The 111,300-nt window shown below is 40.3% G+C and overlaps 1 protein-coding gene across 1 annotated transcript; it reads left to right on the forward strand.

Annotated features, from left to right (window-relative positions):
* The first annotated feature begins 9,297 nt into the window (after positions 1–9,297).
* slc9a8 (solute carrier family 9 member 8) lies at positions 9,298–93,718 on the forward strand. Its single transcript, XM_068000579.1, has 16 exons — positions 9,298–9,658; positions 18,718–18,908; positions 21,102–21,182; positions 22,694–22,752; positions 30,905–30,988; positions 43,742–43,843; positions 44,626–44,660; positions 49,107–49,250; positions 49,600–49,738; positions 50,691–50,796; positions 65,754–65,870; positions 69,146–69,228; positions 82,594–82,705; positions 83,686–83,906; positions 84,335–84,478; positions 87,164–93,718. Exons 1-16 carry the CDS (start codon positions 9,405–9,407, stop codon positions 87,269–87,271), a joined length of 1,980 nt encoding a protein of 659 aa, XP_067856680.1. The 5' UTR covers positions 9,298–9,404; the 3' UTR covers positions 87,272–93,718.
* The last annotated feature ends 17,582 nt before the right edge of the window (positions 93,719–111,300 follow it).

The raw sequence follows: 111,300 nt of genomic DNA on the forward strand, positions 1-111,300 counted from the left end.
CTGATCTGTGAGTTCCCGGGTGCCGGGTTTTTTGTGGCACTCCGCTGATAGACTGCCTACAGCAAAAACGTCATGTTTCCAAACCCCGGGTGCGGTCCTCCGTCTTTCGCTCCATGCGCCAGGGCACCCAATATACAATTACAGCCAATGACGTGATTCCTCCTGTTAGTCATTCAGGATGAACATCTACTTTATGAAAGGCGGTACAGATTTTCAGCACGTCCTACTACAATGAGATCAACATCAGCAACCCAGACAGGGAATGTTTGGCCCAGAAAGCATTTTTAGAACAACCGCTGACTTGCTAAAACCTTTCACGAGTTTGCCTCTTGTTATTACTTCACTAGGCCCGTTTTTAATATTTTTGAGTTTTTTCTTTAAAAAAAGATAGGGTTCTAATCACTTGTCTCCTAAGAGCCACCATTGAAACCACATTGAACTAGAAAGTGTAGAAAAACAGCCCAGTGATGCCTATCCCAGTCGTTTCCCCCTCCCTCGCTTAGGATAAAGTTTGGCCTCTGTTCAGCACCAATGCACAAAAAGTATGAGAGGTCGAGAACACAGCAAAACTGGAGGTGCAAGGTCACATCCCACCACTTCGTGATGCTCTGTTTTACTTTAGCAATAAAATTAATATGTTTGAAAGTTCAAAATACCAATCTAGGATCTAAGATAGGCTGGGCAGCAACTCCTTCCAAGAACGTATATCTCTGATGCTTTCTCCCCAAACCCCAACAACACAAGCATTGGACAAAATACCTATGGAACATTGCCAATTGCATGAAGGGAGTGGGGTGGCAATACAGCAAGATTTATTGAGCTTGCCTTAGTTTGGATCTAGGGACTAATTTTAAATATGTAGACGTAACAAATATGAGGCCCCAAATTAAAATACAATTAATAAACAAATATCAAGCTACACTAGTATCTTGACTAGTCTGTAGTTTAAAAGAATGTTAAATATCATAAAAATGTTGAGCATAATGCTGTAAGTTATGAATTTAATGCAATATATTTGGATTTTCAAAAGGCTTTTAATAAGGTGCCACTTAGTAGACTCATGACTACGGTCAGAGCTTGTGGAGTTAAGGGACAAGTCGCAGAATGGATAGCAAGCTGGCTACAAAACAGAAAACAGAGAAGGGGTTAAAAGTAGTTACTCAGACTGGCAAAAGGTGGGAAGTGGTGTTCTACAAGGATCGGTGCTGGGATCACTGTTCCAATCATTTACATAAACAATTTGGACTCGGGAATCGGAAGTACAATTTCAAAATTTGCAGACAAAACCAAATTGGGGGATATAGTTAATACTGAGGAGGACTGTGACAAAATACAGGAAGACATTAATAAACTTGCAGAATGGGCATGTAATTGGCAAATGAATTTCAATATAGATAAGTGTGAGGTGGTACATTTTGGTAGGAATAATAAGGCGGCCACATTGTGCTTGGATAATAAGAGTCTAAATGGGGTGGAGGAGCAGAGGGATCCAGGGGAAATTTCCAGAGAGAGTCCATTAAAAAAAAAGGACCATCTGTTCTAAAGCTAGAAAAGTGGCACCCCTATCTGGGAGTTACAGCACCCTGGGTAACAAACTTAGCACTCAAATGCATCTCAATTGATATCATCATGAGAATCACATAATACAGAATTTATTATTCTGCTGCTAAGGTGAAGCTTTGTCTCTTCAAGGATGCAGAGTCTAATTGCTATTAAGTAAATTCTGAATGAGATCAGAATTTAATTGCTGTTCAGGCAGCAAGTCACAATCCAGGCTTTTATCCTTTTCTATAAGAATGATTGCGAAGGTCATTCAGAAGTTAGACAGTCTGGATTTTGTACATAAGAACATAACATAAGAAACAGGAACAGGAGTAGGCCATACAGCCTGTCGAGCCTGTTCCGCCTTTCAACAAGATCATGGCTGATCTTCTACCTCAACTCCACTTTCGCGCCCTATCCCCATATCCCTTGATTCCCTTAGTATCCAAAAATCTATCAATCTCAGTCTTGCATATACTCAATGACTGAGCATCCACAAATGACTGCTGTTATTTTTTATATTTCTGACACAGAAGTTTGAGCGTGATGCTTCCAAGTGTGAGATATTGGAAATGTGTGTGAGACATACTATTTTTATAAAATTACTAGCGGATCTTCCATGGCATTGCTGACTGTAAGTTGCAGGATATGCTCTCTGTCTTACCTGATGTGATGAGGAGATGGACTGGGGTTGACAATTGTAAACAATTTTACAACACCAAGTTGGACTATAACTTGGTATTGTAAAATTGTTTACAATTACCTGATGTGGAGTTTGTCCAGGAAGCCTCTACTATGAAGAAATTAAATGAAGTGTTGGTTTTGACATGCAAGGGGTTAAAAGCAGAAGCTTCAATCAGACTGTCAGCTATTCCAAAAGCTGCACCTAAATAGGGCAGGCACCAAGAGGCTTGCAAAGAAAATTGAAATAGCTATTAGCCATCTTTTGAATTGATTGGGGGGAGGGGTGGTGGCAGCAAGCTAATGTCAGGACTGTGCTTAAGAACAGACAGGATAATGCAAGTGATCAGGAGCCAAAATACATCATCACAAGGAGTATTAAATGACCTTGTGCACCTTTATGTTCCTAGTCTGGTTTTGGGAGCGCAGCACCATACCAGCGTCTCAGCACTGTTCTCTCCTGTTTACAATGCCATGCAATGCTATTCTGCATTAACCATTGACCAGTAGAGCTGACATATCTGGTGGCAGTTTACAAGATCCATGAAAAAGTAGATATATTTGAGTGAACCCATAGAAAAACACTTTGTTGCCCCAGTGTCTTGAACCCTAATAAACTAACAAAGTGCCACCATAAAAAAATATAATTTTTGGCACATACAATAAAAACCCAAATCACATGAATTAAATAAGGATACTGTTGTCCTTATCCACCATGCACTCCAATCCCTGTCATGCCCATCGGCTGCGGAAAGTCTCAAGCATTGCATGCTCCTTCCCCAGGGCCACCTGAGCACGGAGAAAGGCACAAAAGAGAGGCAGGCAGTCAGAGCGACTGCCCCCACGGGCTGTGTCTAATCTGGACCCGTGGACGGCTGATAGTTAACAGAATACTGATTTGTTGCTTTTTATGAATATAATATTTGAGCCAAATAAAAGTGTGACGGACACTTTGCATATGTGCTATTTTTATGAGTGTTGTACGTTTTGCCTTGAGTTGTAGGTGTGTGTTATACTGAAAAATATAATAATAAAAATAAATATATGGAATTTCAAAAAGTGGTTAAGTAAAGGCATGTGGGGCAACCAGTAATTACAATGCTAAAGGAATCACAGAAACATGGTTAACCTAGGACAATGGGAATTAATATAACTTATAACTACAACTTGCATTTATATAGTGCCTTTAATGTTGTAAAACATCCCAAGGCACTTCACAGAAGCATTATCAAACAAATCTGACACTGAGCCACATTAGGGCAGGTGACCAAAAGCTTGGTCAAAAAGGTAGGTTTTAAGAAGTGTCTTAAAGGAGGAGAGAGAGAGGCAGAGAGGTTTAGGGAGTAAAATGCAGGTGCAGCAGGTGATCAAGAAAGCCAACGGAATGTTGGCTTTTATTGCTAGGGGGATAGAATATAAAAACAAGGAGGTATTGCTGCAGTTATATAAGGTATTGGTGAGACCGCACCTGGAATACTGCATACAGTTTTGGTGTCCATACTTAAGAAAAGACATACTTGCTCTCGAGGCAGTACAAAGAAGGTTCACTCGGTTAATCCCGGGGATGAGGGGGCGGACATATGAGGAGAGGTTGAGTAGATTGGGACTCTACTCATTGGAGTTCAGAAGAATGAGAGGCGATCTTATTGAAACATATAAGATTGTGAAGGGTCTTGATCGGGTGGATGCAGTAAGGATGTTCCCAAAGATGGGTGAAACTAGAACTAGGGGGCATAATCTTAGAATAAGGGGCTGCTCTTTCAAAACTGAGATGAGGAGAAACTTCTTCACTCAGAGGGTGGTGGGTCTGTGGAATTTGCTGCCCCAGGAAGCTGTGGAAGCTACATCATTAGATAAATTTAAAACAGAAATAGACAGTTTCCTAGAAGTAAAGGGAATTAGGGGTTATGGGGAGCGGGCAGGAAATTGGACATGAAGCTGAGTTCGGATCGGTCAATGCCCTGTGGGTGGCGGAGAGGGCCCAGGGGCTATGTGGCCGGGTCCTGCTCCGACTTCTTGTGTTCTTTAGATTTGTGGTTGGGATCAGATCAGCCATGATCTTATTGAATGGCGGAGCAGGCTCGAGGGGCCGATTGGCCTACTCCTGCTCCAATTTCTTATGTTCTTATGTTCTTATGTTCTTTGGGCCTATGCAGCTGAAGGCACGGCCGCCAATGGTGGAGCAATTAAAATCGCAAGAGGCAAGAATTGGAGGAGTGCAGAGACCTCGGAGGGTTGTAGAGCTGGAGGAGGTTACAGAGATAAGGTGGGGCGAGGGCATGGAGGGATTTGAAAACAAGGATGAGAATTTTAAAATCGAGGCGTTGCCGGACTGGGCGGGAGCCAATGTAGGTCAGCGAGCACAGTGGCGATAGGTGAACGAGACTTGGTGCAAGTTAGAATATGGGCAGCAGAGTTTTGGATGAACTCAAGTTTATGGAGGGTAGAAGATGGGAGGCTGGCCAGGAGAACATTGGAATAGTCAAGTCCAGAGGTAACAAAGGCATACATGAAAGTTTCAGCAGCAGATGAGCTGAGGCAGGAGCGGAGATGGGCGCTGTTACGGAGGTGGAAGTAGGCGGTCTTGGTGATGGAGCAGATAGGTGGTCGCAAGCTCATCTCAGGATTAAATAGGACGGCAAGGTTGCGAATGGTCTGGTTTGGTCTCAGACAGTGGCCAGGGAGAAGGATGAAGTCAGTGGCTAGGGAACGGAGTTTGTGGCGGGGACCGAAGGCAATGGCTTAGGTCTTCCCAATATTTAGTTGGAGGAAATTTTTGCTCAACCAGTACTGGATGTCGGACAAGCTGTGTGAAAAATCAGAGACAGTAGAGGGGTCGAGAGAGGTGTTTGTGAGGTAGAGCTGGGTGTTGTCAGCGTACATGCGGAACCTGACCTTGTGCTTTTGGATGATGTCGACGAGGGGCAGCATATAGATGAGAAATAGGAGGGGGTCAAAGATAGATCCTTTGGAGATTCCAGAGGTAGCACTGCGGGAGCGGGAAGAGAAACCATTGCAGGTGATTCTCTGACTATGACTGAATAGATAAGAATGGAACCAGGCGAGCGCAGTCCTACCCAGCTGGACGACAGAGGAGAGGTGTTGGAGGAGGATGGCGTGGTCAACCATGTCAAAGGCTGCCGACAGGATGAGAAGGGATAGTTTACCACAGTCACAGTCACATAGGATGTCATTTGTCACTATTCAGTTAACTGAATACTGGTTTGTTGCTTTTTATGAATTCAGCAAAGGAGGACCAAGAAATTGATAAAGAAAGGGAAAATAGAATATGAGAGTAAACTGGCGAGAAACATAAAAACAGACTGTAAAAGCTTCTACAGGTATGTAAAAAGGAAAAGACTGGTGAAGGCAAATGTGGGTCCCTTACAGAGACGGGAGAATTTTTAATGGGGAATAAGGATATAGCAGAGAAATTAAACAGATATTTTGTGTCTGTCTTCACAGAAGAAAACACAAAAAATCTCCCAGAAATATTAGAGAACCAAGGGTCTAGCAAGAATGAGGAACTGAAGGAAATTAGTATTAGTAAAAAAATAGTATTAGAGAAATTAATGGGACTGAAAGTCAATAAATCCCAAGGACCTGATGATCTACATCCCAGGGTTTTGAAAGAAGTGGCTATAGAGATAGTGGATGCATTGATTGTGATTTTCCAAAATTCTATAGATTCTGGAACAGTTCCTGCAGATTGGACGGCAGCATTTGTAACCCCACTATTTAAGAAAGGAGGGAGAGAAAACAGGGAACTACTGACCTGTTAGCCTGACATCCGGAGTAGGGAAAATGCTAGAATCTATTATAAAGGGATGTGGTAACAGGACACTTAGAAAATAATAGTAGGATTTGGCAGAGTCAACATGGATTTATGAAAGGGAAATCATGTTTGACAAACCTATTGGAGTTCTCTGAGGATGTAACTAGTAGAATAGATAAGGGGGAACCAATGGATGTGGTGTATTTGGATTTTCAGAAGGCTTTCGATGAGGTCCCACACAGGAGGTTGGTGAACAAAGTTAGAGCACATAGAATTAGGGGTAATATACTGGCATGGATTGAGAATTGGTTAACAGACAGAAAACAGAGAGTAGGAATAAACGGGTCTTTTTCAGGTTGGCAGACTGTGACTAGTGGGGTATCGCAGGGACCGGTGCTTGGGCCCCAGCTATTCACAATCTATATCAATGATTTGGATGAGGGGTCCAAATATAATATTTCCACGTTTGCTGATGACACAAAACTAGGTGGGAATGTGAGTTGTGAGGATTGTGCAAAGAGGCTTCAAGGGGATATAGACAGGCTAGGTGAGTGGGTAAGAACATGGCAGATGGAATATAATGTGGAAAAATGTGAAGTTATCTACTTTGGTAGGAAAAACAGAAATGCAGAGTATTTTTTAAATGGTAAGAAATTGGGAAATGTTGATGTTCAAAGGGACCTGGGCGTCCTTGTGCATGAGTCACGGAAAGCTAACATGCAGGTGCAGCAAGCAATTAAGATGGCAAATGGTATGTTGGCCTTTATTACAAGAGGATTTGAGTACAGGAGTAAAGATGTCTTACTGCAATTATATAGGGCCTTGGTGAGACCGCACTTGGAGTACTGTGTACAATTTTGGTCTCCTTACCTAAGAAAGGATATACTTCCAATAGAGGGAGTGCAACGAAGGTTCACCACACTGATTCCTGGGATGGCAGGATTGTCGTATGAGGAGAGATTGAGTAGACTAGGCCTGTATTCTCTAGAGTTTAGAAGAATGAGAGGTGATCTCATTGAAACATACAAAATTCTTACAGGCCTCAACAGGGTAGATGCAAGCCAGATGTTTCACCTGGCTGGGGAATCTAGAACCAGGGGTCACAGTCTCAGAATAAAGGGTAGGCCATTTAGGATTGAGATGAGGAGAAATTTCTTCACTCAGAGGGGGCTGAATCTTTAGAATTCTCTACCCCAGATGGCTGTGGAGGCTCAGTCATTGAGTACATTCAAAACAGAGATCGATAGATTTCTAGATATTAAAGGCATCTACCCAACAATGTGGAAAATTGCCCAGGTATATCCTGTCCACAAAAAGCAGGACAAATCCAATCCGCCAATTACCGCCCCATCAGTCTACTTTCAATCATTAGCAAAGTGATGGAAAGTGTCATCAACAGTGCTATCAAGCGGCACTTACCAATAACCTGCTCAACGATGCTCAGTTTAGGTTCCGCCAGGACAATTCGGCTGCAGACCTCATTACAGCCTTGGTCCAAACATGGACAAAAGAGCTGAATTCCAGAGGTGAGGTGAGAGTGACTGCCCTTGACATCAAGGCAGCATTTGACCAAGTATAGCACCAAGGACCCTAGTAAAATTGAAGTCAATGGGAATCAGGGGGAAAACTCTCCAGTGGCTGGAGTCATACCCAGCACAAAGGAAGATGGTAGTGGTTGTTGGAGGCCAATCATCTCAGCCCCAGGACATTGTTGCAGGAGTTCCTCAGGGCAGTGTCCTAGGCCCAACCATCTTCAATGACCTTCCCTCCATCATAAGGTCAGAGATGGGGATGTTCGCTGACGATTGCACAGTGTTCAGTTCCATTCGCAACCCCTCAGATAATGAAGCAGTCTGTGCCCGCACGCAGCAAGACCTGGACAACATCCAGGCTTGGATTGATAAGTGGCAAGTAACATTCGTGCCGGACAAGTGCCAGGCAATGACCATCTCCAACAAGAGAGAGTCTAACCACCTCCCCTTGACATTCAACGGCATTACCATCACCGAATCCCCCACCATCAACATCCTGGGGGTCACCATTGACCAGAAACTTAACTGGACCAGCCATATAAATACTGTGGCTACAAGAGCAGGTCAGAGGCTGGGTATTCTGCGGCAAGTGACTCACCTCCTGACTCCCCAAAGCCTTTCCACCATCTACAAGGCACAAGTCAGGAGTGTGATGGAATACTCTCCACTTGCCTGGATGAGTGCAGCTCCAACAACACTCAAGAAGCTCGACACCATCCAGGACAAAGCAGCCCGCTTGATTGGCACCCCGTCCACCACCCTAAACATTCACTCCCTTCACCACCGGCGCACCATTGCTGCAGTGTGTACCATCCACAGGATGCACTGCAGCAACTCGCTAAGACTTCTTCAACAGTACCTCCCAAACCTGCGACCTCTACCACCTAGAAGGACAAGGGCAGCAGGCACATGGGAACAACATTACCTGCAAGTTCCCCTCCAAGTCACACACCATCCCGACTTGGAAATATATCGCCGTCTCTTCATCGTCGCTGGGTCAAAATCCTGGAACTCCCTTCCTAACAGCACTGTGGGAGAACCTTCATCACATGGACTGCACCGGTTCAAGAACGCGGCTCACCACCACCTTCTCAAGGGCAATTAGGAATGGGCAATAAATGCCGGCCTTGTCAGCGATGCCCACATCCCGTGAATGAATAAAAAAAATCGAGTCAAATGGGGATGGTGCAGGAAAATGGCGTTGAGGTAGAAGATCTGCCATGATCTTGTTGAATGGCGGAGCAGGCTCAAGGGGCCAGATGGCCTACTCCTGCTCCTATTTTTTACATTCTTGAAACATTCAATCTGACTTTGGAATGGTTTTTTCACCAAGCTGCTTAGAAATTTAGGTAGTTTCTGTTTGCCTATATGGAATGCACACACTTCACTGATTCAACTTCAGTAGCTTAAGAACATCAGGAAAGAGCACTGGTAAGCTTACCACTATTTCTCCATTTAGGAACACCTCACCCACTGGTAAGACGGCTAACGTGCTCATGCATAGCCAAGTGGGAAGCAGAATCCTAGCCCCCTGTGACAAGTTTATCCCTCCAAGTCCAATGAATGGACCGTTGCTGTTTGGATAATCGGCAGTGTCCTGGAGCATGCAGTGGAAGATTAACAGTTCCAATCTTCCAGGACCAGGGATGTTATTTCAGACTGAGTTCTGCAGGTCGATGGATGTGTGGATGCCGCAGGGCACTCTGGGACTTGTAGTTTATTTCTCTGGTCGAACTACAATCTCCCGACATGCAGTGCGAGTAAACAGCAACGAAGCCGGAAGAGGTGACGCAGTCAGCGAGGGGTTGTGTTCGGGTATTTAATGTGGAGAGTGAAGTCTCCTCAATACTTGCAATAAATACTTGAAGGAGGAGATGGTGAGTGGCGCTGCTGCGGGGAGGTTTTGTGCTCACCTTGTGGTGGTCGCTCTGCTACTAACGGCATGTTGCACGAAGTGCGACTCGCTCGCCCGGAGTGAGGATAAAGCTGTAGCCGGGGCCGGGGAGGCAGCCGCGGCTGGTGGGTCCAGTGACAGTCAGCAGCGAGACGGCGGTACACCACAACGGGACGAAATCGTTCATCATCCTTCGGAAGATGGAAATAAAGGATCAAAAGGAGAGCAAGACAGGTGGGGAGAACGGACAAGGCTAAAGGGCCCAAAGTGGCTGCTGCCAGGGATGGTGGAACTACTGGACCTGCATATTTTGTTGTGGTTTGGAAAATCATTCATCATCTTTTAAAATAAGGATATGGAACGAGATGAAAGCTTTTGTTTTTTTTAAAAGAAGTAATGCTTTATCATAACTCGATTTACATTCGCCTTTAAAAATAATGTAATCAGTGTCAATGAACACTTTAAAAACAAATAGCTAGTTTAGCAACGTGGAGTGTTCCAGTTTCTTTATATTAAATTCATATCCAATTTGGGGCCAGTAGCTGTAGTATCAGGACTGTTTATACCAACTGGCTCCAGCAGCAGTATTCTTATCTAGTTTAGGTACATGTGCAATGCTCTACATATGTTTAAAGCTCAAATGGTTGTGTTAGGAGCAGGAGTAAGCCATTCAGCTGCTTGAGCCTGTTCTGCCATTCAGTTAGATCATGGCTGATCTGTATCTTAACTCTATTTACTTGCCTTGGGTCCATATCCCTCAATACTATGTCAGAAAGGTAGTGAATTTCTTGAGTGTGTTCAGGACAGATTTCTGCAACAAAATGTCCTAGAACCAACAAGCGCACAGACCATATTAGATTTAATGAGCCAGATTTAGTTAACAGCCTAATGGTGCGAGAACATTTATCTAATAACGATCATAATATGATCGAGTTCAACATTGTGTTTGAAAGGGAGAAACCCGAATTAGCTACTAAGATTCTAAATTTAGGTAAGGTCGACTTCAACGGGATGAGACCGAGACAGTCCACAGTAAACTGGGAAAATCTGTTAATGGGTAAAACAACAGATCAGTGGGTGGTGTTCAAAAAAGAATATAACATGATACAGAACTAGTTTATACCCCTAAAGGGCAAGAGCTCTATTTGCCAAAAAAGAACAGCCATGGATGACAAAAGAGGTAAGAGACAACATAAACTAAAAGAAAAAGCATACAAAAAGCCAAAAAAGTAGTGCAGATCCTGGTGACTGGGAGAGATACAAAGAACAGCAAAGGGTGGCAAAACAGATAGAGCTACAAAAAGGAAGTATGAAAAGAAACTTGCAAAGCATATCAAAGTCAACATAAATTTTTACAATTATACTAGGAAAAAGAGGATGGTCAAAAGCAATGTGGGCCCCTTAAAAACTGATGATGGTGATATTTAAATGAAAATAAAGAAATGGTGGACATGTTAAATAATTACTTTGCATCAGTATTTACAGTAGAGGAAGAGGATCGTGTGCCGGACACCCCAAGGAAACTAATTTTGAATCAGGGAAGGGGACTCATCATAATTAATGTAAGCAAATTAAAAGTAATGAAGAAAATAATGGCACTAAAGAGTGACGAATCCCCAGGACCAGATGATTTCCATCCCAGTGTTTTAAAGGAAGTAGGTGAGAACATTGCAGAAGCTCTGTCAATTCAGGAACCATTCCTTTAGATTGGAAAATTGCATATATCACTCTGCTATTGGAGAAAAGTGAGAGATGGAAACCAGGGAATTATAGACCAGTTAGCCTTACACCTGTTGCTGTGAAATTACTGGAGTCTATAATTAAGGATAGAGTGACTGAACACCTTGAAAATTTTCAGTTGATCAGAGAGAGCCAGCATGGACTTTAAAAGGTAGGTCATGCCTGACGAACCTGATTGAATTTTTTGAAGAGGTGGCTATAGTAGTAGACGGAGAATGTCTATGCATGTTGTTTATTTGGACTTCTAGAAGGCATTTGAAAAAGTCCCTCATAACAGACTGTTAGCTAAAGTTGAAGCTTGTGGAATTTAGGGCAAATTATTGACCTGGTTAGGAAATTGGCTGAGTGGCAGGAGACAGAGAGTAGGGATATTGGGCAGGTACTCAAATAGGCAGGATGTGACTAGTGGTGACCAACAGGGATCTGTGTTGGGGCCTCAACTATTCACTATATTTATTAACGACTTAAATGACGGGATAGAGAGCTACATATCCAAGTTTTTCCGATGACACAAAGATAGACGGCATTGTAAGCAGTGTAGATAGATGCATAAAATTACAGAGATATTAATAGATAAGTGAATGGGCAAAACTGTGGCAAATGGATTTCAATGTAGGCAAATGTGAGATCATCCACCTTGGACCTAAAAAGATCAGAGTACTTTCTAAATGGTGAAAAGCTCAAAACAGTGGAGGTCCAAAGAGACTTAGGTGTCCATGTACATAGATCATTAAAATGTCATGGATCGGTACAGAAAATATTCAAAAAGGCTAATGTAATGCTGGCCTTTATATCTAGAGGACTAGAATACAAGGGTGTAGAAGTTATGCTTCTATGCACACCTGGATTACTGTGCTCAGTTCTGGACACTGCACCTTAGGAAGGATATATTGGCCTTGGAGAGAATGCAGTGTAGATTTACTAGAATGATACCTGGACTTAAAGGGTTAAATTACAAGGAGAGATTACACAAACAAGAGTTGTATTCTCTGGAATTTAGAAGATCAAGGGGTGATTTGATCAAAGTTTTCAAGATATTAAGGGGAACTGATAGGGTAGATAGAGATAAACTATTTCTGCTGGCTGGGGAGTCTAGGACATGGGGACATGGCTCTAATTTTTAGGCTAGGACTTTCAGGAATGAAGTTAGGTAACACTTCTACATGCAAAGGGTGGTAGAAGTTTGGAACTCTCTTCTGCAAATGGCAGTTGATGCTAGCTCAATTGTTAATTTTAAATCTGAGATTGATAGATTTTTGTTAACCAAAGGTATTAAGGGATATGGGGTTATGGCAGGTAAATGGAGTTCGGTCGCAGATCAGCCATGATCTCGTTGAATGGTGGAACAGGCTCGAGGAGCTAAATGGCCTACTCCTGTTCCTATGTTCCTACTCTTGGCTATAAAATAATTTTATAGATCTCAGTTTTAAGATTATTAATTGAGTTACCATGTACTACTTTTTTGTGGGAGAGAGTTCTACATTTCTACCATCCTTTGTGTGAAGTGTTTCCTAACTTCTCTCCTGTTTACAATGCCACGCCGTGCCATTCTTCATCAGCTGTTGACTGGTAGAGCTGATGTATTTGGGTGTGTGATTTTTTTTTTAATGAAGTTTTTTGTATTTAAATGGGAATAATGAGATGTATAACAATTCATACTCTGGAATAGTACAGAATTGTGCAGACTTTAAGCTCTGACGTGAGTTCAGTCACCAATTCTTGCACATTGTGCCATATTCAAGTTAGTCCAAATCCATTCAATCACGTTTTTACTGTATAGGAATTTTATTCTCGTGATACTGAGGATAATGGTGTCAAATTGTCTCAAGGCCCATTAGGACAAAACCTACTGATGAATTTTTATCAAACTAATCTAATTTTATTGAAGTTGTAACTGTTTGGACAAAATTGGATCACAGATCACTCAATTATAGCCAGAATCATGGCCCATTCCTAAGAGTAATGAGCTAATTAACTCTCTCAATTTTCACATTTTTTTGGTAACTAAATATTACTGTGGATTGCAAGGATTGTAAAATTAGGTGCCAGCCTTGGCTCAGAGGTAGCACTCTATCCTCTGAGTCAGAAGTTTCTGGGTTCAGGCCCCACTCCAGCGATTTAAGCAGATAATCTAGGCTGGCACTTCATTGCAGATGAGATGTTAAATCGAGGCCCAGTCTGCGCCCTCAGCTGGATGTAAAAGATTCCAAGGCACTATTCAAAGAAGAGCAGGGAAGTTCTCCTGGTATTCTGCCCAACATTTATCCCTTGACCAACATTTATCTCTCAACCAACACCTAAAATGGATGATCTTGTCATTTATTTAATTGCTGTTTGTGGGACCTTGCTGTGCACAAGTTGGCTGCCACGATTCCCACATTACAACACTTCAAAAACACTTTCTTGGCTGTAAAGTGCTTTCGGAGACAAGAGGATGTAAAAGGCACCATATAAATGCAAGTTCTTTCTTTAGTGATCAATTTATGAGTCCATTCATGGTGATAGAATGGTTTATCAAATAGTTTCAGTGCACTCCTATCCATACAGGACCAGAAAAGGCCATTGTGGTCTATGAAGCTGTTCCAAGTGTCTGGGAAATATCGCATCCCATGACATTTGTCAAACCCTTCTATCAAACCTTCTAACTCTTGAACTTGCTGATATAATTAGCCCCCACTACCTTCCATGGTTGTCCATTCCATACATTAACCAACCACTGTGTAAAATAAGTCCTGTGTGGCTCAGTGTCAAATTTTGTCTGAAAACACTCCTGTGAAGCACCTTGGGATGTTTTACAACGTTAAAGGCAAGTAGTTGATGTTGTTGTCGTCGTCATCAATCCAACTTGCCTTTTCAACTTCTATCTTCCAAGCCTGAAGCTATCTGTGGTAGAATCTACATCGGAACATAAGGATAGGCGTAGGCTATTCAGCCTCTCTAGTCTGTTCTGGAATTCAAATAGATCATAGCTGATCTGTACCTTAAGTCCATTTACCTGCCTTTGCTCCATATTCCTTGACATCCTTGATCGATCAATTGAAAATTTCAATTGACCCAGCATCCACAGCCTTTTGGGGGAGGAGAGTGAGATTTTCACTACCTTTATGTGTAAAAGTGCTTCCTGATTTCACTCCCAAATGGCCTAGCTCTAATTTTAAGACTGCACCCCTGTTCTGGATTCCCCCACTAGAGAAAAGTGTTTCTCTGTATCTACCTATCAAATCCCTTTATCTTTTTAAAGAACTCTGTTAGATTTCACCTCAAATCTCTAAACTCAAGGGAATGCAAACCAAGTTTATGCACCCTTTCCTCATAATTTAGTCACTATCATTCTGGCGAATCTACGCTGCACCTCTTCTGAAACCAACTTATCTTTCCTGATGTTTAGTGCCCAAAACTGAATGCAGTTCTCCAGATGGGGGTCTGACCAAGGCTGTATACAACTGAAGCATCACTTCCTTACTTTTGTATTCCAGCCCCCTTGTGATAAAGGCCAGCATTCCATTAGCCTTTCTGATTGCTTTTAGAGCCTGTCCACTAGCTTTGTGATTTCTGTTCATAGGCATCTAAATCCATTTGCTCCACAGCTCCTAGCCTTCATAAACAATTTTGATTTGTCTTTCTTGGATCAAAGTGGTTGACCTCACACTACCCCACGTTGAACTTCATCTGCCATAGTTTTGCTCACTCAGTCTTTCTATGTCCCTTTGTAACTTCCTGCTCCCATCCACACAACTTACTGTGGCTCCTAACTTAGTGTCATTGGCAAACTTGGATCTACAACTCTTTTTTTTTTCATCCAAGTCATTTAACATATATGATGAAAACCTGAGGCTTCGGTTCAGATCACTTGGGAACATCACTTGCCACATCCAACAAATCAGAGAACATTCCCTTTATCCCAATTCACTGTCTTCTACCTCCTAATCAACTACCAACCCATATCGCAAGGTTACCTCCAATAATTCGGTGTGCTTTCATTTTTGCTAATAATCTCTTGTGCGGAACCTTATTAAATTCCTGCTGGAAGGCCAGGTAGACAACATCCATAGACACTCCCCTATCCATCATACTAGTGACCTCAAAAAAAAAAACTCAACTGGATTAGTCAGGCATGACCTACCCTTCACCAATCCATTCTGACTCTTGCTTTGATCAGCTCATACTTGTTCAAGTGCCCAACCACTCTGTCTCTAATGATAGATTCCAGTAACTTATCTACAATTGATGTTGAACTGACAGGTCTGGTCTCCTCCTCCCTTGCAATTTTGCAATCCTAAAGGCACAATTCCTGAATCTAGAGAGCTTTGGAAAATAATGACGAATGCATCTGCATTTTTCTCTTTATTTTACTTCTCTGGAGTGGAAACCATCAGGTTCAGGAGATTTGTCTATCATAAGTCGCATTATTTTTACCACTTTTTTTACATTAAATCCACTAAGTTCCTCCTCTTAACTGATGGTATTTCTTTCTCTTCCTCCACTGTGAAAATGGATATAACGTACTCATTTAACAAGTCTGCTATTTCCTAATTGTTCAATTATAGTCTCATCTTTATCTGTCTTTAATGGTCACACATTCCCCTTACCACTCTTTCTTTTAATATATTTATGAAAAATGTTGCTGTATGCTTTGATATCCATTGCAAGTCTTTTTTCTATACTCTCCTTTTGCACCTCTTATTACTATCTTCATATCCCTTTGCTGCTTTTTATAACTCTCCCAGTCAGCTGCATTTCCACTTTACCTTGTATTTGTGTAAGCCTTTTCTTTTATACTTTGATGCTGTCTTAAGCTTTGTTGACTGTGGTTGCTTAACTAAGCAAGTGGAGCTGTAACCTTTTAGGAGTATGTACTTGTTTTGCATTGTACCAAATACATCTTTGAATACTCCCCACTGTTTGCCTGTAGGTTTACCCATTAACAATTCAACCCAGTCCACTATGGTCAATTCATTTCTCATCCCTTTGAAATTTGCCTTAGTTAAATTTAAAACCTTGGTTTTTGACTCTCACTTGTCTCTCTCAAACCTAATATCAAATTCAGTTCTATTATGGCCACCATTTGCAAAATGTTCCCATACTGTTAGATTGTTAACTAATTCTGGTTCGTTACTCATCACTAAATTTAGTGTGGCCTGTTCCCTTGTCTGCTCTAAAACATATTGTTCTAGAAAACTGTCCTGCATATATTCTAGAAATTCATTGCCTTTACTACTCAAGCTGTTCTGGTTCCCCTAGTCTATCTGAAAATTAAAATCTCCCATTATAGCCACATTGTCTTTTTGCTTCCCTGATCCCTGTATTTATACATTCCTCCACTATATCACTACTACCAGGATATTTATACATAGCTCCTACCAGTTTCTTGCATCCTTTGCTGTTCCTTAACTCTACCCATTGCCTGATTGCTCTGCGACTATGTTAAACGTATTAATGTTTATCTTACCTGTATCATTTATGAGCTTATTTACTTCAATACGCTTATCCTGAGTCTTTGCTTTCCCACTGTAAACACTCCCAACTTCTGCAACCTTTCCTTATAAATTAGATGCCTAATTCCAACTTATCAATTTAGCTGCCCTTTGCTGCATCTTTCTCAATATCTGGATGTCTTTCTTGCAATATGGTGATTGCACACAGTAATCCAAGTGGGGCTGGGCCATCTCAATGACTTCATGAGATTTGTGCTCTATTCCTCTGACTGTACAGCCCAGGATCATATTTGCTCTTTTTATTATTGCTGCACACTGTGCTAATGGTTTCACTGACCCATCCACCAGTGTCCACAAATTCCTCTCCTGTGCCATGTCCTGTAGAATAACAACATTTAGCCTATATCGTCACTTTATTATCCTTTGCCAATCACATGACTTTGCATTTGTTTACATAAAATATTAGCTCATTAGTCCAGCTCCTTAATCCATCCAGGCCCTTTTGTATTTGATCAATGTGTTGCCAGTTTGCCGTATCAACTGCAAATTTGAGTTTTGTTTTCATCCCGACTTCTGAGTTACTTGGACATGTTGCAAACATCAACAGCCCCAGCACTGATGCCTGAGGCACCCCACTAATTACCTCCTTATATACTGACCCTCTGCTTCAGCCAATCTTCGATCCATTTCAGAAGCACTCCACCTGAAAGTCTTCCAAACTATATGGGCCAATCCATGTACAATAGCTAAAATATTGGAGTAGCATTTATAATTGTTCAAAGTTTATAACATTCTTATCATTGAATATATTTAGCTTTTTATTATTTCAGATGGGCTTGGCATCTCTATCACGCTTGCTGATCATATATCTGTCTCCTAACATTTCCTGCTGGACCTCAAAACTGTGGAACATATTGCATCCCTCAGTCTTTCCTTCATCCTGTAATCTAAAATCCAAGCTTGGAGTGAACGAATCACCACTTTTTTGATTTACCTCATCTGCTGTTTTACTCTGGTCAACCTTAGCATGTCTTGGCCCTTCACTTTGGTTTCTGTTTTTGTTTAAAAACTTGGTCACTCCGGAAACGCTGTACATCTACTTACTCTTCGGTCCATTTACCAGAAGGATTCTGTGTAGCAAAAGCTTTTTCTAAGATGGGAGAGTTAGGAATGGGTCATTATTGACCTTGAGTTTCCTTATTTGTATATACTGGGTATCCCTCTCTTTTTTGCCTTTGAATGAAAGCGTGCATGTAATGAGCAATACTTTTCAATCTCTATTTGGATTCTCCCCCTGCCTTAGTGCACATAACAAAGTCCCCCTCTGTCCATGAATAAAGTTTTCTAAATTACCTAAAATCTCATGTTTTAAAAAATATTTCCAAAATGGGCATACTTGAACAAATTTGTAAAATGGATTTGTCTCTAACAATTGTTTTCCTTTGGGTTGTTGGTCTAAATGTGTGTACAGAAACACTGAAGCAGTTTATTCCATCACTTTATTATCCCGGACTTGTTAGAAATACACACATTTTGCACATGTTAAGATACTTTCCTATTCATCAGATTATGGTTACTTTCAATGTTTGCAGGATTAGAAACCATAATGTTTGCAATGTCAAAGTACCTGAGATCACATTGCACATTTCACTTTAGATAACTGTTCATATAACTGTGACAGTTACAATACCTCCATTGTATGGAAGTTGAAATGCAAAATGCTTACTTTTGAAAGACAGAAAATTAGGTGACTCCTGTGTGGACCAGTGCGAGGGACTGGAAAAAATATTTGAGATTCTCTGGGTAGCTTTTCCTACATGCCAATGTTTCAGCCAATTAGCATGGTCAATTTAACAGATAATGATTCTTTAAAGCCAATCTGAAAAGTGTGATGGATTTTCTGTGCGATACATTTTTAGTGATGCGTGGTATATGTAGAATATTTAACAAAAGCGTAGCTATTGTGTACTATATTCTTTGGTTTTCTAGTTTATTTTGACAGTTTTAATTTGGGAGTACAGTTGGATGGATGAAAATAACTGATGTGTGTAGTGACAAGTGTATTGTAAATAAGGAGTTAATCATTTTCTAATAGTCTTGCTGTTTCACAAATTTCAGGTTGCCAAATAATACTGCAGAACAAAATGACACGCTGCAAGCCACCACAGTTCCTGTTATCACCACCACCACTCCAATACCGGTTCCGCCAACTCCACCAAAACCGATACTGCCTCTGCAGACAGGGGTTGAAGCACAACAGGAAGAACAGTCAAGTGGAATGACTATATTCTTTAGTCTGCTTATATTAGGTATGTCACTGTGACACAAAAGGCTAATCTGTTCTGAATTTTGACTTCAGATTTTTTTCCTGATGTTTTAATCATTAAACTGTTGGCAGCTCCTGGAAATGTCTAGTGACCCTGAGCTGGCCAGTTTTTAAATTTGCAGCTCACACACTGTTATGCTAAAACAAATGCTAATGTTTAGCAACAAAGCTCCTCAGATATTGGGGTAATTTTATTTCTATAATATTAACTCTGAAATAAAATTGTAACCAATTAATTTTGCTTGTATCATCTCTCCTCCCAACAGCCAAGTCTCTTTCTTTTATTTTTATTAACTGTTCTTTGAACTATAATTCTATTCTAATCTATTTTTCCCCTTTTTTTAAAAACAGCTAACAGTACATGAGTGGCATTATTTTATGTGTTTCTCAGGTTTCATTGCTCATTTAAAGAAGCAAATAACTTTTAGAAAAATGCTGTACATCAACAAACCTGTTCTAAAGGTTGTTTTTCCTGGTTGATCAAATGCTGGAACTATAAAAATTGATGCATTGACTTTATACCTGTAACAAGGTCAATTTTTTTTGCACGAAGGTTGTCCTATGAGGAGAGATTGAGTAGAATAGGCCTATATTCTCGAGTTTAGAAGAATGAGAAATTGAAATGTATAAAATTCTTAGAGAGCTTGACAGGGTAAATTCTGAGGCGGTTGCCCCTTGCTGGAGAGTCTAGAACTAGGAGTCATAGTCTCAAGATGAGGTGTCACTCATTTAGGATCAAGATGAGGAAACATTTCTTCACGCAGTGGGTTATGAATCTTTGGAATTCTCTACCCCAGAGGGCTGTAGATGCTCAGTCATTGAGTATATTCAAGGTTGAGAGAGAGATTTTTGGACTCTAAGGGAATAACGGGTTATGGGATCAGGAGGGAAAGTGGAGTTGAAGTAGAAGATGAGCCATGACCTTACTGAATGGCAGAGCAGGCCTGAGGGGCCATATGGCCTACTCTTGCTCCTATTTCTTATGTTCTTATTTAAAGCATCTTTGAGGGTATTTTTGCAACCATAATTCTTATTTACATTCTAATGTGAAATGGAGAAGTAATTTTTGCCTGTTGCAGTAAACTATTCTGTAGCATAACTATACATTTTGTTTTGTGTTTCAATAAAGGTGCTTTTAATTTTTTTTTCCTTGGGTCATTACCATCTGTAGATTTTCTGCATTAATTCAGAGCTGTGACAATCCATTCAAAAATTCCAAACTATTTATTGAAATAAGTCTGTCACATGGTCACATAATATAATCTATGACAATTAGTGAATGTCATTTGCCAGGTGTGTAAACGAAGTGGTGTTTACTGAAAGATAGTGCAGCTATTGAACAGTTTGCTGGCTGTTCAGTACTGGATGCAAATAGATGGGGTGAGAAAGGAATGTGTAGTCACAAATATTTGCTAAGCTAAACAAGCGCCAAATACTTTTATTTTAAGGATTATTGGAATATATACTATGTTACGACATGCAAACAGGATGTCGAGCTACACTAGGACAGTATTTCAAATTTTAGGATAAAGCCTGCGCATAGATTTCTTTTTGGTTTATTCTTGATATGTTTTATTTGTTTCTAATTGAAGTCTATTAAAATTTACTTGACAAGTTTAGCGAACAACTAGTTTTGGACAATAATCACTAATTAACTGAATTTACCACTTGTTAGTGCTTTATTTCTAGCAACTTTTTCTCTCCCTCCAATTATGTTCTGCATATTTATTCTGTTGGAGTATGGTGTGTTTCTAGTCAGAAACAAATCTTCATATTTGCAGATTTGAAAATTAATATGTATAGATTTTGGTGTCTAGCAATTTTAAAAATTGCTATGTTGCAAAATATGTCTATATTAAAATGGTATCAAGATTTTGGTGTGGTCTAAGATGCTTCTTTGGAGCAGAGAACAACTTTGAACTTCTTGAAAATTGGTGCGCTGAACAATTTTGGGTTTAGAAGATCCAGGTGTCTATTTTAAAAAATATATATATTTTATATAGAAAGTAGAGTTGGGCTTTTGCACCAAAAGATTTTTACTCCTCTGAGATGCCATGACATTGACATGTGTTTTTCATTCCATCTGATTTAATATTCAAAAGTACATATTTTTTCCCTTTGGCTTTGTAACATTATTTATACATAACTGCTTTATATTTCACTTTTCATTTCACAGCTATTTGCATCATATTGGTGCGGCTGCTGATCAAATATAAACTGCATTTTCTGCCAGAAAGTGTGGCCGTTGTGTCGTTGGGTAAGTGTACTGTAATTATTATTTAATGCATTGAGCTAGACCTTATTTATTTTAGAAAGGGATGGTGGGAGCATTTTTAGTTTCAGCTACTCCCCTACCTGAAATGTCATAGTACACAGCAGGACGTATTTGGTATTAATATTGCTTGGATTGGGCATCTCTAGATTGGAATCTGTGCCATTCTAATGCACCAAGGTCCAATTACTCTTTGAACCCACATTCACATTGCACACCTGCAACTGCAACCAGTGTAATTGGAGCATGTCCCCAGTGCAAAAGAATATCCAACACAGTGGGTCTTCATGTAAAGTGACCTAAATAATAACTCTTGACAGCATCTTCAATAAGGCATGACCATTGCTGAAAAATTTGAAATGGTATTGGGTATGGGAAGAAAGAATACTTTATAGTGTAACTATAGATCTGGTCCCTATTATTTAACACCTTTTGGTTAATTTGTAGTTTTTTGATCAAAATATTTGGATTTTCTTTTCAGTAATGATTATTTGTTCAGTGGTCTTTATAATCTATTGATTGTCATTACTGTGAAATAATGGGCTGTGTGGTTTGATGTTACAATATTCAAAATCTGGGTAGAAATGTAGTCTAAGCAGTTGAGACCAAAATTCTTTGTTTAATTTCTCCTAAGGTTATTAGGGTTCGCAACCTAATTGAGCTTGAGGTCCCAATCCAATTATAGTAGACTTGAATCAAGTTATCACCGATTACAGCTTTTTAATTTGAGTTATAAGGCTAGTGTGGGATTAGGATATGTTGGGGCAATAAGCTTGACACTAAGTTTAAATTATGAGCGCTGTATGGGAGAATATTTGGAGTGCATCTAACCTGTGTAATACAAGATTTTAAATTGGTTAAAAAAATTCCAGTTTTTCCATTACTTACTTGGAACTTATAAACCCCATTAATAGAAGGAAAACATAGATGAAAATCAGTTTTGTATTCCTGAAGAACATTTGGTTTTACTTTTTTTTTGGTTTTATCTTTTTAAAAAAAAATTTCCCCTTTTTTTCATTAAGTAGGATGTTCTTAGTCGCTGGAACAGTTTGGGAGAGCTGGAATGGTAGATTTCCACTGGCTAGCAGATATGATATTTGCTATTGGATACTATTCTTGTACTTTTCTCAAATAAATTAAAATTTCAAACAGACTTTAAACAACAACTTGAATTTAATGACAGAAATGAAAGGTATTATTTTCATCTGAAGTACAGACTGATTTATAACAGCAGTGACACTTTAAATAAGTTACTTAAAAATAAATGAAGTGAATTGTGACAGGTTTTAGAAAGCAAGAATTGAACATCCACTTCTAAGTGTATTGCATTTGGTTTTATTATAATTTAGTACTGCCCCTTTGGACCACTAGATGTTTTAGATCCTGTGTCCTGAACCAACTTGCTCATTCATTTGAAAGGGCATTCATCCAACAAGATTGTGTTTAAATGAATGTCAATACATTTTACCATTTTTTTTTGTCCTTTTTTCTCATAGGAATCTTAATGGGAGCTGTGATTAAAATTATAGAATCTCAGCACTGGGCTAACTGGAAGGTAGGTCTTCAAGTGGTTCTGTGACAGAAAAAAATGCATCAAAAGTGGATGATGATGGTTTCCATAATTTGTGAAAATTACATCACAATCCTCTAAGGATGGAAGTGACCTTTTTGATCTATCTATCTATCTATCTATCCTATCTATCTATCTATCTCTTTCTATGTATTTGTAAAACACAAATTGTAGTGAGCATCTACTTTAAACACTAACAGCATTCCAAGTTGTGAGGACAATAGTAAACAGATCTTGCATTGGATGAGACCTGCAGCAACAAATCCCTTCAAGTTTAGTGTTTGTTTTTAAGAAAATAATTGCCTGAAGGAACAGAAGTTGCCTTGAGATATTTTTCAATTTCAGTGGATGGAAGAAGGTAATTTTGTATGAATAACATTTATTTTGTTGCATGGAATTGTAGAATCAAAGAGGAAGATATAGCCATTTACAATCTGCTGCCATGCAGTACCGGAAAGATTTAATTTCTGCAATGTGCATTTCTGAAAATTGTGACATGGTTGTGTTCTTTCTAATGCAGCTGATTTGTGATGTTGCTACACCCAGTTCTAAGATCTTATGGTTAGATATTTTTTAAAAAAACATATTGATGAAAGTAAGATGAAGAATCGTATCTTTACATTGTGACTATATATTAGTATGACTTGAAGTTATATTAAATACTCTTTGACCTAAACATTTGCAGTTTATATAAATTGTTTATATAAACAGATTTGTTGGTGTATGTTAGTACAAACTCTATAAATATTGAATTGAAGTTCCTTTAATTAAAACAAATGTTAACCACCTTAAAAACCAAAGGTCAGATACTGATGGACTCCTTTTATGCTTTCCTTTCTATTTCTTTCTCAAGGAAAAATGGATAGTAAAAGTTTTGTTTGAAGATCAACACTGTTGGGAGTACTATTTGTTATTTCATTTCTATTTGTTTAATCAATGCAAACAAAATATTGTTGCAGTGAGCAGCATAAAACTCCCTTGGGTCAGCAGGTCATATTAATGAAGTGCCTGAATGTGTAATGCATGTGATGTGCTATAGTACCTTTTTAGAAACGTTTATATGCTGATAAAATTACCTTTTTTTCATTTTTAAAAACTCAAACATTTTTAAATGAGTCACCTAAATTATTGCAGTGTTAAATAGTTGCAGTCTCAATCTTTCAAGTTTTGAGGAATTTTGAGGAGCTTTTTTCCCCCAGAAGGTTCTGTGCAAGATTTTTCTTTTTTTTTTAAAAAAAATTCTAACTCACTCGCTTTTACTGTAAAAGTCTTAAGTAATGGTGAGCTGGACATGATTGTGGGACATGTGGATCATGCATTGCACAGAATATTTCTCCCATGTGAGCCCTCACTTTATATGTACAATATTTGTTAATGTAGCATTGCCCAGGGATTAAACAGAACCCTTTGTTACTCATGTGGCCGTCTAGTGTTTCGATAACTGAAGAATAAACACTATCAGATTTTGTGACTTGGGCTATTAAATATGAATCAGATTTATTAAAAGAAAAGGTTAAACAATGGCATACGTGCAGTTGAGATTTCATTTTATTACAGAACATTTAACTTTCACTTCCTTGGATATTCAAAATTAACATAAGACACTTGGCTAAATCTTGACATTAAACCTAAACTAGTGTCCCTAACAGAACACTGAGGTTTTGCCTAACTGCCCCCCCCCCCCCCCCTCTGCCGTCTCAGCTTGGGATATACCTGCCATATACCCTTTCAAGTTCAAAACTGGAAACAAAAGCAAAAAGTGTTGTCCATAGTTGAACCAAGCTTAGCAGATTTTAAAAATCGTGCTTCAAACTCCACCCAGATGTGAGACCCTAGCCTGGTTTTGCATAGGAACAATGCTTTATAAGTGACATTTTGGATACCAGCATCTTTGTGTCCTCTCCAAAAATGCAGAAAATAAATTAGAAGAAAAACACAAACAGCTGATGGTCTCTCCTATCATGCAATAACGAAATTTAAAGTAACCAGCCACATCTTGTATCAGTAATAAAAATAGCCTTTCTAATATATTCAAAGTTTTAGCCTGTAAAATGTGATTCAGATATGCTATTCATCAGTTGAAGAATGATCAAGAAAGAAGATTTGACATAGAAAATAGGAGCAGGAGTAGGCCATTTGGCCCTTCGGGCCTGCTCCGCCATTCAAAATGATCATGGCTGATCATCTAACTCAGTGCCCTGTTTCTGCTTTTTCCCCATATCCCTTGATCCCTTTAGCATTAAAAAATATATCTATCTCCTTCTTGAATACATCTAATGACTTGGCCTCCACTGCCTTCTGTGGTGGAGAATTCCACAGGTTCACCACCCTCTGAGTGAAGAAATTCTCCTCATCTTAGTTCTAAATTGCATACCCCGTATCCTGAGACTGGCCCCTGGTTCTGGACTCCCCAGCCATCGGGAACATCCTTCCTGCATCTAGTCTGTCTAGTCCTGTTAGAATTTTATATGTTTCGATGCGATCACCCCTCATTCTCCTAAACCCGAGTGAATATAGGCCTAGTCGACCCAATCTCTCCTCATACTTCAGTCCTGCCATCCCAGGAATCAGTCTGGTAAATCTTTGTTGCACTCCCTCCATGGCAAGGACATCCTTCCTCAGATAAGGAGACCAAAACTGTACACAATACTCCAGATGTGGTCTCACCAAGGCCCTGTATCACTGCAAGTAAGACATCCTTGCTCCTGTACTCAAATCCTCTTGCAATGAAGGCCAACATACCATTCGCCTTCCTAACTGCTTGCTGCACCTGAGTGCTCGCTTTCAGCGACTGGTGTACAAGGACACCCAGGTCTCGTTGCACCTCCCCTTTTCCCAATCTATCACCATTCAGATGATAATCTGCCTTTCTGTTTTTACAACCAAAGTGGATAACCTCACATTTATCCACGTTATACTGCATCTGCCATGTTCTTGCCCACTCACCCAACTTGTCGAAATCACATTGAAGCCTCTTTGCATCCTCCTCCACAGCTCACATTCCACCTCAGCTTTGTGTCGTCCGCAAACTTGGAAATGTTACATCTAGTTCCCTCATCCAAATCATTGATATATATTGTGAATAGCTGGGGCCCAAGCACTGATCCCTGCGGTACCCTACTAATCACTGCCTGCAACCCGGAAAAAGACCCGTTTATTCCTACTCTCTGTTTCCTGTCTGTCAACCAAGTCTCAATCCATGCCAGTATATTCCCCCCAATCCCATGTGCTTTAATTTTGCACACTAACTGTGTGGGACCTTATCAAAAGCCTTCTGAAAATCCAAATACACCACATCCACTGGTTCTGCCCTATCTATTCTACTAGTTACATCCTCAAAAAAAACTCCAGTAGATTTGTTGAGCATGATTTCCCTTTCATAAACCCATGCTGACTTTGTCCAATCCTGTTAATGCCCTCCAAGTGTTCTGTTATCACATCTTTTATAATAGACTCTAGCTTTTTCCCCACTACTGATGTTAGGCTAACTGGCCTGTAATTCCCTGTTTTTTCTCTCCCTCCTTTTTTAAATAGTGGGGTTACATTTGCCACCCTCCAATCTATAGGAACTGTTCCAGAGTCTATAGAATTTTGGAAGATGATCAATAATGCATCCACTATTTGCAGGGCCATCTCCTTTAGTACTCTGGGATGTAGATTATCAGGCCCTGGGGATTTGTCAGCCTTCAGCCCCATTAATTTCCCAAGCACTTTTTTTTTTACTAATACTGGTTTCCTTCAGTTCCTCCCTCTCACTAGACCCTTGGTTCCCTAACATTTCTGGCAGGTTATTTGTGTCCTCCTTTGTGAAGACAGAACCAAAGTATGTGTTTAATTGTTCTGCCATTTCTTTGTTCCCCATTATAATTTCCCCCATTTCTGACTGTAAGGGACCTACATTTGTCTTCACTAATCTTTTTCTCTTGATATATTTATAGAAGCTTTTACAGTCAGTTTTTATGTTCCCTGCTAGTTTACTCTCATACTCTATTTTTCCTCTCTTAATCAATCTTTGTCCTCCTTTGCTGAATTCTGAACTGTTCCCATTCCTCAGGCTTGCTGCTTTTTCTGGCAATTTTATATTCCTCGTCTTTGGATCTAATACTATCTCTAATTTCTTTTGTAAGCCCGGGTTGAGCCACCTTTCCTGTTTTATTTTTGCACCAGACAGGAATGAATAATTGTTGTCATTCCTGCACACGTTCCTGCACACATTGCCTATCCACTGTCATCCCCTTTAATAAAGCTTCCCAATCTATCATCGCCAACTCACACCTCATACTTTCGTAATTTCCTTTTATTTAGATTCAGGACCCTGGTTTCGGATTCAACTATTTCGCTCTCCATCTTAATGAGGAATTGTATCATGTTATGGTCGCTCTTCCCTAAGGGAACAAGATTGTTAATTAATCCTTTCTCATTGCACAATACTCAGCCTAGGATCGCCTGTTCTCTAGTTGGTTCCTCAACGTATTGGTCTAGAAAACCATCACGTACACACTCCAGGAATTCCTCCCCCACAGTATTATTGCTAATTTTGGTTTGACCAATCTATATGTAGATTAAAGTCACCCATGATTATCGTTGTACCCTTCTTTCATGCGTCTCTAATTTCCTGTTTCATGCCCTCCCCTACATCTCCATTACTGTTTGGGGGACTATAAGACAACCCCCACCAACATTTTCTGCCCCTTGGTGTTTCTTCGCTCCACCCATACAGATTCCACATCATGATTTTCCAAGCCAATCTCCTTCCTCACTATTGCATTGATTTCATCCTTTCCCTTTTTGCTTGTCCTTCCTAAATATTGAATACCCCTAGATGTTCAGTTCCCATCCTTGGTCACGCTGCAACCATGTCTCTGTAATCGCAACTATATCATAACCATTAATATCTATCTGCCCTGTTAATTCATCTACCGTATTGCGAATGCTCCGTGCATTAAGACACATTCTCTTTTTAAGATTGCTAGTCATCTTAGTTTTATTTTGCACTATGGTCTATTTGTTTTTCACCCTTGTTTTCTCTTCCTTCCACTATTGCTTCTTCCCTTTCTGTTTTTTGTTTCTATCCTTGTTTTCCCCCTCCTCTGTCTCCCTGCTCAAGTTCCCATCCCCCTGCCATTCTAGTTTAAACCTTCCCCAACAGCACTAGCAAACACCCCTGCGAGGGTGTAACCCGTCCCGCTTGTACAGGTCCCACCTTCCCAGAACCGGTCCCAATGTTCCGGGAATCTAAATCCCTCGCTCCTACACCATCCCTGCAGCCACGCATTCATCTGGTCTATTCTCCTGTTCCTATACTCACTGACCCGTGGCACTGGTAATAATCCTGAGATCACTACCTTTTGAGGTCCTGCTTTTTAATTTATCTCCTAACTCCTGAAATTCACCTTGCAGGACCTTATCCCTTTTTTTAAACCTATGTCGTTGGTACCAATATGGACCACGACTACTGGCTGTTCACCACCCTCCTCCAGAATGCCCTGCAGCTGCTCCTTGACCCTAGCACCAGGGAGGCAACATACCATCCTGGAGTCATGTTTGCGGCCGCAGAAACGCCTATCTGTTCCCCTTACAATTGGATCCCCTATCACTATCGCCCTGCCACTCTTATTCCTTCCCTCCTGTGCAGCAGAGCCACCTGTGGTGCCATGAACTTGGCTCTTGCTGCTTTCCCCTGATAAGCCATTTCCCCCAACAGTATCCAAAGCGGTATATCTGTTTGAGAGGGAGATGGCCCCAGGGGACTCCTGCTCTACCTGCCTTGTCCTTTTACTCTGCCTGGCGGTCACCCATTTCCTTTCTGCCTGCGTAATCTTTACCTGTGGTGTGACCACCTCACTGAACGTGCTATCCACGATCATCTCAGCATTGCGGATGCTCCACAGTGAATCCACCTGCAGCTCCAGCACTGAAATGCGGTTAGTCAGTAGCTGCAGCTGGACACTTCCTGCACATGTAGTCGCCAAAGACACTGGTAGCATCCATGACTTCCCACATAGTGCAGGAGGAGCATATCACGGGTGCGAGCTCTGCTGCCATGACTTGCCTTAGATTAAGCTTGTTCATTACTGCCTTTTAAGGAGTTTACTCCCTTAACATTCTCTAGATTAAGAGTAATTTAACTACACCAGGGACCTTAATTCACCAAAAAATATTACTTGCTATAAGAGCTGCAGACCTTCCCTTTCTTTTTACTTTAGTTACTGTAGCATAGTACTAATCAGGTGCTTCCCCTGTGTCTCGTCCCTTTCTGATTCCTGACGTCACTTCGAACTCTGTCGCAGCTCCCTCTGCTCTGATCCGCTCCTCTCAACTTGCATTTATGTAGCGCCTGGTTAAACTTTTGAAGACAGAGAAACTGCTTCTTAAATGTGACAAATGATCAGCTTTGCTGTCAAATATTTATCAGTATTTTCCAACCATAATCCTGTAATAGGCATTTGTCATAAAATTGTGCGTGTGCAAACATAAAATAACTACTAACCATAACGTTTTTTAAAAAAGCATGCTAAGGAAAGTTGTCCAGTAAACATCCGATCAACGTTTTGCTGTTTCAAGAGATTATGTACCTGCTACCATCATAAAAGATTTAATGAGTCAAAGCATCTAATTGGATTTCATTTCTGTGTCAAAAATGCCAACATTTTAAATCCCGTTCGTTTTATAACATCACTCACTGCGTATTATATATCTATCTGGAGAAAGGTAAAGGTAACTTCTGTGAGAGGTTGCTAACCTAATCTGAGATGATGCTTTAAATCTTAAATTGTCACATGCTGAGTGGCCAACAGTATTATTTTTAAATATCCCATCGCAATTGTACTTTAATCACAATACTTTTGTACATTTTCCCCTTCCTCTGTTCTGAAACTATTGAAAGTAGATAAATACCTGACTGTACTTCTGTGACATTTTGAAAAGAGCTGATTGTCCCCTCCCCACTCTAATTCCAACAATTAAAAAATTCATTGGCTGTAATTGGAATGCTGTTTCAGTATGCATGCAGAGTGTTCTGGTCTTCATGATTAAAAAGTGATGTAAGCAAAGAAGAAACAGAGTCCTGTCCACTCTTGCTGATCTAAAACTGGTGTTGATAATCTGCAGTAAAATTGGAATATAAGGGACAATTTTGCATTTATGGAGTGCCTTTAATGTAGAAAAACATCCCAAGGTACGAAGGGGGCAAAAAGAGCTACCTTCAGCCAGATTCTTTCAGCATTTACACATCCCCCTCCACAGTCCCCATAGCTTTTGTAAATGATAAACACAGTTATACCGAAATAATTCTTTTAAAGTTAGTGGACCAGGAGAAAAGTGGATTTTCAGTAGCTTCTGATAACCAGAGCTTCCTCTTATCCTGCTGTACATAGAACTGTAAGGCCATTGATCTTGAACCAGTGGGCACCTGCTGTTCATTAAACTTGCCTTTTTCTGTTCAATTTCCATGAGCTTTTGCACAGCGAGTTGCTGTAAGTGGGAGATGGAAACAGTGCGGCGCCCTCTACAGGGCATCTGGGACTTTTGTAAACGGGGCAAGCAACTGTGTATCTCCTTAACCAATCAGATTGAAGAATTGTTAATGAATGGTGCAGATTCTGAACCAGGAAGTGTAAGTTAGAAAACTGAATTCAATGTCAAATTAGGTACAGAAATCAAAATAAGAGGGAAAGAAAGATTGGATTGAGAGAGAGGAAAAAGAGGCAAAGAAAAAGTTTTTTAAAAATTAATTTTATTTTTAAAAAATCTCTGACAACACTTGAAAGCTGAAGGAATGAGACTCCACGCTTGCAAAGGTGCATTTTCAGTGCCAGAGAGGTTGTTTGGCAATAATTAAGACTTATCATGCCATTAAAAGAGTACTTAGACTGAAATGGACAAGCCCTAACTTTCAGTGGCGAGTTTACTTCATATCTACCATGCAAGTACAGGAACATTGTATTTGAATGGTGAGTCAGACAATGAGATGCCATTTTTGGGAAGCTGCCAGCAGAACGGTGCATCTCTGACAGCAAGTTCCGGATTTTCGCTTTTAACTTCGCATCTGCCCTCGCCTGAAGTTGTTCTATTTATGCACAAATTATTTTGACAGTAAATTCTGGCCCATTATATTTTTGATTGCTTTTCTTTGCAGGAAGAAGAAATGTTTCGACCAAACATGTTTTTTCTTTTATTACTTCCGCCCATTATATTTGAGTCTGGATACTCATTGCACAAGGTAAGTGAGGCAGTGAATGAAGTGGGGGATTGTAAGGACAAGATCATTTGGGGGTGGGGGGGGGGGGAGAAAAGTCAGGAAAGCAATAGTGATAGGGGATTCAATAGTTAGGGGAACAAACAGGCATTTCTGCGGCCGCAGACGTGACTCCAAGATGACATTGCCTCCCTGGTGCCAGGGTCAAGGATGTCACTGAGTGGCTGCAGAACATTCTGAAGGGGGAGGGTGAACAACCAGAGGTTGTGGTCCACATCAGTACCAACGACATAGGTAAAAAGATGGATAAGGTCCTGCAGGCAGAATTTAGGGAGCTAGGAAAAAGATTAAAGAACAGGACCTCAAAGGTAGTAATCTCAGGATTACTCCCGGTGCCACGCACTAGTGAGTATAGAAATAAGAGGATAGAGCAGATGAATGCATGGCTGGAGGGATGATGTTGGAGGGAGGGCTTTAGATTCCTGGGGCATTGGGACCAGTTCTGGGGGAGTTGGGACCTGTACAAGCCGGACGGGTTGCACTTCAACAGAGCTGGAACTGATGTCATCACGGGGAAGTTCCCTAGAGCTGTGGGGGAGGGTTTAAACTAACTTGGCAGGGGGGTGGGCACCAGGGATGCAGCATTAGAAAGGAGAAACTAGGTGCACAAAGGAGTGGGAGAAATAGATAGCACTAGAGTAAGAAGTAGTACAGTATTAAGTGGGGTCAGACTAAGTGAGAATACGAGAAGGTCTTAGATCGGCTTACAGTGCATGTGTAAACGCATGAAGCGTGGTAAACAAGGTTGGTGAGCTGCAGGTGCAAATAGCCACATGGGAATATGATGTTGTGGCAATAACTGAGACCTGGCTCAAAAAATGGCAGGATTGGGTACTAAATATCCCTGGATACAAGGTGTTCAGGAAAGATGGGGGATGGGGGATTGGGGGGATGATGGGGGATTGGGGGGATGATGGGGGATTGGGGGGGGGATGGGGGATTGGGGGGGGGATGGGGGATTGGGGGGGGGATGGGGGATTGGGGGGGGGATGGGGGATTGGGGGGGGGATGGGGGATTAAGGAGAATATTACCGTGCTGGAGAGAGAGGATGCCCTTGAAGGGTCAAGGACAGAATCTATTTGGTTATTGTTAAACAATAGAGGTGCCATTACACTACTGGGTGTATTCTATAGGCCACCAACTAGTGGAAGGATATTTGCAGAGAAATTACATGGAGGTGCAAGAACCATAGAGTAGTGATAATGGGAGACTTCAACTACCCTAATATAGACTGGGACAGCAATAGTGTAAACGGCAAAGAAGGGGAAGAATTTCTGAAGTGTGTTCAGGAGAACTTTTTTGATAGTATGTTTCCAGCCCAACGAGGAAGGAGGCATTGCCGGATCTGGTTCTGGGGAATGAGGTAGAGCAAGTGTCAGTGGGGCAACATTTAGGGAACGGATGGGGAACGAGTATAAGGTTTAGTTTAACTACGGCAAAGGACACACTGCAATCTAGAGTAAAAATACCTAATTGGAGGAGGGCCAATTTCAGTGGGTTGAGAACGGATCTGGCCCAAGTAAATTGGATTCAAAGGTTGGCAGGCAAAACTCTAATCGAACAATGGATGGCCTTTAAAGAAGTAGTGGTTCGGGTACAGTCTAGATACATTCCCATGAGGGGGAAAGGTAGGACAACCAAAACCAGACTTTCCTGGATGACGAAAGAGATACAGCAAGATGAAGCAGAAAAAGGGGGCGTATGACAGATATCAGGTTGTTAGTACAAGTGAGAACCAGGCTGTGTATAGAAAGTTCAGAGGGGAAGTTAAAAAGGAAATAAGAGGAGCAAAGAGAGAGAGTATGAGAATAGACTAGCAGCTAACATAAAAGGGAATCCGAAAGTCTTCTGTTGGCATACAAATAGTAAACGGATAGTAAGAGGAGGGATGTGGCCAAAAGGGAGATATACGCATGGAGGCAGAGGTACTAAATGAGTACTTTGCATTTGTGTTTATCAAGAGAGAAGATACGGCCAAAGCTGTAGTAGAAGAGGAGGTAGTTGAGATGCTGTATGGGATAAAAATTGATAGAGGAGGTACTAGAAAGGCTGGCTGTACTTGAAATACATAAGTCACCAGGTCCGGATGGGATGCATCAAAGGTTGCTGAGGGAAGTAAGGGTGGGAATGGCGGAAGTACAAGCCACAATCTTCCAGTCCTCCTTAGACATAGGGATGGTGCCGAAGGACTGGAGAATTGCAAATGTTACACCTTTATTGAAAACAGGATGTAAAGATAAACCCAGCAACCACAGGTCAGTCAGTTTAACCTCGGTGATGGAGATGCTTTTAGAAACAATAATCCAGGACAAAAATAATAGTCACTTGGACAAGTGTGGATTAAGGGAAAGCCAGCATGGATTTGTTGAAAGCAAATTGTGTTTGACTAACTTGATTGAATTTTTTGATGAGGTAACAGAGAGGATTGTTAAGGGCAATGCAGTTGATGTGTATATGGACTTCCAAAAGACGTTTGATAAAGTGCCACATAATAGGCTTGTCAGTAAAAATTGAAGTCCACAAAATAAAAGGGGCAGTGGCAACATGGATACGAAATTGTCTAAGTAATATGAAACAGAAGGTAGGGTGAATGACTTTTTCAGACTGGAGGAAGGTATGCAGTGGTGTTCCCCAGGGGTCAGTACTGGGATCACTGCTTTTCTTGATACATATTAATGACTTGGACCTGGGTGTTCAGGGCACAATTTCAAAGTTTGCAGATGACACAAAACTTGGAAGTGTAGTGAACAGTGAGGAGGATAATGATAGACTTCAAGAGGACATAGACAGTCTGATGGAATGGGCAGATACGTGGCAGATGAAATTTAACGCTAAGAAGTGTGGGTTATACATTTTGGTAGGAAGAACAAGGAGAGGCAGTATAAATTGAAAGGTACAACTCTAAAGGGGGTGCAGGAACAGAGAGACCTGGGGGTATTAGTACACAGGTTGTTGAAGGTGGTAGGATAGGTTGAGAAAGCAATTAAGGAAACTTGAGGGATCCTGGGCTTTATAAATCGAGGCATAGAGTACAAAAGCGAGGATGTTATGTTGAACCTTTTATAAAACACTGGTTTAGCCACAATTGGAATATTTGTCCAATTCTGGGCACCGCACTTTAGGAAGGATGTGAAGGCTTTAGAGAGGGTGCAGAAAAGATTTACTAGAATGGTTCCAGGGATGAGGGAACTCAGTTGCGTGGATAGACTGGAAAAGCTGGGATTATTCTCCTTAGAGCAGAGAAGGTTGAGAGGGGATTTGATAGAGGTGTGCAAAATCATGAAGGGCCTAGAAATAAAGAAAAACTGTTCCCATTGGTGGAAGGGTTGCGAACCAGAAGACACAGGTTTAAGGTGATTGACAAAGGAACCATAGGCGCATGAGGAAAATTTTTTTTACACAGCGAGTGGTTAGGATCTGGAATGCACTGCCTGAAAGGGTGGTGGAAGCAGGGTCAATTGTGGCTTTCCAAAAGGAATTAGATAGGTACCAGAAGGAGAAAAAATTGCAGGGCTACGGGGAAAGAGCGGGGGAGTGGAACGAGCTAGCTCTTGCAGAGAGCCGGTGCAGGCTCAATGGGCCGAATGGCCTCTTGTGTCATAAGCATTCTATGATTCTACCCTATCGATTCCTTTCAAAATCCTAAAATACTCAATCAAATTACCCTTTAACCTTCTATATTCCAAGAAATACAAGCCTAGTTTAAATAATCTCTCCTCATAATCTAACCCTTGGAGCCCTGGTAACATTCTGGTGAATCTGCACTGCACTCCTTCTAAGGCCAATATATCATTTCTAAGGTGCGGTGCCCAGAACTACACAGTACTCCAGATGTGGTCTAACCAGGGCTTTGTACAGCTTTAGCAAATTTTCCTCCCCTTTTTATATTCTAGCCTTCTAGTTACAAAGGCTGATGTTCCATTTGCCTTTTTGATTACTTTTTGTACCTGACTACTACATTTTAGTGATCTGTGTACATGGACCTCCACTGTTTTTGGATTTTCACCATTTAAAAAATGCTCCGATCTATCCTTTTTCGGTCCAAAATCACCCTTCCCTGCCTTGAAATCCATCTACCACAGTTTTGCCACCCACTTAATCTCTGTGTCTCTTTGTAATTTTATACTCCCATCTACACTACTGACTATGCTGCCAACCTTTGTGTCATTGGTAAACTTGGATATGTGACTGTGTCTATTGTGTTATTTAAGTCATTAATAAATATAGTGAATAGTTGAGGCCCCAGCACAGACCCTTGTGGGACACCACTAGTCACTTCCTTCCAATTGAAGTACATACCTGTTAGCCATACTCTTCTTCCACCTACCCAATCTCCTAACCAGTTCAATAATTTGCCTTTAATTTTAGCTAGTAGTCTCTTATGTGGAACCTTATTGAATGCCTTCTGAAGTCCATATAAACTACACCCATAGACATTCCCCTGCCTACTACTTTAGTTCCTCAAAAAATTCAGTCCGGTTCGTTGACCTACCCTATACAAATCCATGTTGGCTCTCTAATCAGCTCCGATGTCTCAAGTGCTCAGTCACCTTTCCTTAATTATAGATTCCAATAACTCGCCCACAACAGATGTTAGACTAAAAGGTCTATAATTTCCTGATTTCTCTCTCTCACCTTTCTTAAATAATGGAGTTACATTTGCAATTTTCCAATCTAAAGGGACAATTCTTGAATCGAGAGAGTTTTGGAAGATTATGGGTAAACAAATTTGAAAATGTTTTCTTGATCTACTGATTCCTTTTATATATTTAACATAATTTTACAACAGGTTTAAAAGGCGAAGGTAATTTTGGGGGGAAAGTACTGTGAATGTTTAATATTTAGCCTTAGATCAATGTGTTCTCTTTCCCGCTCCCCCCCCATATAATTAAATCTGAAAATCTTGACAAGCACATCTGCTTATCTGTTTCAAATGTAGTACTGCCAAGACTCTACAGAGAGCCTTCAATTTATGATTGCATTTAGATTTAATTTGCAGATAAAAATACACTGGGCACAGCTCAGAGTTAGTATTTAATTCTGGGCTAAATAATTTTGAATGTTATCCCGTGCTTCCCATGAGCAGATTTCATCCTTCATAATCAGAAAGTTCAATTTTAACTAACTCTATTCTTGCAGTGATAACACAGCTGGGTCTAACAATTAACCCAATTGTGGTGAGTTGGTTACTAAATTTCATGTAACCTTGTACTACCAGCTGAAGCACTTTGGTTAGTGAAATATCCCTGCACAGATCAGACTTGTACGGTTTAAAACTCTAAATTATTTCTTCATAAATTGTAAACAAAGATGCATATATGAAGTACAGTATGTAGCATTTTGTGAAACAGTCTGTTAGGGGTTCTTTTACCCTTTTTAAAGTACTCTGCAGAACTTGAAAACAGACCTCTAGTTTTAAAAAGTTCCTTCACAATATAGATTTTGGGAGTGGTTGTGATTTGGGCTTTACCAGCAATGAATCCAAACTGCAGGAAATTGTGCACTGGAATTAACTGCTACAACTTAATCTATTTGGGTAAATTGAAATAATTAATAATACAAATTAAGTAATACAAAAGTTGAAGAGCTAGGCCATACTCTAAGTACAAAGTGACATTGCCATTCTTGCAACAGAGATAAGTCCTCTTGCTGAACCCATGACGCTCTAATTTTCATCAATAGAAAATGTAATTTTAATAATGTGAACAGTCTAATATGCACTATTCCTGCAAAGTCTTTCAATTTCTTGGTGACTTCCTTATAGAGTGCATAAAGCCTGTTTGGAAATGAAGTTCTCCTTTCTAATAGACTCAGGTTGAGAAATGAACTGCAGACACTGTTTTGCATTGTTTACTGTTCTTTTTGAAGTTGGGATTGTAAATCAAGAATGAACAAATCAATGTAACAGGTGGAGGCTCTTAACATTGCTCTGATTAAAATACAATATTGTAATGTATCACTAGCCAGCAGCAACATCAGTCAGTAGGGATCAACATAGCAATCCTGAACTCTGGGAATGCACTGGCAGTGTTGCTGGGGCTCAACTTAAAGACAATACATTGGATGAAATATGCCCACATATTTTAAGATAGATATATTCTACATTCCCCATCACTTCAAGTGTAAAACCTCGAAAGTGACAGGGCAGCAGGGAGCTGGCAGTCTTTCCTGGACCGGTTTCCAACCCTATTCTGCTGGAGTTGCATTGAAGAACTAGTGTAACTCCAATGCAAAATCCTGACTATGGTGTTCCAATTGTAATAAGGAGTTTATGGAAGGTGGAGGATAGGAGGCTAGCAAGGAGGACATTAGAGAAATTGGGTATGGGGATGACAAAAGTTGGATAAGGGTTTCAGCAACAGTGTAAGTGTGGTGAGAGCAGAGGTGGGCATTGTTGCAGAGCCATTGGTCTTCCCAATATTCAGTTGGGAAATTGTAGAGGTAGAGCTAGTTGTCACCAACATGCATCTGGAAGCTATCTTGTTTCTGAAGATGCCATTGAGGGTTAGATGAGAAAGAGGAGGGAACCAACATTAGATTCTTGAGTAACACTCAAGATGATGGGCTGGGAAGTAAATTCATTTGCCAGAGGTGTGCTGCATTCGAACAGGTAGGACCTACAGCATGTGAGGGCAATCCCACAAAGATGGACCACAGAGGAGAGGCGATGTGGGAGGATGATGTGGACAACCATATCTAATGCTGTGGAGAGGCTGAGTAGGACAAGGGGGTACAATACACCATGGTCACAGTCACAGAGGATGTCACTTGTGACTTTGGCCAGAGTGGTCTTAGTACTATGAGCAGAGCAGAAGCCAAACTGAAGGCATTTGAGCAGAAAGATTGGGAAGAGTTGGGCACAGAATTGGGAGGCTATAACACATTTGGTCTTCTTGGAAAGGAAAGGGAGTTCAGAAATGGGGTAGTAATTGTAGAGGATGATGGATCCAGGTAGGCTTTTTGAGGAAGGTGTGATGGTGAATACGAAAGGAGGGGGTGGCTCCTAAACTGAGAGCAATTTAAAATATTGGTGAGTGTCTGGGCCAGGAGGGGGAGTTGAATGATAAGGAGTTGAGTAGGAAGGGATCAAGGAAGCTGGAGGTGATCACAATCATTTAACCACTTTTGGACAGTGAAGAAAAAAATGACTGACTATTTCAGTTGAAAGGGATACTTGATACTGTAAAAACATCAGAACAGCAATGCATGTTAGTTTCATAGGTCATTTTTTAATAAAATGGAAAGTAGACTTTTTCCTCCCAAAGTTGGGAAATGTGATATCCGAGTGTTGAAAATTCAGGCGTACCTAAAAATGAGGTGCCAACCTGGTGAAGCGACAACTCAGGACTACGTGCATGCTAAACAGCGGAAGCAACATGCTATAGACAGAGCTAAGCGATTCCACAACCAACGGATCAGATCAAAGCTCTGCAGTCCTGCCACATCCAGTCGTGAATGGTGGTGGACAATTAAACAACTAACGGGAGGAGGAGGCTCTGCAAACATCCCCATTCTCAATGATGGCGGAGTCCAGCACGTGAGTGCAAAAGACAAGGCTGAAGCGTTTGCAACCATCTTCAGCCAGAAGTGCCGAGTGGATAATCCATCTCAGCCTCCTCCCGATATCCCCACCATCACGGAAGCCAGTCTTCGGCCAATTCGATTCACTCCACGTGATATCAAGAAACGGCTGAGTGCACTGGATACAGCAAAGGCTATGGGCCCCGACAACATCCCAGCTGTAGTGCTGAAGACTTGTGCTCCAGAACTAGCTGCGCCTCTAGCCAAGCTGTTCCAGTACAGCTACAACACTGGCATCCACCCGACAATGTGGAAAATTGCCCAGGTATGTCCTGTCCACAAAAAGCAGGACAAATCCAATCCGGCCAATTACCGCCCCATCAGTCTACTCTCAATCATCAGCAAAGTGATGGAAGGTGTCGTCGACAGTGCTATCAAGCGGCACTTACTCACCAATAACCTGCTCACCGATGCTCAGTTTGGGTTCCGCCAGGACCACTCTGCTCCAGACCTCATTACAGCCTTGGTCCAAACATGGACAAAAGAGCTGAATTCCAGAGGTGAGGTGAGAGTGACTGCCCTTGACATCAAGGCAGCATTTGACCGAGTGTGGCACCAAGGAGCCCTAGTAAAATTGAAGTCAATGGGAATCAGGGGGAAAACTCTCCAGTGGCTGGAGTCATACCTAGCACAAAGGTTTGCTAGCACTGTTGGGGGGGGGTTTAAACTAACTTGACAGGAGGATGGGATACAGAGTGGAGCTACAATAGGGGGTGATGTGCAGCCAAATATAGAGAAAAAAACAAGTCAGCTTGGAAGACAGGGCAAATATGTAAGGGCAAGGCTGGATGGCATCTATTTTAATGCAAGGAGTCTTGCGAATAAGGTGGATGAACTGAAGGTGTTGAGCACATGGGAGTATGATATTGTTGCTGTCACAGAGACATGGTTGAGGGAGGGGCAAGACTGGCAGCTCAATATTCCGGGGTACAGAATCTTCAGGCGAGACAGAGGGGGAGGTATAAGAGGAGGGGGGGTCGCAATATTAATTAAAGAATCAATTACTGCCATAAGGAGGGATGATATATTAGCAGGTTCCTCTAATGAGGCCATATGGGTGGAGCTTAAAAACAAAAAGGGGGCAAGCACTTTGATGGGAGTGTACTATAGGCCCCCAAACAGGCAGGGGGAGATAGAGGAACAGATATGTAGGCAAATCTCAGAAAATTGTGCAAATAATAGGGTAATAATAGTGGGGGATTTCAACTTCCCCAATATTAACTGGGATACTCAGTGTAAAAGGCTTAGAGGGTACAAAATTCTTAACGTGCATCCAGGAGAGCTTTTTGAGCCAGCATGTAGAAAGTCCTACAAGAGAGGGGGCGGTACTGGACCTAATTCTAGGGAATGTGGCCGGCCAAGTGGAAGAAGTGCTAGTAGGTGAGCACTTTGGTGACAGTGACCATAATTTGGTGAGATTTAAGGTGGTCATGGAAAAGGACAGGGAGGGGCCGGAAATAAAGGTTCTAAATTGGGGGAAGGCCGATTTTAATAGGATAAGGCAGGATCTGGCCAAAATGGACTGGGATCAGCTGCTTGTAGGAAAATCCGCATCGGAGCAATGGGAGTCTTTCAGAAGGGAGATTGAGACCATACAATGGCAACATGTTCCCGTAAAGGTCAAGGGTGGTTCCAAGAACTCCAGGGAACCTTGGATGTCAGGGGATATACGAGAATGGATTAGGAAAAAAAGGAGGGCTTTTGGCAGATACAAAAGGCTAAAGACGGAGGAAGCCCTAGAGGAGTACAAAAAGTGCAGGGGGATACTTAAAAAAGAAATTAGGAGATCAAGGAGGGGCCATGAAATAACACTGGCGAGCAAAATAAAGGAAAATCCTAAGATGTTTTATAAGTATATTAAGGGTAAGAGGATGACTAGGGAAAAAATAGGGCCCATTAGGGACAAAAATGGCAATCTGTGTGTGGAGCCGGCAGATGTAGGAGGGGTTCTAAATGAATTTTTTGCATCTGTTTTCACTATGGAGAAGGACGATGTAGACATAGAAATACGGCAGGGGGACTGTGATATACTCGAACATATTAACATCGAGCGGGAGGAGGTATTGGCGGTTTTAGCAGGCCTAAAAATGGATAAATCCCCAGGCCCGGACGAAATGTATCCCAGGCTACTGTGTGAGGCAAAGGAGGAGATTGCGGGGGCTCTGACACATATATTCAGAACCTCTCTGGCCACAGGGGATGTGCCAGAGGACTGGAGAACCGCTAATGTAATACCATTATTCAAGAAGGGGAGTAGGGAAAAACCGGGGAACTACAGGCCAGTGAGCCTAACATCAGTGGTAGGAAAATTATTGGAAAAAATTCTGAAGGACAAAATTAGTCTCCACTTGGAGAAGCAAGGATTAATCAGGGATAGTCAACATGGCTTTGTCAAGGGAAGATCATGTCTGACTAATTTGATTGAATTTTTTGAGGGGGTGACTAGGCGTGTGGATGAGGGTAACGCAGTGGATGTGGTATACATGGATTTCAGTAAGGCCTTCGATAAAGTCCCCCACAGGAGACTGGTCAAGAAGGTACGAGCCCATGGAATCCAGGGTGCCTTGGCACTTTGGATACAAAACTGGCTTAGTGGCAGAAGGCAGAGGGTGATGGTCGAAGGTTGTTTTTGTGACTGGAAGCCTGTGGCCAGTGGGGTACCACAGGGATCGGTGCTGGGTCCCTTGCTGTTTGTGGCCTACATTAATGACTTGGATATGAATGTAAAAGGTATGATCAGTAAGTTCGCTGATGATACAAAAATTGGTAGGGTGGTAAATAGCGAGGAGGATGGCCTCAGTCTGCAGGACGATATAGATGGGTTGGTCAGATGGGCGGAACAGTGGCAAATGGAATTTAACCCGGAAAAGTGCGAGGTGATGCACTTTGGAGGGACTAACAAGGCAAGGGAATACACAATGAATGGGAGGACCCTAGGCAAGACAGAGGGTCAGAGGGATCTTGGTGTGCAAGTTCACAGATCCCTGAAGGCGGCGGAACAGGTAGATAAGGTGGTAAAGAAGGCATATGGGATACTTGCCTTTATTAGCCGAGGCATAGAATATAAGAGCAAGGAGGTTATGATGGAGCTGTATAAAACACTGGTTAGGCCACAGCTGGAGTACTGTGTGCAGTTCTGGTCGCCACACTACAGGAAGGATGTGATCGCTTTGGAGAGGGTGCAGAGGAGATTCACCAGGATGTTACCAGGGCTGGAGCGCTTCAGCTATGAAGAGAGACTGGGAAGATTGGGTTTGTTTTCCTTGGAGCAGAGGAGGCTGAGGGGGGACATGATTGAGGTGTACAAAATTATGAGGGGCACAGATAGGATGGATACGAAGGAGCTTTTTCCCTTCGTTGAGGGTTCTATAACAAGGGGACATAGATTCAAGGTAAAAGGCGGGAGGTTTAGAGGGGATTTGAGAGAGAACTTTTTCACCCAGAGGGTGGTTGGAGTCTGGAACTCACTGCCTGAAAGGGTTGTGGAGGCAGGAACCCTCACAACATTCAAGAAGCATTTGGATGAGCACTTGAAATGCCATAGCATACAAGGCTACGGACCAAATGCTGGAATATGGGATTAGAGTAGACAGGGCTGATGGCCGGCGTGGACACGATGGGCCGAAGGGCCTCTATCCGTGCTGTATGACTCTATGACTCGAAAGGAAGATGGTAGTGGTTGTTGGAGGCCAATCATCTCAGCCCCAGGGCATTGCTGCAGGAGTTCCTCAAGGCAGTGTCCTAGGCCCAACCATCTTCAGCTGCTTCATCAATGACCTTCCCTCCATCATAAGGTCAGAAATGGGGATGTTCGCTGATGACTGCACAGTGTTCAGTTCCATTCGCAACCCCTCAGATAATGAAGCAGTCTGAGCCCGCATGCAGCAAGACCTGGACAACATCCAGGCTTGGGCTGATAAGTGGCAAGTAACATTCGCGCCAGATAAGTGCCAGGCAATGACCATCTCCAACAAGAGAGTCTAACCACCTCCCCTTGACATTCAATGGCATTACCATCGCCGAATCCCCCACCATCAACATCCTGGGGGTCACCATTGACCAGAAACTGAACTGGACCAGCCATATAAATACTGTGGCTACGAGAGCAGGTCAGAGGCTGGGTATTCTGCGGCGAGTGACTCACCTCCTGACTCCCCAAAGCCTTTCCACCATCTACAAGGCACAAGTCAGGAGTGTGATGGAATACTCTCCACTTGCCTGGATGAGTGCAGCTCCAACAACACTCAAGAAGCTCGACACCATCCAAGATAAAGCAGCCCGCTTGATTGGCACCCCATCCACCACCCTAAACATTCACTCCCTTCACCACCAGCGCACTGTGGCTGCAGTGTGCACCATCCACAGGATGCACTGCAGCAACTCGCCAAGGCTTCTTCGACAGCACCTCCCAAACCCGCGACCTCTACCAACTAGAAGGACAAGGGCAGCAGGCACATGGGAACAACACCACCTGCACGTTCCCCTCCAAGTCACACACCATCCCGACTTGGAAATATATCGCCGTTCCTTCATTGTCGCTGGGTCAAAATCCTGGAACTCCCTTCCTAACAGCACTGTGGGAGAACCGTCACCACACGGACTGCAGCGGTTCAAGAAGGTGGCTCATCACCACCACCTTCTCAAGGGCAATTAGGGATGGGCAATAAATGCCGGCCTTGCCAGCGACGCCCACATCCCGTGAACGAATTTTAAAAAAAAATTATTAAGGAGTACTGTCTTCAACTACTATGCTTTGATGTTAGAAATAGAAAAATGAAAAACTATTCATTTATTCAGCAGAACTATTACTTACTGTCCGTTCATTATTTACATTTGAAACATAGTGCACGTATGATGTGGGTGGGTGGGGACAGGATCAGATTCTGTTGTAATGCCAACTTTTGAATACCTTGCCAATATTTGCTACCTAGGCTCACCTGAAGAATGGCAACATGGCAAGGAACCAGAGCACTGCTCTCATCTCTAGATCTTTATTGTAGGATAAGTCACTGCCTTGAGAAGAGTGGAGAAAATTGGAAAAGATTTTATTTGTAATACATTGTATATTCTATAGTTCATTAAAACTGCATTTTGGTGCAATTTATATTATTTCTAACTTCTGTTTTCATTTTCAGGGTAACTTCTTCCAAAATATTGGATCCATTACACTTTTTGCTGTGTTTGGCACAGCAATATCAGCGTTCATTGTAGGTGGTGGAGTGTACTTTCTTGGTAAGGTGAGTAGTAACTACAATAGTAAATTTATGATCCTGGTTATAACTCCATTTTCTGCTTTAATTTATGGTTTTAGTAGAAACTCAGAACATCATGAATGCACACATATACATGACTCATGACATGCATGCCTACACATACCCAGTGTCCTTGAAATTTCAGAGAAAACTACAACATGCAACTGCAGATAGCTAGTATGACCTGAACAGTGGTAATAAAGCAGCATTAATTGTTTTTCACTCCTGCTGGTCAAATTAATTTAACAAAGGCATTACTTATTCAGAGTTTATACCTTGATATAATAACTGTTTCAACAAAAAGGATATAAGGGGAAAATTTCTGATGATAGGTACAGGCCGTGCATGTGTGCCCCCAGCAATTGGAGGGGGGAACGTTTGACCTCAATTTAATGTCACATCCGAAAGATGCCACTTCCACTGCAGTACCAATGGAGCATTGTTGAAGTGTCGGCCTGGATTATATGTTGAAGTTGTGGAGTAAGACGTAAGACTTAAGTCAGAAGTGAGAGCTTGGCTCAGTAGTGGCAAACTCTTGTCTCAAGCATCCTAGATAGGCACTTCATCTCCACTCTAATCCAGGTCTCTTAGCACTGCTTTCCTGGGAATTTAATATCGTGAAAGCTAAATTTAAAAGTAATATTTTAATATAAATCATACCAATATCCTGCTGCAGCAAAACAGTCAAAACTTTAAAAAGTTAAGTATACTTCTGAAGTCAACCTTCATTTATTTGAATATTAACACTTTTTTTTTCCTCATTTTAGGCTGAAGTTATCTATAAACTCACAGTGACAGACAGGTAATTATTTTATAAATTATTGTTTTTCTAAATGGATCATTCTGTACTTTGTGAAATAATGTTTGAAATTGTGAACTTGGAATTTTAAAAAATTTCCAGGCCTTAACATTGCCCACTTGAGTGTTTTTAGAAACAAGTTAGTAAGATGTAACATTTAGTTTCTAGGTGAGGGGGCAGTTAATGGGAGTTCTTCATTAACCTGAAGATGACCCTGCAGAAGCTAAAAACACATTTGAGAATTTTCACAATTTCTGTGGCTCTGTCGTAAAAGTTTTAAGCATTTCATGTATGACCATGACCATATACTACATCAAAGACCTTGATTACATGTAGATGTTTATTTTTCCTTTTCATTATTCCTCCTCTCCTGAAGGCACTGATTGATGCTGGGGTATGATTCTACGAGTGCTGGCTGCCCTCTAGTACCTCGCCCGAGTCCATTCTCCTTGTGAGCCTAGATACTATGTCGGCAGCTTTTTGACTGTGAAAGCATCAGAGCTGAGTCAGACCCTCTTCTCATCTTTTGTGCATATGCATGCACTTTCTAGTAGGCATCATTGGTTAACCTTTTTCCCCTTCTAAGGACATTTGAGTCTAACTGTATGCCGCATTGAGAACAGCTAACTCAATCCAGATCTGGGATCAAAGCTGAGAACTGCCTAATCCATATAGCTCAGCATGTCGTCGTCAACAACGAACAACAATTACTTGCATTTATATAGCATTGGAATGGTCAAGACTGGAGGTAACAAAACCATGGATAAGGGTTTCAGCAGCAAGCAGTGCATTTACCCACTGAGTGAGAAAGGAGCCCATTGAAATTTTTTGGATACTTTTTATTCAGGGTCTACATAATGGTCAACTATTGCCTGTTAATATTTGTCCTTTTACATCCACAAGTAAAGTGAGAGAACTTCATGCTCTAATAGTGGTCTCTATTTGACACTTGGATAAATCACGTGAAATGTTTTCCCTAAATTTGTTGTTACCAATATCATATGGTGTTCTGGAGAGAAATTATCAGTCTGTTCCTAGCTTTGAGATTTTGCATTGTTCAGTGATATCAAGAATATTTATCAGCTCTAGCAGCAATATTTTGTTTGGAAATAAAACTATACTTATTACAAAATAGCATGTAGCGCAGTGGGTAATAGAATGTATTACTTTGTATTACATTTTAACTAGGCACGACCCACTCATTGAGCCTACCTGCAAGGCAGCTATGAACAGTAATAACAGCCTTCAACAAGCATTGCTATCTGTATGCATAGGATGATGCACCTTTTGTGCTGTGCTGTTCTGCTCAGCTGGTTTTGAAATGAAGTTCTAGTTGACTACCATGGTTATTGTAATACTTTGGAAAAATTCATCTGTACCTAGAGGTTGAAGAAATTAGAGAATGTTCAGTAACCTGCGATCGATATATATTTCCTTGTTCTCTGAATGTAGTTAAAATTCAAATCAAAAGCTCTTCCTACATCTTAGTTATCGACTGCAGTGCAAACCTCTAATGAGGCCTTGTATGCCTCACATTCAGGCTGAGAGCACGCACGTGGCTTACAAGGGTCTTACATGGATTTAGTAGTCTTTAAATCTTGTATCTCCCTTATTTTGGGTGACGTACAGCTTTTGAAGATTAAGTTACATTCTGGATGTTTGTGTATTTTTAGGAATATAGGAACAAGAGTAGGCCATTCAGCCCCTCATGCGTGCTCTGCCATTTGATAAGATCTTGGCTGATCTGTGATCTAACTCCATATACCTGCCTTTGGTTGCCAAAACGCTATCTATCTCGGATTTAAATTTAGCAATTGAGCTAGTATCAGTTGCCGTTTGCAGAAGAGAGTTCCAAACTTCGACCACCCTTTGTGTGTAGAAATGTTTTCTAATCTCGCTCCTGAAAGGTCTGGCTCTAATTTTTAGACTCTGCCCCCTACTCCTAGAATCCCCAACCAGCGGAAATAGTTTCTCTCTATCCACCCTATCCGTTCCCCTTAATATCTTATAAACTTCGATCAGATCACCCCTTAACCTTCGCAACTCGAGAATACAACCCCAATTTGTGTAATCTCTCCTCGTAACTTAACCCTTGAAGTCCGGGTATCATTCTAGTAAACCTACGCTGCACTCCCTCCTAGGCCAATATGTCCTTCCGAAGGTGCGGTGCCCAGAACTGCTCACAGTACTCCAGGTACGGTCTAACCAGGGTTTTGTATAGCTGCAGCATAACTTCTGCCCCCTTGTACTCTCGTCCTCTAGATATAAAGGCCAGCATTCTATTAGCCTTATTGATTATTTTCTGCACCTGTTCATGACACTTCAATGATCTATGTACTTGAACTGCTAAGTCCCTTTGGACATCCACTGTTTTTAACTTTTTACCATTTAGAAAGTACCCTGTTCTATCCTTTTTTGATCCAAAGTGGATGACCTCACATTTGCCACAGTTTTGCCCATTCACCTAATCTTCCAATATCCCTTTGTAATTTTATGTTTTCATCTACACTGCTTACAATGCCACCAATCTGTGTCATCGGCAAACTTAGATATGAGACTTTCAATGCCTTCATCTAAGTCGTTAATAAATATTGTGAATAATTGAGGCCCCAAGATGGATCCCTGTGGGACTCCACTAGTCACATCCTGCCAATGTGAGTACCTTCCCATTATCCCTACTCTCTGTCGCCTTTCGCTCAGCCAACTTCCTAACCAAGTCCGTACTTTACCCTCAATTCCATGGACTTCTATCTCAGCTAACAGTCTCTTATGTGGGACTTTATCAAATGCCTTCTGGAAGTCCATATAAATAACATCCATTGACATTCCCCTGTCCACTACTTTAGTCACCTCTTCAAAAACTTCAATCAGGTTTGTCAGGCACGACCTACCTTTTCACAAATCCATGCTGGCTCTCCCTGATTAACTGAAAATTCTCGGTGTTCAGTCACCCTATCCTTAATTATAGACTCCAGCATTTTCCCCACAACAGATGTTAGGCTAACTGGTCTATAATTCCCCGGTTTCCCTCTCTCTCCTTTCTTAAAAAGCGAAGTGACGTGCAATTTTCCAATCTAGAGGGACAGTTCCTGAATCTAGAGAACTTTGAAAGATTATAGTCAGGGCATCTGCAATGTGTTCACCTACTTAATTACTGTTGTTTTACTTATGTTAATTTTATTGAGTCCCTGTCCCCGATTCAACATTAGTTTTCTTGGGATTTCCGGCATGCTGTCCTCTTTCTACTGTAAATACTGATGCAAAGTAATTATTCAACATGTCCGTCATTTCCCCATTGTCAATGACAATATCCCCACTTTCAGTTTTTAAGGGGCCAACACTGCTCCTGACCACCCTTTTTTTCGTAATATAACTATAAAAGTTCTTCGTATTCGTTTTGATATCCCTTGCAAGTTTCTTTTCCTACACTCTTTTTGTAGCTCTTACTATCTGTTTTGTGACCTTTGTTGATCTTTGTATCTGTGCCATTTTTTGCCTTTTTGTATGCCCTTTCTTTGTCTTTTACTGTCCCTTACCTCTTTAGTTGTCCATGGTTGTGTTTTTTTGGCAAGTAGACTTCTTGCCCCTCTGGTATAAACCGATTCTGTATCTCATTAAATGTTTCTTTAAACATTTCCCACTGATAATCAGTCGTTTTACCCATTAACAGATTTGCCCAGTTTACTGTGGACAGTCTCTGTCTCATCCCATTGAAGTCGGCCTTACCCAAGTCCAGAATCTTAGCAGCTGATTCACTTTTTTCCCTTTCAAACACTACCTTGAACTCGATCATGTTATGATCGCTATTGGATAGATGTTCACGCGCAGTTAAGCTATCAGCTGTTACCCTGACTCATCTCCTGTCAAGTCGTCAACACATTTCTTTCTTTACTGGACTTCTTCAAAGACTACCTCAAACCTGCATCCAACAATGGAGCTGATTCCCCCTTCTGGCAGCCATTTTTCCCCTCTCTGCCCAACAACAATTAACTTTACGAGTTGCAGCTGCATGCTATTTCCCTCCCACAGCAAGGTCTCGCAGGCAGACTCACTCTGGCCTGGGAGCTGGTCTTGAATATCTAAATATCCAGTCTCAGGAAATCTTGAAAGATTGGCCAGCAAGATTTTGAAGGGCATATGCTTTAGTGTCATGACTGGAATATTTTCCATAATATGTTAGCAGATTATAGCAATATTTGTACATGTATAGAACTCCCTGTCCAAGGTTGAAATTAGATGGCATTTTTTAATTTTGTTTTTTGTGTTGAAAAAGGTAGCTGAAATTCAAAGGAAATTTACCTATATCTGCACATATGTCTCAACGAACATGGCATTTTTACAGTTCTAGAATATATATTTCTTGTATGAAAAATCTTGAACAAGTAATGAATGATGTTTGAACTTTTTATGGCTTCTTATCTGTGGTTTTGAACTGTTTATATTTTGCAGTTTTGCATTTGGTTCCCTAATATCTGCTGTTGACCCAGTAGCTACAATTGCCATTTTTAATGCTCTGAATGTGGATCCTGTTCTGAACATGTTGGTATTTGGGGAAAGCATACTTAATGATGCAGTTTCCATAGTCCTTACAAAGTAAGCCTTTATTTCCTCTCCCTCTATGTTGTATACCCCTCTTATAATGTATTGAATGTTAGGTTTAGCAGTTGAGTTGTTGCTAAATTTGCAATATCCTTCCAGCAGAAACTTATTCTCGAATTTTACTGGTCAAATAATTTCACGATCTATCTGATGCAGTAATACTTATATTGTTTCTGTTAATTTTGTATTTCCACTTACATTTTACACGTAACTTGCATGACTGGTGATATGTCACGTTATGTTTAACTGATTCTGACATAACTATTGGTTAGCATGTAAAACTATGGAAATAATGAATAACTTCACGTGTTTTAACAATGTATGTTCAAATGCTGTATTCTAGCACAGCAGAAGGCTTAGCCAGAGAGAATGCACCTAATGTGAGTGGATGGCAAACTTTCCTACAGGCATTGGGCTACTTCCTCAAGATGTTTTTTGGATCTGCAGCACTTGGAACACTCACTGGTCTCATCTCTGCATTGATATCTTTTTTGCCTGGGAATATTAACATTCTATTTATATATTCTTGATATTCTAAGAAACATAAGAAATAGGAGCCGGAGTCTGCCAAACGGCCCCTCGAGCCTACCATTGTAGTATTCGAAATTTTTAAAATATCAATATAAGTAACTTGTTAACAGAAATGAACATTTATGCAGGACATTCTTGCCAAACTGCCTTAAGAAATCCCTTAATATTTCTACAGAATCCCAGGGAACTATCCTCTCTTAACCTGTCACTTAAAAAAAATATATTTTAGTCAAGAGACAATACTATAGAAAGCTGTTGCAAGCTCTGTCAATTTTGCTAAATAGATACATGCTATGTTAAAACTCAAATGTCATTCATCTGCTACTGTATGGCTTTTATATGTCAACTCCTGGACCTGTATATTGTAAACTGGGTACAGCTTTCCCACCATACCAGAGGCAGTATTGAACAGCAAAACAGATTTTTTTGATAGAACACCTAGGCCTTGAAATTGAACCATAGAATTCTGGCATATGATTTCTTAAAATATTTGTCTGACGTTCCCCTCGCAAGTGGAGGCTTTAACCTACTTAAAATAAGTAAGTTTACGCTTCCTCTAAAATATTGGAAATGAATTTCAAACTTGTTAAGCATTTATACACGCATCACTGAAGTTCAGAGTCCTGGTATTTGTATAACACCTGTGATAGGTACATCATTATATAAATCTTGCATGTTTAGGCCAATTGTATGTACAATACAGCTTCAGTATAACCATAATATCAAAGGAAAGAGTAACAGCTTTATAAATGTGAACTTTGAAAGATTTATAAACACACAACCCCCTTAGGTTTGGAGTGGTGATTTCAGATATGCAAAACTGCAAAGTGATCAAGATCGAATTGCTTGTTTATAGTGTCTGAATAAGTGAGCATTTGTTTTTCTTAATATTTAAGTATTTACCTGTTAAAGCACATAGACCTCAGAAAGACTCCATCACTGGAGTTCGGGATGATGATAATCTTTGCCTACCTTCCTTATGGACTTGCAGAGGGTATAAAGCTGTCTGGTAAGTGTTCATTATTAAACTTGTATTGAGGGTGATTCCTTAATCTTTGCCCTTTTGAGGAAGCAGTAGATTTATGTTTCAAGCAAAAAAGCCACCGAGCAGGATCAAAAGTTTACTTTTTTTTAATATCATTGTCTTTTGTTTTGCATTGCTCATATTTTATGAGCAGCATTCTGACAGATCATGTCTATAGCATTGCACATTGTGACTTAATTTTAAAGAGGTACATAATTTTATATTTTAAAAAGTAAACAAAACTGAATGTTGAGAGGCTAAAATATTTTTATTAACTTGTGAAATCCTATGATTGTTATGATAAACCTTTTCAACACTTCTATTCCCTTTTTTTTTCTATGCACCAATTTCCCCTTTCTATACACATATTTCATACACACTGTAAACCTGCAGCATATTTTCTGTTCAACCTCCTTGTTGTAGCCGTTAGTTATCTGAATTTACTATCATGTGGCTCTTTTGTCCTTTTTATTAATGTTTTCCAATAGAAAATGACTTGGTTTGTGCCAGTTGAAACCGAAGTAATTTCCACTACTAAAACATTACAGTTGCAAACTTTTGTATATATTCCTAACGCTGCAGTGATAGACAGTAATGCAAATAAATTAGTTAAATATATTAGACAAAGTAGCAATGTTATAAAAATCATCAGCATTGCTTTGTGATTTTATTATGTGGCTATGGTAAAGTTAAAAGATCCACTTTATATGTTACATATTGGGGGGAAAAAAAAAAAAAATTAACTTAGCTGTTGACTGTAACAAAGCCTGTTCCAAGTATTACTTAGAACACCGATGGCATAAAGGGTTCCAAATACCGGAATGTGCAGACTGACTTAAGTTCATTAAATCTGACATCCAGCAGGGAGCAAAACTAGTGTGTTAAATTTGTTCATAGTAAACATTTACCGCTGTTAAATTCATCTGAATATGTAAATTATGTTAAAATGGTTAAAAGTATCTTAACTGGCTCCCCAAGGGTCTGTACTAAGTTAGTTAAAGGCAGTCTGAACAGCAGTAGGGATGCTACAATTGGCTTCACTGCCACTTGCTTCGGAAATGAAAATTGCCAAGTATTCTTATTCCTGATTGCTATCCTTTAACCCCTGCTGGAAGTGCACACGTGCGGACAGCAGGTGAGGATGGGATCAGGCCGGGTGAGGCACCCGTGAAATAATGTCCCAGTGAGGAGTCAAGCCCAAAGGGAGGGAACAAACCAACAATGAACAAAGTACTCTAGCTACCCAGCAGGAACTTTTCAGCCTGAGGATTGGACAGTAAATTCACTGGCAGTTCAAGTAACTGTTCCCTTTTCTTGAGGGGAGGGAAAAGAGGTCTATTTCTTTTATATGGGCCATTGAGCTGCTGACATCAATTATGTAACAACTCCAATAATAAGAGTTAGAGCCAGAAGCATAAAATCTCCCTGCTATATCTAAATGTAAAATCGAAATCTTTAAGAGCAGCTTGCCACTGTACAATGTTGTCCCTGCTATCAACCAATTAAGTACATGCCTTCTGCTGGCATAAATATACAAGCAAATACCTAAGTGTATGCATTATCACAACTGACTAGTAAATCTATGTTGGGTTATTACCGTAGTTAAAATTCCCAGAGTCCTGTCTTTTTGCATTTAGTATTTCAGTGGCTGCATGTTGAATGCAAATCAATTCATATTGGGCTGGGCCAGACCATTCTCTGCTGGTTTTTTTCCTTCCTTTGTAAACTTACTTGTAATTTACTCAGCTGTTCGATTCAGTACATCAGATGATGAGAGCATAATATCATGCTCTCGTTGCAGTTCATTACTTAATAATAATTTTGCAATAGTATAAATCACTTCTACAATCCTGCAAGCTGCATGACAAGTAATGTACTTATGCAGAACTTGTCCTCACAAGATGAAATGTGTGAATTGTTGTCCCCGACAGGGTAGTATGTCCGTGGTCTAAAGGAGGAGTGGGCTTGATTGGCCGAATGGCTTATCTCGTTCCATGCTTTCTCATGTTATTGATAGGGAAGGAATTGCAGAATTTACAGAGGCAGCTTAATTATACAGTGCTCTTAAGTTTTATAACTTTGACTTTCCTCTTCCCCAAACAGAAAAAGTCTATGGATTTTATTTCAAGATTATTATTTTAACTTGGATTGGATACTGTTTTACTGAATTTGTGGTAAACTTAGAAGTAGATGAATGTAAGTAGTCGCACAACACCAGGTCATAGTCCAACAGCTTTATTTGAAATCACAAGCTTTCGGAGCTTTGCTCCTTCGCCACCTGACGAAGGAGCAAAGTTCCGAAAGCTTGTGATTTCAAATAAAGCTGTTGGACTATGACCTGGTGTTGTGCGACTACTTACATTTGTCCACCCCAGTCCATCACCGGCATCTCCACATCATAGAAGTAGATGCTACTTTCAACACAGTTTCTGCAAAGATAGCGAGTGTTAGCTTGGCCCAGCGGTAGCACTCTCACCGCTGAGTTGTAGATTCAAGCCCCACTCCAGGGACTTGAGCACATAATCTAGGCTGGCACTTCCTTCAGTAAACAAAACAATACCCCACATGAGCAACTTAGTGAAATGTTACTAGTTATTTTGCAATCCAGCATTCTCATTACCAGCAGAAAGCTTTCTAGGAAAGTTCAATGCTGCATTATTGGAGGTGCCACCTTTCGGATGAGACGTTAAACTAAATTATAAAGTGCCTCATGACCAGCTTATAAAATGGTGTGAAAGGAAATAAAACCTAGGAAAAAATAGCCGTTGTAGGCATTACACACAAATAACGCCTTTTAATTTTAAGGGTTTAAAAAGATACCAAGAAGATGTTCCTAAAGTTCCAGTATGTCAGCCAACAAGGGATCTGGATGCATTTGTCATTTTGATTGGTAACATTTATGACTGAAGTTAACTTTGTGATTTCCTTGCCAAATGTCAAGTCTTTGATACATGGAACAATTGCCACAAGTTATATTTTCTCTCTTGCAAGACCAATCATAGATATTTGTGTTCTTGTTTTATGAGTTGGCTTTGTGTTTATCTAGGCTCATTTATTAGGAAATCAACTTTAGAAATTCAAGGCCATCTGATTTTTGTAATGGATCTCTTGGACCTTCTTGGCATAAAAGCCATAACTAACTCAAGCCTTCACAGGATATAATTGATAATGAAAAGAAATAGGGCTAATATGCCCTCTTCAAGAATGGCAGTCACAACATTGAACTCTTCAAGTTAGTTGAGCTGTCATTCAATGCTCTAATAGCTTGAACTACTTTAAGAAATATTGTAATGGATTCTTCTTGCAATTAGAAACATTAATAATATCACAAACAAAAAAAAGACTCAAATGAAGCAGCAGCAAATTTAAGATAATGTTCAGTGATGCCAGCTTTGCTGTGTTGGTCATATTGTAAGGAAAGTCTCCATCAACCCAGTTCACGAGTAGGATCGGCTAAGTTCTAGTAATTCAGATATACCTCCAGACTAATGGTGGTTACAGTTGTATCGAGTTTGATGTTTGAAGTGCCACCAAGACCAAGGCAGATGTGGGGCATTTGTAACTGACTGACTGAAAAATGGTTTCCCAATTGTGAAATGTGCACTATGTAAACAAACTGCCAACAAGTACAACTGAACATGAGAATATAGATTATTCTAAAAACCTTGGTCAAATATAGAAACACAGTAAGCAATGAGTTCAACCCAGTTTCTAGTGCATGTGGGCCCACAACACAAAACTGCAAATAACTCCGCACTAATACTCAACCTCACTCAGGGATACCAAAAGGATAGGAAACCGGAAAGTGCACAATGATCCATCTACAAGTGCTGTTCTTCTGAGGTTGGTAGTTCAGGCACACTGTTGGGGTAGAACAAAGAGCCTTACTCCGGATTTGACCAGAATATAATAGACCAATTGGGGGAGGAGGATGGAAAATTGTTCCATTTCCTTGTGTTAACATTTTTTTCACTGCATGTTCTTATCATTTATGTAAGAATCATGTTTGTGAAATCATCACACTTTATCAAATACCATTCTAGTTCAACGAATTGTTAAACTTTTACAATGCTACTATGATATATCAGGCAAGATATTATATAAATGTTCTATTACAATTCACATTGGCAATATCACAACCATTTAAAGTGTTTGTGAAGGGCATGTAGGGGAAGATTTTTAAAAAATATATAAATGAGCTTCAGTCAAGTGGACAAAGGAACACCATCTTGATGAAAAGTGTTTGGCAAGCCATTTTGTATTTAGAGAGGGAGAACAGCTGACTTCAGTAAAGCTGAAGCAAAAATTTCAAATGATCTAGTGGGGGAAGGGGGTTTAATTCTAAAATGCACTGAAAAGTAAAACTGTTTCCTGTTGTGTAGCTTCACATAGGTAAGCGCTTTGTGATTCGTGGAAGGAAAAGAAATGAGCAACCAGTCCAGAGTGAGGCTATGAATCTGTAGAAGATCTGATTGGAAATGTTTTTTTTAAATTTTCACAATATCCCATAGTGACTTTTTTTTCCACATTTCATAGAATGTTACAATACAAAAATGGACTATTTGGCAAATAGTTTAAAGTGATTGGCAAAAGAACCAAAGGTGACATGAGGAAAAACTTTTTTACGCAGCGAGTGGTTGGGATCTGGAATGCACTGCCAGGGTGGGTGGTGGAGGCAGATTCAATCGTGCCTTTTAAAAGGGAACTGGATAAGTACGTGAAAGGAAAAAAATTTGCAGGGCTGTGGGGATAGGATGGGGAGTGGGACTAGCTGGATTGCTCTTGCATAGAGCCAGCACAGACTCGATGGTCCAAATGGCCTCCTTCCATGCTGTAACTGTTCTATGATTCTATAGGTCTGCACCAGTATTTTTCTCCACATGCACCAACTGTCTAATTCTCTTTGAAAGAATTTATGAACTTTGCTTAATAGAAGCTTATGATAGAGAATTCCACATTCTAACAGTCCACTGTGTAGAGAAATATTTTCTAACTTTCAAACTTCCCCTTTAATTTTTGCAATTTGTGCTCTCTCATTATCATTTTGCTGACCAGCTGCAACAGTTGATCACCATTAGCTTGCCGCAACCCATTTTTTTTGTTCGTTCATGGGATCTGGGCGTCGCTGGCGAGGCCGGCATTTATTACCCATCCCTAATTGCCCTTGAGAAGGTGGTGGTGAGCCGCCTTCTTGAACCGCTGCAGTCCATGTGGTGAAAGTTCTCCCACAGTGCTGTTAGGAAGGGAGTTCCAGGATTTTGAAGGAACGGCGATATATTTCCAAGTCGGGATGGTGTGTGACTTGGAATGGAACGTGCAGGTGGTGGTGATCCCATGTGCCTGCTGCTCTTGTCCTTCTAGGTGGTAGAGGTCGCGGGTTTGGGAGGTGCTGTCGAAGAAGCCTTGGCAGTGCATCCTGTGGATGGTACACACAGCAGCCTCTGTGCGCCGGTGGTGAAGGGAGTGAATGTTTAGGGTGGTGGACGGGGTGCCAATCAAACGGGCTGCTTTGTCCTGATGGTTTCGAGCTTCTTGAGTGTTGTTGGAGTTGCACTCATCCAAGCAAGTGGAGAGTATTCCATCACACTCCTGACTTGTGCCTTGTAGATGGTGGCAAGACTTTGGGGAATCAGGAGGTGAGTCACTCGCCACAGAATACCCAGCCTCTGACCTGCTCTTGTAGCCACCGTATTTATATGGCTGGTCCAGTTAAGTTTCTGGTCAATGGTGACCCCCAGGATGTCGATGGTGGGGGATTCAGCAATGGTAATGCCGTTGAATGTCAAGGGGAGGTGGTTAGACACTCTCTCTTGTTGGAGATGGTCATTGCCTGGCACTTGTCTGGCGCGAATGTTACTTGCCACTTATGAGCCCAGCCTGGATGTTGTCCAGGTCTTGCTGCATGCGGGCTCGGACTGCTTCATTATTTGAGGGGTTGTGAATGAAACTGCACACTGTGCAATCATCAGCGAACATCCCCATTTCTGACCTTATGATGGAGGGAAGGTCATTGATGAAGCAGCTGAAGATGGTTGGGCCTAGGACACTGCCTTGAGGAACTCCTGCAACAATGTCCTGGGGCTGAGATGATTGGCCTCCAACAACCACTACCATCTTCCTTTATGCTAGGTATGACTCCAGCCACTGGAGAGTTTTCCCCCTGATTCCCATTGACTTCAATTTTATTAGGGCTCCTTGGTGCCACACTCGGTCAAATGCTACCTTGATGTCAAGGACAGTCACTCTCACCTCACCTCTGGAATTCAGCTCTTTTATCCATGTTTGGACCAAGGCTGTAATGAGGTCTGGAGCCGAGTGGTCTGGCGGAACCCAAACTGAGCATCGTTGAGCAGGTTATTGGTGAGTAAGTGCCGCTTGATAGCACTGTCGACGACACCTTCCATCACTGCTGCTGATTGAGAGTAGACTGATGGGGCGGTAATTGGCCGGATTGGATTTGTCCTCCTTTGTAGTGTTAAAGACTTCCATCACCCTTTAACCTTCTTAACTCTAGTGATAAAGCTCTAACGTCTCAAGTTCCTTTTCATAGCTATAAACACACATCCTTGGTAACAACCCAATGTATCAATCTTGAGCTTTTTCCATTGCATTTATATTGTTCCTATAATAGGGTGTAAAAAGCAGTGCAGAGTACTCCAGCTAATTAAGATCATGTACTAGTTCAAAATTATCTCCTTTTGGTATTCTATGTTGAGATACAAAACCAAGGATTCCCTTTTGCCTTTCTGTGACCTGATCTATTTGTGCTGCCACCTTTTAATACCTGGTGTATCTGCTTCTCCACTATATTATAAATTTATGGTGTATTTTCTTTCCCTATTGTTGCTTCCAAAATGTATCACTTCATTGAACTGCACCTGCCATCTATCTGCCATCCGGTTGGCCTATGTCCTCTGACAATCTTTCACAAAACTTAGCATAATTTGTCTAACTCACTCCCAAATTTTGTGTCAAAAGCAAATTTCTATATATATATATATATATATATATATATATATATATATATATATATATAATAGTAAATCAGAGTGGCTCCAACATGGACTGCTGTGGAACACCGTTTATCACACCTTTCCTTCATTTTCCACTAGAAGCTTGCCTTCTCCACTTCTTAGTGGCTACTAATATGCCTACAGTAAACCTTTTAATAGCCCTTCTGTTTTGCTAATTTTCTCTGCGCTCCTTCTTAGCCTTTCTATTCCTCCTTTTTGTAGCTTTCCTACATAGTTTTTTTTTTGTTATCTGCCCTGTAATCAAGTAATTTTAATACTTCAAAATTTGATCTCCCTTCTCTTCATCCATGGTTCCACAGTCTTCGATGCACTTGGTTTGTACCCTTTCCACCTTCTACATAAATATTTCCCAATGCTGGCCTGCAGTTTATATTGCCTAGTTTTTCTTTACATTTAATCTCAACAAGGTCCCTTTTTTATCTTGCTATAATTTCCTCTCTAGTTGCTTTTGCTTTGTCCTTGACTTTCCATTTCCTTTTCTGTTCATGCACTGATTGTAATTACATTGTGGTCACTGCTACCCAAATATTCTCAACCAAGTAGAAAGATTTGTGTTGTTAGTCTCGCTAGGTCAGTTGATGTATCATTGACCAAGATCCAAATACAATATTGTTCGTAGTTTTCCTGGAGAATGATTGGAATGATGAAAATGTTATAAATAATTCAGCTAAGGGTAGAAAAAGCTTTGGTAGTGACTTTGACGAACAGGCAAAGCCTGTGGAGCTGAGCCAGTACAAAATAATAACAGCCAGCTCAGCGCTCACTGACCCTGAAATAGTAGCCAGGTCCCAGGTTGAAGAAATCCCTACTATTGCAGTAATGCTGAGTCACTTCAGTGCATATGAGGAAGCTGAGATTTCCCCACAAGAAGCTCCAGAGAAATAATTAATCGGGAGAACTTGGGTAGTTTAGATTTCCAAAAATTAGTAAAGGCTCAGTAAAACAACACTGAATTAGAGGACATGTGAGCTCAAGTCACCTGAGATGTTGGGGACAGACAACCGGAACCAGGATGGTATAGTTATGAGGGTGGATTTTTGGTCCAATAGTACAAATCCAGACCGTTTTGAAGAATAGAAACCAGAAGAGTTCCTATATATGGTGATACCACAGGCATACTGAAAACAAGTACGTACCCTTTTGCAGGATATCAAGGGATAAAACGTACAAAAGACAGGTTGCTACACCTCTTTGATTGGCCTAGCATCTTTAAAACCATGGCTGAATTTTGTAGCACTTGTGTCCAATATCAACAAATGGGTAAACAGGGGGACTGTAGCTAAGTTCCATTACATTCCTTACCCATTATTAACAAACTATTCAAAAGAGTGGGTGAAGATGTCATAGGCATGGGACCCAACAGGAGTCAGTTGGGGAAATGGTACATATTATCCATGGTAAACTATGCGTCTAGGTATCCAGATACTAGCTCTCATGTCCTTGAACACAAATATCTTGGCTGATGCGTTGGTAGAAATAAAACAAGAATGTTTTTTCTGTTGTTATTGTGGTAACTGCCTCTTTAAGACTCTGTCATTGTACATTGAGAATTGAACAGCAGCTAAAACTCAAATTGTGTGCCTTGCCTGACCCTGTACAGAGTTGCATGGTTTGTTGTTGTGGTCTCCCTGGAAACAGACTTCAGGGAGTCTAAGACACAATTTTCAAATATATACAGACTTTGTCTTATTTTGTTTGTACTTGACTGACGCCTTTCTAAATTTAAATGGCACTGTATTCAAAATCCTTTATGTCCCAATAAGTCTTCTCCAGGATATGTAAGAGACCATTTTGGTCGAATAAAGGGAAATTTACACCTGACTTGGACATATATCTCCGTTCCTTCATTGCTGCTTAGTCAAAATTCTGAAACTTGTTACCTGACAGCATTGTGGGAGCACCTTCCCCACACGGAATGAAGCGGTTCAAGAAAGCGGCCCACCACTACCCTCTCAAGTCTACAAGGGATGGCCTTGTCCGCAATGCGGAAACCAGAATAATCTCGGATAAGGAGGTTTTAAAAAGACCTCCTTATTTTAACTACAATTTTGGGTGTGTTTTGGGCAGGTGGGTAGCAGAGTGAATGTGAAACTCGCTCCCAGAAAATAGACCTGAGATATTTTAACTCCCAGGCCTCATTATAATCTTACCGATGGGGTTTCTGTCCCCAAGCCCCTCGATTTGCTGACCTGCTGGAAAACCCACCCACTTCCAAACGTAATTTCTGGTGGGTCAGCCAGAGGCCTATTTAAAGTGGAAATGTACCTCCTCTTGTGAGGTTGCACTCCCTCCTGCAAGCATTTGCTGTTGGAATGGTGGAGAAAGAAATTGATTCAGCATAAGTCGCAGGCAAGCCCCAGGTTCCCTGAGGCCTCCCTGGCGGTCCTGCTGGAAGAGGTCAGGGCAAGGAGGGAAGTTCTCTTCCCGGCCAGTGTCAAGAGGATCCCTATAAACCGAATCCACCAGGCATGGAGGGAGATTACTGAGAATGTCAGCCCCAGGAGCATCACGCCTGAACCTGGAATCAGTGCAGAAAGTATTTCATGATGTGGAGATGCCGGTGATGGACTGGGGTGGACAAATGTAAGGAGTCTTACAACACCAGGTTATAGTCCAACAGTTTTATTTAAAATCACAAGCTTTCGGAGGCTTCCTCCTTAGTCAGGTGAGTGTGGGATTCCATAAAAGATACAGCGTATATAGTCAGAGAACAATGTCTGGTGATTACAGATAATCTTTCCAACTGCCCATAAAGCAATCAAAGGAGTTGAATAGTGTTCAGACAGAGAAACATTACATACAAGACTACCGAATACACAAACGGTCACAACACAAAGACAGAGAGAGAGAAACATCCGAAAGGCAGAGAAAGAGAGAGAATGACCAGTTGTATTAAAAACAGATAACTTTTTTTCGTTGGTGGGGTTACATGTAGTGTGACATGAACCCAAGATCCCGGTTGAGGCCGTCCTCATGAGTGCGGAACTTGGCTATCAATTTCTGCTCGATGATTTTGCGTTGTCGTGTGTCTCGAAGGCCGCCTTGGAGAACGCTTACCTGAAGATCGGAGGCTGAATGTCCTTGACTGCTGAAGTGTTCCCCGACTGGGAGGGAACCCTCCTGTCTGGCGATTGTTGCGTGGTGTCCGTTCATCCGTTGATGGTTGGGCCTAGGACACTACCCTGAGGAACTCCTGCAGCAATGTCCTGGGGCTGAGATGATTGGCCTTCAACAACCACTTCCATTTTCCTTTGTGCTAGGTGTGACTCCAGCCACAGGAGAGATTTTCCCCTGGTTGCCATTGACTTCAATTTTACTAGGGCTCCTTGGTGCCACACTCGGTCAAATGTTGCCTTGATGTCAAGGGCAGTCACTCTCGCCTCACCTCTGGAATTCAGCTCTTTTGTCCATGTTTGGACCAAGACTGTAATGAGGTCTGGAGCCGAGTGGTCCTGGTGGAACCCAAACTGAGCATCGGTGAGCAGGTTATTGGTGAGTAAGTGCCGCTTGATAGCACTGTCGACGACACCATCCATCACTTTGCTGATGATTGAGAGTAGACTGATGGGGCGGTAATTGGCCAGATTGGATTTGTCCTGCTTTTTGTGGACAGGACATACCTGGGCAATTTTCCACATTGTCTGGTAGATGCCAGTATTGTAGCTGTACTGGAACAGTTTGGCTAGAGGCACGGCTAGATCTGGAGCACAAGACTTCAGCACTACAGTCGGGATGTTGTCGGGGCCCATAACCTTTGCTGTATCCAGTGCACTCAGCCGTTTCTTGATATCACGTGGAGTGAATCGAATTGGCTGAAGACTGGCTTCTGTGATGGTGGGGATATCGGGAGGAGGCTGAGATGGATCATCCACTCGGCACTTCTGGCTGAAGATCGTTGCAAAAGCTTCAGCCTTGTCTTTTGCACTCACGTGCTGGACTCCGCCATCATTGAGGATGGGGATGTTTACAGTGCCTTCTCCTCCCGTTAGTTGTTTAATTGTCCACCACCATTCACGACTGGATGTGGCAGGACTACAGAGCTTTGATCTGATCGTTTGGTTGTGGAATCGCTAAGCTCTGTCTATAGTATGTTGCTTCTGCTGTTTAACATGCATGTGGTCCTGAGTTGTAGCTTCACCAGGTTGGCACCTCATTTTGAGTGACTATCTTATATTTATGACCTCTAGTTTTGGACTCCCCCACAAGTGTAATCATTTTCTCTACATCTACCCTGTCAAACCCTTTCATTATCTTAAAGATCTCTATCAGTTCACTCCTCAGCCTTTTCTTTTCTAAAGAAAAGATCCCTAGCCTGTTCAGCCTTTCCTGATAAGTATATCCTCTCAGTTCTGGTATCATCTTTGTGAACCTTTTTTTGAACCTTCTCCAATGCCTCCATATCCTTTTTATAATATGGAGACCAGAACTATGCACAGTACTCCAAGTGTGGTCTAAGCAAGGTTCGATACAGATTTAACATAACTTCTCTGCTTTTTAATTCTATCCCTCTAGAAATGAACCCCAGTGCTTGTTTTGCTTTTTTTATGGCCTTATTAACCTGCGTCACTACTTTTAGTGATCTGTTCATCTGTACCCCTAGATCCCGTTGCTCCTCTACCCCAAATGTGAAATTAAAATGGTCTTTGAGTTCTGGGGCTCCAAAGTAACATTAGTAATTGATCTAATTCAAATGGAAGCTCTGAATAAATCTCCCAAATGTTGGAAATAACGAGCAATCTTTTGAACAATTTCAAAATTCTCAGTGCAAATCACTTAGTATTAACCAGGTTCATATTGTAATTCATATTAGAAGTGTTCTTCAATATTTCCAGCTGCTGTCCTGTAATTTCAGGACTCGAGGCACAGAATAGATTAAATAGACTGACAACTTTTGCACTGGCTTCCAACTTTGTTCATGGATGCGATCTTGTAAGTAAAATCAGAGGCCTAGAAATTTGGGTGCTAAGTGGCCTCTTAAGCTTCCACTATAGTGGGCAGGAAGCACACACTTATTACGAGCCGGAAGGATGCCGCCCGCCTTATTGATAAAGGCCAAAAGTTTTGCCTGCTGTGCCCATGCTTAAAACAGGAGGTGGCCCTTTCTTTGCATATTGCAAATAAGGGGCCCAATGCCTGTTTGAGGCCCCCACTACAAGATTGGTTTGACCTGAGGAATCAGGAGCCAGCTGCACTCAGGAAAACCAATCCTATAAGCGGCCCAGCAGGCTGTCCTTAAAGGGTCCATGTGTTAGACGCAACCAACAAGGTAAGTTTTTAAAAATATACTTACCTGAAAGTGGAGCCGGGAGGAGCAGATGTGCTTCTCCCAACCCTTTGTTAAATGAATGTGGGCTGTTACCTGACACCGATCCACAGCTCAGGGATTGTTCCCTGTGCCCCCACCCTGCACACCCAAAAATGGGTGTGCCTGAATTTCTTGGCCAGACTGTTCTTGTCCATATTGTCAACCTTGATTTATCCTATCTCATTTCATTCTAATCATTCCTGCCTTTGACCCTTACCAATTCACACCTTACAAGACACCCAAGTTTATGAAAACTGATTGCACCAACTGGTCAAACGAGCTGTTTTGTTATTTTTTCCATATAATTGGAGAAAAGAAAATCAAAAATACTAAGTGCAATACACAAAACAAAGTTAATTGAAACTGAAATGTAAACTAAATTAAAATTTGAAATTGGGAGGAGCAAGATTGGAGCAGGAAGGGAAACAAACAGGAAACAAAAACTAAAAGAAAAAATAGAAGCGTGGATGACAGGAGAGAGATGAAAGAATCAAGTGGGAAAAGAGGGAGGGAAATGGTTAATGGAATAATGAAAGGAAAATTAACAAACCAAAATTATTAGCCATGGAGGCAAAGTACCTTTTATTAAGGTAGATGTTGACATTTTAAAATTCATCTAAACACAAAACATTGTAGATTGATAAAATCAAAATACTGCAGATGCTGGAAATCTAAAAAAAAACAGAAAATGCTGGAAACATTCAGGCAGCATCTGTGGAGAGAGAAACAGTTAACGTTTCAGGTCAATGACCATTTATCAGAACTGAAAGATGTTGGAGATGAGCAGCTTTTAAATAAATTCCAGACATAGTAAATAAATTCCAGACATAGTAATACCATCTACAGATTTGTGCATTTTACTACTTGGATCACATTTTCAAATTGAAATTTTATCCATCGTTTCTTTTCAATTCAAATTAAATTTCTAGTATTTTAGTCTTAGTGCCTAGAAACTTTGTCATATCTTTTACAATTTCTAAGATCTACTGTATTAGCACATTCTGCAACAGCCATCATTCAGATAAAAGCTGATTTTAATTGGATGATCGAAGTAAAGTTAGTGCTAAAATACATCAATTTAATAAGCCGTTGTAACTAAAACCAATTAGTCTACTTCATCTGCCACATTACTTAATACTGTGACAGATAAAATCTACTCTGTTTTTGATGTCTATCAGTTTTGCCAATCTTTATAGTTAACATACTGAAGCAGTAATGGGCAGCCATGAACAATAAGGAACTCAACTTATGGTTAAAATTTTCAAACCAATCTCATTCCAAACTCTTTCAATCACCTCCAGTGCTAACCTTGGGTTTAGAGCTGTTAAATATTGGGGAAGGGGAGAGGCTGTTGCACATATCTTCCACAGTCAAGTGTTGTGTAGGTAACCTATATTTCCCCTAAATTTAAAGTTTTACTGAAGGAAATCTAGGATTTCCCTGTCTTTTGTGGCTCACCTACTCACAGCCTTAACCAGCTGAACCATTAGGATAGATTCCAGAACCATTACAAAATGGTGTATCATCTCATTTACTGTGAACAAAACTACAAGAGGGCCAGTAATATAGTAGATTAATGTAATAACAAACAGAACACATTTAAATCCTTTACATCTATATTAATTTCATTGAATAGTTATATATTTCCAGCTCAAAGTCCACTTAATGGTAACTCAAAATTGCTTTTTAGACCAGTAGAAACAAGCAAGTTGGATAAAGCTACCTATCACCTTTTTTGCGATATTGCTATTTAAATACTTTTAACTAAGGTTTCTTCCCTTTTGCAAGTTTTACAATGTTGCCTTTCAAATTTTATATTTTATTTTCTGGGAAACTTTCATTCAGTAACCTTTTCAATTATGTATGTCATGCAATTGATTTAGTTCTTCCTTTTACACAAATAGCCTTGTTTCCTTTTATGGAATTATATATACTTTGACCATCTATTCCAAGAATATAGAGATGAAAGGGTATTTTGAAATATGCAGAATACCATAATAAATTGTACTTGTTAGAGCATAACTTATTTTGGTTAATCTTGCTTGAACAGTTAAAGAAAATGCTACATTAGAGAAATTACTATATTTCAGTCTTGAAGTATTCCTTTTCCTGTTGAAATCATAGTAAGTTGGTTAAAAGATGCAATTGATTCCGATAACAGCTTACTAATTTTAATCTGTGGAGGAGCCGGTTCAAACACAAAGTAGGAAAATAAGATCAAGGCCTCTTTTTGCTTGTAGTTTTTGAGGATTACAAGTGACCTGAGTTGTGGCAGACTGCTTAAGTTTTGTAAAACATGAGCCCCACATTGCAGGAATGAGCCTGATTTAATCTTCATTATGATTACATCTTTTTGTAAAGTGCTGTTTAAGAATAGGAGTGAGACTATTTTTGAAGCCATATGAGAAATATGAGTACTTTCACCATATCCATTCTATAGTACATGAAAATGCCAGTGTTCCATACATGAATATTTGTCATTAGTTATACTTATTTATCACAGTTTCAGTAATTCACAAATTTAAGTGACTGACATTTTAGGTTTAATTTAATGAGTAGAACTTCCTGTATCAAAACCTTTTTTTTTCCTTGCTTGTTTGTAGGAATCATGGCGATTCTGTTTTCTGGCATTGTGATGTCACACTATGCTCACCATAACCTCTCCCCAGTTACTCAAATCCTTATGCAGCAGACACTGCGGACTGTTGCTTTTATGTGCGGTACGTATTTTTGGGGGAAGTTTGTATTACTCCAGTCTTTTCAATTACAATGTGGAAATGTTTCTAAAATTAGTTACATGATTTTTAATTTGGCTGAGGAGTTAATGAGGCTTAATATAATTTGAAAAATGACTGAGCACACTATTCAAGAGTCACATGGAAAGTTGGAGTTGTTACTGTCTGGAAAACTTAGTGGTGATAGATAGCAAGGTGGGCAAAAAATAATATGACTGCAGTAGGGTACAGAAAGCTACAAGGGTATTGTAATGTAGTGGATATGTTACTGTGCTAGTAATCCAGAGGCCTGGGCGTGAACATGAGTTCAAATCCCACCATGGCAGATTGAGAATTTGAATTCAGTTTGAAAATAATCTGGATTATCAGTAAAAGTGACTATGAAGCTGTCTGATTATTGTAAAAACCCAACTGGTTCACTAATGTCGTTTAGGAAAGGAAACCTGCTGTCCTTCCCCGTTCTGGTCTTTCTAGAATATATAAATGATTCCAGTCCCACTCTTAACAGCTGGCGGTTCAAGAAGGCAGCCCACAACCACCTTATCGGGGCAATTAGGTATAGGCGATAAATGACGGCGAGGCCCACATCCTGAGAATTATTTTTTTATACAAAAAGATGGCAAGTATTACCTTGTATGTTCTTTTTCTTAGAGGGCAGGTGTTACATTGGCCCCTGATGTTGGGTTTGGATAGCCAGGTGGTGAAGGACAGAATACTAGAGCCTAGTCTTCAGTTGCTTCCAAGCCTTTATTCACAGAGCTCCACATTCTCCCCCCGTCCTATAAATCGATACGAGAGTCCCCAATTGATGCACACCACCTGAATACAATTAACACTAATTGATATAAATCACGGATACATTTAACACCTGATGCAATCCACTTGTGTAGACTGGACATTTGAAATGCACTGGTGGCCAATCTCCATAGCAGAGAAGGCACTTAGAGAAAAAGTTTAGTAATTTGGAGTAACAGAAATTCTCAAAACAGGATTTGGATGTTTGTTTTACCACAAGATAAAGCAAACATACAAATAATCAGAATGTGTAATGATTTGCTTATGCACCGAGCAGTGGCAAATTGGAATCATCATTCACCCAGATAAAATAGAGCAGATCATGAAATCTGACACGTAGAACCAAATTTTGTCATCAAATTTTATCTACCACTAAACTTCCAAGATATTTATATTTTTTAAAAGCAACTTTAAATAAGATAATCAACTTTTATATTTGTGGAATTTGTTGAGAGAAATTTAATTCATATAAAATTGTCACATCCAAAAATAATTCAGAAAAAATGTAAAGATATAGTTTGGTTTACTTCTAGTGAGCTTACATATCAGGAACTTTCAAAATGACTCTCATTTCTTGGAATTTTCTACAACGGAAATTTTATTTACTTCATGCTTCTCAATTATTTTCTGGACCAAATGCTCTTTAAAAAAAAATTTAATGTCAGCAGTAAAGGGAAAGATTTCCACTGTGTGCTAGTTTAGCAAAATTGTACATCTATTTATATAGAAGAGGTCTACGATTTGCTTAACCTTGTGCACACAGATTTTCACCCTAAATTAGTTATTTGGGTCCTGTAAAACTTCAAATCAAGTTTCCACAATATGTGCTGCAGTAATGGTTATTCCAGAAGCAGTTTTTGTTTTACATTTGTGAAATCTTAAGCTAATTGTGTTTTATTACAATAAATAATTGACAACGATGCCCTCATCCCAAGAACGAACAAAAAAAAAACAACTTTGGTCTTAACTCCACATCCTCCACCTCCTACCCACTTCAGACTGATAACATAACTTGATAACTTGTGCTTTTTCTATTATGGTCTGTGCAGACCTTCCCCCAACACCAAACAAGGTGCCAGCATCCTGCAGATTTGGTGCAAAGGGAACCAAAGTTCTGTAATATAAATGGAGTATAAATCAACTAATTACAAAAGTCCTTGCTCTGCCTAATAATTTAAGAGGAAGTAGTTGCTAATTTCATCTACTTTACATAAAACATGAATTCATATCTAACATCTTTCTAGCAGACACCCAAGCATGGAAATAGAAAAATAGACCAGTTCAGCCTGATTTATTTTTAAATAAAAATTGGTTGCTTTTGAAGGAATTATTTTTTCCTTACTTGGAAAAACATAATACTCTGCCTTTTGCACATTGTGATTTCATCATAATTGTTGTAATAATCTGGAGAAATGCATAGAGTTATGCTATTTAAAGTGATGAAAGAATATTTGAACAAAATTGTTTGTATTTTGTACTGTTTTTGCTTTACTGTGTTCTGTTTTGCATCATATTAACCTTTTTGTTAATGTTCTGCTTTGTGGGGGGAAAAAAGATTCTTTTTTAGGTTCTGAAAATAATTTCAATTTTTTAAATCAACATATTGTGGAAAAAATGGAGGTTCCTTTCCATGCTAATTATCTCTTATTTATATGAATATAATGTTCTTTCAATAATTTTTATGTAAAATGTTAAAACTATCATTGAAGCCTTTGTTGGTGTTCACTTTCTTGGGTTTTGCTACACAATGCACCATTTCCCAGCCACTGGGATAGAAGGGGTACTACAAGGCCTGCATCAAAAGCACATTTGAACCACTAAAAGGTCCATAGATGTTTAGTCTCCACTTATGTGCTTCTCTCATTGGCAGGTTCAGGGCCTTGCCATATATGAAATTGCAGACTTCAACACAATACAGCAACATTATGCTTTTGGAATTTTTTAATGTAATTGTTTAAATTTAAAGTTTTTGATGAAAGCTGTGCTACTCAACATAGTGCTGGAAAGGGAACAGCTATTCAATTTTATTTTCTCACCTAGCATCTGTATTAAGCACTTTCAAGTCGGGTACAGCATACCAGGTGCTGAATAAATCTACCATGACTGTGCCCCATCCTCAGAAAAGCATCACCTATTACACAATAAGATTTCACCCCCACATCAATCACCCTTTTGATTTCTCTAAATTAAGTTACCAGTTCATACTGAACTGCACATAGTTTTGTGCTGTGGACCTATGTCCTCTAGGAAGTGGGTTAAGCCTACCCACAATTTTTTCATGTAGGACCCTTACATTTGGCAGAAGAACAAGAGGATTTTCATGCTCTCAATCTGAGCTAGATTCAAATCCAGGTCCCTGTCCCTGGGACAGTGTGCAAAGCCACATTGCTACTTGGTCTCAATGCTGTCTTAAAACCTTAAACAGTATTTTTATCCAATAACATCAAACCATTTTCTTTTCACAGAGACTTGTGTTTTTGCTTATATTGGTCTAGCAATATTCAGCTTTCCTCACAAGTTTGAGATCTCATTTGTTATCTGGTGTATTGTGAGTATATATTTTAATAATTCTTTATAGTGACTTAATTCTTAACCTTTTTAATCCAATATAATTTGTTTCATTCACTACTCAACCATTTGATATAATCCCACTTTAGTCCTTTACTAGAACAGAATAGAGTGGATGTGGGCTGTAGCAATAAAATTAGTGGAAGTGTATGGTGAGTAAATAAAGCAGGCTGAGTTATTCAAAATAAATGAGAAGTAATTTGACAAGCTGATCCATTTTTAAGATTGGTTTACTTGCCAGTATCGGACAAAAACAAAAAATGACGCAATAAAATATTAGAAAATCAACTGTATTCCTTATACACTGATTTCCTCAAAACATTTCAAATAAAATTAGCTCATGTCTTTCCAAGTATTCACTCACTTTATCCCATGTCATGGACTCTAGCTTACCTGCAACAGAGGTAAGAATAATTGGGGCCTAGAATTTCCTGCGTTATCCCTTTTCATTTTCTTGAACAGGGGTGTAATATTTGCCACCCTCAAATATTTTGGCACTAGTTCTGTTTCCAAAGATTTTTGGAATATTACAGTTAATACCCTTTATTGTCATCTCTCAATCTGTCTGAGAATTCCAAGATGTACATCATCTGGGCTGAGTGACTTTTCTACTTTTGTCTTATTAACTTTCTAAATACAGTGTCATTTTGAATATTTATCACCAAAGTAGCTTTTCCACATCCTCCTCAGCTACTCTCACCTCCCTCTATAAACACTAAGTCATATATTTATTATATATCTCTGCCAATTCATCACTGGCAAGTAAATGGTTCCTCCCTTCAACTCTTAAGTAACTATCTCTTACTTTTAAAAAAAAAAAAATGGGGTCAGCTTTGACTCGGTGGTAGCATTCTTGCCTTTGAGTCAGAAGGTTGTGAGTTCAAGCCCCACTCCAGAGATCGGAGCACATAATCTAGGGTGATACTTCAGTGTAGTACCGAGTTCTGTGCTGTTGGAGGTGCCGTCTTTCAGACGAAATATTAAATTGACTCCCAGTCTGTCTTTTCAGGTAGATGTGAGCAGTTCTGGGCACCACACCTTCGGAAGGACATATTGGCCTTGGAGGGAATGCAGCGTAGGTTTACTAGAATGATACCTGGACCTCAAGGGTTAAGTTACGAGGAGAGATTACACAAATTGGGGTTGTATTCTCTGGAGTTTCGAAGGTTAAGGGGTGATCTGATCGAAGTTTATAAGATATTAAGGGGAACAGATAGGGTGGATAGAGAGAAACTATTGGGATTCTAGGAGTAGGGGGCACAGTCTAAAAATTAGAACCAGACCTTTCAGCAGCGAGATTAGAAAACATTTCTACACACAAAGGGTGGTAGAAGTTTGGAACTCTCTTCTGCAAACGGCAATTGATACTAGCTCAATTGCTAAATTTAAATCAGAGATAGATAGCTTTTTGGCAACCAAAGGTGTAAAGGGATATGGGCCAAAGGCAGGTATATGGAGTTAGATCACAGATCAGCCATGATCTTATCAAATGGCAGATCAGGCACGAGGGGCTGAATGGCCTACTCCTGTTCCTATGTAAAAGATCCTATTCGAAGGAGAATAGGGGAGTTCTCCTCGTGTCCTCATTAATATTTATCCCTAAACCAACATCACTTTTTTTTTTAAAAAAAAAACAACAGCTCATCTGGTTATTTATCTCATTGCTGTTGGTGAGACATTGCTGTGCACAAATTGGTTGTCTTATTTCCCACATTACAACAGTGATTACAATTCAAGAGTGCTTCATTGACTGTGAAGTGCTTTGGGGTGTCCTGAAGTCATGAAAGGTGCTATATAAATGCAAAATCTTTCCCTTTCTAAAAGACTATCTAACTTAGATGATGAGCACAGAACTGGAAGATAGGAATGCAAGATTCCTCGTGACTGACAGAAATTTGTTTTTCCTTACAGCGGTAGATATGGGGATATATTCTTAGCAAAAGCAAGCTATGCTTTGTCAATTAACTCCCTTTAAAAAAAATCTGGAGAAATATCTGGTCAAGAATAGAATTGAATGTTTTTATCATTGACATAATAATCAAACTCTGACATACAATGGTATAAAATTGTACTTTGAGATATTAGTGCACAAAGGCTTAAGTTATTGATTCAATCGTATTTGGTCTGCTATTTTAGCAGAGGTGCTGTGATTGGAATTTTGTTAAATCATCTTAGGATTGCTGTTTGAAATTACAAAATTGTATCTACAAAGTTTTACCTGAGTTTATTCAATATCCTCAGAAGATTAAATAAATCAGGTAAAATGCATAATGGGGCAGGTTTTTCATGGTCACTGGAAGTAAAGGGATGATCTTATTTTATAGAAAACTTAACATGTTTAAGTTTAATACGATCTGATTACAGCACTGCCGACAACCAACGCTCAGATATGTAATTTTAGAAAGGCCAACTGCAAGTGTGAGAAAGAATAAATAGTTTATTTTTATGGCACTTTTCAGTATGCCCCGAAGTGTTTTGCAGCCAATGAATTAGTTTTGAAATGTAGAGAAACACGACAGCCAACTTGCATACAAGGTCCCACAAACAGAAATGAGATAAATAAACAGTGATGCTGATTGAAGGATGAATTTTACACTTCGAACACTGCAGCACTCCCTCAGTACTGCACTGAAGTGTCACTGAAGTCCTGGAGTGGAGCTTGAACCCATAACCTCCTGACTTGGAAGCAAGTGTGCTACTAACTAAGCCAAGCTGATGCTGAGAAGAAGTTAAACAGATTGATTGGAAATATTAAACAATTTTCTCCTTTTTAAGGACAAATGGAATACCTTCCCAGGTATATTGGATGGCTTATAAAATAAATACATGCCTAGGACCAAAAATGAGGGCTAATTAAGTGGATTTTAAAGATCATCTGAAGTTAAACATCTAATTCATTCTCTGATACAAAAGGATAGGGAAATGAGAGGGTAAATAGCTCCAGTTGAAGAACTAGCATGGGCCAAATGGCCTGCTTTTCTGCTGTAATTGTTATCATTCTATATGAAGTCTACAAAGCTTGCAGGGAGAAAAATGAGGGGATCCATTGGATACATGAACTTATAAAACGTGTTAATAGAGTGGTCAGGGGGCGAAAAGGAACTTGCAAATAAGAATAGTTAGACATTAAACAACAGTGAAAAATTCTTTCATTAGTATAACAGCAAGAGAAAGGTTAGGGAAGAGGGCATGAGTTATTGAATACTAGAGATGCTGCTGGATTGGAAAGAAGTTAATGTAATACCAATATTCAAGAAAGGTTAAATCTAAACAGGGAAGCTAAAAACCCATTGGTCTTGCATCACTACAATGTAAAATAATGGGATCAATTATTAGGAGATAATTTGAGGATGTTCTGTGGTAACCTAGTAACTATCAGCTACCATTTCAAAAAGAGAGAAGATCCTGTCTGATCAAACTGATCGACTTTTTTGAGAACACATCGCAAGTGAACTGTGATAACCCTGATGATCTGGTGTATCTGGGCTTCCAGAAAATCTTTAACAAAATTCTTACAAACTGTTTAAAGAAGTGAGAACTCAAGGTAAAATCTTGAAATAAATAAAAGCTTGGCTGGAAAAAGAGTGTACATCAACAGCTTGGATTCAGAAATACAAAATGATCAAACCTATAGATGATTCCAAACTGGGGAGCTATACACAATATAGTAAGATATTGGAAGAAAAATGGATGACCTGCATATTCATGTAAAAATAGCTAAACCCCATTCCCCCCAAAAGTGCACAATACTTGTATAAGACAAAGATCAACATTATGCAGCTTCTATCTACCAAAAAGTTTACTTTCGTGTCAGCTGTACCCACAAATGCATCCTCTCTCTACTCATTTTAATTTCTGTCAATGCATTTCTATCAGCTGTTGTTCTGTTTCTCTAGCACTATGATACTTAAATGGCAACTTTCTCTCTTGACTTCAATCCTTTCCCTGTGCTTAACCTGCTAGGCTGTCTCCCTATTTTAAATTAGCAACAGGAGCCTGAACTGAAGGAGGGAATATTGCTATTTAAATATTGCAGTGCTAGGAGAGTGAGCAACAGCTGACAAGAAGGCACTGATGTGGTGCTACTGCAGGGTCCACTAGGAGGTAAATCAATCAGGAGAGAAAATTGAGGAAGCAAATGGCACATAGAAAAGACAACCCCTCTACTTTTAACCCCAAACAAGGATGTATATTTTAAATTTTATACATGTGAGTATATATGGCAACATGTCAAGTCACTATGGACCAGCAATCAATAGAACGAACAAAATGCTCAACCTCATTGCTAAATCAGTAAAATAGAAGATAGAATATATTGTGTTGAAACTGTTCTGATCAGACTACACCTTCAGTTTTGCTCATTGAGACACAAAGGAAATATTCACACTGTGGAGGCAATGCAGATAAGAGTCATGAGGCTGATTCACAGCATTAGGGGATTAAGTTATTTGGGAAGATCAGAGAAACTGGTGCTCTTTAGCTTTACATGAAGATTGAGCTCAGACCTTGTCGAAGTATATATATTAAACAGTATGGAAAAGGTACCTTTGGAATATTGCACCAAGGCTCAAACTGGTGAGAGGTGAATTTAAGACTGATGTCAGGAAGAATTTCTTCACACAAGTAACCAACCTCTGGGATAGACTTCTAGGTAGAATACTGATGCTGAAAACTTTAGATCCATTCAACAGACATTTGGATACTGTAACAGGTGACTAGAGGGCCGATTTTTGAATGGCGGAGCGAGGGCGGGGTGACTTCTAAAATTGAGCAAATCCGGAGCGGGTTCGGAGCCCGGCTCCAATCCGCTGACTTCTGGGTTCCCCAGTGACTTGTTTGGGTGCACGCGCGCCTCCCGAATGTGGGAGTCCCACCGGCAGTTAAAGCCGGCAGGATGATAATTTACATACTTTTACACATAGTTAAAGTACTTGAGATCCTTGATTGAGTAGACATATTGGCAGGGGTGCAATTTTGAAGGATCCTCAGCGTGTTTCCCATGCTGTGGGAAACTCTCCCTGTTGCAACAGACGTGTTTCAGCCAGTGGGAGATGCAAATAATTATTTGACAGGTGGGGAGAAAACCTCATTTATTGCAGCAGGGCACTGTCACTTCAGACAAAGTTTTGGCTGCAAGACCTTTGTGTTTTCACTCAAAATTCTTATTTCTACTGTGGGAACATATTTACCTACTTCGCCGACCCCCTCAACCTCACACCGTCAGGATGGGGGGTGGGGGGGGGGGGGGCGCCATGGCTGCATTCATCACTTCATCCGAGGATGAGCAACATCACCAGCCTCACCAGGCACAGTGTCCACTTCTGCCACATGGAGCTCCACAACACAGTGCTGCGCCATAGGCACCTGCACAAGAGCATGGAGGGCAACAACAGAGAGAGCGATGTCACAGGAGGCACTACCCTCACAACAGGGTCGACAGGCCGAGGCTCAGCTTCCTGGACCTCTGAGGAGCAGTCATCAGGTAGTCGCAGACATCTGCAGCCTGCATCGTGCCGAGCTGCTCCCGGCTGGGCCGAGCAGCATCTCCTTACCTGTCGCTGTCAGTCACCACTGCCCTCAACTTCCCCGCCTCCGGATCATTCCAGAATGCCACCGGGGACATCGCCGGGACTCAGTCGTCTGCACACAAGTGCATAAGGCAGGCCACCGACTGCTTGTTTTGCAGGGCCTCTCACTACGTCAACTTCCCCATGGACGACCTCAGCCAGACGGAGAGAGCAGAGGGATTCCACTCTATGGCTGGCTTCCCACGGGTGCAGGGTGTAACCGATTGCACCCAAAAAGCAATACAAGCACCTCCACACGAGCCAAGACTGTTCATCAACAGGAAGGGCTATCACTCCATCAACACTCAGCTCGTTTGTGACCACCGCAAGAGATTCCTTCACGTGTGCGCCAGATACACTGGCAGCTGCCACGATTCCTTCATCCTCCAGAAGTCCAACATCCCGCCCCTCTTCCACCACCAAACACCCGCAAGGGCTGGCTTCTCGGGGACAAGAGATACCCCCTGCACACATAGCTCATGACGCCTTTGAGGAACGCCACCACCAAGCAACAGCGTCGATATAACGACAGCCACGTTGCTACCATGTCTACAATTGAGCATGCTATAGGGCCGCTCAAGATGCGCTTCAGGTCCCTTGATCATTCTGGGGGAGCGCTTCAATACGCACCAGACAGAGTGGGACGCATTATAGCGCAACAGAGAGGGGTGCCGCTTGAGGAGGCCCTATCCACATCTGCCACGGAGGTGGTGGAGGAGGAGGAGGAGGAGCAACAACAACAACCCATGGGCAGAACAGCGGCTCACCGGGCGGCTTGTGAGGCCAGGTGCGCCTAACATCAGACAGCGTGACGACTCCAGACCTCACCACCTGGATAGATCAGCGGCCACCACCACCCCCCCCCCCCCCACCCCCACCCCCAATCCCTGCACATAACAGTCCTGCAACTACACATCTGCCCACTGTAGAGTGACCCAATGGGTGGCATCAAGTGTGGGCATTCATGGTGAACCTCCGGAAAGGGCCTCATTACAGAAGCCAGTCAAACATGGCCAAGACATGGCAGTAGTTGTGACAATAATTATATTTATTGTGTGTTTAACAAAAAGCAAATATAAATAAAAAACATGACCAACCGTCAGACACCCCTGTGCATCCCCTTTGTGCTTACAAAACTTTTGCCTTTCGCTTCCAACTACTTCAACGTGGTGCATCCCCTGTGGCTGCGGCAGAGGTAGTGGCAGGTTGCTCTTGTTCATGCCCTGACCGATTTAGATGCTTTGGGTCTACGCCCTCTGGGTTTCGGTGCCCATGAGGGCCCCTCCAAAGACTGCTCCACCTGCACCTGTGCAGGGGCAGACTCGGCCACCTGGAAAGGAGGCAGCATTGCGGGTACTAGTTGAGAGGGAGGCAACGAGTGAGATGTGGGGGCGCTTTGAGTGACGTCCCCACTTCCATGTCCCCACTTTCATGTCCCCTTTCGCCATTATCCCTCCCCTGGGCCAGGCCCACACCACTCCTACCACTCTGCTGCTCAGTTTGGAGGACATGTAAAGCCTTGTAAGGCCAGTGCTAGTGTATCTGCCTGCCTGTTTAAGGCACAGAATGTTGTTCACCCTGAGTCCGAATGGCCGTTGTCAGGGCCTGAATGGACTCATTTGTGAGCCATGCTTGAAGCTCCATAGAGGTTAGCCTTCCCTCCATCGCAGATATTCCCGCACTTGCCCGTGACGCTATCTCGGAGATGCCCTCACGTCCCTGTGACGCTATTTCAGAGATGTCGTCCCTTACCTGTGCCACCATTTCACTCATGCAAGAGTTGGACTCCTCCATCCTCTGCACGATTGTGGAGAGTGCGCGTGGCACCTGTTCCAGCACCTCGCAAATGTGCTGCTGCCCCTCGATCATTCTCCTTTTTAATGGATGGCCCCCAGGGTTCAGCATCTGTGTCCAGCTGAGCAGAGCCTGGAGAAGAGTGCTCCCACCGACGCGGACTCTCCACAGCTGCCCCTGCCACCAGTGTCTGATCACCACGTGCGACCCCAATTAACTGCAGACGAGGACCCACTGAGGTGTGTGTGTATCTGCGCTGATGGATGACTCGCTCAGATGTGATCGTGCACCCTCAGAGGCCGGCAGGTCCTCTGAGGAATCGCTCTTCGCCGTTACAGCAGTCGCTGAAGGCCCTATAAGAGAACAGAAGGCAATATTAAGTATGATGACAGATGTTGAGGTGCTGAAGATGGCAAGGCATGTTAACATCAATTCATATTGTGTGCGCTGAATGTTAAAGTTCTGTCACCAAACATTTGTCGGGTGCCAGTCTTGGAGTCCCCGACGGTCAGGCGCTCGAGGGTGCGGCTCAGCTCCAGCGTCTGTGAGCACGACTACCCGTTGTGGACCCCCTCCGGTCCTCTCCCTCTCCCCTGCATTCTGGGATCTCCTCCTAATAAGGGGAGAAAATACAGACGCGTGAGTGAATGATGGTGACGTGGCCAACCAACGAATGCATTGGTTTGGGTGCGGCTGACCATGAAAGCGATGCATCAGAGGGTGAGTATGAGACAGAGCCATGACATTGTATGAGGATTGGGCTGAATGGTAGTGGTGGGATGAGTACCGGGGAGGTGAGGAAGTGCAGGTAAGTTGAGGATGAGCTTTGAGTGGGTGTGAGGAGTGATGTGATAGTGTAGTGTTGGCAGTGCAGAATGAGTTGGGAGGTGGGGGCAGTGATGTGGAAGACGGAATGTAGGAGAATGAGTAAGTGTACTCACTTTAGCTGACCTAGTTAGGTCATTGAAGCGCTTCCTGCACTGGATCCAGGTGTGGGAGATATTGCTGTTGCTGGTGACCTCCTCTACTACCTCGAGCCAGGCCTTCTTGGTGGTAGAGGTAGGCCACTTCTTCCCGTCCGCCGGGTAGAACACATCCCCCCCCCCCCCCCCCCTCCTCCTCACCCCATCCAGTAGCACCTGGAGTGAGGCATCACTGAACCTAGGAGCAGCCTTTCCCCTGGGCTGCTCCATTGTCCTATTTGGGTGTTTGCTCCAAGAGCAGCCATTGGAGGACTGCCCCTTTAAATAGAGTTCCTCCAGCTGACAGCCTGTGATGCGGGTGCGCAGTCCGCCTGCTGCACAGGTTTCGGACGCCAAACCCAGAAGCCACGTTAAGTGGCTCCAATTTACCCGCGATCACGTGGGGAACAGACACATTTTATTGGGCGGGTTACCCACGCACCCAATTGCCCCCCCCTGCTGCCTCCCCCATAATATCGGGGCCCAGGTTTTCCTTTCTGGACAGCTGAAACCAGTGATGACTTGTTATCAGTTTGAAACCATAGCTTATTACTCTTACAGAAGTTAGTTTGTCATTATTCATGTGGTTTCTTTATGCAAGCGAGCTTTTAAAACTTCCTGCACCGTACTTTGTATGGCTGACTAATCAATGAACTCCAGCAGATTAAAGAGACATGATCTATTGCTTCTAAACCTTGCTGACTACTACTTATGACTGCTATGCCCTTTTGATGAACGTTGATAGTATCTTATATAATAAAGATGTCCCTTCTGTAGCAGTAGAACCACATATACTGGTAATCCAGCCCTCAAAGGGTTGCAACTCAGTCTTGTTTGTGCTTGATTTTTATTTGCTGATTTGTCCTGGAAGATTGGAAAGGCATGTTATTCGTGTTGTTGCCTCAATCGTAGATAAATCCCCAACCGGAACATGAGATACGTTTGTATCAGCAATTTGAGATTTATGTAAAATAATGGAAACATTCCCCAGTTACAGCTCCACTGTTCACTGAGCTCTTAAAAATATTTATCAGAACCCAGCCTATTTCCTCACTCAGGAATGCCATATGAGCATTTTAACAATCACCTTCTGATATTGCCAACAGTAATTTCCATGCTTTTGCACTATTGGTGTATTCTTAACCAACCAAATTTACTATGTAAATTAGATCAGTTTGCATAAATACCAGTGACTATTTATCTTGTTAAAAGGCATTGAGGGTAATCTTAACCTAACCCGCTGAGCAGGAAACTGGTGGATTTGGGTGGGACACCTGATTTACACCTCGCCCAATTTTACTCTCCATTGAAGGGAGTAAAATTGGGTGGGGTGTAAAACGGTCGGGGGGTTAGATTAAAATTACCCCCACAATTTGTGGATGAAATATTGGAACATAGGAATTGCTAGATAAAAGACGACACGGTCCATCTAGTTCACCTTCTACCATCCTGTTAGTCGCATGATACAACAATAATGGAGTTGACTAATCATAACCATAAATCTCTAAATATGTCTACAACAGACCCAAACATTCAATGAGGAAAACCCCCAGTGATGGAAAGCTTTGGGAACCTTGGCCTATAAACTTGGCCACACAAGTGCCTGTTTTTTGGGTGCTAAGCAGCCTACGAAGCCCCCAAAATGGCAGGCAGGATGCTCGCACACACTTGTGGCTAGAAGTGCGCTGCCCAGCATATTGGTGAAGGGAAAAAAAAGGCGTACAGACCCAAAGCCTGAAATAGGCATTAGGAACTTGGAACATGCAAATAAGGGGCCTAATACCTGTTTGAGGCCCCCACTGCAAGATTAGTTTGCCCTGAGGCAACCGGCACCAGACCTTGGGACCGCCTGCTACCAAAAATTGTAAGGGACCGTCCCGACCCCACATTTAAAGAACCATATTTCCACCCCACCCCCTGCAGCTTCCTATCTCCTAACCCCCAGGCCTCGCTAGCTGCGGCCCAATATTGGACTACACTTCACCGGCTGGCTGTTCACACTACACCAGGCTCATTAAAATGAGGAGGCAGATTTTTCCAGATTAGTTTTGAATTTATCCCCTTCAAACGTAGGCGGTTTCCTCTGGTTCTACTATTCTGAACAAGTTTGAACAGCTTGTCATGGTCTACATTATCTAACCCTTTTAGAATCCCAAAAAAGCGCAAACATATCACGTCCTCAACCTACTCTTTTATTGTGAGAACATGCCCAATTTACATAATCGATCCTCAAGATCTAATCCCTCCATTCCTGATATAGATTGAATTTCTTTTTCTTTTTCCATAGTACTCCTACACATCATTCTGTGACAAAGTAGAAAAAATATCTATCATATGCCACACTTTAAAAGAGTTAACAAACAAACTAAATTATAAATCAATGAGCTATAGAAGCTTTTTATGATTTCAAAATAACTTGAGAAAAATTATTTGACCCTTTAATTTTATACAAGTATTGAAAGCATTGATTTTAAGCTATTACAGCTATGCAGTTATTAACTATTACTGTAATCAGCTCAAATTGCTGACTTAATTAAAGAAACACAACTAAACCTAAAAGCACACTGTCATTTCTATGAAATTCAATGTCAGTGGTCTGGAAACGGTCACAAAGTGCATGGCACAGGGAGAATCCAGGAGAGGAAAGGAAATTGACAAAATAATGCAAAAGAAAGTATCTCAGTTGTGAAAAACCAAGTCTTAGAATCTAGTTTGGTAATTCATATTCATTTTTAACATATAAAATATAAATTCTGTATAAAACAGTACATGATAATTGTTTATACATTTGAACTGGAGTTGTATGCGATTAGAAAAAAAAATCTTTACCATATTTGCAGGTTTCAGATGACACATGGTCATAGAATCATAGAATCATAGAAGTTACAACATGGAAACAGGCCCTTCGGCCCAACATGTCCATGTCGCCCAGTTTATACCACTAAGCTAGTCCTAATTGCCTGCACTTGGCCCATATCCCTCTATACCCATCTTACCCATGTAACTGTCCAAATGCTTTTTAAAAGACAAAATTGTACCCGCCTCTACTACTGCCTCTGGCAGCTCGTTCCAGACACTCACCACCCTTTGAGTGAAAAAATTGTATCTCTCCCCTCTCACCTTAAATCTATGCCCCCTCGTTATAGACTCCCCTACCTTTGGGAAAAGATTTTGACTACCTTATCTATGCCCCTCATTATTTTATAGACTTCTATAAGATCACCCCTTAACCTCCTACTCTCCAGGGAAAAAAGTCCCAGTCTATCTAACCTCTCCCTGTAAGTCAAACCATCAAGTCCCGGTAGCATCCTAGTAAATCTTTTCTGCACTCTTTCTAGTTTAATAATATCCTTTCTATAATAGGGTGACCAGAACTGTACACAGTACTCCAAGTGTGGCCTCACCAATGCCCTGTACAACTTCAACAAGACATCCCAACTCCTGCATTCAATGTTCTGACCAATGAAACCAAGCATGCCGAATGCCTTCTTCACCACCCTATCCACCTGTGACTCCACTTTCAAGGAGCTATGAATCTGTACTCCTAGATCTCTTTGTTCTATAACTCTCCCCAACGCCCTACCATTAACGGAGTAGGTCCTGGCCCGATTCGATCTATCAAAATGCATCACCTCACATTTTATCTTGTAACCCCCAATACTTGAAAGATGTCTTGACCATCTACCATCTTGACCATCTGCTGTTCTTAAAACATAGTGGTTGTATCCAGATTACTTCCGTGATTTCTGAAGTTATTTTCAATTAAGTAACTTTTTTGGAACTGTGTTTTAACTTTATAGTCTCACAATGTATAGAGAATTGAAATAATTTATGACCAGTTTTAAGAGTCCAGGGGAGACATTTTCTCCCAAAAGACCATTGCCACAATTATTGATTGGGTACATTGTCTTTTTTCAGTTGTCTAATGACTACTACAAATTAGATTTAACATTATACTTAAAGAAATATTAAATGCAAATCTTCAAAATATATGTTTGAACTTTAGATTAAACTAAAGTTGGACAAGAGTCAAATAATATGAACACAATGGCTTGGAATTATGCTTTTTTTTTGTTCATGGGATGTGGGTGTCACTGGCAAGGCCAGCATTTATTGCCCATCTTTAATTGCCCTTGAGAAGGTGGTGGTGAGCTACCTTCTTGAATGTTCCTATATTCAAAGATTATAGTAGGTAGACGGGAAAGTAGGGCTGAGGTCACAATCAGATCAGCCATGACCTTATCAAATAGAGCAGGTTCAAGGGGCCGAATGTCCTACTCCCGCTCTTAATTCGTATGTTCGTAACCACTGCAGTCCTTGTGGTGAAGGTTCTCCCACAGTGCTGTTAGGTAGGGAGTTCCAGGATTTTGACCCAATGACTATGATGAGCTGTGGGAATATTAGTTTACAAAGGCTTCATGCAATTCCTTTGCTGCTATTTTAATACCAGTATTAACCTATTTAAAGTAAATTGATTAACTCTTCTGTAAAATAGCAAGCAAAGGAATTGTATAGAAATATGTTAAGCGTTTGTGTGTAAGTGCGTTATGCAATTGTGTGTTAATGTTAGCATGACAAAATGTCACGGTCTGTGCACAGTTTAAATGTGCAAACATTGCAGAAATTCCAGTGGAAATACCTTTTTTGTATTACTACTGTCAGTATTTGAGTAGTTAGCATATTCCACTGAGTTTCAATCAGGATTGTTAATACACATACAGGTTATTATAGTATTGGGTCTTTACAGCCTTCGTTATAAGTAGCATAGCTTTAGAAGTGAAGGAGAATCCATAATGCTGTGCACCTGTACGTACATTGTTTTATCTTTTATTCGCCAAACCCCAGTTTAATAGTTGCTGATACCGAAACAAAATTAAACTGCTTTCTCTGTTTGCAGTTGGTAAATCAAATATTAGGGCAAATGCATTGTTGTCTGCTAGTATTTAATAGTGTTTCAAAAATTATAAGCACTGTCTATTTATTATCTATATTTAATTGCACTAATAAGACTTTGCTTTACAGGTTCTTGTCTTATTTGGCAGAGCGGTGAATATTTTCCCCCTCTCCTACCTTCTGAACTTCTTTCGAGATCATAAAATTACCCCCAAGATGATGTTCGTTATGTGGTTTAGTGGTAAGTGGATGACAGATAATGTTCTTCTAAACTGTTGATTTCAACATATCTAAATGTAAATTTCAGTTTTAAAATATTTAATGTAAATAATCATTATAATATGAAGTAATGAAAACTCTTCAGGTGCAGAAATTTTTTTTGTTCTTTGCTTTTGCTGTGCTCTTAAATATAATTGTGCTGTGTTACTCCAGATCGACACAGCTATGATACTAAACTACAGCAAGGATTGATCACATAAATTTGTTAAACCAAATGACAGTGAGTCAGACTTCAACAACCAACAACAACAACTTGCATTTATATAGTGTCTTTAATGTAGAAAAACCATCCCAAGACGCTTCACAGAAGCGTAATCAGACAAAAATGGACGCCAAGCCAAAGAAGGTGATATTAGGAGGGGGAACCAAAGGTTTGGTAAAATAGATGGGTTTTAAGGAGCATCTTAAAGGAGGAAAGGGAAATGGAGAGCCAGAGGTGTTTAGGCTAAACCTTTCCACCTCCCTCTCCGCTTAACTCCGTTAAAATCAACATGTGCTAGTTAGCTACACTGTTTCCTGAACCTTTTCTGCACTAACCTGACCACCTAATTCTCACCTATAGGGGGAATAATATAATCTAAGTGTGAGTCTTGGTTCAGTGGTAGCACTTTCACCTCCTGAGTAAGAATTACATCTGTAGATAACTCCAGTCACATTTTTTAATCCAAATGTCTATCTGTAATTACCATCTACTGTATGACCATATGTTCATTATTACAATTCAGATGTTTGTTTCTATTGCAAAGTATTTAAGTTCTGAAGCTTTAATTCCAAAGCACAGATACTGTTTTTTTATAATAAAGCCTCCCCATACTGTGAGTTGAATCCTCAATTGAGGTCAAATTAGCTCTAATCAAAATCAAAAGATACAATGACCAATATGATTTTAGCATCTAGTTCCTCCACAAAGTCTTGGGATTAATTTACTCTTTTTAATATTAGGTCTACGTGGTGCCATTCCTTATGCATTGAGTCTACATTTGGAGATGGAGCCAATAGAGAAGCGTCAGCTTATTGGAACAACCACCATAGTCATTGTGCTTTTCACAATTCTGGTTTTGGGTGGAGGAACAATGCCTCTCACCAGACTGATGGATATTGAAGATCCCAAAACCCGTAGAAGAAACAAGAAAGATATTACCCTCAGCAAAACTGAGAAGATGGTATTTGATTTGGCTTATTTCTCTTATCTTTTTTACACTTTGTATTTTGACATAGGCATCAGACCAGATAATTGAAGGCAACAAAAACTTAGATAGGATGCCCTAATAAAAACAGAATTTGGAAAAGAAAACCTGAATGCTTGGTTTGTATCTGAAACAACAAGCTGAAATACAACATTTTCTGAGCCACTGTTTGTTATGAGCTAATTTTCTGTGGTTATCATTTTCACTTAATTAATCTTGAATTTGTTATTAAATCTAACTAAAAGGAAGATATCTATGTACAAAGCTCTGAGTAACACAATTTAGAAATAAAAATTGCAGTCCTAGTTTCCAGAATGTATAAATAATTTGTAACTGACAATCCAACTCACTAAGTCATTTTTACATGTATATAGACTGTTCTAATTGGTTGCTGTTGTTTCCAGGGTAACACTATTGAATCTGAACACTTATCAGAGCTAACAGAAGAGGAGTATGAGGCACAGTACATCAAACGTGATCTGAAGGGTTTCATGTGGCTGGATGCTAAATATTTGAATCCTTTCTTTACACGAAGGCTTACTCCAGAGGTTGGCCATCCTAATTTTCTCAGAATAATCAATAAACTAATATTTTACATCATGTAATACAGGAACCGTTAGTATTGCGTGGCAAGTACAAGAATTTACTATTTGTTTAACAGTGGAATAGAAAGTTATAAATTATGTTTAGCGATGTCTAAATTCAGAAAGATCCCTCTTCTCCATGTATTCTGATGGGATGAAACTCAAGGTTCCAAACAATTTCTTTCTTTCTCTTCTAGTTGAATCCCATGTAAAATAACTCATCAATGTCCATTAAACTCAGTGCGATAATAATAGTTGACATTAATATTTTGTCAGTCAGTGGCTGTAATGTTTCGGATTATTGACTGAGGAATTTCGTGTAACTTATATTGCTATTCAGTTAAATTTAGCTCACAAGGGATTAAATGCACAGAACATCCACGTGCTGGGAATGCGAATTAGACCCATTTGAAACATCTGTCTAGAATGGTGTTTCTTGCATACCAAATCAATTTAAGACAGTGAGATGCCTTAACACATTGCAGAGGGAAAATGTTGGGTTTATATAGGATATTGTCATAAATTCTTTACCTCCTAATACAAGTTCAAGGACTAAGAAACATTAAAACTCTGGTTAATATTAAATCAAGTCAGTGAGATAATAAAACACACCCCCTTGCATTCAGTATATATGAGATATAGGTACCAATTATAACATTATAAATTACATACCAGTGACCCCTTCAGGAAATCGAAAACATGTCGTCTTTAATTGCTAACTTGCTACCACACGGAGTAGTTGAGGCAAATAGCACAGATGCATTTAAGGAGAAGCTAGATAAGCACACGAGGGAGAAAGAATAGAAGGTTATGCTGATAGGGTTAGATGAAGTAGAGAGGGAGGAGGCTTGTGTGGAGCATAAACACCGGCATAGACCAGTTGGGCTGAATGGCCTGTTTCTTTGCTGTAGACTTGATGTAACTCAATGTAAAGGGCATTTTGGAGGGATGTGGCGAGGCCGGCATTTATTGCATATCCCTAATTGCCCTTGAGAAGGTGGTGGTGAGCCGCCTTCTTGAACTGCTGCAGTCCATGTGGTGAAGGTTCTCCCACAGTGCTGTTAGGAAGGGAGTTCCAGGATTTTGACCCAACGACGATGAAGAAACGGCGATATATTTCCAGGTCGGGATGGTGTGTGACTTGGAGGGGAACGTGCAGGTGGTGGTGTTCCCATATACCTGCTGCTCTTGTCCTTCTAAGTGGTAGAGGTCGCGGGTTTGGGAGGTGCTGTCGAAGAAGCCTTGGCGAGTTGCTGCAGTGCATCCTGTGGATGGTACACACTGCAGCTACAGTGCGCCGGTGGTGGATGGGGTGCCAATCAAGCGGGCTTCTTTGTCCTGGATGGTGTTGAGCTTCTTGAGTAGTGTTGGAGCTGCACTCATCCGGGCAAGTGGAGAGTAGTCCATCACACTCCTGACTTGTGCCTTGTAGATGGTGGCAAGGCTTTGGGGAGTCAGGAGGTGAGTCACTCGCCACAGAATACCCAGCCTCTGACCTGCTCTTGCAGCTACAATATTTATATGGCTGGTCCAGTTAAGTTTCTGGTCAATGGTGACCCCCAGGATGTTGATGGTGGGGGACTCGGCGATGATAACACTAAATATTGCTGCAGACATATTTAATAAGAAGGAATGCTACAAATTAATTTTAATTTTCTCAACTTTTGTGTTTCTTGGTCATCACTATAAAAATTCAAATCCAAAACATATATGAGATTATTTGCCTTTTTAATTGTCTATGTGGAAAGCTGCTGTAAGGTCTTTCTCAAGAAAATATTTGAAGGGACATATAATACATATTCTTTTTGCTTAAGATGTATTTTATACCTTTAAATATTAAAGAAACATCGAAGCATTAGAATTATAAAATGTGTTTAAAGCTCAATTTGAAATTGGAAATTTCTTAAAACAGGGACCTTTAATGTGGTTCACTACTTTATGTAAAACAGGTCAGATAATGTAGATTTTAATACCGTACATCTGTGACTGGTTTTCTGAGAAAATATCTATTTTCTGAACATTATTATCTGCCCTTTGATTCCATTCTGGCTTCATGAAGTTATCTGTATGTCTCATTAAAACAATTATTTTAACCACACTGAGCTGACTCCTATGCATGATAGAAGAACATGCTTATATACTTAAAGTAAAAACTGCCTGGCAGAATACAGCATGCCAATCTGGAAGGCCAAGCACCCAGTTTCATAACACGGAATCTGAAGTGCCTCCTCCCTTTTGACAAATCGGTAACACTTCAGACCTCTTTGCACGTATAGCCTCACTGCCCAATGGAATACTGCCCTTACAGCCAGCTATTTCAGCTCAAGTTGATAAAAATGTTCAGATTCTTTCTCAGAGCTCTCCTGAGTAGAACAGCACATGGAAATAGCTTAAGCTTTCTATATAAGGCCAGGATGTATTCAGTAAAGAAAGCAAGATATGTAAGTTCACATCAATCTGCATGTGGATGAATCTTATCACTAAAGATAATCACTGCTCTATGAAAAATCTAACAAAATGCAACTAAGTTCTACATTTCTAAATCTCTATGAATTGTAAGTAGAGAACAAGAAAACTTCCTAAAAAGCCAAACTTATTTTAAATCTATATGCATACCCTTATATTTGTAACTTTATGTATGTACTCTAGGACCTCCATCATGGACGAATACAGATGAAAACATTAACGAACAAGTGGTATGAGGAGGTGCGTCAGGGACCGTCAGGCTCTGAAGATGAAGAACAGGAGTTGCTTTAGCATATGGATTGATCAAACATCTGGGCTTTACTCCAGATTTTGCACTAGAACACTGAGTTCCATAAAGATTGAGGAGAAGGGCTGGCATCGGTTAGATTCAATTCCATTGCATTCTGAGCCTCTTGGAGTGAACCTTCTGCCAACTGTTGGCTGTTCTAGTATTGAGAAAAACAAAAGCCAATAAAATGTGTGCACTTAATTCTTCTAGATAATATTTTGCATGTTCAGATTATCATAATGAAGGTGAGCATTTAAGCCTAACCTAAGGAATATCTATTTGTTAAAAAAACTGTAGATTGCACAGAGGACATGCACTTTATTTTCTTGTAAATAAGATCAAAAGTTTAATTTATCCCCACTTTCTCTGAGCATTCTGATACTGCAGAGATTTACACAGTCCCTGTGTGGTCAGTCCATAAGACTACTGAATCAGAAACCCTGCTGTTTTTTGCTTCCTTCCTATTGTCGGATATTTTGTTTATTTTTTGCTTCGTAATTCATCTTAAGAACTTGCTAACATCAATAATTTGACAAGTGAAGCTCCGATGTAAATTTTAACTCCAGTACGTATCAAAACCCAGTTCTCCCAGATTGTAATGGATATGCTAGTTCGTTGCGTCACCAGATTGTCCACATAACTTTTGTTTGACATGTAGAACTGGATACTTGGTAGAAGGCTCAAACATTAAATTCCAGTTTCGTACAGATTTCAATTTGAAATTTTGAGCTAGTTTTTTAAAAAATCATCAATGTATGGAACTTAAATCATTGAGTTTTGAAAGTATAATTAGAAAAATATGTCAGTTCAGTTTAGAAAAATACAGACTGTGAACCAAATGTAATTATTGATGCAGGCTTATTGTAAATTTATCATAGTTTTGTCATCATTTGTGCATTATTGAGACAGTTTAATGCTTCATATTTAAGCATTAAATAGTGAATTATATAACAGTATGACAAACAAAAAATTTCATATTTTCCTTTCATCTGCTGTTGACATAACTGATGTGCAGTCTGCTTACTTCAGCTTAATTTCTTTTGTAATCAAGTGTGGCATTTTGGAGTGAAACCTGAATTCCTGACACTATCTTGAATTTCAGTTCCCTTCTGCCACTTTTACTCCATGGGGCTAATTATCCAAATGCATGCTGCTATGGGGAGCCTTGCATGTTTCAGCCCGTATCGGAAAATTATGGGCACACTCCCCATGAATTTCCCATCCATTATTGGAAAGAAAGTCATGCAGAAATGCCCTTTATTTCCTGATGACACGCTGTCGACTGATGAGGTTCCCAATCAACAGTGCGTATTCGGAAAATCAACATTTTATGTTTATAGCAGCAAGGCTGTTTTGTAGGTGAGACCGCTGACAAGAACTGACCTGGTTGAAATGTGACTTTAACATCATATTATCCATTTTCAGTATGTTAAAAACAGTACATCTAATGCATCTAGCCATCACACTCCTCAATCTTAAAATGTTAGGAAAGGCACATTCCAATCTTCAAAGTTTTCTGACCAAATAACCACTAAACTATTTGACCTCAGCCTGTGTTTACTTAACAACAATTCAAATTTTGTGGCTTTAAAGGGACACAGCACCACTGTAGCAAAATAATAGTGTGCATTGCATTGTAAACATTCCTGTCTTTACAAAATAGCATATCATCTGACTCATTGTGAGTCATGCCTTGGGAGATCTGCTAGTTATTAATACATTTTTGATACTGCATCATGTCTGTGTCCATTGCACTCCAAAATGTTACACTTTGTTAAGGATACAAAAGAATTTTTGAAAAAAAATGGAAAGAAAGCCAGACATTTTATTACAAGTTCTTCTGACCTGGAGCCAGAAATTACTAACAGTTACAATTACACCCTGACCTCAGGAGTTTACAAGCAGGTAAAATTACTTGTCATGTCTTTTTAAACCACACTTTAAAGGGACAGTCTAGCTTAGCAGCTAAACATCACAATTGTGCTAAAAAAACAGATGACCTGTGAGCAGTGCCACAGAGAACCACTAGCATATAATATGTATGTAAATTTTCTGAACTTTGTTCACAAAATAGAATGCAAAGCCTGGCAGGATATCAGTGTCTAAAGGTTTACACTGGGCATTTGAAACTGAGCGCATAAATTTCAGACCAGTATTTTTGGTTTGATCGGGTTTATAGTGACAGCTTTATATCAAATTAGCCTTAATACAAGTTTCATACCAGTCTAAAGATGGTGAAAAGTTTATTAGCAGAAGCTGACATAGCAGTGGTATCCATCTGTGTTTTGCATTCAAGTTTGACTTAGAAATATTTCACCAAGTAAGGATTACATAGCCCAGCTGTTCATATGGACCGTATATCAAACAATGTGTTTTGTGTAACAATTAATGGAGCAGGCAGGTTTTCAAAACTGCTTTTAAAAAGTGTATGCTTAATCTGATCTAACTAAAGGTCCAGAATGATGGCGACACACCATGAAGAAAAAAAGTTATTCTCCCAAATAAAAAAAAACTTTAATAAAAAGGAGAGGAACATTTAGTTCATGCGCTATATTCGGTCATATTGGAAATCAAGATAAATTACGTACTTCATTTCAATCATTTATGTCATTAGCCGTCACTCTTTCAACCTCTGCCCCAAATTATTGTGCTTCTCATAGAATCTACCAGCTTTTGGCATTAGATTTTCAAATGTTCCCACCTCTTACTGTTTGAAATCATTTGCTGTTTGTTTCATTTTAAATGAAAATAGTATATTTAAATGAAAATGTTAAATACTGTAGCCCCTTTCATTTGTATGAGAATTTTAACAATTTCAAAATTCCAGAAGGCTGCAGTGTTGCATAATTCCTGTTAGTGGTGCTGCTGAGCTATTGGACATTATCTTTCTTCACTGTGCTACTGACTCCGGAATACCACAGTTGTTTCGAATGCCCATAATTTTTGGCATAATTTCATAAATGTGAAAACAGAAATTTTTGGTGAATGAAGTTTTTGGGATCTTGAGTAGACAAATTTCAATATTATACTATGCTCTCTAGGAATATACTGATAGTGTTATTAACCACACAACATTCTATAAACTAGTTAGGGGTTGCTGAAGCATTCCCTAAAACAGCTCAAACTCTTCCAACAGAAAAATATATTTATCAAATGCTATGATACATATTAAGCCATTTTTTAAAAAAGCTTTTGTTTACTGGTTTCCAATTCAGAGTCTTAGACAATAAAGTTTTAACTTCCCGTTAATACAAGTTCACTTGGTTTATATTTTCTCATCCTGACTGAAAGATTGGAAAATCTGTCTTTCTCACAGGATGCCTCCCTAAACAGTGTACACCTCCTTATAATAAAATTGATTCCAAGAGCAATGTAATTTCTCTTTCTGAATTTTCCTCATTGCTTCATTGAACATTTCTATTTAGAGACACAGCTTTCCCACCTCCTCCTTTGTTGCTCTGGACAACTTCTGCATCAGATTTTGTATTGTATCTTTGTTCAGCCATGCCTGTTCAAGACTCATTACACAGTCTCTCCTCAACTTACTCTTTCCCAGAAATGTAGAACTCATTACCTGCTTCAGTCTTTCCTCCCTCCTGCAATCTTCAGGCTTCAAAACCCAAGGCACCACTTAACCACTGCTTTCTGATTTACCTTAATTTTTCTCGCCTTTTTCAACATTGCTGGTTTTGTGCACTGTGGGCCTTGACCCACCGCCTTGGTTTCTCAATTTTAAATTGTTTAAGAGGGATACAATGCAATGAGGCCTCACGGGAACAACACAAGATTTTCAGCTTTCCAGTCAGTTGCTGCTCATATTGAACTCAGCTGTGAATAATGCCACAATGAATAATAATGCATTACCATAAATTAGCAAGAATCTAAATGGCCAAATTAGTTGTGTATAATTCTATATCATGTCACTATTGAGTGTCTGTGATGAGTAGATTTAGTTTTCTGTTGATTGCATTTTTAATTTGCAAAGCTTTTATGTACATATATTAAAACCATTGTTTAACAAAAGGGCATAATCTGTTGAAATGTAAATATTATTCATGAAGGGCATGCACTCTAAATATTAGCTCAAACTCTGAAAATATATTTTTAGAACAGCATTATTGAAGTAATTAAAACTCATTTACTGAAGCATGCTGAGAACTGGACAATAAATATCTATGGAATTCCTGGGGTTTTTATGAATGTGACACCTTATTTGTGGAATACCAACATAAGCATGTGTTGATAATAGACAATGAGTGTGATTTGGTAATTTTTTTTACTTTTGAAACCATATTTGCAAAAGTATAAGTTTACTATTTAAAGCTTTTTGGTGTCATAATAGAAATACAGAAATCCTTTCACACTGCCAAACCTCCAATATCAATGTGAATTTTCACAGTTTCGAGAACACAAAAGAGGGGAAAAGGTCTCCTGTAGAAATGTAGAGCATTTAGGTAATTTAAGTGGTTAATTTTTACCACACCTAGCAAAAATCTGGAAGAAATAACTTCAAAGTTATAAATCTGCATCACTTAAGATGAAATGAAGAGCTAGCATAAGAGCAGATGGTTGCAGGTTTGAGTCTCCAGGTATATAGCACTTTTTTGCTTACCAAGGTTGCCGTGTATTTCCTCAGTGTTTGGCCATGTTTAATGTTGGAACATTTATGATAGTGAAGGCTATTAGGCTTTTACAGGGGTGGAAAAAGTTAGATAATTCCACTGCCTCAGCTATAAACAACTAGTGTTGAGTGTTTACAGGCAAGCACTGCCATAGAGAATTTTATATTTGAACTTCCTGGCATCTTTTTGTGACTTAAAGCAAATACACAGAAGCAAGAGGTCCCATATATAAAAAAGTGAAAAGGAATTAAAGATTTGACATTGAAGTAATAACTGGGAGATATCACAAGATAAAACAAATTGCCGTTTATTTATGAATATCTGAATGAAATATGTATTCTGAATAATGCAGCATATCCCATGCATGACCCCTCCCATGCTTGTGTTTCTAGAATGTCCCCTTCTCCCTGCTGTAGATATTGAGATTGCATTGTCCCTTCTAAGAATTATTTTTGGTGCCAGTTCCAAAGAATCTTTTGCATGTATTGTGCATGATTCAAACGTGCAGAAGTTGTAGAAATGTACTTAACACTAATCACAAATGAAAAGAAGAAAACCCAGCAAATGCTGGAAACCTAAAACAAAACCAGGAAATGCTTGAAATACATAGCAGATCAGTCAGAACTGTCACAAAGGGGTACACTTGGCACATTATCTTGTCTTTTCTCTTTACAGATGCTGACTGAACTGCTGTGCATTTGCAGCATTTTCTGTTTTTGTTACTGACCACCATTTGGTTTAAATATGCTGGATCATTTCATGCTGAATTAATCCAAAGTTTGTGATCAGTCATTTCATATTGTATTTATGTCCACACTATTGAAAATAATTTTTGGTGAACTGGAAAAATAATGTGGAAAAATAATTTATAATCCAATGTTCAGGGGCTTATGAAAGGAATGTAGATGCTGAACTTTAAAGTTGTTTTATGAAGATGCCCATCAGAAGGCAGGCTTACTGTGTTTTTGGCTACTTTATGGAGTTTTACATTTCTTACGTGGATGATTGTGAACTAGTCACTTTGTTTCCTAGCACGTCTAATGGTAATAGTATGGTGTTACTTTGAGAAATATTGATTTAAGCATTAGCACATAATATCAAAAGGACAAACTCCCTTAGAGAACCATCTACAAAAATTCAGTGGATTATTGGTTAACAAATTATGTGAACTTTTAGGTATTCCACCTCCCCTATACAGATTGAATATTTTTTAAAGAAATTTTTTTTTTGATGAATAAGAAAAATATCTTTGGTCTTTGCATAAAATGAATTTGTAGCTTGGGGCATTTACAAGTGTAAAGTTACTAGACTTCCTTTTTGTTTGTTTTGAAGTACAACCTCTAATCACTGATTTGCTTGCTTTATATCTGAGATGGAGTGCTCTATCTAGTCCATTTGGAGATCAGACAAAGCTCCTTTCAGCATTAAACTTTGGGAAAAGCCGGAGACACTCAGCTGTAATTGTGAAATTGGCACCAATGCTCCATCTGGTTGATATTTTTCCTATTAAATTTGCACAACAATTGCAATAATATGAATTAATCGGTAATTTGTAATAAAGATGCTGGGTTGATTTTTTTTTAAAGTCTTTTACTTTCTACATACAGCATTATGGCTAGTTCATACTTTTGACTAATGTGCACCTCCAGAAGATTTAGGCAGTGTGAATGCAAACTTTTACAGTCAAACATATATATAGGCTGTTTTGTCAATACAAGAAATGTTTCCTTTCATGTTTTTTGTATATTTATAAAGTATTTTCATATTTCACGTGATGTTGAAAATGGGAATATACAATTTAAAATAAATCTTTGCATTACTAATTCAGTGTGTTTCTGATTTTCCTTTGTATAGATCCATAGAATGCTGCAGCACAGAAACAGGCTATTCGGCCCATCAGTTCTTTACCAGTTTTGTTTTCCACATGATTCATCTGTCCTAATTCTACTCTTTTGATTTCCGAAAGTTATGATTAAAAATTGGTGTGTCACTATATTTAAATTCTCTTAAAGTTAAACAGGTAAAACAATACTATTTACAATAGTGAAGAATAAAACTCTTTTAGCAAAATCAAACTATTCTTTCAGCTAGCCAACAGCCAGAACAGCTGATCATAGGAATAGGAATAGATCATTCAGCCCTTCGAGCCTGTTCCGCCATTTTCTTATATCATGGCAGATCTGTACCTCAACTCCATTTACCCGCCTTTCCTCCATATCCCTTGATAACCTTACCTAACAAACATCTATCGATCTCAGTTGAAAATTTCAATTGACTCAGCATCCACAGCCTTTTGGAGGAGAGAGTTCCAGATTTCTACTACCCTTTGTGTGTAAAAATTCTTCCTGATTTCACCCCTAAATGGCCCAGCGCTGATTTTAAGATTATGCCCCCTTGTTCTGGGTTCCCCTACCAGAGGAAATAGTTTATCTACCCTATCGAATCCCTTTATCATTTTAGATCACCCCTGAACCTTCTAAACTCAAAGGAATACAAACCAAGTTTATGCAACCTGTCCTCATAATTTAACCCTTTAAGCCCTGGCATAATTCTGGTGAATCTGCACTGTACTCCCTCCAAGTCCAATATCTTTCCTGAGGTGTACAAACTGGGGGCTTAGTTGGGAGGAGGAAGGAATGGCACATGGGAAGTTGGCAAATCTACAGTGCTTGCTTGCCATAGTGGTCTTGTGCAATTTTCTGTCAAAATAACGATGAGGCTAATGGCGCTCGCTGTTATTTATGCGTAAATGGTGCAGCAACTTCAGGCAAAGAGCAGATGCGCAGTTAAATGTTAATATCTAAAAGTTGCTGTCTGATTTGCAGCACGGTACGCCACCATTTCACTGTGTACCTCACCATTGACATGCATTGAATGTCGTGAAGTTGCTGTATTTGCACAGTGGATATGAACTAAACTCTCCACAGAAAGTTAAGTCTTGTCATTTCAAGCACAAGTACCCTTTTAACGATGTGATAATTGTTAATTACTGCCAATTAACCTCTGGTACTTTCTTTGTGTGCCTAATTTGACATTGAATTCACCCACTCTAATTTACACTTCCTTCTCAGTCTTTCCGCTGTTTATTTCTCAATCCTTCAATCTGATTGATTAAAGAGATACACAGTTGGTTGTCCAGTTCACTCAGGTCCCAGATGCCCTGTTTCCCTCACTGCACCATTAGCAGCTCACACTTTCAGCAATTTAATAGGCAAAAATGTTTTGAAATGAAGGCTGCAGGGGCAAGTCTAACTAATGGCAGATGCAGTTAGATGCCGTGCTACAGCAAAATGGCCCAAAATTAAATCCCTAATTTTGGTTTACTCTTTTCCACCAGTTGTCTTCCTCTTTTCCCCCATCAAAATGTTTACTCCTTGCTGATGTACATTTCTTTGAGCACCAATCACCCTCCAGGATATTGCCCAGGCAATCTTATCTCATGTACAAGCCTAGATGGTGAGTTATGGCAGGCTATTTTTCTCCAGGAACATCATAGCTGGGCATAATCCTGATCTTACCTGATATCCACATGCACACTTTTTCAGCAGGGGTCACTGAATTGTAATCAAGAGCAGGAACCCTGGCTGATTTTTTTCCTCCCACCTTCCTAAACTTGCTCTAAGACCAATTATAGCAACTCTACTGCCACTCCAGATGAGACCAGCTAACTCAACAAAGGCCAGAAATTGAACCTAGAACCTCCTCAGCATCATGGTCAGTGTCTAGTTCTTCCCTTGGCAGCAAGTTGATGTTCTCCTTACTCCAAGCTGCTTCCTGCCTGGATGATAAAATTGTGTAACATGCAGCAATGATGACCTTGGAGACCCTACGGGCCCTGTACTGTAATACACCCTCTGATCTGTACATTAATCAGAATTATTGTTTCAAGTTGCCTATAGTATGCTCAAGTTTAGAAGTCTTCCATATCAACCATCTGTATCAGTGAATTGTCAAAAATATAATTAACTTTAAAAATGTAAAGGTGAGATTTCTGCCTGTACCCTGCAGGCAAGGAGCCTCACCCACTGGGAGTGCACACTGAGAAATTACATGTGCAATTATACACCTGTCCCAATAACTTCTCTGAAATCTTCATTTAATTAAGGATAACTTTGAGTAGTAGAATTATCTCATTAATAATGACTTATTAAAGCCAACTCCTTCTTGCACAAAATGAACATCAGCCTGTGCATTCATGTTGTTTAGGGCTTAAAGCCATTCACTAATATGTATACATTCTGTGCCCCATATCCATCCTGTGACTACATCTATGAGGAGGCAGTAACATTCGCAGCTTTTAAAGGAACTTTTTGATTGTAAGTAAGTACAAGATTAATACTGTTTTACAAAAAAATACTCTTTCTGCAACCACAAAGCACCAAGATAACTGCATTCTATAGTGTTGTAAGTAAATTATACTATTACACTATTAAACTTGAATACCAAAACTCTATTCAAAAAGTAAAATTGACTTAATTTAATGCTGACTGGTCTTTAGTTGAACTTTGATAGTATGTCTTAAAATGGTCATTTCCTCACTCTGATGCCAATTGGTCTATAATTCACAGGTTCATAACTCACTCCATTCTTAGCTATCAGAATTACATTAGCTATTGTCCAATCCTCAGGCACAACTTTAGTATTTATGTGGCTCCTAATGATAGTAACCACAGCCTTGTCTTATTCCTCACTCATATCGCATTGATTTAACACCTGGTACCATCTTTAGTGCCTTGTTTAGACACTTTACAAATGCTTCTGTGTCTTTTTGTAAATACTGTATACTCCCAAGTATTCTCTCACCAGCAAATAATGTCAGTATAATTTCCCTGGATTTAGATTCTGCAAACCAATTTCATACTTGAATGTACCATTTTCATTGTGACATTTTCAATAATTGTTCAACTAACACAACATTTTTTTTTCTCTTGCACCTATAACATTTAATGCTATACCATTCCTTGTGCAATACTTGCAATTCTATCACTTTAAATTTCTCTTTATTGTGTTCCATTAATTTACTTATGTGTATGTAGATCTCATTGATGATGTCCAACTGGTTTAGATAGGTGTCAGCCTTGGCTTAGCGTTGGCACTCTCACCTCTGAGTTTGAAGGTCGTGGGTTCAAGCCCTACTCCAGAGATTTGAGCACATATTCTAAGCTGGTACTTCAGTGCAGTACTGAGGGAGTACTGCACTGTTGAAGGTGCCATCTTTTCAATAGATGTAAAAGATCCCATGATATTTTAAGAAGAGCAGGAGAGTTCTCCTGGTGCCAAGACCAACATTTATCCCTCAACCAACATCACTAAAACAGATTATCTAGTCATTAATCTCAGTGTTTGTGGGACCTTGCTGTGTGCAAATTGGCTGCCACATTTCCCTACATTACAATAGTGACTACACTTCAAAAGTACTTCCTTGGCTATGAAGCACTTTGGGATGAGGACATGCAGGTTCATTCTTTCTATCAATATCAAGTATTTTATTTGAAGAATAATCCAAAGCACAGCAGAGATCCTCACATAATGCATCTGTTAGCTTTGCATAGTTCTAAAATAATTGGTTTGTTCACACACTCTTCTCTCATCTCCAGTGCACTTTGCTGTGATAATAGGAGAATTGTCCAACCAATACAGTCTGCAGAAGTAAACAGCTATTAAATATTTAGCATAGTTAACAAGTACCACCTGATTGCTAAGTTGCCTCCTTTTCTACTTTGTTTTTGTCTGACTGGTGCAAAGTGGGAAGAAAATTTATTTTTTTCACCAGCAGATGGCAGTATTTAGGCATTATTTTTAGCTTTAAACTAAAAGACAGATGCAACAAATTATTCAGCTAATAAGCATATGACTGTATGAAGTATTACAAATTACTATTTATTATGTAATGACATAATTAGTTCCTTAAAAGTGAAGGACATTCTTGGGGATAATATTTTATTCAAAGTAGTTCCCAACATCATCTGCTAATGAGGCCCCCTACAGCTGAACTTGCTTAATCAGTGGTAAGTAATCCTTTCTCAGCTAGTAAGGAGCAGTGGGGCCTTAGTCCTGGATATCTCATAGTGGCACAAGAGTGGAATGTTTTGTAGGTGACTCCCCTTACAGCAGCCTCCTCTGCAGCCAATGATAGCAACAGACCCAACTCTGTGAGGATGGGGTGCTCATCTGCAGTGGTATGTACTCTGAGCAAATGAATTAGGGAACAGTCCACCTAGCATATCAACCAGTTGGGAAATGAGGCAGCAAGTTTGGTTCTGAAACATCTCCAGACTATAGTACAAGGTAAATCAGCATGCATATGGGCAAACAACACTACATAGTCTGACCATCTGGCTCACTGATGATTGGACCCAAGATAGTACTTGTAGCTCAACACCTTGCTGGAGTAGAGAATGTACCAGCAGATGGTCTCAGTCATCCCACCATTCACCTTTACAAGTGGAAGACCCTTCTAGTGGTGATATTCAGGATATGGGGGTGCCCAATGATAGACTTGCTCACCTCCTCAGACAATCAACATCGCCTTTATTGCTGCTCAAGGAGCATATTCATATTAACCTGGATCGATTCTCCTTTTGGATATGAAGGTTTCTTTGTGTCTCCTCCATTTTTTTCTGAACCTATGTGTAATAATAAAGACACAAGAAGAAATGAACAAACACTATCCTAATAATTCTTTTATGGTTTCTCAAGGCAAGGTTATTTGAAATCCTGACAATCAGCAAGGACAGAAGAGATCTTCTCTCCCCATTGGGGTAGGAGCTTGTTTGAAATATTATACTTCAAACCTTGTATATTCCATTTGACAGCCTGGCTATTGAAAACCAATGACTATTAAAACTTGATCTCCTGTCTTTGATTGTAGATGCCAGCTCAGTATACACACAGTGCCCACTAATAGGGCTTACAAAACAAAATGGAAAAAGTTCATGCAATGGCAATCTGCAAAGTTGACTAGCCATACCTTATGTGATGTCCTTCACATTTTGGAGTATATCCATTATTTGAAGTTGATTTAAAATGAAATTCTACTTCGATTCATATTTCAACTAATTTGGTCTTTCATAACCTGTATATGTTTGGCTCATCCGAGAACCACTTTTTAGTGACCTGTTTTATGCAACCAATTTAGAAATTATGCCAGGCTGTGCCTTCACTATTTCTCAAATAAGACCTTAATTTTGTCTTCCACAAATTGCTGTGTTCACTGTTTGAATTTGTCAGTGATCTCAATATCCTGGCCATATCTTTGTAACCTCCTGACTCTGCTTAGTTATTTCTTTGCTCCATCATTGTGATATCCTGGCTTCATCTTTATCAATAATTTAAACTTAGCTATTTATTGGCTGTCAGTCAGTTCCCAAATATATGTGTGTGCAGTTCTTACTATTAACACTTGCTAGCCCTACTCTGCTATTTTACACAGATATTAAACTGCTTATTTTAGCTATGTTAAAATGATGGAAAACTGGCAAAATGAATTCCCAATTTTCATTTTTTCAATCCCATTACTGTATGCTCCTAATCAATTGCTTACCCTTTATTTCCTTATAATTTGAATCTGTTAGAGACACATTGCACCACAACTGAGTATCTCATACTAACATAAAACAATGAGTAAAGATCATCGGCTATTTATCTATACTTGAAATGTGTTCATTAAAATCTGAAGCTATAATAATAATAAGTGAACAGTTTAACCTGGCAATATATTTTATATGTCATCAAGCAAATCTGATGCAGGGAATACCTGTTAATCATTAAGCTCTTGAAAGTTATCAGTTTCAGTGTGATTCTACCATGTATGTTCAATCGCGATATTTCATAGCATCATAGTATGGTAATGCGCAGGAGGAGGCCATTGTGCCCGTGCTGGCTCTCTGAAAGAGCTATCTGATAACAAAGTCCATTCCCACATGCAGCAAGCCCTGGACAACATTCAGGCTTGGGCTGATAAGTGGCAAGTAACATCCGGGCAATTACCATCTCCAACAAGAGAGTGTCTAACAACCTGCCCTTAACATTCAACAGCATTATCATTGCCAAATTCCTCACCATCAACATCCTGGGATCACCATTGACCAGAAACTTAACTGGACCAGCCACATAAATACTGTGGCTACAAGAGCAGGTCAGAGGCTGGGTATTCTGCGGCGAGTGACTTACCTCCTGACTTCCCAAAGCCTTGCCACCATCTACAAGGCACAAGTCAGGAGTGTGATGGAATACTCTCCACTTGTCTGGATGAGTGCAGCTCCAACAACACTCAAGAAGCTTGACACCATCCAGGACAAAGCAGCCTGCTTGATTGGCACCCCATCCACCACCTTAAACATTCACTCCCTCCACCAGCACACTGTGGCTGCAGTGTGTACCATCCATAGGATGCACTGCAGCAACTCGCCAAGGCTTCTTCGACAGCACCTCCCAAACCAGCGACCTCTATCACTTAGAACATAGGAACAGGAGTAGGCCATTCAGCCCCTCGTGCCTGCTCCGCCATTTAATAAGATCATGGCTGATCTGTGATCTAACTCCATATACCTGCCTTTGGCCCATATCCCTTAATACCTTTGGTTGCCAAATAGCTATCCATCTCAGATTTAAATTTAGCAATTGAGCTAGTATCAATTGCCGTTTACAGAAGAGAGTTCCAAACTTCTACCACCCTTTGTGTGAAGGACAAGGGCAGCGGGTGCATGGGAACACCAACACCTGCACGTTTCCCTCCAAGTCACACACCATCCTGACTTGGAAATGTATCGCCTTTCCTTCATCGTCGCTGGGTCAAAATCCTGGAACTCCCTACCTAACAGCACTGTGGGAGAACCTTCACCACACGGACTGCAGTGGTTCAAGAAGGCCACTCACCAATACCTTTTCAAGGACAATTAGCGATGGGCAATAAATGCTGGCCTTGCCAGCGATGCCCAAATCCCATGAATGAATTTTTAAAAAAATCCTACTCCCCTGCTCTTTCAGGCAGTGCATTCCAGATTATTAACAACTCGCTGCATAAAAAAAATGTTTCCTCGTGTCGCCTCTGGTTCTTTAACCAATCACCTTAAATCTGCGTTCGCTGGTTATAAACCCTTCTGCCGCTGGAAACCCTTTGGAATAACTCTAGCAAATCTCCTCTTAACCTTCTTTGCTCTAAGGACAATGATGCCAGTTTCTCCACATAACTGAAGTCCCTTATCCCTGGTACCATTCCAGTAAATCTCTTGTGCAGCCTGTCTAAGGCCTTGAAATCTTCCTAAAGTGTGGTGCCCAGCATTGAACATAATACTCCATCTGAGGCCTAACCAATAGAGGTTTCTTCATAAAAATTTAGCATAACTTCCTTGCTTTTGTAGTATATGCCTCTAATAATAAAACCAAATATCCCATGTGCTTTTTTAACAGCCTTCTCAACTTGTCCTGCCACTTTCAAAGATTTGTGTACATACACCCCCAAGTCTCTCTCTTCCTGCACTCCCTTTAAAATTGTACCATTTAGTTTATTTTGCCTCTCCTCATTCTTTCTACCAAAATGTATCACTTCACACTTCTCTGCACTAAATATTATCTGCCATGTGTCTGCCTATTTCACCATTCTATGCCCTCCCGAAGTCTGTTGAATGAATAAAATACAGATCACAGACATATCGCTGCGTCTAACCTTTTCTGTACTATACGGGAATATTGCTGCTGAAATTCTTGATGCTTTTGACAGCTTTTCTGAAATGTACATGTGACTTTCATTATTCCTCATTTCCAATGACCCCTGTAAGACACCTCCCAGTAATCCCATTTTTAAACAGATTTCATTTTTAAAAGTATTTGAAGAGGACAATACGAATCTAACTTACTCAATCTCATTCATAGCACCTATGTAATAGGGTTCTAAGTAGTCATAGGTATGGCTATCCTATCAACTTCCTTTCCTTTAACCTATCCAATATTGGTTCTTCCCTCTGACCTTCTCTGTCTGGGTCTCCTCCATGTTCTGGCTTGCATTGCTGCACTTTGGTTCTATGGGGACCATGTTTTCAGAACAAAAGAAAAAGGAGCAGCCATTCAATAAGATCATGGCTGATCTTTGACCTCGACTAGACTTAAATGTAAGGGGCATGATCAAGAAGTTTGCAGATGATACAAAAATTGGGTGTGTGGTTGATAGTGAGGAAGGAAGCTGTAGTCTGCAGGACGATGTCAATGGACTGGTCAGGTGGGCAGAAAAGTGGCAGATGGAATTCAATCTGGAGAACTGTGAGGTAATGTATTTGAAGAGGGCAAACAAGGCAAGGGAATACACAATAAATGGTAGGATACTGAGAAGTGTAGAGGATAAGAGTGACCTTGGAGTGCATGTCCATAGATCCCTGAAGGTAGCAGAACAGGTAGATAAGGTGGTTAAGAAGGCATACAGGATACTTTCCTTTATTAGCTGAGGCATAGAATATAAGAGCAGGGAGGTTATGCTAGAACTATATAAAACTCTAGTTAGGCCACAGTTAGAGTACTGCAAACAGTTCTGGTCACCACATTACAGGAAAGATGTGATTGCACTACAGAGGAAATTTACGAGGATGTTGCCTGGACTGAAGAATTTCAGCTATAGGGAAAGATTGCATAGGCTGGGGTTGTTTTCTTTGGAACATTGGACGAGGAGGGGAGATTTAATTGAGGTGTATAAAATTATGAGGGGATAGGAAGGACCTATTTCCCTTAGCAGAGAGGTCAAAAACCAGGGGGCATAGATTTAACATAATTGGTAGAAGGATTAGAGGGGAGTTGAAGAGAAATTTTTTCACCCAGAGAGTGGTGGGGGTCTGGATCACACTGCCTGAAAGGGTGATAGAGGCAGAAACCTTCATCGCATTTACAGGGTACTTGGATGTGCACTTGAGGTGCCGTAACCTACAAGGACTGGGATTAGGCTTGATAGCTCTTTATCAGCCGGCACAGACACAATGGGCCTTCTGTGCCGTAAATTTCTATGATTCTATGAACTCCACAATTCCGCCCGATCCCCATATCCCTTGATTCCCCAAGAGTCCAAAAATCCATCTATCTCAGCCTTGAACATATTCAATGACTCAGCATCCACAGCATTCTGGGGTAAAGAATTTCAAAGATTCACAACCCTCTGAGTGAAGAAATTCATCCTCATCTCAGTCTTAAATGGTGGACCCCTTATTCTGAGACTATGACCCCTAATTCTAGACTCTCCAGCTAGAGGAAGCAACCTCTCAGCATCTACCCTATCAAGCCTTCTCAGAATCTTGTATGTTTCAATGCGATTATCTCTCATTCTTTTAAATTCCAGAGAATATAGGCCCATTCTACTTAATCTTTCCTCATTGGACAATCCTCTCATCCCAGGAATCAATCTGGTGAACCTTCATTGCATGGCCTCTAAGGCATGTATATCCTTCCTTAGATAAGGAGACCAAAACTGTACACAGTACTCCAGGTGAGGTCTCAACAAAGCCCTGTACAACTGTAGTAAGACTTCCTTACTCTTGTACTCCAACCCCATTGCAATAAAGGCCAACATACCATTTGCCTTCCAAATTTCTTGCTGTACCTGCATGTTAACTTTTTGTGTTTCTTGTAGGAGGACACCTAAATCTCTCTGAATACCAACATTTAATAGTTTCTCACCATTTAAAAAATATTCTGTTTTTCTATTTTTCCTACCAAAGTGAATAACCTCACATTTCCCCACATTATACCCCATCTGCCATCTTCTTGCCCACTCACTTAACCTGTCTATATCCCTCTGCAGACTCTTTGTGTCCTCCTCACAGCTTACTTTCCCACCTAGCTCTGTATCATCAGCAAACTTATTATTAATATAGATTGTAAATAGCTGAGGCCCAAGCACTGATCCTTGCAGCACCCCACTAGTTATAGCCTGCCAACCTGAAAATCACCCGTTCATCCCTACTCTCTGTTTTCTGTCCGTTAACCAATCCTCTATCCATGCTAATATATTACCCCCGACCCCATGAGCCCTTATCCTCTGTAACAACCTTTTATGTGGCACCTTATCGAATGTCTTTTGAATATCCAAATATACCACATCCACTGGTTCTCCTTTATCAACCCTGCTAGTTACATCTTCAAAAAACTCTAATGAATTTGTCAAACACGAATTCCCTTTCATAAAACCCTGTTGACTCTCCCCAATCATATTATGATTTTCTAAATGCCCTGTTACTTCTTCCTTAATAATGGATTCCAGCATTTTCCTGTTATTTTCCAGAGGTCAGACCACTCTGTTGGATCAGCTTACAAGAAAGAGCTTTCTGCTGCTCTATCTTTTTAACTTCCATAAACATGCTCCCTATTGTTTTAGCAATGGAGGATTTTAATATTAAAGATATTTCTGCAGGAGAGTGGCCAGAATCCAAAGGTTGCTTAAGCTTTTTCCTGATCTTGCTTATGTCACTTCAGGGCAACCTGACCTAGATGTACCAATCCCCTACTCTTGAGTTATCTATTCTTTATTTTTACTTTTGAACTCAGGAGGTGTTTTGCCCTGAACCCTTATAACTTTCCCCAGTCCTTAACAATGGAAGGCTAACATACTTATGCAGCCTCCCATTATATTATGGGGTACTAATACTGCTATGTATCTATGGTCAAATCCAGCTGACCGCTGTGTTTCATAGTGGTGACCAGGTTGGGGGAAGGAATCCCCTTTATTCTGCATCTCCTCTCACACTATGTGAGAAACGTCTGATCACCCTTGGCTGTGTTTAAAAGCATGGGTCCAGTTAGCATCAACCTCTGATGGGAACAGTTGTTTTTAACTGGAACTGGAAAACCCAGTCCTGGCTACTATCGATTACATAGTGTATGCACTGGAGTCTATTTCTGGCCCCAGTCAAGCAGGGTACAGTTTGATGGCAGAAAAACACTGACAGATGAACCAAAATTCCCAGTTCTTGTAATTAACATTTGCGTGGCATATGCTGATGATAAGTTTAGTAAATCAGAATCCAAAAGTTAAATGAATAAAATTGCCAGCTTTTCTGGGCACAGTTAATTAATTACAAGTTATCACATGAAAGTGATCAAAAGAGAAATGTCAATTTCCTAATTGTAAAGTATAACAAAGGATGTATAATTTGAGCTCAACACTATTGATCAAGTGTGATGAGTTCTCCTGTTATTGAACTTTTGTGAAGTGAATCTTCACCAAAAAGTATTCTTTAGGAAGGACTTTGATGTTGTGCCATGATTTTAAATCTAGAAGAAAATGGAATCTACTGGAATGTCTGTTTATTATGATAAAGGGCTGAGTTTAAAAAAGGACATTTAAAAATGGAGGGGCTGGTGATTCCAGTGGCTGTATGGTGAGTGTATTTGGACATTAATTCACGATGCTATTGGCAATTTACCAGCGATATGTGAATGTGATATTTTTTGTTTCCCTGAATGCAATAATAGCAGTGGCATAACTGTATGCCTTTCAAACTGAAATGAGCCACTTGATAATTATTAATAATAATGGAATTGTTACAGTTAGCAATAATATGGCAAAGCCATGTTTGAGAGTGGCAAAATGAGACCTGCATGTCAAGGAAGTAGAAAGGGGCTATCTTGGCAAGAAAAACCATACAACAGCAGTGTCTAGGGTAAAATTGCCCCCAGCAAAAAATAGAGGAAAGCTGAGGAGTGCTTAAAACAACTGAACTATTTAAAATAGGCTCCAAGGAAGATCACCCACAAAAATGGTTAATAATTAGTAGCAAAGGGGCATCAGCGAACATGAAAATACCATTATACACAGACAGAAAGATAGCCCAACTGTACAACAGAGAAAAGGTCACGGCCACTGTCAGTGAATCATTCAGCTCTGTTGTGTAATTTCTTGAATTGAATGAGCGGTAGATTTTAAAATTGCCAGCACTTTTTTCCTGATGCAGATATATAATTAGTACCCTTGACCACATAATGACCTGACCACTTGGCATCACCTGTGTGAAAGCCAGCTGGTGGCTGAAGGTTGAATGAATTGACGCTCTTGACATTACGCTAACATAGAATCATAGAATGGTTACAGCATAGAAGGAGGCCATTCGGCCCGTTGAGCTCTGCAAGAGCAATCCAGCTAATCCCACTCCCCTGCCCTTTCCCCATAGCACTGCAATTTTTTTTCCTTCATGTACAACATAAGCAACCTGTCATCTACTTTTGGCCTCAGCTGTGTTACCTGGAAGATTTCTCTCAAGGCCTGCAACTTCTGAAATTACAGGATTGTTGAGGCACCCTCATGTACTGCTCCACTCCAGAGGTTCCAAGTAGTAATAATGTCTTTAACTAAGCAGATTAAAGTTTCCCATCACAGTCAGTTAGTTGAAAAGTTGATTTGTTTAATAATAATGTAACTCATTGAATACATTTTTTTTCCACTTTGTGTTTTGTTTTTCATTTGTACCAAATAATTTACCATCAAAAAAGTTGAGAAAAATATCATTTCAGTGTGTAAGTGTCATGTTGTGAGAAACTCCTTGGTGCATAGGATGTTTACTTTTTCTCCTCCTCAGACATTACATGGTTTTTTTTGTGTATTCTTCAAGTGCTTTGTGACCGTAGGTAACGGCTGCGCATGTGTTGTGCCTGAATAATGCTCAGATTGAGCAGTGACAGTGCCAGTAGCACAAACATTTATTTGGTCCAGTCATTTTAGGACACCAATCTACATGGAACAATGTGCAATCATTTGTAGTAGCTGATGCTTTTAAAGCATGGTTTGTATAAACATCCAATGAGTTATTGACTTTTGTCTGTGGACAAATGAATTAGATGCTGAAGTATTTACTGCACAAGACTCAACCTAGTAACCCTCCCCAACTGGCACTTGCAATCCATTGTAGTATGTAGTTTAAAGGCAGGGCACATGTTACTTTCTTACTTAATTTCCTCTGTTATCTACCTCTCATATGGCTAGTGGCTCATTGCCAGCTCTGTTTTTACTGCTACTCCTGCTTCCCTGGCTCTCCTAGCAGTCTGCATCTTCTTCCTCCTCACAGGCTGCAGCCTCCTCAAAACACAGGAAGACATTAATAAACTTGCAGAATGGACATGTAAATGGCAAATGAATTTCAATATAGATAAGTGTGAGGTAGTGCATTTTTGATAGGAAGAATAAGGAAGCCACATACTGCTTGGATAGTAAGAGTCCAAATGGGGTAGCGGAACAAAGACAACTAGGGGTACAGATACACAAATCACTAAAAGTAGTGAAACAGGTTAATAAGGCTATTTAAAAAAAAGCATTGGGGTTCATTTCTAGAGGGATAGAATTAAAAAGCAGAGAAGTTATGTTAAACATGTATAGAACTTTGGTTAGATCACATTTGGAATAATGTGCACAGTTCTGGTCTCCATATCATAGAAAGGATATAGAGACATTGGAGAAGGTGCAAAAAAGATTCACAAGGATGATACCAGAACTGAAAGGATATACTGATATACTTATCAGGAAAGATTGAACAGGCTTGGGGCTCTTTTCCCCAGAAAAGAGAAGGCTGAGAGGTGGCCTGATGGAGATCTTTAAGATAATGAAAGGGTTTGATAGGGTAGACGTAGAGAAAATGTTTCACCTTGTGCGGGTGTCCAGAACTGGAGGTCATAAATATAAGATAGTCACTAAAAAATCCAACAGGGAATTCAGGAGAAATTTCTTTACCCAAAGAGTGATAAGACTGTAAAATGTGCTACCACAATGAATAGTTGAGGCAAATAGCATAGATGCATTTAAGGGGAAGCTAGACAGGCACATGAGGGAGAAAGGAATCGAAGAATATCCTGATAGGATTAGATGAAGAAGGGTGGGAGGAGGCTCGTGTGGAGCACAAACGCCAGCATAGACCAGATGGGCCAATTGGCCTTTTTCTGTGCTGTAGACTCGATATAACTCCTCGTTACAGCCTTGTCGTCTGTAGCTTATGTGGATCTTATTGGCAGCCGTAACTGTTTCTGACCTCTTGCCATCCATAGTCATCACTGACCTTTTCGTCAACCACAGCCTACAACCTTCCAGCTGACCATAGCATCCTCTGACCTGCTTGCCATCCACAGCCATTGCCTATTTCCTTGCCAAATCACAGTCTTCTCCAACTTCCTTTTCACTGACTTTGTACTTTTCTAACCTTCCTTGCAACTTTCTTCACTGACTCTGGACACCTCTGACCCTTTTTGTAGACTCTGGACTTCTCTGAGCTTCTTTGCAGACCTCAGGCTTCTATCATCTTCTTGCAGACACTTAACTTGTTTGACCTGCTTCACTGACCCTGGACTAGCCACTTATTGCCTCTGCTATCCATCCCTCCGCTACAGAATTCATCGCTACATCTAACTTTCTGCCTCTTTCCCGATGTCTACCTGCATGCGTATATTGGCTGCCACCCAGACCTGAACCCTTTGTTTCTCCCTTGGTATTCTCTGGTATACTGGCTCTCCCTGAGTAGTAAGCCCGAAAGCCTTATCCCTGTTCCCAGTGACCAGACCACCGAGCTCATTTCTAATCCCTCTCTTATCCTCCAATCCTCTGACTTTAGCTTTTTGTGCACCCCAATCCCTTTGCTCCACCTTCAGAGTCTTCAACTGCCTTGACCTTATCCTCCAAAATTCCATCCTTAATCGCTGCACTTCTATACCCCCCTCCTGACCTTCAAAATATCCCTCAAAACTTAACTCTTCAGCCAAGCATTTGATCAGCTCTCCTAACCCTCCCACAAAGGCTCTTCATCCATTCCTTGTCTCCTCTGTTAAGTTACTTTGGGATGGTTTTCTACATGAAGTTATTGTTATGTGCAGTTCTTTCTGCATGAGACTTCAGTGCTGGATTGTGTTTAAACCTAGAATAAACAAATTTTAATACCCTCACTGTTCAACAGTAGAATTTGTGATGGAAAACATAATTGGATGAATTTCAAATTGTTCTTCTTTCCTTTTTTAAATGTTATTTTAACTAGGTGATGAATGTCGCCTTGCTGACTATTGACGGCCAGTGGACCTCAGGCATTTCCTGATCAAGGATAGCATGTTTGAATTACAGAGTAAAGACTCCTTTACTCTGCTCCAAAACTGCTCCAACCTCAGAGGAAGAACTTCCACTACGCCAGCAAAAATTTTAATTTTCATAACAGACATGAACATCTCCAAGTGAAAGTTCTAATTTGTTGAGGTCAGGCAATGCAAAACTTGGTGCAATTTCTACAGTATGGAAGATAACAGGAAATCGATAGGAATGACGATGCAGAACAAACTTTAAATTGATAAAGGAGACAAATCTGCGAGTTGAGCTGTGCACCGAGGCGAATCGGCCATGATATTCAACATCAACAGCGCAGATGTTGGGCCATTCATTAGGTGAAGCGGCAGATGGGAGACATTAGAAAGGAAGCTTAGAGGGCATAAGAGGTACAGCCAATCACCACTGAGCGAGTCGCTACTAGCCAGATATAATTGCCTTGACTTCACAGAGAAGCAGTACCTCATGAGGTTGCAGCTCTTAAAGGACACAATGGGAGTAATATTAACCCAACTCACCGGGTGAGAAACTCATGGGATCAGGTGGAATGCCGATTTTACACCCCGCTGAATATTACTCTCCGTTGACTTGGAGAGGTTAGGTTAAAATTGTCCCCATCTGAGCTGTGTTACCTGCTTCATCCACACTGCAGGATCAGTCCATCATTGCTGCTGTCCTTTCAGGTGAAGTCAAGATCACTACACCACTAAAATGTTACACTTTTATTTGTTTCAGGCAATATCACAAGATAAAACATTTGAAGAAAGATAAAGGGGTATTGGGAGAGAATAGGGCAGTGGTACAGCTGGCACAGACATGATTTGCTGAATGGCCTCTTTCTGTGCCGTTAACCCCTATCATTCTTCGGTTCAGTTGCTATGCTGCATTCCTGAAGATATTGATGCTCTGTACAGCAGCATTAAAAGGCTCATCATACTCAGCAGGCAATAGCAGTAGCAACATTGGCAGAGACTCTGCAGTTTTAGATTACAATATTCCATGGAGCGATTGACTGTACGCATGTGGTAATCACTGACTCTCTGCAAACCTTCAAAAGAGATTTGGACCATTCCTGGCTGGGATCATGTCTTATAAAAGGTAGTTGAAATATCAGGTAATATAAGTATGGTCAAGGTGATGTCCTAGACTAGTGTTTTTGACTGTCTAAGGCGGGGGGGGGGGGGGGTCGGAGAGGAATTTTCCAGATTTTTTTTCCCTAATTGGCCTTGGATTATATCAGGTTGTTTTCCTCTCCCAGAAGATTATATGGCTGCTGTTGGATAGGGAGGAGTCTAATCATGATGTTGCACGCATCACAACTGTGTGGAGCAGACTTAATAGACCAGATGGTCTTTTCCTGCCCTTCATTTTCGTATGTTTATATGTTCATAGAAATTGGTGCTCCTGACCTCAATCAGATATGTGAATCACAAAGGATTTCATCCCATCAAAGTACAGATAAGGTGTGAAAGCCATTTCAGATTTTACATATTAATGTAAGCTTCCCTGGAAGTATTCACAATGCCTTCACAGCAAAATAATCAGATTTGAACAATATATGGAGATTTTCTGTATGTCAGGAAATTGCACATTCCGACTCATGATTTTCATCCAGAAAACTCCCCCCAATGTTTGAAAAGGGGAAAGAAGGATTGCTAGCTGGTTCCTGAGAGATATTGGCTTCCCAGTTCAACCTTGGCCTATAACTCCTCTATGCAACCCCTGCAATGAACAGGGGTGAAGATATAATGAAGTCCATGTTGAAACAGGATGGTCATAGAACAAACCTCTGAACTTTTAAAACAAAGTTCCAGATGGTTTGACCAATTTGGGTGGTTGGGTGTATTTTATTATACTTACCTGTCAATGTTGTAAAATTGTGATTGCTTACTGCACTTTCTACAATAGATAGAAGTCTCTCAAAAGACATAACAGTACAGGCTTAGGAGACACAGAATACAAAAAGGATAAAAGTGAGCAACAGCAACCATTAGAAGACTAGTTATTACAGCCAGGCAAAGATATGTGTGTTGGTCTGTGTGCTGTTTTTCATTAGGCCTACCAATTGAAACAGTGATTTATAAACTTTATGATAGACATATGCATCCAGATTCTGTGTACACTAATTTGGGTTTGGCAATTATATTGCCATATTATTGTTAATGTAATTTGGGTCAAATAAATATGTCACGCTACTTTCAATAGGCAGAGAACATTTTTATTTTCATTTATAGGATATATGGTACAATGAATCATGCAGTCTTTCACTGTATGTACTTAGATAATCTGTCTTAGGTATTTGTCTACTGTGCTTAAGATTCATTGGCCCCGAAATTCCTCAGGTTGAGATCCCTGGAGTTACACTGGG

The sequence above is a fragment of the Heptranchias perlo genome, chromosome 19 (assembly GCF_035084215.1).
Source record: "Heptranchias perlo isolate sHepPer1 chromosome 19, sHepPer1.hap1, whole genome shotgun sequence".
NCBI lineage: Eukaryota > Metazoa > Chordata > Chondrichthyes > Hexanchiformes > Hexanchidae > Heptranchias > Heptranchias perlo.

Bases quoted from the DNA above. Each gene is read 5' to 3' on its own strand.
- slc9a8 (XM_068000579.1), top strand. From the start codon at position 9,405: ATGGTGAGTGGCGCTGCTGCGGGGAGGTTTTGTGCTCACCTTGTGGTG. The intron at 22,753-30,904 runs GTAGGTCTTCAA...TTTTCTTTGCAG, and splicing joins AGCACTGGGCTAACTGGAAG to GAAGAAGAAATGTTTCGACC. The intron at 30,989-43,741 runs GTAAGTGAGGCA...TTTCATTTTCAG, and splicing joins CTGGATACTCATTGCACAAG to GGTAACTTCTTCCAAAATAT.